The following is a 135,782-nucleotide window of genomic DNA, read 5'->3' as shown; positions in this document are numbered from 1 at the left end:
AGAGAAACACAAACGGAGAGCTCCTACAGAGGAACGATTCCTGCTACAGAGCAGCAAGTGGGCAGCCACCTTCTCCAGGCAGATTCCTCTCAATCTTATGTCATGCCACTTCAGACAGAAAATCCTCTGAGCGAGTGAAACATGTGACATGCATGCATTGCGCGGCTGTCCGACGCGCTCGCGTGTGGTTTGAGTGGCAGGCGCCCACGCCGCGCGGCCCACCTCCGCTGCTCATGTGAGCCGCGGAAGCCTCCCTGCACAATCAGTCCTTTCTGCCCACACCACAACGCCGTTCCCGAGGATCGCTTACTTCAATCATTTCAGCTCGCTCTAAACCTATTGTCCTTGACCCCGTCAGACAAAACAAACATTCCAGACCGCGGAGGAAAAATCAATCCCATTTCATTCGCCAGCGGTAGGAGGAGAGAGGGTTACGTGATCGCCCCTGCACGTCTGTCTCTCTGTCTGTCTGCCTGTCTGTCTCTGTCTGTAAACAGGATTAATGAAAATGTTTTGTACTGATTTGGAGGTACTGTGGTGAAATGACCTGAAATGCCTGTGGAACAAGGAAGAAATCATTTTATTTTATGGCCAGTATGTAGAGTATTTTACATAAGGTAGTGTAGGTAGGAAAGAAACAAATTAGGTCAATCTTGCTTGTGGAACTATGCCGTCCCAGGTAAACATCACACGTTGGAAAAAAAAGCTAACCACACTGTGGAGATAGAATCTCTTTTGCAATGCAAAAAGGGAATCTGCAATCTATAGTCTGTGGTTTCCTGTTTATCCTGGTGGAAACAAAGGAGAGCAAATATCTAAAAGGAAGCAGAGGTAACCCAGAGGGAGGGGACAATGGAGTGATGTGTCACTGGCCCCAGGATTCGCACCATGGTCAGGTATCGTCCAGGTGACAGGGAATGGCAGCAGCAAACACCCCCACACCCAGATAAGAGCGCAGATAACCATCACCTGGATAATACTGATTAGATGGCTCACATTTCAACATCTGTCAACAGCCGTTTTATCAACACTCATCAGAAGCTCATTTTTTATAATCTCATCTGTCTTCGTATTTGTCTTGCCACACTCTCCCTTTCTGTTAAATGCGCCCAAGTGATTTATTTCAAAAGGAGCAGATTTCAATCTACATGGTCTTTATGGCTCAGGATGAAACATTATTCTTTTGTAATATATCTGGGAGCCTTTCATAGTGTGTGGATGCAGTAGTTTTTCTTCCGACTGAATCCCTTTGGTACCCTATTAGTACACCACTTACTGGACTTTTTCCATACCTTCTGCATTTTCTACCTCAGCTGGTGAGATACAAATTAATGCAATTCAAGTGCAGTGTGGTGCAGTGGTAAGGAGTAGCGATCGTAACTGAAAGGTTGCCAATTGGCTTTCCCACTGGGGCACTGCCATTGTACCCTTGCACTAGGTACTTAACCCAAAATTGCCTCAGTAAATATCCAGCTGCATAAATGGACCATATGGAAAAATTGTAACCCATGTAAATTGCTCTGGATTAGAGTGTCTGCTGAATAACAGTAAAGTTAAGAAATGTAATGTAACAGCAGAGATCAATGTGAATAGTTGTAGCATTTCAGGGTCCAGGCATTGGATGCAACTCTGTCTATGCAGAAGGTTTTAGGCTCCACCAAAAGCTCAAGAGAACAGGAACCACCTCCACAATTCTTAGGACTGATGCTGTTGTTGTACCCTTAAGCTGCATGCCTATCTTGACCTGTTTCACTAAATATCAAGATGTATAACTGATAACCTAATAAAAAGAGTCTTCTCAAGTTGTAATAAATGATACACATAATGAAACACGGACCCCTGAGAGTTAACAGAGAAGGATCTCAACCCTCTATGCTGAGCAGAGAAGGGTTTGAAGCTGACTGTATGGGCCTGCTGATAGTAACGCTCGTACAGTTCGGGATAGAAAAAGAAAGCTGTGACCCCAGTGAACCTCTCATAGCGTTGCACTGCATCGATCTTCCCGTTCACATTCCCCAGTCTGAACCACACAAACAAACAGACCTCTTCCTGGTCCACTGGGGGCTGCAAAATGTCACATGGAAATGAAGAGGACGTGGGGCTGGTTATCTGACGGGTCCTTGCCGGGGGCAGAGACAGTGACATCTGAAGGTACTGACGGGGGGGAGAGAGGTGAGAGCCTGCACCCCCTCTGGCCCGTCATCAGGCGGATCTTCCCCTGCACTGCATTTATGAAACCCTCTGTCTCGAAATGGTTCACTTTTCCCAAAGCCTACAAGAAAAAGACATGAGGCACAATGTCTTCACTGAGTGGGGTTTCTGTATTGGCTCATTCAGGTCCACATACAGTCATATTTGGGGATTTGTGATCTTGAGATCACAAGATACTTGTGTCAGGATTTCAATATTACTAAAATGGTTATGCTGAGATCATTGATACGATGATTCAGCATTTTAATGTCACCAGAAATTTTAGGTTTTTGTTCAAAATCCAGGATTGTGTATCTTGAAATCCTACCATTTTGGTACTACAGAAATCCTGAGATAATTGTTCTGTGATGTTGAGATAATGAACAGCAGAAATGCTGCTTCATTATGGCCTAAATGTGGCACAATAGCGACCTTTCTCATCCAGTCTCGCTTTCAGTGCCTGAACATCTGATCAGCCAGAACAGGCCAAACAGCCTGTGTAACATCAGTCCTGCTCCCCTTTCCTCATCAGTGGAACACACATACACTCACACTTACACATCCTTATGCAAGCAGTATGCGCATGCCCACACACATATGTGCACCAGCAGACAAATGCATACATACACACAGACTTACATAAGCAATACACCCACACACACAAACACATGCATGCACACACATACTCATGCAAGCAGTATGCCCACACAAATATACATACACATGCATATGCATACATACACGTACTCGCACAAGTAGCATGTCTACATACATATACATACTCACGTAAGCAGTATGTCCATGCACACACATGCATGCACACACACATTTGTGTTTGCTTGCATATACACATGCTTACACATGCACACACAAGCAAAGAATATGCATGCATGTACACACCACACACACAATCAATTCATGTTTTCATGTATGCAAAAATATCCAAATCATGGAATTGAAATGGCTTTAACAATCATCTAACAAGGAGGACCCCTTCACAGCTTAGCCACACTCAGACAAACAGAAAAACAGAGACAGACTAACAGATATTCAGGCTGACTGACATACCAATACCTTTAATCTTCTCTGTCATATGACAACCATACAGAGAAAACCTAAAAGTTTTCTATTGATACACTTGGTCGGTTGGTCTGTATAAGCAGTGCACTGAAGTGTCCTGATAATAAACATCCCAGAAGTATTTGCATACATCCTCAGAGGGTGGTTTTTATACAGTATGGATTTCTGCCACATATAGCACCATGCTTTACTGCTGACCTGTGGTGACTATGGTAAAAATTAATTCAATAATTACAACAAAAAAGATTTCAGTATACCCCTTAAAAGGCATTCGCTGAGTTGGACTTAAACAATTCCAACCAATTAACTGAGTGCTCCACATTAATTTAGTTCAAGAAAATATGTAGGCTTGGATCTTAAATTGATGTCTACATGAGCTGCGTGCTATGCTGCAAAAAAGGTGTTTTCATTATCATACATTAAGGCTAACCCCCTGTGTCCTCTACTGTGCTGCCTTTTCTCAGACGCGCTACACTTCTTTTTCTTGTGTCTGATTATTCTTATTCACATTGCAGCTTGCCTGGCCATCGTCTCACTGGGAGAGCTGATTATGAGAGGTCAAAGTGGAAGGAATATGTAGGGTCTCACGCATCTATTCAGAATGTTACATAAAGGAGTTGTCCTACCCCCTTGAGACATGGCAGTAAAATGCACTCACCACTGATGAAGAACACATGTAGCAAATAAAAATCTGAAGAATTACGGGAAATGCAATGAAAGGAGTGTGAATCTAAGTCTGCTGTTGGTGGTTTTTTCAACGTGAGGAGCTAAGTCTGTGTCCTAAACGTCTACACCTTGGTTTGTTAACTCCCCTCCCTTTAGTGCTTTTTTATCTTGAACTCTTCTGTCTTAGAATGCCACTGGTGCTAGATGCTGAGTAAGGGCACGGGTGGAGGATGCCCCAAAGTGTGCATTTTAAACCTCCCACCTTCATCCCTCCCCTTTTTATTCACTGACTCACTGGCCCACTCGATTATGTCATAAAACGTATGCTTTGAGGGGGTGTCCACTTTACTGTCCGTGTAACTAGGGAGTGATACGTGAGAAGGCGGAGAAGAAAGCACTTCGCTGGCGGATAGGCTGATCCAAGCTGTGTCCAGTCACCGTGGTGACTCCAGGCAGATTGCTGATGACATCAGGCCCTTGAACTGAGCAGAGTAATTGCATGGTAATTACTGTGGAATGGATGTCCAGCCCCTCAGGAGGGCCAGGCACTACTGAGAGATGTTTGAGGGTCTTTGACTGTTTGCCTTTTTAGGCGGGGAAGAGGAGCCTGTTCTGACTGGATGAGAAACTGACAAACTAAGCCTGTCAATGTAAGGTGTCTGTGCTGGTTTCTGAATTCATAATATCAGTGCCCCACGGCATTATTTGATTGAATCACAGATATCTGGTGCAGATCACGTTTCCATTCTAAACGACTTGGGGTCGAGTAATAGGCACTTTGTTCCATCCAGTGGTGATATATGATGCAGATGCTTGGGTAAACTGTCAGTGTCCCGCCACCTGCTTCTTCCTGTGAATCATGTCTACTTCTAAAGATGTGTTCTTTCACACTGCTATCTTTTAAAGGTGAGTGCTGTTTGTAATAACACATTCATTATAAATCCTTCTCAGAACGACGGAGAGAGGGAAACAGCAGAAATGCAATAACAAAAAAAAAAGGCCCTGGCACACGTCCCTGGGAGATTTGATTGATTGCTCTGAAATTTCGAGCGTCTGCTCTCCGTCCGCTGTGTTTCGGCAGGATTCTCCTGCCGTCTCTCCCTCCATGAGTTATTGATGCATGGTGACCTTCTTCTCAACTCCGCAGAGCGCTGATGCGATCGTCATGCGAAGGACAGGGAGACGGAGACCTGCTGACGCGGCTCAAGATGATAGCGCCGCCTGCTCTGACTCACACTGCCGGTAACCGCCAGAGCAACCCGATCTGTGCATTGAAAGCAAGATGTCCATGGCAACGACCTGACTGAATTAAGTCTGCGAGCGGCAGCGTGGTTTCACCGACAGGGACACCCAATCCTAATCCAGAGCTGGTGGAGTCCCCATGTTTTGTTTCAGCCCCAGGTTTGAGGCACCCTTCATTTCTCGTTAATCCACTGTTGACCATGTGATGCTAACAGAACTGAGAGATTAGCAGAGACCTTTAGCTTTGACTGCGTCTGGTTTATGTGTACAGAGAGTGGATACACAAACACCTTGACAAACTAAAAGACAAAAAGAGGAATTTACTCCACACCAATCTAACAAGCTCAGACATGAGAGCCTGACACAAACCCCTGGTAAACACAGTGGGTAAACAGGTTGCTTCCCCCCATTTTCATTGTTTGCTGTCCTTTTTATCTTCTTGTCTTTGCATTTTCAGAGCTTTCCTCTCTAGCGTTTCGGAGTTTTCCCACTTTTCAAATCCACTTCCCCTCCACCCCAATCACTGAGTTCCAGACTTATCTCACCCAGCCTCTCCTTTGTCTTATCCGAGTCTCCCCCCTACTTTTCTAAGAGACCTCCCTCTGCTGCTGGTGGGTGAAGTGAAGGTTATATGATCCTCCAGTGTTTGTTTTTCTCTCCCTCTGTCTGTCTGTGAACTGAATATCTGAGTAACGCTCGGATGATTTTATTGTGATGAGATTTAAAACGATACCTGTGGATCAAGCACATCTAGAGATTTGGATCCGATGTCTTATGTGAGTCGGTGGGTAGAACGACTGGTTTACTGTATGTGGTGGACAGTGAAGGTTTTTGAAGAGGGAGAGAGCATATTCTGTGATTGCTTTTGTTGAAAGTGCAAATACGTTTTAAAAGAAACACATCACACTTTAAATTACAAATCTTTACCGCCAACCTATTCTTGTCCCTTTGATCCTGTCAACACCAGAATGCTCATCATATTTAGGCTGGTCTGCATTAGGTCACCACAACCATCTCTGATCCAGGGAGGGCCCAACCGGAACCATAAAACAGCAGTGAGACATCTTCTCAGACGGAGTCTTGAAATTGTCTCTGTTCATAGGATAAGCATCTTCTGCTTTAACCAAATTCCCCTCTGATTTACAGACATCCAGCCTGTTAGACAGAAATTGATATTAGTGCCCATGCTGTGTTATTATGTTCTTCACCACATCAGTCCTGTGGGACAAATGTTCTGATTCTGAATGTTCCCAAACGCTCTCATTCTGAACATTCCCAAATGCTCTTATTCTGAGCACTCCCAAGTGCCCTCATAAGTGCTCTCAAATGTTCTTATTCCCGGAATGTTGACATACTATCTGACCTTTTTCTTCCTGGGTCTTTGTTTTCCTTTCAAGTATAAGAATTTTACCCGTGTTTGTTATCTCTATTAAGATGTTGGTTTCTGATGATCATGCTAGCGCATTAGTTCCTGTTCATCTGTTTTCAAACAGTTTGCATTTTAAATCATTTTTTTTCTCACAGCACAAAACTTTATTACACAATCAGGTATGCATAAAAAGTCCTGGAAGATGAGAGGATGATACCAAACAAAGCTGATACAGGTATCTGAGGGGTGGAACCATTCTTAGGCCAAACATTTTTTCCAAGTGTTTTTTTCCTCATTTTTCCATCGCACCACAACCAAAGCAGGTTTGTAATGGGATATTTACTCTGTGGGGACCATGTGACTGGCTCTCACATACATCATCGCACTTCTCAGGTAGGCAAGGCTGTGGTGCAGGACTCAATGCCCACTTGATTTCAGACAAAAAAGGACCCATTGTTCTGTGCTCTCCTGCGACCCTCCGCCAGGGCCCACTGCCTCTCACACCGATCAGAGTTTCAGAGCTCTGATAAATGCACAAACACACAGACAAAAGATAAGATACGGGGGTTTCCCTGGGAGACAGGTGTATTTCAGTGCCTTGTTCCATTTTGCAAGGTCTTGCACATTATTTTGCCCACTTTGATTTGGGAGAACACACAGAAACACACCACTTGTGGAACTTTCAGAGCAGGAGGATCCAAATTCCTTTACAAAACTCACTGATAAGAAAACGTCAGTGATTTTATGTTGAACTATTATACAGTCTATTATATCCAGCTACATGGCTTGCTGGTGTACAAAGTCAAGATTCCTGACTCTGAGCTAAAGATGATGGAATTATTTAGATGTTAAATCATGATCTCTGAGACCAATTTCAACCAGACTGAGAGGGTCAAGGAGTGCAAGCCTATGTTCCTTTTTGTCACCAGGTGAAAAATGACCTTACAGGTCAACAGAATGTTAACATTTGAAATGTGTCCCTTAAAGAGAACGCATTACACAAATAGTTTTGCCATATGTTGGCATATTCTGTGTGTTTATTTGTTGTATAAAATGCATCTTCATTTATTTGTGGTGTGTTTTCAGTCTATTTTTTCCCTCAAGGGTGGGATTTGAATTTTATGGTCTTCAGAGAGGGAGAAAGGTGTAAGAAGTTTATTCATTTGTTTATTAATCACCATCATCAACCTTTGTCCCCAAAAAAACCCTGCCACTCATCCATTCCCCAAAGCTCCTCCTTGTCTAATTCATGGAGATTGAACCCACACTAATACTCTGACCATGCTTGCTTGATGTGCCAATGCCATTGTATCCCTGTGACAACGTTATGTACCGAAGCTGTGAGTGAGCAAACACCCCCGTGCACCCTCTAAAAACAAACAGGAACAAAATCTTTGCTCTCCCACAAACAGATGCATGACTGACACAAACAAAAACACAATGCTGCAACTGCATAAGCCACCAGACACAACAGACCTCTGCCAGGGTGGGACTGAAAATAAATCGATAAGTGAACTCATGGCTGGAATATTAATGTAAACCACATAGATGTTGTCATGAATTTAGCTGACTGGAAGTGCTTTGCGGTGTCTAAATGCACGTAAACCCACTAGATCCCAGAGCTCACTTATAGATGTGTGTGGATGATTGTATAAACATCCATAATGCAGAAAACATTCTTGTTCATTTTGTTCTTGCCCTTTTGTTCTTGTCCTTTTGGTCACCTTGTTCCGGGACACAGGATGACTGAATCAATGAACAAATCAACAAAAAGTTGCTTGAAAGTAAAGGAGCCATTTGAGAAGCTAGGACCCCCAGACTGACCCCAGCCCCTATCAGACATGCCTTCCTCAGGTGACTGTGTGTGTTTTGGGAGAGGTGGGGGTGGGGGTCACATACCTGGCCTGGGGCGATGTGGTCCAAGTGAAGTGGAACAAGTGCATCGCCCCCAGCCCCCAACCCCCCTTCACTTCAGGGTCATAAGACCTCTTGAGATCTTGATGGGGTGGAGGAATGCCTCCAATGTGTGCTGGGGAGGAAAGAAAAACAGACGGAGCAGAGGGAGGAAAGGAGAAGAAAAGCTCTCAGCTAGAACCCCCCTACCCCCGCCTCCATTTTGTCACACGTTGAACCTGCGGTGCCTGGAACACAATGGAGGCCTTTGTCATGTGATCATGTAGAAGGACTAACAGAAGGTTTGTGAGACAGTGGGTTCCCACAGTAACAGGTACAATGGATGAGGAAGGGGCTGTGGGGGGGGGAGGGGGGATGTCACGGGGGTCAGACAGGCGGGGGTTGATCAGGTGCATTCCTCTGCGTCCAGGTAAGAGGTCCCGCACTCCTTGGGCGCGTCACAAAGCTGTAACAAGAACTCGGTGGGCTGCTGAATTATTCATCCGCCTACTCAATAATTGAGCCTCTTTGTTTATAAGTGTTCACGCCTAAGGGCGTTTACTCTGTGGCACTGTGGGAAGAGTGGGTGAGGATGGGAAGGGTGTGACATGCATCGCATTCACCTTCTGCTAAAGTCAGACCAGCTCTACAAAGAAACAGAGGTCAAAGGTGATCTGATGGCTGAGGGCTGCCAGCAACCTCACCACAAAACTGCTTCTCTTTTTACATCAACGCTCACATTCCATGTTGACAGGAAGACAGGGGTGTTAATGGTTAGATTGCTTGACCAGATGGTTATGGGCATGGTCCCATTGGTAGTTATTGCCTCTTCACTTGGCACTTAATAAAACTGGGTGTAATTGCCTAGTGTTAGATGGGGGTTCTGTTCTGAGGCTAGATTATGGCCCCAGTCTGTTTGCAATCCTTTGTTTATGCGCAATCCAGGCTTCCACCCACATGAAATTAGAGCTCAGTAGTGTTATCAAGGTCAAGTGTGACTCGTATAATGGCACAAACAGAGTTCACCTTAGTGTCCCCATCATCCCTTTGCCTCTTAGAATCAAAAGCAGATCCATGTGTACATGAATACATGAAGACAAATGCCACACCTGTGGAGCATGAGGGTGGTTTTCCAGTAAAAACAGATTTATGGAATTGAGACGACTGATTTGCAAAGTTTGACTGTTAGCGACAAAGGTTTTATTACACTGCAGAAGAACCTGCTGGGCTGAAACGGCTGAAGTGAAGTGGTCACCGTAGTGATTGTTTCCCGTCATCTACACCTGTCCACCCTGACCTTTGACGTATAACCTGTAACTGTGGCAAAGGAAGTTCTGATCTTAGTGACCTTACTCAAACCCTGCGAAGGACGGATGTAGTGAATATACAGCACGAAAGCATCCAGCACTTCCCCTCATTTTGTGAGCTCTCTGTTTCTTTACTTGCAAAATTGGAAGCTTTCGCAAATAACCTTTATTTACAAAAGGCAGCTGCACTGTACATTCAATTGCGCTCTCAGCGGATATTGTCTGTGTTTGACAGAGAGGTCTTCTGAAAAGATGGAATAGTTTTCAAATACATTATGCACCCCATTTACACGAAATGAATTTACCCATAATAGTTAAACAAAAAGGCATTTGAGAATATTTCTTCAACACATTTATTACAATTTTCTAAAATGTCAAGCCACTGATTTCATTTTCCATCTGAGGGGACTTCGTTACAGTGGGAGGTCAATCTGACATTACCTGATAATCTTTGTGGCTTGGCCACTCAATTCATGTCCCAACAATGGACTCTTTCTGATTTCAATTGGCTAGAATGTTTTAGTTGATGCAATCACCCATCTAGTTTGTTTCATTGTTTCTGGTGTTTGATTACTCTGTTCAAGTTTGATTACTCTGTCAACAAAAGAATCAATGAAGCCCTGCTATACACAGAGATCAGCAACTGGAATAGTACAGATGCTTCCTGTTATGTTTTCAGATTTTCCATGTCTGCATGTGGAGATTGGATTTGATCTCACACCTACTGCACCAAGCAGAGAAAGTAGAGACGCAGTATGTCATTTGCATGGCCTTCTCTCAGTGGCCTTCACCCCCAACCTGATAAAAGCCCCACATTGGCTCTGACAAGCAAACTAAATACAATAATAAATCTGTCATTTGAAATACACGGAAACATCTCCCTCATCTAATCACACTCAGCAATTTGCTCTGGTGCTGGGTCTGCTGTGCAAAAAACATGGAACTGCCGCTGTCAGGGACCCTTGGCTGAGCTGTAGGACTCAACCTGTGCTCAGAACAAGTACCTCAGCCAGCCACACCTCTGGGGAGCCCCTTCACATCAGAATGATTTGTGAATACATTGAATGTCAATTGTGTCATAAAAGTCACAGAAGATGACATCACAAATTGAACAACTTAAAAATGCAGAAATTTAACTGACCTCTCATAGCTTCTGTTTGTGAACAGTTAAAAAGCCTATCCCAAACTACAATGGTGGTTGGTAGAAGGCTAAACCTTTAGCCTAGGCAGTAGAAAGCTGACTTTTTCAGGCATCCTGTTTGCGGACAGACAAATAGACAGACAGACTAGCAGACATACATAGGCAGTTGCGTCTTCACTCTGCACAACAGTGGCAGAGGTAATAACGATTTTCCTTGACATGGCTCTGTGAATCACTATCAACATCCTCTCTAGTCTATTCTCTACTGTGCTTCTTTAATCTAATAAGAGAATATATCTGTCATTTGAAAAAAGCATAAATATCTCACTCATCCTTCATCCACACTTTTTAACACTTCTGTTGTGATAGTGGGTCTGTTGTATAACGAACATGAAAATAAATGACAGAGCTTGAATCACTAAATTTCCTCACTGACATCATAATGATATGTATATTCAACAGTTTCAATGTTCACAATTTGCAAAATGATCATATATAAAAGCGATGGAACTGAGGTATTTCTTGGAATGTCTGACTCCGAATGGTCTCCAAGCCATGATTCCCATCTGATTCCCACAGGAAGTTCAATTCACAAGACAGATGGCCGTCTGTTCAGATGTCCACACTTTCCCTCTACATTTGAAAATTCATGTTACTTACTTGGCAGATGCATGAGAACACCAAATTCAGAAATGAAAAACTGCAATCAGCAATAGAACACATATCTTTATTTCTACCACAGAACGGACGATAAACAGACTACTGCACGCAGCAAACACAGTCTGTCTGTCCACAGTGCTGTGTTTACACATTGCGGTGTATTATTTTGTCTGTACTTTCTGACACATTTTCTAAGAATGTGCAAAGGGTAAAGGGAGACAAACATGTGGTTCTGCACGCTGACCCGGGCGTTTTTGCTGTGTTTTTTGAAGGTCTACAGTGCCGATCAATTGCTTAGGTTTCTTTGAGACAGAATCCTGCATACAAATCCACCGATGTGTTAATGACATTTATATAGGCTTGACAGAATCGATCTCTTTGTGAGCTTGTGTGTTGCTGTGGTTCCCTGGGACAAGTCAAGTCACCAGAAAAAAAACAGGAAATATGCAAGCAAAAGAAATGCATACATTTTCACACTTTCACTAAAACACTGTGTGTTTATTTAATAAATTAGGAGAGATGCAAAGGTGGATGTGTTTCCAAAATCAAAAATAAAACCCATGATGAATTAATTTCATTTTTCAAATACATTTCATTTGAGAATTATACTGAATTTCTGGTTAAATACTGTTTGTTATTTCAGGAAGATTGTTTCTCAGTTAACAATTTTCAGAACACTGTTATTTGCATGGCTGTTTCTACCATTTTTCCTGTTTTTGTTTAAACCTCAGTAATCTGCCCTGGACAATACATTTTGAATACAAATGAAATGTGAAGATTTTGTCAAACAAAAAGTTAAATACTGTTACAAGGGCAAGACAATGCTGGGCACAATGCAATTCAATTCAGAAACTCTTTATTCTTCCGCTGCCCCTTTTGAATATATATTGCCTTTTTCCTAGCCATTTACTCCCCTCTTTTACATGTCCTTTCATTTTCAACTTAACAGAACTGATTTTTCGGTTGGGAACAGCCAGTTCCAGGTTGCTTTTTGATTTATCAAGAACTGTCTATAATCCATAATATGTGATGTTTAACACTGCTTCTCAGTGCTGGTCCCAAGGCCCATTGTGTGCGTTTTCACCCCAGTTATCTGAATATTGATCATTGGCTTATTCTGGACACTGAATATTAATCGTTGGATGTTTTGGAAATTAATCCAGTTTTACTTTGTTTATTGCATGAATGTGTTTCTGGGGATCTGTTTGCAGTAGTTAAAATGGTAAAAAAAATTAAGTTTAAGATTAAGATTATTCAACAGATATTACAACGTGTTTTCCCCGGAACTACATTAATACAGTTGTCTAATTCAATACTGATTAGCTGTTTGATTAACTGTTCAGTTTCCAGTGTAACTATTAATCATTTTAAATCAATGAAGTTAAATAGCTGTTTATATTAATATATTAGATACTTTAAAAGAAATAATTAACACATCTTCACTTTTATTCTTTGGTTACATCAAATGCGCCTCCAAAAATTCATATCCATATCAAACAGCTGGGCAGCTACTTTGTAGAGGATGCCAAATCCAGATCAGTGTTCACTTGATAGCTCAATCAAACCCAATTAATGGAAAGATCAGCTGGAATGAAGACCAGCAGGGAGCAAGGAAACCGTGATCTATCATTTCATGAGTGTGGTTCCATTTTCCAGCTGTTTGTGTACAAAGGTTGTTTTTATTATTCCTGTTGTCTGGTGTTATGTATAACACTGCATGTAGGGAACTGTGAAGAAACTTATTGATGGACTGGCTTATTGATTGATTGATTAATTAATTAATTAATTTATTGATGCTACCCATGCTGGGAACCAAATGCGGGAACTAAATTAATATCTCCATCATACAGTTGGGGCTTGTTTGAGGGTTTGGCTCATCTGACTGGCCAGAATATGAGTGAGAGAGGCCCATTGCAAAGGAGTTTGTGTCTCAACTTAACATGCATGTTGGGGAGAGCACGGCCTTGTGAATGGGTGGACCTACCATGTGTTATCGGTGCTCATTGTGAGCCAATGGCAGGCGTGTCCTGTGGAAAGGCTTTTGACCGGTGAACAACTGGCAATGACCAACAGCATACACTATCTCAACACACTGTGGTGTTCATGAAGCCTCACTTTCTCATCACTTCTTCAATAATCTTCTTGCTCAAGGTTGTTCAACAAAGTTTATACCTGAATTTTGGAAAAGCAAATCTTTTATCTTCATGCATTGATTTATTGTTGCTAAATAGCACCCCTTTTTATGAGTTATATTCATGCTGAGACAACATCAGAAAGGCCCATCTAGCATGTGAGGAATTTCATAATAACACAAGAACAACTGATAGTCTAAACTGACAACTGTAGCTGAGTAGTCAGCTACATGTGTTTACGGAATATTAAGATAGGTGTACAATTACTCATGGTAAAGAATTATATTCTGTTGTGCCTTCAGGAGGTCCAGAAGACTGTTTTAGGTGCCAGTACTGAAGACAACAACAGCAGAGGGGACTGAAGCAATCTCACAGGGATTTTCAGTATGTTGACTTCTCCACATGAAAGAGATATCCAGCAGAGCATCGATTAATTGGACTGAAGCAGGAGCAAGGTCGCGAGGTAACATGAAACCCTGCCGCTTTGTTGACTCCCCCATTGGAGGCAGAGAACGGAATAAATCCTTGGCTGTCATCGAGTTGCAATATCGTTAATTGGCAGGACTGGGTCGCAGAGGAACTACTCTGTTTTCCCAGCAGATAATGGGGTGTGGAGGATGGCACAACACAGTCAGGTGTTCACGAGACCCATCAGTTTTATGATGGATTTCACTGTGGCTGGGTGGACGACAGACAGGCAGACTTATTACAAAGGAAAGGTCTACGGAGTCTTTGACAGAAAATGTTGTGATTAAATCAGTAGATTAGGAAACATCAGGTTATTTGTGTGTGCAGTGTGCAGTGCTTCAACATGGTATACTGGACATGCTCATCAAAGAGGTGCAAGTAACTGACCTCATAATCCCATTAAACCCCCCAAAATGCCTTCAGAGTGAAACAACAAATGTACAGAAGCTGATGGAAAATAAAAGAATAGATCACTCTAATATGCCCAGTGGTGGACGCATGTTACCTGAACTCAATTCACATACAGTAACCTACCCTCAGCAAAATGGAGCTTGTAGTAAATCCAGGTCAGAATTTAAAACATGGAAAGACCTGTTACCTCTTTTGTCCTACCAGGATGTCTCTCCTTTTTTGCAATATGATGCCAGTCATTGTACGCTAGTCAGCTACCCAGATGTTACTGAATCTGGTCCTGTTACCTGACCAGCCAGTAAGATAGTAGGTAGACATAGTAGCCAGTCCATATTTTCGATTGGGTCAGGAGAAGCTAGCATGCTATTTTAAGTCTAATGATCAGTGCAACCCCACTAAGCGCTTGTGGTAGAACAGGATAATAATAGTGAGAGACCAGCATTAGCTGGATAGAGCATATCCACATGCTGGAGTCTCTGCTCAACAGAAAAATTTAATGGCCTTTGTGACATCAGAAATATCAGAATGAAGTGAAATTGTAAGATATCTGTAAATATAATTATACCAAAAGGCACTTGTCTTTGACCCTACGTAAATCAAAGATAATCTCTAAAGACAAATGATGTGTGTGCAAATAAAGTATTTATTAGTCCGTATAACTGAAATGCTTGCAACCATATTTTACTGAAACATGCAAAAAGGGTGGAGGAGACCTGATATACACAATTTAATCTAGATCTGTGCTCCAAGAGCTGATATAAAACATTGTAAAAATGGAGCTGAACATTGAAGTCTGAAGTTGTTCTTTAATGTATTTTGCTGCCACTTTAGGTTGGGCATCTGTGGATCAATACAATAATCAGGCAGAATGTGAGTGGCTTCATATGTTACACACCCATTATTGATTTGTCTTTGAAGTAAGAACACATTGTACCAACATATTTTTGGCATAGCAAGCACAGTGCTCTCCAATGGGAGCGCATGCCTGTGGCGTAATCCGTGGCTTGACATTGTAGGAGTCCCTAAGAATGATTGCAATCCTAGATAATTTTTTAACCCAAGACCTTACAAAATATGCATCCCTTTTCCATCTGAATTTTAGTTTCCTCAAATCTAAATATGAAGGCATTATGTATTATGATTTTACAAATAATGATTTGAACCAACAGGTAGCATAAGTAGGATATACAGTATGTAACAAATGACTTACTACTAACTCTTTACTTAAGTATAACGATGGTCCCATGAGTTTATACAACCTGCATGCAATTTGCTATTCTAAATGTCACATTTGCATATATTCATCATTTTCTCCAGCACCTCATCCCAAATTTTTACCTACCTTTCCCAAGGCTGTTGCCATAGAAATCTGCCTGTCTCAGTATCAGGGCAGCCAAATCTGCCTGTTTCAGCATCCGTGTGGGTATTTGCACTAATTTTAGGTAAAACCTAGCTGCTAACATGCTGTCTTACCCAAGATGCTAATCTGGAATCATGGCCAAGCTGTCAGGTAGGAAAACGTGTTTCTTTCAGCACTTCCAAAGCTGGCTACAAAAGGCCTATTACCACTGTGTGAGATCGTTTTTGAGCAGAAATCAAACATTTGGTCTTAAAATGGGTTTTGACCCCATTTAATCCATGTGCATAGTTATGCCTAATCAAGTCAACATTAGTGGGAAATAGAAATTCTACTTCCATCTGCTACATACTTCAACCCACTTCCTAAAACATGTGCCTGTCATCTGTGCCATGATGCAGAATGGAAAACTGATTTCTCTTTGCAGAATTGAACATTACTCCATGGAGCAACCCAAAGGGCCATGTAATTTCCACTTGGAACTGGTAATGGTGAATATGTCAAATGGAGATAAGTCAGCCAGCCATTGTATGTAACATTACCCAAGCTATTGGCTCTAATCATGTTCCTTAGCCAGCAGGCTAATTTTCAGCTACTTTAAGATGGCCTTTACCATTGGAGGGAATTTGCCACCCTTCATTACACCATAATGAACCAGAGGGGGGAAAAAAAAAAAAAAATTAAATGGTTGAAAAAGTGTTGTAACACCTTATGGGAGAGCACCCTTGTAGTGGGTGCCTCAGAATGGATCTCTAGCAGCAAGTGTGGGCCATCTAGTCAAATGTGGTGCGCCAAAACTACACAGTAAAGTGACCACTTACGCACTGACCCCCCCCACACACACACACACCTCCAAAACACAATTTAATAATAATATTTAATTTATTTTACATGAAGTGATTACTCCCTGAACTCAACTAAATTAACATTAAACATTTATACAAAAAATAAACTATGGGCAAAATTAACATTAAACTAGCTTGTACAATCAGCTCAGGCATATAAAAGATGGAAATGCCAGAGTTTCACAACTATACAAATGAATAAATCACATTTCTGGCAAATCCAGAGCCCATTGTGGAGATAACCGTGCGCATGCAAAAATTTAAAATTACTAAATTGAAAGCCTTGGTTCTTTGACTGAATAGGCAATTAATTTAAACGTTTTCCAATACGCCTCAACCAACATTGCTTACATGGCTCTGTTGATTTCCTGGGCACGTGTGCGAATTTACAGAATCAGAAATTATTCCAACCAGTACAATGACTTGTGTGCACAAACGAAAGCGGTTCGAGACAAATACGTTTTGTACATCCCCGTTATGTCCTGAACTCCGTCGCAACACTGAAGTGGGATCTCGCTGTGCAGTGACGGCGCCGATAGGAAAAGGAGATCATTTTTGTTGAGCGGGGGAGGAAGGGCATGCCTTAACATCTGGCTATTGGTGTCGAGATATTAACGTCCTCTACAGAAGCGCATTCCCTCCGCGTTTCCGCTTTCCTGCTGGCAGCTCCCCTCCCTCCCCTCGTCGGATAAAATGACCGCCTTTAGTATAAAATGCTCTTTGGATGACTCGTTTCCATCTCGGCCGCTGGATGTTACAGTCTTAGTTGTGTTCAGTGTTGGCGTTTTTCAGCAGCGGCTGCATACGAGGGAGATCGCCATGGCAACTGGGAGCAGGAGGGAGAAGGCGCCAGACTGCAGACAGGTGGAACCCCCGCTAGGGCCGGTGACGTTCGCCGCGCTGGCGAAGGGGTCGGTCGCTGCAGTTGTCACATTGACAATCGTGCCTAGAGTGGTGTGGTTAGCTACCGGAAGCGCCGTGGTATTTTGAGAGTTCACCTGTAGGAGAGATTAGGAAACAAGATTTAAGTGCCTCGACAAAACTAAAACGACCAATACCACTGTTTGAGGTAGATCACAGCTGATTTAACGTGGCTCGTATTCTGAAGTCTGCCCATTTCCCCATCAACGGGATCCAGTAACTCATTTAACCCATTCAGTTAAAACGTGGCATGATAAAGATAAAGCTCAAACTTTGTCCGCACAAGTTGTCTCGCTACAACCCTTTTCAGAAACTCGAAGCTTTTCGTATGTTGAACATGGTACAATTTCGCACTGAAGTGTTGGAGCCAGATTCGCACGAGTGCCTGACAAGTTTGAGTAGACCGACAATCAGGTGAAGTTAGTGATACACTCAATTCAGTTACGTTTTAAAGACACTTGCTCATTGAAACAGAACCAACAGATTGGTTCTCACAATTCGACAACGAATCGGCCAATTAGATTTCAGTAGGTGCAGCGGTCCCTGCATTTAGCCTACCGTAAATTATATCCAAGAGGACATTCGAGCCCCGGTGCAGGAGTGTAAATGGATGTGGTGACGCCTCTCGGATTTCCATCACTCCGATGGCCATGAAAGTAGCCCCGTTTAATTTAGGCTATGGAAACACCAGCAAGGTAGTCCCTTCCAAATAGACTATTCGCTGGTTTAATTTGGCACCATCAGGCAAACACAGGCTACGTTTAAAATTTCTCGCCACGTTTAGGCTACGGTTCTAACATTTGCATGGCTTTTAAACGCTAAAAACTTTAGTTCCGCGCGGAAGGCTGATAAAGTGAACGACGTAAATCGCACGTGCGACTCCAATGAAAATAACGGACACTTAAGGCTGAAAGAAGCGAGCCGTAATACAGTTTACGCCGTGCGAAAAAACAGGCTAGTGTAACGTTTGAGAAGTTACATCAAACCTACACAAGGATAGGTCAGGTACCTTGAGTGTAAGGCAAATTCGTTTTTAATGCGTAGGCTATTCACAAAGTTGGCTCCAATTATGCCGAGAAAACTGCCTACAATGTGGGCTAACACGCGGCTCCAGCCATCCTAAATTAAACTCCCAGATCAGATTTTAAAAATTGACCAGCATTTGATTCCTCACCAAAACAAATTATAGACTACAACTGAACTAGGCAAAGGGGCGTTCTGGAAAGGAAGGACCTGCCAATTAACTAGCCAATTTAGACAAACATTAGATAACGTTAGATATATCAAACCTTAGTGAACCAAATTAGGTTAGCTAAATATCTGGGCAGTAAAAGACTCATAGAAGAAGAAAAAGAACGAACAGCGGCAATCATACCTGTGTTGAAAAATATGTGGCAAGCACCAGCACTCCAAGGTAAGCAGCGGTCATTTTAGTCATTTTGCTGATAACGTTTGGCCAAATTATAGTTTGTGAAAACTGCTCCAACACTGCGCTCTTCGGCTGTAATCAGGCGGTTGCCGTTCAGAGGGAGTTTTATATCAGCATCAATGACTGACATGTGACGTAGCCAGGGGCGCACCCCTAAATTACCTGCTCTCTGATAGGAGAGATATAGTATCTACTAATTATCAGTAAACATCTTTACGAAGCCGTCTGCCATGTTTCCAAAAACTGTACTAACGCGGATAAAGAATGACACCCGTGTATTTAAAATGATTTGATGGAATTAAATAACAGTATATTTGTCATGTTGTCGACAAATTGGTATTTTCCAGAAGGACGGGAGGTGGTTGGAAACAAGAAACGCCTACGTAGTCCATTCGGATTCGCATGATTTCCGTTGAATAGTTCTAACAATTCTAATGTGGTGAAAGTATTGTGTGGAATATGCTTCTCTAACTTTTTTCTGTTTTTTAAACTTTCCTTTTTGTGGTTTTTTTTTTTTTTTCAAAAAATGATCAGAGATTAATAAGCAAAGATGACACTAGATATATCAAACGCATAAGGAATTTATAATCGAGTGGCTAAAGGTAGTGAATTTTTTTTTTTTTTTTTCGGGCTGAGGAATATAATTCTCTGAGAATTTTAATGAAAAATCACCATGTTTGCTACCACCTGTGTGAAGAATAAATGCAACTCTACACGTTCTTAGTCTTATAGCGACCTCTTGTTATTGATCTTCATATTGCAAGCAATGTCAGTGGAATTTCATTTAAAGACAGACCTTGTAGGCTACGTTTCATTTATCAGACGTACATCTGAAACGTAAGATTTTAAAATGGTAATTCGGCCTACATAGTTTTGTGAAAAAATCGCAACGTAAAGCGTATACGAGGTGTATTTTGCCCTTTAAACATGCTCAGTCTGTGAATAGTTTAAATGATCAACTGCTCATTGACGTCTGACTTACGAACTTGAAACACTGTTCTGATAACTTAAAACAACTGACCATAATTATTTTGGTACTGAGCTTTGAACGCGAAAGTAATGTGAAATGGTAGTATTTTCACAATTGCTTCTCTAGAGGGCGCTCTCTTAAAGTGCCTCTCCTTGTTTCAAGACGAATCGACATAGCGAGTTAGCTTTTGTCTGCAAGGCTTCCTCTGGTCCCTAGCACGTTGTTTCCCAAGGTGAAAGAGCAGGGTGAATGAAGACGAGAGCCAGCAAAATATAAAGGTATGTGTATATGGACTGTGAATAATGTCAGCCAAGACAGACATTCGTGGGCGTTGCATAAAATAAGTAGATGATGAATTCAGATTTAGAACGTTAATAGCGCCCTCATTTGCAGTTTTCACACTGTGGCCGGTAATCGTTAGGTAGCTAGTTGCAACTACTGTTTGTAGTACAGTTTATACCAATCTAAGTAGCTAGCATGCGAACTTTAACCAAACCCTCACGACAACTGTGTGTGTCCATTCATAACTCTTCCCGCTCATGAACGAATAACTGTCTAACATTAACTACATGCACAAGACCCACTCCAAAATAAAAGGTTTGGTGACATTTTATAAGTAGTATTTTTTAAAATAATTGAGGTATGTGAGCAACGTCGTCGAACTGAAACACAATAAAATATGGCTAATTAGTCTCCATGTACACCATTATTGTTGTTAGCTAGACTTGCTGGCTAGTAGCACTAACGTTAGGTTAACTGGCAAGCTACATTACCTTTAGTGTTAGACTAGCTGGTTGGCTGCACCAGATGTTGTCATCTGGTGGCCACTCTTAGACCGACTTTCCCTTTGCTACGGAATGAAGAAAGCAAAGCTAGTTAGATCTAGGGAAGTCCGGTAGGTAGGTCCGATCATTCGGGGGTATAGCCCTGAATATTTTAAGCGTAGTCCCGAATATTTTTGCCCCTAAAAGGAGGTGTTTCTAGCAAAACAACAGACTGTGTAACAGAGCGGAACTTGACTTGCAGCGTCCGAAGGTGTGATAATATTTATTTATTATAAGGATAGATATAACCTCCCCAACCTACGGATGCCGATCTCCCTTCAAAAACAAAAAGACAAAACCCAGGCAAACTTGACTCGGCCCTGATCTTTTCAGTAGCTAGAAACGCCCCTGGTAAGCGTACATTGGGGTGACAGGTTGCCGTAAAAGCGGTCTACCTGGTTTAAATTCGATCTGTTAATTGGGTAGCAAATTTTATAGGTGTATATTACACCCTTGTACACATGTTGCAGATTTGAGGGATTTGATTAGCTGACTAGCTTTCTTCGTCAAATACTTGATTTTACCAAAGATGCTGGTAGCTATTTAAGGAGTTACATGCAAAAACAGGTGAGGTAGGAGCTTGGCGAATGGACTGTCTGCATGGTACAAACCAGGAAACATTTGCTGCGTATTTAGCTGATTTGGGAAAAAAATCGATAACGTCTCGATTTCTAGAGTTCTATGCAGAATCCAGAAATGTCTTGCTGTACAAATGCAAAGTTTTTTTATGAGTGGTTTTGTCGTTATTAGTAGGGGATGCCATGCGGGGATTGAGGGTACACGCGCTGAGACGGATATTGGCACTGACTTCCTCGCTGAAGGACACTTCCAGTCATGGCGTATGCAGCACCGGCCCCTCAGGTTCAGTCCCGAGGGTGTTGCCTGTGTGCCACTTCCGGAGTTCCCCCTCACCGATGACACCATGGATGCGCTTGGTTCCTCATGTATGGGGTTTGTCTCAGAACTGGTCTTCAGTCTTGGTGAGGTTCAAAAGCGGAAAAGGCTCAAAGAAAAGAGGCAAAAAGCCCATACAGGAGGAGGATGAGGACGATGACGAGGATGACCCAGAAGCCAGTGACTATGAAGATGAACTACCGGATGACCCTGGTCTACCAAAAGATTACAAAGACCTGGAGAAATCAGTGCAGTCCTTTCGCTATGACCTCATTATGAAGGCTGGCCTGGACATGGCACGAAAGTGAGTGTTGAAGATGGGTAAGCTTTGTTGAATGGGAAAAAAATGTGCCAGGGGAAAGATAACACAATTGGAGAAGCAGTGTGAAGCAGTGGTCTGAGTAGCAGTGTGGTGACAGTGAGAAGCAGTGGAGATGAAGGCAGCAGTGTGGATCAGAAATATCCTAGGGAAACAGGCTTCATTCTATATGCCATTCATCTGCACTGGTGCCTGCTGATATTTGGTTTGTTTTCATTTTGTAGCAAAGTTGAAGATGCTTTCTACAGCAACAAGCTGAGGCTCAACGGTCAGAAGCTTATCAAGAAAAGTAAAACGGTGAGTGGTCATCTTTCCTTCATAGGATGTATAACAATAGTAGTAATAACAGATTTGAGCTTGTATTAGGGATGTGTGGGATGCAGGTTTATAACCATCAATCAAGGTAAGGGCAATTAATCAATTGGTGCTATGTCTTTCAAGAGGAAATCTGTCAGTAGTTTGTAGGGGGATCTCACACTACTGATGCGTGTGTGATTTTCAGCAATTCGATACGACTTACTTGATGTGGCAAATACAGACACAGTCTGTGTCATAAATGAAACTACTTTTTCCAAATTTGTCAGTATAGTTAAGAGTGGTGTGCACTTTTTACAAATTAAAAGAGGGTCCCTTTCTCTCCTCTAAAACATATCAGTTTGTCAGTTATTTGGGAAGGGAACATTGCTCAAAGAAAATGATAATAAATGCTTGTGACGTGTAGTATGACAACATAATAATCACAGTGGCAATAAAAATACCTAATCGGATAAAAATACCTAATCGGCCAATAATTGCATTGTGACTTTGCTAATGGCAAAAAAGAAAGTGTCAGTCAGTCTGTAAAATATAATAAACCTTGGCTTTTTTGCAAGTAAACTTCATCAGTCAATCTTTGCTAATTGCATCATACACATGCTGTTCAATTATCAAAAAACAATGTGGATATCTGGGTTTAACTAGTGTGTGGACAAAATCAGTCAAAAGTGGTTTCTCATCTCACCACTCACCCCCTGTGATTCCCCAGGCGTGTGAAATTTGCTCAAATGATGTCAGCATAGTGGTACCTATCCTTCAGTGAGCACCCATGCTGCGGTAGTGATATGTGACATGTGTAAAAAAAAAAAACAGCCATTGGCTGTACCATTGGCTGTATGCAAGGATTGCATTTGCATTTGTGTTATTTCACCGCTCCTGTATGAGTGCATAGGTTGTTGATGTGAGAGGTGCCTATTGGACACAAGGCTGTATGATTGTATGGCTGTTGGGTAAATGAATGAAGTAATTTAGTGAACTGGAGGGTGTTTTAAGGGCCCATGAAATTGGCTGTTTTGTTTTAATTTTTCTTTCTTGACCCCTGATTCCAGCCATGTGATTATACAGAGGATCATATTCTGTCACAGGTGGGAATTCTTGTGATTTTTCCGTTCTCTTAATGCAGGTCAAAGTAGGGGACACACTGGACCTGGTGCTGGAGGAAAACAGTGAGACAGACACAGTAACACTCATGAGAATCATCTTCAAGAAGGTAACGGGAGAGACAAAGGATGCTGAGAAGTACAAGGTAATCCTGAGACGCTGGAAAAACTTGAAGCTCCCCAAGCAGGAGGCCTACAAGCAGTAAGCACTCGTGCTGGCCTGCGGGACTCTGTCATGCTGACTCCAGACACCATGCTGCGCAGAGTGGGCGAGTGTTGCATTGCAGCTTGTGTGGCTGATGCTGGAACATCCCAGGATTCAGTCTGTTTTTCAGACAGATGGAAAGTACATTTTGTACTTGTCTTTTAAGATGTACTACATGGGTGTGTCAGTGGCCTTGAGCTAAAAGGTACAAATGGGGTTTGTTTTCTGTAGAATGTGTTTATCACAGTTATGAGTAGGCTGCAAGAGATTATGGGTCAAGGTGGTAATGGTGAAGATGCCATAGTGTCATGGCGTTGTGGAAATATTTGTAAAAACAGAGGTTTGACTCATAGTGTTTTGACAAACTGAAACATCAGTTGTCCATGAATCCAGCACTTGAACAGATATTCAGAAAAGCTTTCAGTACTTAGTTTGAAAGTGTGGTAACAGGACAAAGTGTGAATAAGGTAATCATTCACTTGCAGCAGTTGTGGAAGAACAAAGGCTTAGGCAATCTTAGAAACTTGCAAATTTGACAGTGCTCTGAAGCACTATTTAACACCAAAGCCAGTAGCCAGTGCAAATAAGAACCTCCCAACTAGAGGATACCCCCCGGTTCAAATCCTTAACTGCTTGTGTCCTTCTGTTAATTTTATAGCTGTGAGAACCGAAAATATAGTCTGGGCTTATGAGTCTGAGTTAAGCAAATGGAACTCATTCAGAAAAGTTTATGTGTAAAAATTTGAGTGCAGCCTTTACAGAATAACCTGTCTTGGTTTGACATGGAACAGTGTTTGGGGGGGGGGGGGGGGGGGGGGTTGCCCTGGATTATCAACGCAAAATTAATTCAGAATGGTTCAAGTAAATAGAAAATCTGGACACCATGATTAAAGATGTCCAGGTTGTCATGAAGGTGCATGTCAGCTGAGGTCAATACCCAGGCTTTAGTTGTGGTATAAATTTTCACATTCCCCTTTTTTCCAACCTTCTTACACTCTGTTTTTCCACAGACTACCTTTTTTGGTGCTGTTGATCTATGACATTATGGCTTTATTCTTAAAGCAAATCCTGGAAATGTGGACATTTTCATTGTATCTGTACTTAGGTGTGCTTATTTTACTAGTATACCCCTTATAACTGTGATAGTCATTCTGTAGTTGCAAGAAGATGTATGAACTTGGTAATGTTTTTCAGTATATTTGCAAAATGATGCTCTGTAAGCCTGACGGGAGAGCAATAAAGCAAGTGTTTCCAATACCGAATATATTGCGTGTGGTTTCAGTATATCACCCTGAACCCCCTGATCCCACTGTTTTCCCACTGGATCGTATCCACATTAAATGAAGACACAAAACCAAATACATGCTTTTAAAAAGTTTACTAAACAAACTAATTTGCTGTGACAAAGTTGTACCGCAGCTTCAGAATCAAAGCGACTGAGGCAGATGGATTCAGTCAGAGCAAGGCAGAAAGAGTACAGCGGCCTACTAGTCAGTATGTAAACACTTTCCATCGTTTTATAGGGTTTTATTTCAATTTGTCAACCAATGCTTGAAATGCATGTAGATTAATCACTGTTCATGGTGGCTTTACTGGAGCAGAATAAACAGCAATGGAACTCAGCTGTAAGTCATCCCATGTCTTGTTAAATCTGTTAAATTTGACCCCCCCCAGGGTCAAATTTAAACTTTACCCCACCCCTCATGCTCCATGTGACGCACATCTGCCTTGTGATTGGTGGGTGACTCAGGATGACGGCACTGCCGTGAACGTGTACAAAGTTGAACTCCTGGCTACATTATTGTTGCTGAAATTCTCAGACAGTTCTCGGTTTTGGACTGATGAGTTGTAGCTGTTTCTTAGTGTTATTCACACGTTCACCCCTGGGTGGCGCTACCGTATGCACCAATCCTATATGAGGCTCTTTGCATCCCTCTTACACTATTTAGTAACTTCTGCATTCAGAATTCTGCAGATTGGCTGACATTTGTGATGTGTGGGTCAGCTAAATTTGGCAGGCATAGAGAATTTACGCCACCCGACAGAGCTATCACAGACTCTTCAGAAAGCCTGCACGACAAGAACACAACCCCTCGTTCTCTGCACAGTGGAAGATTCACAGGCCCCAGTAAGTTCCCACTGCCTAAACACAACTGTAGCTTATTCACCTATTAGAAAGTAATACTGCTCTCATCCACAACTAGGCACCTTCCTAGGCCTGCTTGTGTGACAAAGTGTTTTCACTCTGCTGAGTTTAAGGGCAACAGTACTGTTTACACAGTGTTCAACATTTTTGGTGAGTAATTCGACGGTATGGCCTCCCATCAATACATTAACTATTGATTTAAAACGGTCATTCAATTAATCATTTTATTATACTACCATAAATTATTAGAATGGAATTTGACAACAATGTCCAACATAACTTCTGTTTATGCATGGTGATTACTGCCTGCAGTTCCAAATCAAGCTTTGTTCCTATTCATTCTGAATGTGAATTACACTGGACTCATGTTTAAATCACATTTGCTAGCCAACTTAATTTATTTTCTCGTGTCCTGAATGTTACCACAAAGGAATATCCCTCCCAACAGAGATTAACTCAAGGTGCACTGTGGATGCAACTAGTTAAAAACATCTCCCCTGTAAAACCAGCCTTACAGAGGAGATAATGATTAAAAATCCACCAAAACAGTTGAACACTTCAGTACCCAAATCAATTCTGAGACAAAAAATGATTTGATTATTTTGACTGAATTGGAGCAACATATAAAAGTGGCTGCTATATCTAGATAAGACGTGAAGTTAGTCTGATATTTGAATTTTGATATCTGGAATACTAAAAACCAGGACTTTCCATGTCCCTGGTCTATTCTATTCATCATAAAATTTCAATGCATTTTATTTGCATTTGTAATATTTACAGGTATCTCTGTCCTTAAGGCTAACATATTAGCACGTGGGATACTCCAATTAAAGGTTAGAATTGCCTACAATATTATTTTGGCATATATATATATATATATTTATATAAATAAACTCTTATAGTGGCCTCTAACAAACTATAATGTCTGGTGTTATAACTAATTTTACAAATATGTCCTACAGAGCAAGTAAATAAATCCTACTGATTCATGTAATAATTAGCATAAAAGTAACCTCACCTCATTCAATAGGACATTTTTGTAAAGGTTTAGTCCATTCTCTTCAGCTTATGCAGATTTTTAAAAAAATAATAATAACTTGTGCAAATAATACATGTTTGTGACAGACACTGCCGGACAAGCAGTCTCATAGATACGACACGGTGCTGGACCTCTTGGCCTTCTTCAGGATGTCGCACTTCTTGCGGTTTGGCCGGCGGCAGCGCTCATCAATGCTGGGCACGCACTCGTAGTGCCACACCTCCTCCATCTTGTCCACGGGGTACACTGCCTCAACATAGTGCCGGATCAGCCGCAAGCGCACCGGGTCCAGCTGCTTCTTGTTGCAGGCACCGGAGTGGTTGTACTGGAGCCGCAGGTTCTCCTGGGTGAAGAGTTCGGGGAAGAGGCGGACCAGCAGCCGGGCCGCAAAGTTCCCCACGGACAGGCTTTGCTGGACGATCTCCCGGACCTCGGAGTCAGACAGCAGGTAGACGGAAGGCACGGGAAAGTCCGGGGTGGCCACGACCAGCTCCTCCAGCGGGATCTTGCAGAAGTCTTTGCTGCTCTTCTCCGGCGGCAGTGGCGGGATCTCAAAGTCGTCCTTAAAGCGCTCGGTACCAAGCTGACCCAGCTGGCAGGCGGTGCTGAAGTCCTGGGCCTCGGGCTCGGGGTCTGGAGCATACACTTTGCGCTGCTGCTGGTAGGAACGCCGTTGCTCTGTGTCCCTCCGCCGGCACCGCTCATCCAGCTTTCCCACAAACTCCAGGGTCCAGACCCGGTCGTTCTTAGCCCGCGGGTAGAGCAGCTGTACGTAGTGCCGGATCAGGTTGATCCGGATGGGGTCCAGCTGCTTCTTGCCCAGGGAGCCGCTGCAGTTGTAGTGCTTTCGCGTGTTCTCGTAGGTGAAGAGCTCTGGAAACATTAGCACCAGCAGGCGGGAGGCGAAGTTTCCGATCGACAGACTGCTCTCGTAAATGTTCCTGAGCTGCTCCTTTGAGAGCAGATACTCCTGGGGCACATCAAAATCCGGAGGCGGGATATCGATCTTGTCGAAGTCGATCGGCACCAGTGATGTCTTTTTTGACTTGCGGCCTGGCCTCTCATAGTCGCAAATGTCACCAACCTTCACGATGGACACGTCATCGGGCAGGCTGTTGGAGTCGTAGCTGTCGTCGCGGACAATCTCAGGCTCGCTTCCGTTGCTGTGGGCGCTTTCCAGCACCTCCTCCATTCGTTGAACACACAGCTTCAGCCAGCTGTCCTCCTGAACGTCAGGAAAGTTAGCCTCCATGTACTTGCGGATAATCTCCAGCCTGTCTGAATCCAGGATCAGCTTGCCCGCATTCGAGTAGCAGTTATATCCCTCTGGCATCTTCCCTTCCTCAAAGACCTCGGGGAAAAGCCGGTGCATGAGGAAAACGGCAAACTCTCCAGGGGAGGAGAGGTCATCAAGATCCTCCCCCACCTCCTGAGCGTCAAAAACCAGGTCTGACACCACGTTGCCATTGTTGTTGTTCTCACTGGACTCGAGTGAAAGGCTCTCGTCCTGCCCTTCCTCATCGATATAGTGACAGGCCTGATTCTGGTCCACCTCGAACCCCAGGCTCCCCGGAGTCCTCTTCCCGCATGCCTGCCCGCTCTCCATATCCTTCTGTGCCCAAAAGTGGTTAAAGAAGTCGTTGATTTGTGGCAGGCACTCGACCTGCCAAGCGTTGCCGTTCTTGACCAGCGGGAAGCAGACCTCCACATAGTTGCGGATCAGCTGCAGGTGCAGCGAGTCGAGCGTCCTCTTGTTGGCCATGCCGCAGGCGTTGCAGCTGCGGCTGTACTCAGTGGTGAAGAGCTCTGGGAAGAGCTGCACCAGCAGCCGGCAGCCCAGCTCCCCGGCCGAGGAGGTCTGCTCCGTCAGCTGCCTCAGCTCCTCGCTCGTAAGCTGGTACTCGGGCGGCGGCTGGAACTCGGCCACCTGCTCGGAGGGGTTGATCCGCTTCTTGATGCGGGTCACCTCCAGTGAGAGCAGGTCCACCTTGCTGTGCAACTGGGTCATGCTGGAGTTGAGGGTGTTGAGGATGAAGAACATCTTCTCGATCAGCGGGTAGAGGTTGGAGTCGTTTTCGGCGGTGCTGAAGGCCATGGCGGGGCTCGGCTCACACCTGTTCTGCTCCCCACTGCTGAGCCGCGGGAACAGGTGACTGTTGTAGCTCGTCCGGCCTCCAGCCTCATGCAGGGTGTGCTGATCCAGCCCCGACGCGGCCTTCTTCTCGATGATTCTGTGAGAGATGCTGTACAGGGGCTTCCTGTAAGACGCTATTGTCTTCTCCTGAGAGGCGTCCTTGTTCTCGACTGGTGACATCAGGCCAGCAGGGCGAGCCCTGGCAGGGTGATCAAGGCCTCTGTCCTGTAGGTACTCCCCTGTTCTCATCCCCTGCAGAGTCACAACACAGAAACACTGTCTCAGACCTGCAGCAGCCTTAAAGACTGAAAACAAATCTGTAATTTTCGTGCACAGAGATTCAGTTTACTGAAGCACTAAATAAGGGAGTATGTAATATTAATGATAAACAGTCAATGTTATTATAGCTTTATCGCTGAACCAAAAGCACCATCGATCTGTTACTGTTATTTTGTGATTAACAAGCTGGCCAATTATGTCAAAATTAGCTATTGGCAAGCAGCTGATTCCTTTTTACTTTTGTGTTTAATGTGTTACTGTTACCTTTATGTATAACATATTAAATCATTTCAATTATAACATTACACAAAATTACACAAAAAATAAATAATCTACTGATGCATCATCCTTAATAAAATTGGCAAGCTTCATAAACACAAAAAAAATCAATGAAGACCAGGGGGATGACAGTTTAAAGTTTTTCGCATCCTCTATGCCCCATTCAAGAGCTGCTGCTAAAGTATACTTATAATGGACAACTTCACATCACTCCCAACAGCTCACATGCATTTTTTATTCAAGCCATTCTTTTTACATGATAGAAAACAGCTGTAAAACAACACATAAGTAATCAGTTTACATATCTAAAAGACAAAGTCAACTGTCATTACTGAAATTATATCTTAGGCAAGTATTATGCCGATTATACTGTGAAATGCTCATGGTTACATTCTCTGAAAAGTTTATTTTGATGAGATCACAGAGAAGAAATAGATTTTCTTTACCCCGTTTAGTCATACATGTTGTGTGTGTGTGTGTGTGTGAGAGAGAGAGAGAGAGAGTGTGAATTACAGCAAGCATGGATCAAATTAGAAAACTGTCAAGCACAATCCCTAATTTTCTGCTACAGTCTTTCCAACCTTACGTTTTACTCAGTTTTAGGTCCACTGTGCATTTACAGTAATTGTAAAGTGAAATACTGTACACATCTCTGAGTTCCATTCTGTTATCTCACCTCTGTAGACACCTTCACTCGTTTTGTGGCGCTGAACTGGTCCGGTTCTGCATTCAGCCCATCTGAGCCAATCTGCGCAGCGGCCCGCTTGCCAGAGCCGTCAGTAGCACCGCCCAGCACCCTTCCTCTGGGGCTCCCAGTCCCGTCACAGCTGCCATGATCCTCTGTCTCTCTTTCGGTCTTCACACGACACAAAGATACTCTCTCTGCCAAATAAAACAAGAAAGAATATAGGACACTCCCACTCACAAAAGCTTCCTTCCACATTAAGTCAGTATTTACTTTTCATTTCCAAATACCATATATAACTCATATTATTCTAAAATTTAGGGAGGCTTTATTCATGGTCCTGCAGCCTGTGACCCCAAGCTATTGCACAGTTAATTTGTTTAGTTGTTTTAGTATTTCTGACTGACAACGCACTTGGCACCATATGCGATCTTCACTTGAATCTGCTAGTTCTGAAAGTCCTTGGATAAGAAAGTCTACCAATTATTCAATAGTAATGAAAGGACATGACCCGATATTCTCACACAGGGTACACTGTAATTACAATTAATTACATTAGTTTTTTGCTTAGCAGATGCCCTTATCCAGACCTAATTATATCTCCATTCACACTGCTGGATATTTACTGCAGCAATTCAGATTAAGCACCTTGCTTAAGAGAGCAACAGGAGTGCCCCACCTGAGAGTCAAACCCACAACTTTTGGGTTACAAGCTGTGTACCTGTCTAAGTCACACTAATGTCCTTATTTCACTGCAAATCTTCCCATTATATCAGCATGATTATAATCAATCCAATCAAATACCACAATCTGACATGTTTTAGACTAATCAGGAGAACAAAATGAACATCTCTAAAAGCTGGTGAAAACTGTGACGCAGTCTCACCTTTCTCTGATGTCTCCCCATCCGAGTTTTCAACATACTCAGAGGAATTCATCTCCTAGAAAATGAAACATAAGCTCACTGGACAACGTTCATAACTAAATGCCAACCTTCATGTTCTCTTGTGAGAGTTAACACTGAGCACGCATGCACCACGCTCGTGCTGACCATGATCAGTCACATTTGATGGATATTACATATTTTGTGTGAAAACAGCACAAGTCTAAATTTGTGAACGATGTAATTAATGACGACTTGAAACAATCGTGCACTGTGCTTATTTTAGGTTTACTAAAAAGTTTGTTTCTGTGGATGCAATATATCAACTCGCCAGGCGCGTTCAGGAGGCGCTGTGACTCCGTGTCTACCTCACGCGCTCCTGAAACTCGCCAGACTCCCGACCACTCCACTTCCTCATTCTTCCACTAGCAACCCACGAACCACAACAACCTGGAAAGGAGATGTACCTCTTTCTGTCCTAGTTTTTACACCTTCCACAAAACTTCGGGCTTCAGTTGTCAAAACGAACAGTCTACTGAAATGTGACAGTTAAAAAACTCAGCCCACGCCCATGTTCTCACGGCTTTTATTTTTTAGAGGAATTCTTATTGCGTGACGCGGCAAGAAAAATATCCCCGGACGAGTTTTTCCCCCCTCTCTTGGTTCACTGCTGGCAAAAATAGCCGTATATAGTTGAAAACTCACCTTGGCAATTTCAGGCGGTCTTCTAAACTAGTTTAGCATGCAAATAACATGTCTCCGGCTAATATTCCAGTGTTTTTGTACACGGATGAGTGTTGTCCGTGTTAGTGTCCGCCGTGTTTTTTCTTGTCTGTGCCCTCTCGCGTGACGTGACGGTACTCGCCTGCTGTGTCATTTCCGCACAGCTGTGGGTTGCTGTGGGTAAGGCAAAGTTCTGTGGTCGATTTCTCGGGTGGGAAAAAAGCAGGCTAGCAACGCCAGTTGTTATATTGTAGCTATAGCTTGCGACCACGGCGAACATTCCTGTTTTAATTACAGGATTAAATTAGATTAGATAAATATTTACAAAAATCGGATATTATTTTCTGTTGTTTTTAAATGCAAGGTTGTTTGTACTGGCAACACAATTAGACGATTCCCGTTCATAGAGCAAAAGACATGGTTAGCTATATCAGGCACATACTGTGTTTTTAAAAAGTGCTCCTGTTATTTTTTCGTGTTAGAGTACAGTTTAATTTACGACTCGGATGACGGATTTTCTGTCAGTACACATGTATGGATCATCTAAGCAACAAGTGAAGGGGTCAGAAGTATAAATTCAGGTCAGTCTATCAGCAACAGGTGTCTTACGAAGGAGCACTAGTAGAGGGAAATGATTAAACGGCTGTTGGATCTGGATTACTATCCGGTCGCATTGTTCCAATACTATATACACCATACACTTTGAACGCTGTCGTGGTTTGCCCCTTAGAATAGGATAGAGGAAGGGCCTTATTGTTAATTTGTCTTCATTTGCAAATTAATATTAGCGATATTTTCCTCGGCAACACAGGGTGCGGTATTCGTATACTGTGAGATATACAGTGCGGTTGGTTTTACCATGCGATGTCCCGAAATCGAACACAAGGGGGACACACAGACAAAGCATGAAAACTAATGCTTTATATCCAGTGACTACCCGGTACCAGAGCGGTAGAAAAAACAACTCAACGGCTCTGGCCGGTACGATAGTACGGCCTTGAATTCTGAGAGGCTAACTTGTGTGCCCACTGATATGCCCGGTTCTGCTCAATGTTTCCGCTTTAGCTGGGGAGTTTTTCTTTGAAAGTATCAGCATAGGCTTGGTCTTGGAGGTTCTATCCCAGGATCTCTGTAAAGCTGCATTGTGTCAAATTCCCTGTATAAAAAGTGCCGTACAAATAAAATTGAATTGAACTGAAGTCTTTAATGAAGACAGAAGAGTGGTTGTTACATTAAATTCCACAAATAAAACAGCCTCCATAAATCCATCGGCTACAAACTTTGGTTCAGTGTATTGACTGTGTTTTGCTAACATGGTCAGACTGTTGAAAATGTGCAATCCACCCCAAAGACATGTCTGAGAACTCTCATTGGTGAACATCTGTGTCTGTTTTTCATTGTCTGTATTTACTTCAACTGAGCACAATTGCACTCTGATGCCAAAGACCAGCAAACTGCCCTTTGCATAGCTACCAAAAGCACATGATGATACTCCATTCATTCCACATTACCATCTTACAATGGTGCACACGTATATTAAGGCAATCAACATCCCCTTGGTGGACAAATTGTGAAAAAATTCAGCGGCAAATGTAATTATTGTTGAATGATCATCATTATACATCAAAAGTTTATATACACTAACATTTTATGTTTCCTGATTTTATTAGCCCTGTATTGCACCACCATGTAAAATTAAGTGTACAGAGTGTCACCTGCGGTGCTTTTGCAATGCAATATCCAGAGCCAAGCAAAGGAAAAAGACTGCCAAAAGAGGGTACACAGGAGCTGAATCATGTGGCTATGTGTGACGCCTTTAGGGGAAGATTGCTGTGGTATGTGTTTTGGCATTTCAGTGATGCAACAGCAGATCCTTGTACCAGGTACTATCCCTGTCTTTTTGCTTGTTAGTGTTTTCTGGACTTAACATGCACTCTTTGCAGCTTCCCCTCCTACTGGCAATACTGGGTATGGCAGGCTAGGCCACTGTGTCATAGAAGCAGCATGGGTCAAGGGGTCAATAGAATGAATTCCCTGTTGTCGTATAGCAGCCGTCATTTAGCTGAATCACTAAGACAGGTGTTTTAAAAAATAAATTCAATCTTAGATGCTGTTGTATATTTTAAAACCCCTCAACATATGTTAACATCATCAGACTCACTTTGAAAAAGTAAACGTCCGAAGATGTTACATGAAGGACAGTGATGCTGCATTTGATTGGTTCTGGTTTCACATTAGATTAAGCGTCATAACTACATTATGTAATAAAATTGAAATAAATAATAAAATATCAAAAGTCATGGGTCAAAAACACTGATTAAATTAGAAGAAGAAAGTAGAGAGCAAAAAAGCATCCACTGTCCCCAAATGTGCATTTAATAGGTCTTAGTTATGGGGAACAGAATACAAAAACCCAAAGAGAAAATGTGACTATCATAATTTTTGAAGGACTGCTGAAACAGGTTTAATTTTGGACTGCTGGAAGAAAAAATCCTTGTAAATTACAGTTGATTTGTAATTATGATGGTTTCATAAGTCACTCTGTCAACGAACGCATTTGTAGCATTTATTATCTTGACTCGCCCTATGAATGAGAGCTTTTATTTTGACGTAGTTCGTAAAAATCGTAACCCGGAAGTACTGTCTATTGTTGCTGGTTTGACGCTGGAGACGGTTCCTGTCGGAGTTGGCGCGAACGTGTCTCGCTAGTGTTAGCTTGGACAAAGAGCCCTGTGCTTATTTTTAATTTAAGGAGTCCCTCAGACCGGGTCTTACTATCAACACTGCCGTCATGGCTGATAAAGAAGGTAATTTTTAATTAACTGGCTTTGTTATGCGGCCGTAGCTGGTGCCTTTGTTCTGCTATGAACTGCGAATGAATGAAACTCGCCGGTGACATTATTGTCGCTAACTAGCTAGGCCGTAGGTAAAAGAACTTTGGTATAGTCGCTCACTAGCATGAAGTTGCTAGATTTGATGGTTGTTTATATGTTAGCTCTGTAGCTGGCTGGCAAACCTTGTTCTTATAGAGTATAGTCGTGGTAATTTAGCATTTCCTTTTGGAATTGGTCGACCATCTAAAAGTATCTAGATAACTAGCTAGGTAATATTATAAGTTACCAGTCTAGCTAGTTGAGTGTGAACTTATCTAGTCTAGCCAGCCAGTTTACTTGTTAACCATTGCCTACGTTACATTGTGATCTTCGTCTGCTTAGTTAACTACAAAGCATATTCTGAAGCTGCCTATTGAGAATTGTGGAAAAACATAAATGTTTTCTGTAGTTACTAAGAGCTTGGGTTCACTACGTGACGTCGATGAAGTTAATTCTACCTAGCTAGTTAGCTTGCTTCCTTGTCAATTTATGTAAACAGTAACGTTTAAGCACATTTCATTGACAAGAATGTTAGTTTAGTTCGCAGTGAAAGTAAAATGCTGCCTAATGATAGAACGATGGCACATTTAATCACATTCAGTACACGTTAATGTGTAATGAGCACCGTCTACTTGTTGCCTAAGGTTACTCATTCCTCCCGACCGTTTTGCGTTTTTAGCAGCGTTCGATGATGCGGTGGAGGAAAGGGTGATAAACGAAGAGTATAAGATATGGAAGAAGAACACCCCCTTCCTGTACGACCTGGTGATGACCCATGCGCTGGAGTGGCCCAGTCTCACGGCACAGTGGCTGCCTGATGTCACCAGGTATGTTGCTACGGACCCACCTTGCCATGAACACGCGAATCTTGTCAGTGTAGTCTATGCACTGATTAACTGTTCCAAAGGATTCGTTCTTTTGGCCGACAGTAGAGAAGAATGTTGTATCGGGGATGGCTGGTGTCCAGATTCGTGCAGTGCATGCAATCCGTCCATTGGTTAATCTAGTTCTTTGAATACAAGACTGCAAGTCTCATTCTGTTAGTTCCGTGTATATCCATGGTATGTATTCTGTTGGCCTCTAGACCAATCCCACAGACCCATCCCAAAGTCACTTGAGCTGCAATTTTGGTGTGGAAGCACTGTACTGTAACGCAATCGCAGCAATTGCAAATAGAATGCCAGTTTTATTCGGGCAATATATAATACACGTATATGAGGTGCTTCAGGATCACTAGGGGTACGTTTTTCTGTCAACATTTCCAAAGTTACTGACATGTCCCAGTTTATGATTCAGTCACCAGCAGGATTCGTATGTGAAAGGGCAGGCTGCAGGGTTGCAAAGAAACCACACCTGTAGTGGCTGTCTGACCTGACACCTGTGCCACTCTTTTCAGTGTGAATTGATGCGAATAATATTAATAACCACCCGTGTCTCTCGTCCCATAGGCCTGAGGGGAAGGATTTCAGCGTGCACCGGCTCGTCCTCGGCACACACACCTCAGACGAGCAGAACCACCTGGTCATTGCCAGCGTGCAGCTGCCCAATGATGACGCCCAGTTCGACGCCTCGCACTACGACAGCGAGAAAGGAGGTGGGGACTCAGAACAGTGAGAGCTGAGCTCATTTACAGTAGTTCATTGCTGTTTTCTAGAGCAGCTTGCAAATGAGAAAAATTCAGTGCATTAGGAGAATAAACAGCCACATTAAAACAGGAACAGACAAGCAGTACTTTCAGGTGAATGCATTTATATGTACTGTTATCTGAAAGGCTCACACAATGGATATGTTACCTTGTTACTGGATATAATTTCAATGGTTGGAGGGGAAAAAAAATTATGGAAATTTGTTCTGGAAACTGCTGTTATCCAAGTGTATGCCTGCAGGTTGCCTAGGAAGATCAGTCCGCTGTCGATCCAAAAAAAATGCAAGTGCATTTAAATACAAATTCCTAGAATGTACACAAAGTACCACTACAGAGATGAGACTGTCAGTATTGTCTTGGCTTGTCATGTGATTCTGTTTTTTTTGTCTCCTCTTCAATGTTTTCCTCTTCAGAGTTTGGTGGCTTTGGCTCTGTGAGCGGTAAGATCGAGATCGAGATAAAGATTAACCACGAGGGGGAGGTGAACCGTGCCCGCTACATGCCCCAGAACCCCTGCATCATTGCCACCAAGACCCCCACCAGCGACGTACTGGTCTTCGATTATACCAAACATCCCTCCAAACCAGGTAGGTTCCCCTCAGAATTCTTATTAAACTGGTTCCATTGCTCTCTACACAGCACCAGGCTTGAAAGTGTCAGTATTTATAATCCTTCAAGGTTTAATACCATTCCCTTTGTGAAACAACACTGAGTTCATTTATAAAAACGTGTGTGTGTTGTTCAGATCCCTCTGGAGAGTGCACCCCAGACCTGCGTTTGAGGGGACACCAGAAAGAGGGATACGGCCTGTCCTGGAACCCCAATCTGAGCGGCTGCCTCCTCAGTGCCTCTGATGATCACGTAAGGGCCTCACCTAACACTCGCACCAAGCCCGTCCAGGACCAGCTGCCTGTGCACATAGTTTGAGCTCTTGACCTTTTGCTTAAGAGTGATGCAGGTTCAAATCCTTGCTGAGTTGTTCTTGCGTTGCCCTCTGACCTGTGGACCATCTCTGCGTTATTTTAGAGATCTGTTTGGGCACACAGAAACAGTAGGATATGATAGAACTGCGCAGGTTTAAAACTACATAGCCATATATGTACATAGCCTCCAGACTTAGGTTCAGGGGCAGTAGTCAGCTAGGTTGATTGCTGCAGTAAGGCTCACGGTACAGGTGATCAGCCAAATTAATTACAGTGGTAATACATGCATAGACATTCCATTCTCATTGCTGCAGACTGTGCTGTCAGTCCAGGGGGTAATCACACAAACACATGTTCATTTGATGATGAAAAAAAACATTTGATGATGAAAACATTTGATGTCCCTCTTGCAAATGATGCAGTTGGGATCAAACCTGGAACGTAGGGCTCAGTCTGCCCTTGAAACAAGTGCTTTTACTGGCTGAGCCTCTCGGGAGCTAAGCTCACTCTCTCTCTCCCTCCCCCCCAGACAATCTGCCTGTGGGACATCAGCACCGTGCCGAAGGAGGGCAAGGTCGTTGACGCCAAGACCATCTTCACAGGCCACACAGCTGTGGTGGAGGACGTGTCCTGGCACCTGCTGCATGAGTCCCTGTTTGGATCTGTGGCCGACGACCAGAAGCTCATGATGTAGGGGCCCGCATGTGTTTCTCTGTCTCACTGAGCAGTTTTTCTTCAGGGAGACCTATAATATGAGGGGTATATGTGTGCCTTATATATTAGTCTGGTTTTCAAAGTGAGTTGTATAATGATTTTCAAAGTGAGTTGTATAAAAGGTTATTCCCTTCTTCCTGTTGCATTTCTGAGATTGCACAGACCAGCCCAGACAAGTTGAAATGTGTGTTTTCTATTGCTCAGTCTGTGTGTTGTGCCCTGTATTTAGCATTTTTCATGCCACTTTATTGGATGCACTTTGGAAGCACCTGACAAAGGACCTAAACGTCAAATTGTACGTGTTGCAGTTGGGACACTCGCTCCAACAACACCTCGAAACCCAGCCATGCAGTGGATGCCCACACGGCCGAGGTCAACTGCCTGTCCTTCAACCCCTACAGCGAGTTCATCCTGGCCACTGGGTCAGCTGACAAGGTCAGTGGGCGGGGCTAAGTCTTGTTCACCCTTTTGAAAAGTAGGTCGATTTATTTCATAATATGACCTAGGTCACAATTTCTCTTATGTAGAATTAGATCAAATGCATTCATGGTGGTATTTAAAAAGTCTGATATTGAAGTTGGTCTACATATTATGTAACATGTGAGTGTATATGTTAATTTGAGCCAAAGTTCTCATGTTTCTGCCTCTTTTTCTCCTTTTCCAGACCGTGGCCCTCTGGGACCTGCGGAACCTGAAACTGAAGCTTCACTCCTTTGAGTCTCACAAAGACGAGATCTTCCAGGTGTGCAGATTAGAAAATAAAATGGGCCAGTGCTGTTTCTCAGACTGAGGTGGTGGCTTTAGGCTGTATTTCTCTGTGACACAAAGGCTTACTTACACAGGGTAATGAAGGGAGGGGTGTGTATGTGGCAGATTCTGAAGGGTAAATACCTCAGTGTTGTAGTACAAATACTGTATTTCAGTGTACCCTTAGCATTTCTGCATACAGGTAGTATTTTAACATTTGCGCTCATTAATTAGGATGACCCCAGGCCATGTTTGAGGTGCTCTGCTGAAGCTCTTCTGTCCCCCCCCTGCAGGTACAGTGGTCGCCTCATAACGAAACCATCCTGGCGTCCAGTGGGACAGACAGACGGCTCAACGTGTGGGACCTCAGGTGTGTTCACCTGTCCTTGTTACTCATCCCTGGGTGTGTCACTGTTGCAGAGTAACAGAGGTCTAGCAGGTTATGTTTACCTGTGTTATTCACCGTGATGCATGTTTATCTGTGGCAGAGACACCAGTACTTAAGCTAAAACAGTCCTTCCATGAGCAAAGGGGTTTTTTATTCTTTTCAATTTTAATTTTACATATTTAGTTGACATCCGTATCCAGATGATTGACTGCAGGGTTTACATGATGTGTTGCGTGTTTTTCTCTCACAGTGAGAGTCAGGTTTCATGAATTCCATAATGGCATATGCAGATTAATCAACTGATCTGAGCAGATTAAAAAGCTCTGTTCTTTCTGTAATTTGTTGAAATCAGTCACTGACAGCACGTGATGGCACTGCCATCAGTCCCGCCCTGTCCGGCCATCCTCTCTCACTGCTGTCGGTGTCTCTCACTCTGCCCAGACCACAGCTCTGACCTTTCACCTTTTGTTACCATCCTGTCCTCTGCATCATCCTCTGTCTCCTCACCCTCATCTGTACCCTACTGTCTGTGTTTCTTCACTCTTACCAGTACCCTGGTATGTAATGTAATCCTGGTTTCACCTGCAGCAAAATAGGAGAGGAGCAGTCCCCTGAAGATGCTGAGGATGGGCCTCCAGAGCTTCTGGTGAGTTTTCCTGCTACAGCCAGGCTGAAGGATGGGTATTGGTTTGGCTCGAGCTCTGGTGGGGTGTGGGTAGAGCTCTCTGTGATGCCTTCTGCTGTCTCTTCCTCCAGTTCATCCACGGCGGCCACACAGCCAAGATCTCAGACTTCTCCTGGAACCCCAACGAGCCGTGGGTCATCTGCTCTGTGTCCGAGGACAACATCATGCAAGTGTGGCAAATGGTGAGCGAAACGAGAGGACGCTGTCGCACAGGAGCTACTGCACACACTTGTGAATGACTTGCGCACATCACACGCACAGGTCACACTCGCACATGATGCACATGCGCACATCTGTGTAGGACACTCACACATGAGATGCATGGATGGGACACCGTGCAAACCAGTGACGCATGTGCACGATAGCTGGCACACAGTGTCGCATCACATGATCCTGGAATAGACTCTGGGCTCTCACGTCGTAGTATTCCCAACCAACTGGACTAAAAACCAGAGGAAATTTTGTCAGCAGTCATGTGACACTAATCTTATTGGGCAAATTGGCTAAAGCCAGTTAGTACTAGGGTGGAAGATGTTGCAGGAAAGCCAGTGGTGTTGGTTGGCCAGTAGGTGGCAGTTGAACCAAGTAGAAAAACTTTACATTCAGTACAATAATGGAAACACTGCTGGAAAGACCTGAATCACTGAGCAGGTGATCACCCAGTGTCCCTCTCAATCTGTATCCCTTCTTTTTGACCTCTCACCCCCTAATCTATGCAGTTGATTTGCAATGGCCTTGCATTTCCTACCCACAGTGTCTCTTCAGGTGGTCACTGTAAAAGAATGGTGTTCTCCATTGACCTTCCTGTTTAAATAAAGATTAATAAGAAAGTTGTAATGTATCAGGATTAATACATACAGACGCACGGGAGGGCTGTATACAGTGTTTCAAGTCTGCAAGCCAATGCAAGGTCATCTACAGAGCACCAGATACAGCACTCCCTTCCACAACTTTAGACCCTTGAAATTCTGAGCCCTGGTCTCTGTGCCGATGGCTGACATATGTCTTTCTCAACTTTTTCAGGCAGAGAATATCTACAATGATGAGGACCCCGAGGGAGCAGCAGACACTGAGGTTCAGGGCTGAGAGAATTGCGCCAACTCCCTTGCCTAGCTCCTTTTTTCTCCCCACGACCACACCCTTCCAGAGCTCCAGACATGCTGGCAGCCAAAGCTGATTATTCCCACTGTCAGAACTGCCAGGGCAAGCTCCTTCACTACAGACAAACACACACTGATTACCATGGTAGTTATCAAAAGCAAAGGTGTATTTTAAAATGGATGAAATAAGAAATGCATTTTTAATTTTTCAATGAATAGACAGCTTAACAATCCCTTTTCCCCTCCCACTTCAAGATAAGGTGTAAGCCCTCATAAAAGTGTCATATAAATATATTTTTATAAACCACAATGTTAGGATTACCTGCAGTGTATTATTGCAGTTCCAAAGCTGCAGCCTGTAGTGATCCATGGTAAAATTGACAGGATTTTTTTCTCTCATGAAGTTTATTGAAAAATGTCCAATGGTTAGTTCTGTTACTGAAGGTTATACCTCAGGTTGCTTATGTAAGTTTTGTCAGAAGAGCCATTTTTGCTGGGAAGGGTCCTAGTAATAGCTCCGTCTGCGGGGTTTTAGGTGGCCATAATTAGCTTTATATGCCTTGTGTCTGGAGAGCAGAGACGTGATTTAACTTGTACGTTGCTGTCCCTGTGAGCTTCTTTTAATATGGTGTTGTGACGTCTGTGACCTTTTTGTGTCCTGTTTCCAAGTGTATTTCCAGGTAATTGTACAAAGTTCATTCTGAATAATAAATTGTTTTTTGTATCTACATATGGCTGGTTTTTAATTCACGTTTCATGGGATGTATGATTGAGTTTATGATTTGCAGACTACGGGGAAATCCACATGGAGGTGATCTGACTGTCATGCACCCCTTGGTTGAGAAAGCAGTGTCTTGATTTTTTTAATGTGGTTTCATAAAAATTGTTACCGTTTCTAGGCAACTAATAATGTGGGAGTGTATGTATGCACACCTGGAATCCTTTTTCTCACAAGCAAAGGTGTTAAGGTGTAAGATGAGCAGCGTCTTCCTGTCCACTGACAGATTACAATCGGCCTTCTAGTAACGGTTGCTCAGATTCAGAAATATTGACATCTGCTTTGTCTTTGGCTTAAACAAGAATTCCATTTATTTGTTTGTTTTAGTTATAATTTCCGCAGCAGCAGACTTAATTTTTTTTTAAAGAAAAATTGCTCGACTCCAAGTACAGGCACATTGTACATTACGTAAGCCGTGTAAACTTGTTGCATCACTCATGTAAACCACTGTCAATCACTTTAACCCCTCCCCCTCGTTTCCTATTACAGATACAGGACAACGTGGATGTAAAAGCACTGAAATGTATAATCAGCTAGACTGGTAACCAATGGTTCAGCCCTATTGCCTAGCTATGGCTGCAGCAATATGGTGTATTGGGCCCAGAGAGTGATCTCATCCATAGATGAGATTGTAATGATGGCCTATGGACAACATTGATTTTGGGGCCCAGGACGTCATATTGCCGTGGCAGCAGTGCAAAAGCACATTTGCCAATCCAATGTAATGTTTACATCAGAGTGATTACAGCTGTGTTTCCCTGCATTGGTCCTGGGGGCAGATGTGCTGGTTTTATACTTTATACCAAGTATACTACCATACATCAGTCACTAGATCACACAATCCAAACGCAATGAAATAAACATAAAATAAACACATAAAATAAACAGCAAGTACTATAAGTAGCAGGTGTTAGGGGGCAGGGATTGAGGTGGAGCCGAGATGCAGTCTCCATCAGAAGATGGCCACTGATTCCACTGTCCTGACCTCCGTGGGGAGTTCATTCCACCACTGAGGGACTGGTACGGACAGGGACTGTGTTTGAGAGGAGCGGCCTCGTGCTTGTAGAGCATAGTGATTTTGACGGAACATAGGGTTTGAAGACCAGTCATAGGTATGAGCGGGCGGTCCCATTCACTGTCCTGTACGCCAGCACCAAGGTTTTGAACTGGATGTGAGCGATAGCAGGAAGCCAATTAAAGTGAGATGAAGAGGGGAGTATCTTTTCTGCATATAGAAAAGACAAGATTGTAGATTGTAGACAAGTCGTGCTGCTGCATTCTGGATTAGTTGTGGGGGTTTAATGGCACAGGCAGGAAGTCAAGCATTAAACATAAAATATGTTTGATATCTTGATATTTTTAACACACTGCAAATAGTTTTCACAAAGGGAAGATGGCCGATTATACAGAGATGTCAAATGAAGATCAGTATTCAATGAACAGTTTGACTGATAATAGCAAACATCTGGGTGGGAACAGAAAGACAGCCTCTGGGAACAGGGTTTTCAAACTCTGTAGGTACACAGAGAGTCAGTCACTCACTACTTTTAAACCCTGTAGATGCACAGGAAGACACTCATACACTGGATTAAATGGTACAGACAAAGAGACTATAGTTATGCACACAGACATACACAATATAGATAATATCTTTCATAACAACAGAAAATAAACTTTCCTGAAATGGCTCCATCTGTGATATAAAAGCATTTATTTTTTTTCATACAGTGGTTGTTTGCTATTTCTAATTTGAAAAAGACATATACATATGCTTCTTTATCAAAAGAAATACCCTTTTCATTTGAGTAAGTTTGATACATTGATTTATCACAAAACATTTTTGTTTGTTAAAGGCAGATTGAACAGAATGATATTAGAGCGCTTTTTCCTATACGCCATGATTACCAATCGCTCACAGTTGCATCATTTAACCTGAATATCCCTTTAAAGACATAGTTGTTTTGGTTACATTTATGACATGGTAGTTATTGATACCAAGGAAACACATTTTCAGAGATCTGAATAAATCAAGTGTATGACTGGCTTCCTTCTGAGGCATTGGATAATCAGTGTAGAGTTTTGTGGAATTAGCCTTTTAATTTGTTTATCAATGCATAAGCAAAGCCAAGCAATAACTTTGTATGCAGTTATTAGAGATCATCTGTCTACAAACTCTGCAAATGGTACACAGAGTGTAACCATATGAACTATCTTTGTCTAACTTTTGGAATTTTATTGATTACACAGAGACCATCATTTTTATGATAGTCCCTTATATGTGTCTATATTTCTTGTACAAGTTGAAGCTATTTCACAAACTTTTTAATGTTATAAAAGAAAAATGTTACATATTTCAAGGTCAAAATTATATGATTCATCTGTGGAAGGTTTTAAATGATCATGTTTCCAGACTCTTCTCGACAGGAGAGCAAAGTATCCCATATTCTTCAAGAAGCTGCCTGTGAAGGGGAAAAGTGATATCTTCTCATTATTCAGATAAAAAGTAATATTAATTAATTTTACATTGAAGTACAATACATTGAAGTTTTGATGATGTGATAAAATCATAAAACATAAAATAGATCAAAAATATTTTCCTCTATTAATTCCTTTATTAAGGAAAAGGGCCACAGCAGGCTGATTCCCAGCTCAGTATCACTGAGATATGGGCAGGTGAGTGACCACAGTTAAATGGATGAGAATGGATCTAATATAATTGCACAGTTATAGTCATATACATTGATGGTAAGGTCCATTATGAGACAAGTAACAACGGCACTCACCTGTGGGCATCCACCTCTTTGGAAACGTTGCTCTTGATGGTATCCAACTCCTCGTTTTTCTTCTTCTGCACCTGAATCTCGGTCTTCAGGTCTCTTAAGCTCTCCTCCAGCATGTCAAAGGTCTCCTAGGAGAAGATGGGGAGTATCCATCAATCTCTCAGACTGACACATATCAGATCTGACATTTGCACATCAGACTCGGATAAAAATAATGATTTGACCCCTAACTCAATGAACTAAACTCACAGACCTCTTTCAACAAATTTAAATCTATGCTAAAGACACCTTTCTCTCCTTATATCACTGCTATTCCTTTAATCCTTCTCTTTTTACTCTTCTCATATTTACTCTTTTTAATACACTGTACTTAATTTATTAGAGTCTACACCTTTTATATGACTTTGTGGCTTCATGTGGCTTTGTCTCCTTATTGCACTGTATTGTACATTTTGTCTTTTCTCTGACCCAGGGGTCTCAGACTCTGTTTGCCTGGGTACCAGATAGCATATCTTGTGAGATTAAAACGTAACTGGACCGATGGGAGTACTTACACCTTGCTGAAGGGTCGACCACCTGACAGGGAAACCGCAGGTGGCGACAAGGAGAAAAACACTTGCTATGAGTCTCAGTTTGCACACTACCCTGTGTCACGACTACAAAGTAGGTTGACATACCATTACCTTTAACAATATTATGTTTAGCAAAATATTAATTTAGTGATAGTTCTGATAATATTACTTGCATGCATGTCATAAGACTGTAAAGGACCAAGGAAAATTGAACAAATCAGAGTCTCTACAGAGTCTCTTTGACAGAATGGGGGAAGGAACAAATCATTTGCAGTATGGTAGCACCTGTCTGAGGTAGGGACTGATTACACATCACAGATTGATGCTCCCACCCTGAGCATTCCTCTGTGTCATTCTGGTCTGTTTCCTATCCAGCGCCCACTTCCAGACCCTGCCCCTCCCTGCACACCACCTCCTTCCCCATACCCGGTGCTGCACCACATTCTCCTCCCTCTCCCTCTCCATCAGGGCGATCCTCTCCTCCAGACAGGCGCCCTGGAACAGCAGCCTCTGCACCTCCTCCTGGAGGGGGGCAAGCTGGGCCTTCAGGTCCCGGGCCTGGTCCCGAGTCCTCCGCAGGGCCTCCTCCCCAAACTGCTTTCTTTTCAGCAGGGCAAGCAGCCTGGGCTCGTACCAGTCCTCCAGCGCCCGCATGCCGCCCTGCAGGTACCGCTCCAGGTCCAGCGAGGCTCGGCGGCAGTGCGACAGGTCGCTCCTGGTGCGGCGCCGGCCCACAGCCTGCAGCTGGTCCTGCAGGGCGCTGAGGCGGTTATGTTGGGCCTCTTTGAGACTGACAGCCTCCTGGGTGAGCTCCAGGATCTGGGCCTGCAGCTCCTCCTGAGGATCAAGGTTGCGAACATGTCACCACCTGGAGGCTCGCACCGCCTGGCCAAGAATGGGCAGCTAATGTGTGTGAGTGTGTGGGTGTGTGTGAGAGAGAGAGAAAGAAGGAGAGAGAGAGAGAGGGAGAGAGAGAGAGCTCTGTGAGCTTACTGTGTGTGACAGTATTTATGTGTAGTTTTAAGTGCACTGTCTGAGTGATGTATGTGTGCATTTCAGTATTGTGCTGTATGTACTGTATGTGAACATTTCAGTGTGTGGTGGGTTACCTGGTTACCTGTGTGATGGCGAACTGTGCTACCTCATGCTGCTGGGTTGCCAGGGTGACCTGGCTCTGGATGCAGTCCCTGGCAGCGATGAACAGCTTCCTCTTCACGAGCCGCGCCTCTTCCCGCAGGCCCTGCCTCTCCAGCTCTGCCAGGGAGAGCTGTCTGCGTGCCTCGCTAAGCTCCGCCCTCAGCGCCTGTGCGGCCTGCACCATTGGCTGTTCCAGCTGCAGGAGCTCTGCCACCAGTTCGTCCCGCCGCGACTCCAGGCGGCCCACCTCCTCGATGCACTCCTCGAACTGGCACCCCACGTCACCCATGCAGCCCTCTATCTGGGACACCACCTGGTTTATCCTCCCCTCTACCTGGCACACAACCTCCTTCAGACGTCCCTCAATATGAACCCCCATCTCTTCCTCACACCCCTCAAGCAGATTCTCCACACCCATGGTGCAGTTTGCCTCGATCCGGATTTCCAGCTCCTCCATGGCCTCCCCCTCACACTGGACCTCCTCTTCCACCTGTAGCTCCTCAGCTGCTTCCATGGACTCCATCATCTGCCCTCGGAGCTGGAAGAGGAAGTGGAGTCAAAAGCAAATGCCAATAAGTCCATTGATGTTAGCTGACCTCGTGTGGAGTTGATTCAGTTAGCTTTTAAGTAAAAACCTAAGTGTAAGTTTAAGTATTTCAGATAACATATAAAATGAGCAGTACATATTTCTGATACACATTTCTTAATTAATTTATTATTTGCACTGCAAGTAACAGAATGCATGCCAGAAAAGTGGACACAAATTGGTGGATAGTTGCTACTCCACTGACATCATCAAAAAAACACACAGGTGTCTAACAAACCTCAGAGTTCCTGAATACAGTAATATGAGGAAACCCTTGCCAACCTACCCACTGCCCAAGCCACCTTGTTCTGATATTGTAGACCGACAACAACTGGTTTCAAGTTGATTATATTACTGTTTATTCTTTTATTTTTTCGCAGGTTAGCATTATTCTTTTTAAAGAAAACATCCCATAACTGAACCAGGGTAACCCCTCTTTGCACTTCTGAGCATATTGTGCAGATGGAGCTGAAAAACATTTTGGAGAATAATTTTGTTTCTATCTGCATTACAAAGGAAGCGATAAGACTCTTTCCGTTCAGAAAAACAAGGTTAAGAATGTGAGTAAGACTGCACTAGGTCCAAGCAAAAACCATAAGAAAGTAAAGTGTTTAAACACAACTTTAAATACTTTAAACACAACTGGTTCACATCTCTGTAGTTAATAGATTTATGATAACAATGACAGTTGTCACATCACAAGTCAGTTCTGATTTCAGAACCAGGGAATAGCTAAATCAAGACCTTTATTCTGTGCAAGATAAGAAAAGTGGTAAACTATAGCTCCTGATTCACAGGAAGTCTGCTGAAAGCGGTTCAGATCTGATTGTTGTCATATCTTTGAAAGCCAATCCGCTTTGCCACAAGTGACTGGAATTCTCGGTTATCGTGTCAGATGCAGTGGGACATTGTGAAGACTCCAGCAGCTGCTGTAGTGTGTTGGCACAGGGCGTGGAGCTTGGAGGTTTGCAGGAGCATTCCAACGAAGCCTCGCCCATTCAAAATCAGCAGTCTGCACAGGATCATGGGTAGTGGAACAAAGTGGTCTGAGATTAAGCTCTGCAAGCCCAGACTCCTCTGCCTAGATATAGCCCTCATGAATTTCATCTTGCAAATGCTTGCGCTTCTAACTGCCGCTGTGAGACACATCTACAAATAGTTCCTGAGTGATATCTGTACACACAATCATTAGAAAACACAACAATAAAAGCACAATCAACGATCTCTGCCTGAATATAAAACCAGTGCCCATGTCTTCCCACATTGAATGCACAGAGAGACACAAACACACCAGTGTAAGTTAGCACACAAGCACACAAGCCAGCTCAGTCAGACATCATCTACACGTCTACAGCACAAGCTGTTGGTGATAAACAGCCCGTGCCCCTTCCGATTCTGAAGTCATTCTGCTGACCCAGGCCTGCCAACCCTCCGCTCCCTCTCTCAGGGCCAATCCCACTAAAGCGCAGCAATCCCACGCACCCGAACAGTCTGCTCCTTCCCGATCTCCTCCCTCTTCTCAGACAGCGTCCCAGCCCCAGATTGTCCAGGCTGAAAGGGAAAAGGGGAAGAGGCTCGGTCCTTTCCTCTGTGTTTCTCTGTGTCTCCAGGATCACAGGCTCTGTTTGTGTTTATTAATAAACAGAAGGATAGCGGGGGTGAGAGGGTTACACAAGCTGCTTGGCACAGGGGTACACTTTCTCACACCCCCCGTCCATTCCATCACAGCCAGCTGAGATCCCACACAGCTCCACAGAGAGCCTGGGAGGGGAGGAGCCAGTCAGACTCACTGAGATTATTGATGTCTTCAGTGACAGCCGGGGGCAGTTATATTTAGTTACTACTAAGGGGGGTCCAAAAAGCTGGGCACTGCCCACTTTCCTCCTGCCTCAAGAAGTGGGTTAATTGCATTAAAGAGTCAGTGAGAAATCCAACCCCTCTGACCCCCACCCCCCCACCCCCGCCCCCCCCTGTGCACACACACCCTGACCCCCTACACTTCCACTTGAGTCTCAGCTTGAAATGCGATGTGTCTTTTTGTGAGAGAACAAACAGCAAACAGCCTGGCGTTCCAGTCATGCCTCTGCATCATCACAGCTGCTGTAAAAAGAGGTTTCGGGGGCATCTCGTGCTTCATGGTCATCTTGGGTCAACTTGTCCAAACTGGAGGAAAGACATACCAATTTTCAACACTGTCTTTCTGTATTACAGGGCGGTGAGAAAAATAAATATATTGATATGGGGTACAGAATGAAATCCACATAAAATACAACACATATAAAATGTAATGCAATGATTGAATTTGTAAATATGATAGAACATATAACTGTATAACCTATTTTAAACACTATATATTCCAGAATATATGTAAAGAGTTACACATTAGTGAGTCAACCTAATATATATTCGAGATACGTCATCTTTTCAGCAATAACAGGGCCATGGTTTGACAGGGTCAATATTACCTGTTTTCATTGGGTTGCAAGAAAAACATCCGAGAACAGGGCGATTTCGAGGACACGAGAGTGTCTTACTTTAGCCAATAGAGGGCGCTAAAATGTAGCTAAAAAGACTTCATTTTTCTTGAAGGTATTTCGTGTCCTCACCTGTCTGGATGGCAACATGTAGGTATGCAAGAGCGATCAGTCTTTTTTTTCATTCCAGTTTTATAAGGCATCAGTATGCAAAAGGATTGGGCAATTCAGTGGTATACGTAAAAACGGACATAGCGAAACGGCGTAGGCCTATTAACATAGGCATCTACTGCGGAGTGGTGGAGCGCATTTTGCGGAAATGATTTACCTGGAGTTGTGAGCGGGACGAAGCAGCTGAGTTATGGAGAGGCATACAGAAGAAGCATGTTTTATGTTTTACGTTTATGAAGAGAACTCCACATAGAGAAACTAAACTCTGGGGCCATCCAAAGTGAAAGGAACGCGTTTATATCAAGGTACAGCTCGTATGTTTATGTGATGTTGAGGAAGTTTTAATTTGTCGACTTTAACTATCCGGTGTTGCGTATGAACGCTCTGTGTCTTGTAATTGTACTGAAGTTTCAGAGGCTGCAGAGAGGCAGATTTAAAATAAAAAATTTGGCAAGAGACAAAGGAAATATAGTAAATTAGTGTGAACACCGGGAAAAGAGCTTAAAGCAGTGGTCATATATTTTTTTTACTTTTCATCCCGTAACGTTTAAGATTATTGCTAACTACGGCACCATGCTATACTTAAGAAATCATTGAGCTTGTAAAAATAATGCATAAAATCGTAACAATTAAGAATAATACATTTTAATCGAGTTTCGAATCATGACGCGATAAAATTTGCTTGTTTGTGTTATTAGTGCTGGGGTAAATCACAGTTTGGCGATTTTGTTTATGGAAATGGAATCAACAATGAAAATATCGAGCAGAAAGCAGGAATCCTGCCATTATCTACATAAAAAGATAAAAATAATACTTATTGGATGTATTACGATGATCGAAATCTGTGATACTGGAGGAACCGCGTGGACATCTCTGAACTGGCGTTGCGGCATTCCTAGAGGGGATGGGTGCATGCATCTACGAGTGACTCGTGGCCAGTCGAGCGCCTGCAGGTACTCTCGGAGCTTTAAACTCTCAATCCCCACTTAAAGTTGTGGATTCAAAGTCACTGTAAAGTCAGACTCAGAGAAGAAAGCAACTATTTTTTGGTTTCGAGCAATCCAAGCATGTGGACGGAAAAATATCTAAAAGAAAATATGCGAATCTAAAAATATAATAAAGGTCAAATGTATTCTCATGCCTTATCTGTCTGCCCTGAAACACAGGTAAGGGAAGGGGAACAGAAGTTAGAGGATTATATCAATGTCTTAAATGCATGTTTAAACTTAAAAGGACCTTGCACAATTTCCCTTTGAAAACAATGGCACAATGAATTTTAGGTCTTGGAATGGGGTGTTACAGGCTCTGTAAAAAGAAAGGTGGTTGTTTTCTAAACTGAACATTTTTATCTTGAGTGTGGCTTATTGATTAACCTGTCAGGAGATCCTGACTCTGTTCATATGATCTGAGGGTTTCCCTCTGTGGAAGGTTTTTTTTTTAGTGTAGACTTTGGTTGTTCTTAGAATGATGTAAATGCAAAATGCTCATGAAGGCAGAAAATGGCTAATGAAAGTGAAATAGATATTAAAGTTATTTTCAAGAGAAGCCCCTGATATGGTCATTTAAAAGACTGTCCTTTAATCTGTCAGTATGAAAATTGCCGTTTCAGCAGTTTGGAGGTGGTGGGGGGGGGGGGGGTGACTGAGGGCATCCTTTGACCCTGTGGTTGGGGTGTTGGTGTCTGTGGTGGTGGCAGTTGGTTATATTATCTGTCTGCTCTGCAGACAGTCTTATCCAGTGTGATTTCCTGGGATTGCAACATACTGCACATGTTCTGTATCTCACAGCTGGATTTCACCGCAGAGTTAAGGGGTAAACTGCAGTTCAGCTCTTTGGCGGAAGGGCTTTTTCTATGGGGATGGGATTTTTAGTCCCATGCAGCAATGACATGGTCAGGCCTCACTGTATCATGGTCTGTGCATCAACTCCAAGACAGAACCAGGAGGCAATGTCTTAAGATCCACACTACTGCCTTGACCACAACTGTGTGTGTGGGTGTGTGTGCACGCGTGTGCATGTGTTTAAGGACGAGAATTAGTTTTTGTGAGTGTGGCAGTCAGGGAACCCCCCCCCCCCCTCCCCCCCAACACACACACACACTATCATGTAGCAGTTACCACGTAACATGTAGCACTACCATGTAACAGTAACAGAGCTGTCTGTTTCTGACAGACAAAGACAGAGGACGGACAGAGAGCAATGAGGCTAATACAGCGCTCGAAAGAGGTGTGTGTGTGTGTGTGTGTGTGTGTGTGTGTGTGTGTGTGCGTACCTTGGACACTGATGGCAGAGCTCCCTGCCTCTGTCTCTGGGTCTCTGGGTCGTTCTGTTAGGAAGGCCGATAGGAGGTTTCTGTTTGTCGTCTCCTGAGCAGATCTGGGTCCTGGCACAGAGGAGGCCGCAAAGCAGGAGACACTGCAGATGGACAGGATTTTATTTATACCCTGTATGCAGGCTAAACATAACACTGGCTCTGTCACTGAGCTCCAGAGATGCTTCCTAACACCACTGTGAACTTCCCTCTCCCACGGTCCTCTCCAGACTCTCGCGATAGCATGAGAGAGGCTTAAAGCAACAGGACACACACCTGCGGGGCAAGTCTCTCGCACACTTACTCACACACTCATTACTTTCCTCGTTTAATTTACCGATTCGTATGCTTACTCACTAATTCACAGGCTCACTCACTTGCGCATACAGGGAAATATGACTGATTTGATAAAAAAAGGTCCTTCTGCAACAAAATGATCTGTGGTCAATGTGTCTTCCCTGTTGATGGCCACTGCCCAGTCAGATTGATGCCAAAATGAAGAAGTTGGTTGTATGAAAGTGTAGGCTAAATGTAAATGTAAAAATAGTCTTAAAGAGGTATTACAATCTGGCATTTTTACATCACTGCTGCTTTAAATGACAACCACCTTTTTACTGTATGTCAGCATTGGCTCACCTGTCACCCAGCTAGTAATCAGTGCACGATATGACCAACACGTGAAGGACCGATGACAGAAGCTTTGTAGTACAGACACCTCTTAACAGATTCCTCTAGGTAGGAAGATGGAAATATTGTTTTTATCATGGTTTGCATTTGCATAATTTTACATTGATTTCAAAGTGGTTTACAAAGCTCATTGCAGTCATAAATAATATTAAATATCAACATTAAAAAAAAATTATCTTTCATTTTTAAGACCTGGGCGTTACCACGTGCCCGCTTAACTACGTTGTATAATCCATGTTGGCGTCATCCTTCCTTTCTCATCACATCCTGTACAGAGCACTCTTTGCTGCACTATTTACATGGGAGTCTTGCCAGAGCAAAGCCCAAGTGTTCTGCGTTTGGGTGTGAGTGGCATGTGAAGGTGGCATTAGATGGGTGCTGTGGTAGCACAGTATGGGGTGGGCAGCTGTAGATGGGCAGCTGTCTCTCTGCTGTCTCTGCCCACTGACCAGGCAGGGAGGGGGTGCTTTGGAGCTTTTGTGAGGACTGGTGTAGGGAGTGAAGATTGAATGGGATTTTCAGGGGCTGCGAGAGACCTTAGTCCCAGAACATATTGGGATGTGTAAATCTGTTTGGAGAGAAATGTGGCCTTTTGCTCTCCTCTCCTGCTGTCCCTTCTCTGTCCTCTCTCCTGTCTCCTGTTCTCCCCCTCCCTCCATCTCTTTCCGTTAATCCCCATTTCTGGAGACGTGGGTAACAGGACACCAAGGGCACAGAGTGGAATCCGCTGGGCGTGTGGCAGGGAGATTGACGTCAGTGCAGACCTGCTACTCAGGGTTTCTTAGCTCAGCTCTGCTGTGAGAGACGTTCATGTGCTCTCTCTGGTCACTGTGTGGGTCCAGAGATGCAGTTGTTGATCACATTTTTGGGTAGGACAGGATCACCTTCAGTTTGTGGGTGGAGGTCCACAATGGGGTGGGGCCAAAGTGAGCTGCGTTGAAACAATGAGAGTGCACCTATGTGCATTGCAGGCTGCTTTTTGATAAGGTTGATTGTGTCAGAGGTGATTGACTTCCTTCTTGTATCTCCTTGATCGTCTCACCCTGTCCTTTAATCATGAGGAAAGCTGCTGAGGAAGTGGGGCTTTTCTGGGTGCGTTTGGGTTGTGTATGTGTGTGCGTGCTTGCTTGTCTGTGTCTGTCTGTCTGTCTGTGTATGTGTGTGTACTTGAGATACTGATTTAGTCTGAAGTAGTCCCTAAGTACTGGTAGGAAAGCTTCCAATGGTGGATACACCAAGTCTTTCCTTTGATTCTGTGATGTGAGTGCGTTTTCAAAGGCTGTTTGCCTTTTTCTCAGAGAAAGTCTTGTCATACTCACATTTTCTGTAGTCCAGCTGTTTATCTTAAGATATCAGTCCAAACTTTGACAAGAGGGTAGATGTATCTCATAGCATGTGCTGGTTTGAGATGTTGCCACCAGAAGCTTCTTGAGCAGGCTGCAGTTCTGTGAGAATCGCTTAGACTTCACTTTTTTTATTAAAGAAATTGGGTTCCGTGGAATGTTTTGAACGGCTCTCTCTCCCCTTTAGCGTGCTTGTGACAACTGAGTAAATCTTTGGAGCTGGCTGGAAGATCTTGTTTGAAAGTTATTTTCAGTTTCATTTCAATGAGGATGAATTCTTCTTGCAACGCAATCGTACGGGATGATGGAAGTGCTGGGGCATGCCGGAATGTATCGTGGTCCTCACTGTCATGGTGATGAGCATGTCACAGCTTATGATCAGAGCAGGACAAGATGGGACGGGTATCAGACGGGCTGTAGACTGTCTGTGAAGCTAGTTTTGCTCTACCTGCAATCTGTGCATAAAGGTGCTGTTTCAGATCCTACCGTCTTTAAACCTGCAAAAGGAAACGCCTTTTATGAAGTGAATTCCTAAGTTGTTGCAGTTGTCTGTGAATCACTGACATTCCCAGGAGATGGGGAGGAACTAATCGCTTTAAATCGCATGATGTCTGCCTGCGTGTGGTGGCTAAATTTAGAAAAGGGATGCAAATATTATAGCATGTTTTGGGAGAAGCTCCAGTCTCTGTTGTGAAGTGGTTTGTGAGTGATTGGCTGCACACATATTCACCCCTTGTCATTAAACATATTGCAGTGGTAGCAAATCACCAGAACCTCCCTAAGAATGACATATGAGCACCAAGCCAGACACGGGCCAGCCCTGTCCTGTAGTGCATCATAGTCACCTTTCATTAGGTGAGGTGACTTTCCTGTCTAAATGATGACCTCAGTCACAGTGAGGTGGGTAGATACAGACACAGGTGTTTACAGAGAGAGGGAAAGGGAGGGATAGAGAAGAAGAGAGAAGCAGCCATCATTCAGGAATGTAGTTGCCCATCTGAGCAAAGCTTTAAACAAGAGCTGTGCAAGTCTTTGCGTCAAGCGTCTGTGAAATTAATACATGGCCCTAATTTTTGGGTAGGGTTACTTTTGGCCAGATGGCTCGTCCCTTCTGATCATAGCTATGCACTGCAATAGCAATTACCTCAGTCAGTGAAAACATTCCCGTATAGACACAGACATAGGATTTCCAGCAATGCCATTGGAGCCCTATGGGCAAGCGGACATGGGTCCCTAAGTGTTTTCATCTTCGGCTCAGGAATCTGTTGCAGTTAAGATGAGCTTTCCAGGAATGAGTAACAATGTTTTTATTTGTTACTTTGATGTTTTGTGGATATTTGTATCTGTTGCGCAGGGGTGGCACACCCATGTCTCCAGTGCTTGAGGCTGTATGGGAAAACCCCAATGCTTTCTGTTTAGTCTGTTATTGTTGTTATAGTTTACTGGGTTTAATATGCATCATTCAAGCATTCATTATGGCTCTCTCATTCACAGATTACAGATTATCTGAGTAGGTTTGACTGGAGGTGGAGACGAATGTTGTTTACACAATTTTCATGAGAAAAATCCCGGCTTTCATCATGACGTGTCTCTTCCTTGTGACATTGGACAGCTTGTGCAAGCTGCTTTTGGCTTCATTTTCCTTTCCTGCTGAAGTGTTTGTGTGAATGTTGCCTTATGCTTGTCGGTGACCACGCCCCGCTGCAGTTGTCCCGTTCTGTGTGTGCTCAGAGTGAGTCATCTGGCAGGAAAGCCTCCAGAAACGAAGCCTCATCTGCATGCTCCCCTGATCACAGATATGCTCTGCTTACAGAGAGAGCTATATTCATTAAGGATCCATGCTTAATTTTTTGTTAAATAATGATCCACTCATTTTACTTACACATAGAAGTCCCAGTTTTATGCTGATCTGATTTACAACAATTAATAGAAATACTGCTGTTCCTTTTTTATAACACCAAATCCAGATTTAGTGCTAGAGAGTACAATGTTCATTAGAAATGACAAAAAAAAGTGATTCAATGCATATATTATAAGATATACTTATTTAATTTCAGTAGGCTTGAAATGGCAGAGTTAATGAACTGTCACTCCCTGGTGTCTCGTACCGGAATGCAGGTCAGCGGAACCCATTGAGGTCATTGTCAGGCCAGTGTTCTGCAGGAGGTAAAGAACACTCTCTCTTTCAGCCAGCATTCCAGCGTTCTGGTCCCCTTTTGTCGTTGGCTGCTATTCTGGAGTGCTCGACAGAGTGGCACACTGCCTCAGCGTGTGGGATAACCGCTGTGCGGAATCGAGGCTGTCTCAGTGCAAACACATTACCCTAACACCAGGCTTCTGGATGTGTGACATGCTTTAATTGTTCTGTTTGTCCTGCTCTGTACTGTATGCTGTGTAACTTTGCCATTGGCTTAGGTTCTTACGGAGGAACTGGCTCACACGAATCAATTTCCGCCTGAAGTTGTGACTCAAGTTGTTACAAATGTGCAAAGTTTCTGAAGTTTGTATCATATGCCATACTTGCAAACTGGCAGTTCATGCGTGGCGACAATTCTCAAGCTACAGTACTAACTCCCTCATCGACTGAAAACACTGTGTTTAAAAAAAAAAGCCTGTTGTCTTCAAGCCTCATTGGAGACATCATTCAGGGCCATCATACAGTTGGTTTGTTTTCACTCTGCATGTTTGAGTATACTAAAAATAACAGACATTGTAACAACCCAGCAAACTTCCACACAGAACAGCTCCATAGTTCATGAGCAGGGACATTCAGACAAGCTCATGATTTGTAAAGGATGTTTGTTGGGAGTTAAATAAAGGTCTTTCTCAAGATGATTTAACCTGAGTCAATACTGCTGTTCGCTCACAGTGGATGAGTCCAGTTTGCTCCACTTTTGATTAAGTTGTCCTTGGAGAGCACCCCCCCCCCCCCCACCACCCCAGTTCAGCCTGTGAGAGCAGAGAGGCAGAGACATACTCAAAGTAACCAGAACTCTGTATTTAACCCACGAGAGTTTAAAAACACGGCATACACTCCATGCAAATTTAAAAGCTCAGGTGGAGGCTTGTGTTTCCCAGGGCTCAGTTTTTAGTCACCTGAGCACAAGTTCTTGAAAGGCTTTCTGTGGGGTGTGACCTTTAAAGTGTGTCATGGCTGTAGCACTTTCTGTAAACTGTTTATAGTACTAGTAGGGGTAGTGTCTAATCTAAATTATAGCACAGTGGAGAATAATTGTACACTGCGGGAGTAATGAGCGCAATACTGAACTGAGTGACAACACAGAAGAGTCAGGAGTGTAACACAGGGGTTCAGGAATGTGCACAGACCACACTGTATGACAATGTTCATCTCTGTGTGACAGTGCTCAGTGAGAGTGTAGTATACACTCATAAATTAGCAAAGAGATGCTCTTTATCACTGTGTAAGGTGTGCCATGTGCTGTTCCATATCCAGAGGCCATTTCACATCTTGTGCGTATAAAAATGTTCCGTGTGTATCTGTTACTAATTCGTAATATAGAGTGTGGAAGTAATTTTGCAATATCCAACATGTCCCTGTTCACAATGTGCAACACATTTAATGTTACCATATACACCATATGTGAGAATTCAGGCCCAGGGGTGGTGGTCTGATGGATGGGACAAGAATGTTCCTGTATAGGACTATGTTTTGGGCATCCTCGGTTAGTAAAGCCAAGCAGAGATTCATTTTTTCAAATCCTTACTCTTTACTGTTCAGTTGGGTACCTGTTGAAATGTCTAAGCATTAAGGGTTTCCATATATTCTTTTACGTGAGTTGAATATCTGGTACCATGCAGTGCCTGTGATCCACTGGTACCTGTGTCTCCAGGTTGTGTACTACAGCTTTAAGTCCAAAATATGGAATGGTGTGAATGTGCTGCTAAAATCCAACCACACCCAAGTCAAACAAAGGCTTCAGTGCTGCCACACCCTATCTATCCAAACCGTCGTCACGGGCGTGGATCAGCACTACCTGTTCCAAGCCAAGGTCGCTTTCAGCTGTCAGAGAAAGCATGCGCAGTAGAAAAAACTCCTATACTAAGTAATTTCATAGTACACTTCCCACACTAAAACCTTCCAAGTACTGCAGCTCTCCCACTAACACCTTCCACAGTACAACAACTCCTGTACAAACACCTTCCATAGGACAAACACCCTTACTAACCACTTTCAAGCACCATAGTGGCCGTAATTCTACATTACAACATAGTACAACCTCAACAGAGGTACCTCCCACAATACAACTCAAACACAATATGCAATAAAACAACACCTACTGTATATCAACGCCCTCCAAAGTACAACACCTTGCCCCAGTGGCCTATTTCATAACCAGTGGTCCCTGTTACAGTACTACAGCTGTCACTACACAATGTCACAGCACTGCACCCCCATATTAACTGTTTCCACATTTTGGTCGTCCTATATTAAACCCCTTTTCCCACAGAGAAATCAGACAAACTCGCAGTAGTACCATGCATATGGGCTTGTTGGCTAAAGGAAAGTTTGTTGCGCTCCTAATAGTGGCTTGTGCGCTGGAGTGGTGATTTTCCCAAACCTGACTCTGGTAACCTGAGAAATCTTCCTCTCCATTGAATCGCTCACAGCCCTGGGGGTGGACACAAGAGTGAAGGAAGTATAATGTTAGAATGCCGGAATTCCTCAGAATGGGCTGTGCACGCTGTATTTCCCTCAGTATGTTGTACACGCTAACTTGTTTCTATCAGAAGTGAAAGTAGCATGCTGGGAGTTGAGTTTTTTCCTACCCCACCTCCCCTTCATCAGTCAGGATAAGACGTCATCTTGCTGTGGGCTGGAGCTTTATAGACGGTGGAGTAAAAACTCCTTCATTTGGCAACTAGGTTTCTTTTCAGACCATGCTGTCTTTGATATTCTTCCATCCAGGGCTTCCTGCATAAGAAGATGAACTGCAGCCTAATGTCTATGTAGTGTGTAGACTCTGTCCGTCCCTCCCAGACTGACCTTGTACCCTTTGTGCAGTGCAAATGGAGCCAGGAATGCCAAGAGATTTAGCAGTTCTCCCAGCTCAAGCGACAAAGCCCGTCTGTTATCAGAGGAAAAGCAAATATCGTGTCGGGACATGTGCTTGGGCCTGTGAGAGGAGGATGGAAAAGAGCTTTAAATCGTGGTGGGGGTGGCCCGTCTGTTTTTCTTGGCTTGCACCTGGTGTTTGATCTCAGCCAAGCGCTGTCAGTGATTTCATGATTTTGTTTTAACAGAGTTTCCCTTTTGGTTGTCTCTGTGGCAATTTAGTTTAGCGAGATGGCCCAGAAGACAGTTTCTGTCATTTGGTGTGTGTGTGTGTGTTGGTGTGTTTGCATGTATGTTTCAGTGCATGTGGCTGTGTATCAGTGTGTATATCTGTGTGTGTGTGCGCGCGCGTGTGTGTGTGCGCGCGCGTGTGTGTGTGTGTGTGTGTGTGTGTGTGTGTGTGTGTGTGTTCTACTCCCCAGTTGTGACTATACCCACATTAGAGCCCTATGGACAAGCAGTGGGGGTCTTGTATTTTGATAGGATACTGGATCTGAGCGCTTCTCACAGGTGTCACCTGCCCTTGGGCTACTCTTTTATTCCTATAAACAGATATTTATGAGTAACCCTTCATGTGTCTTTCCCAGCAGCTGCTATAAATGGATTCCTCCTGAATGCCTCTGACTTTGGGAAAGAGGTATGCTGGCATCACACTCCCCTAGGTTGTCTGTACTGTGACCTGTTACCCGAAATTCTCAGTCTCTGTGACCTGAATCCAGCTGTTATTCCACATGCAGGGAGAGTGAATGCAGGGGGCTCCTAGCACTGTAGCCATTATGATGTCATACTGCACATGCAGGGTGTTCCTAGCACAGTGGCCTTTGTGAAGTCATGTTGTACAATCAAGGGGCTCCTAGCACACCAGCTATTGTGATGTCATTAGTGTAAGGGGACCTCCAAGCTCAGTAGCTATTGTGATATCATGTATGCAGAGACAACTCCTTGCACAGAAGCTGTTGTGGTATCATACATGCAAGCAGAGCTCAAAGTACAGTAGCTATTGTGATATCGCACACTCAAAGGACAGCTTCTAGTGCAGCATCTCTTATGATGTCACACTGAGAAGAATCTTTATTGTCGTTAAATAAGTTGGGCGCTAAAGCAACTGATTTAATTAGGTATTCGAAACAGCTGCAACAAATCAGGGCGAGTGTTTATTTCTTTTTTTTTTTTTTCAGAATTGCACAAATAATATTGGTTTGTTAGAATCTGTTTTATTTTGGCTACTGGGAGTTAGTTAATTAAACTACAGAGGTATTGACTGTAGTTTAATGACCAAGGATTATGTGTGATAAATGAACAAAAATAGTAATGACATTGGTACAGACCTGTAGACTCTCATTAAAATTTGCTGCAGCAGGGGCAAAAGCACACAAAGCACATTGACCCCAGATAATCTGCAAAAAAAAAACTGGTCTGACCTTAGAGAAATCTGTAACTGAAGCTCACTCTCTCTTTGTTTCATCCCTTTAACCTAATTGACTGATAAGGTCAAAATTAATTGATGAAAAAAATCTAATATTTGTACAAAGAATTTTGGTATGTGTTCTTGTACTTGTTTGTGATTGATTAATATGATTATCTTGTTCAAAACATGGTCATCCCCTGGGTATTTCTGCTCATGATGCTCCACAACCACGCTATGACCAGAGAAGTACAAACACTACAGGGAGTATAGGCTGAGGAGAAGTGCTTAAATTCCTGATTTTAGGGGGTACATTTAATTCCATTGTGTAGTTTAAAAAACAGGATTGTAGTTGAGGCATGTTTCACAGGAATTGTGAAATAGGATTTTGATATCTTTGCCCACGGTAAGCTGCGAGTCACTGTGGATGAAAACTATTTCTTTGTGAATGTATGTATTTGTGTGTGCTTGTGTAGGTGTGTGTATATGTATATGTGTCTGTGATTGTGTGTGTGTTGGTGTTTGTTGGTATATGTGTGTGTTTACATGAAATGAAATCGGTGGAACCTAGTGGAACGGAGCCAATTTTTTCTGCCGAAACAGGCCCCTGATCATTGCTGACAAATGAGACAGCCAGTTTCAAACCCAGGCTGTTGCGCTCGGCCTGCTTTGTTACTGGCTGATTCACTTGGGAGCCGTGTATGTGTGCTTGTGTGTGTTTATGTGTCATAAAGAGGAAGTCAGGTGGGACAGGAGGAAATCCTGCCTGAAGCACAGACCTAGATGGGTGGAAAAGAGAGAATGTGTGCCCCCGGTGGACTCTCAGTACAGTGGTGGAGGTCCCCCTTTCCTGGAGAAGAGCTGTTTCTCTGCTGAGGAGGCAGAGGTAGAAGTAGAGATCACTAAGCTTCTTGTCTCTAAGCTATGGACAAAACCACCATTGGGTTAACATGTGATCCTGAGAAGAGAAAAATACCCAACATCTGATTTGGTTGCTCCGGCACTTTAAAAAAAAAAACAGAGATGACTTAAATCAAAATATGAATTGCTGTAATCATCTTGTGTTATTTGTGTGCAAAGCACAGCATTGTGGGGTTCTTGGGAACAGTGGCTGATTAAAAACTGCAGTGATATAGTCTCTCTTTGTTTTAGATTCAGAATGATTTACCAAAGTCTCCATGACAACAGCATGTTAATGATTGCTGGTATGGACCATAAGGCATGTAGTGTAGAAGGTAGAACATCTGGTTTACCTCACCATTATTCATGGTGTCTCATATCCCCAAATGCTGTTCTAGATTCCACTGTTTAAGGGTGGGGCAATGCTTTGTTAAAGGCCTGTGTCTCTTTGGTGTAGCCAAGAATGTGCATCTCTTAGTCCCTGTTTTGTTACCAGATCTCCATGGTGATGTTTTGAATCAGTTCCACATGACTGCACTAGACTCTGACTCAGGTGGGAAATGTCCCAGCTGTGCATACCCCCCCTCTACCCATCAGACCCCCTACACTACACATCCTGTTGGTGAAATGGAAACTCTGAGTTGCCTGCCCTATGATTTCGCATTTCTCCTGATGACACTTTGCCCTTTGTCCAACAAGGTCTGAGCAGCACTGCCTTACCATGCATCGGGGGATAATTTCAGAAAGCTGAAAAGGAGAGAGAGAGAGAGAGAATGGGAGAGAGAGAGAGAATGGGAGAGAGAATGGGAGAGGAGGAGAGACAGAATGAGAGAGAGCACACTCATGGCCCGGGGGTGCCCATTTTCTGATGCTCAGTCCTGACTCTGCTTGTCTAGAATCCCTCACACTAAGGTCACATGACTCCATGGATTCATTATCCCCTGCAGAAGTGATGTTGTCAGTGGCTGGAGTCTTCCTTCCCACAATGCAATGCTGTTCAACAGGAGAAATGCAGCCGGTGAGGGGGTGAGGCTCTATTTTGTAAGTGTGAAATCTGCGCACGCCCAGTTCAGCTCCCTTGCGTTCTGTGCTGTGACTCACAGTTAAGTATCCATTTGGCTGGTTTGGATTTAGTTTAAACACCACTTTCGTTTCTTTACCTTCCCATTTTCTGGGATGACAGAAAAAGCATTCACCTGTCAGACATCAGCACTTTGACAGATTTTTAAAAAAGTGTTTCGTTTTCTCTAATGATGTGATGTTTGTTTAGGACAGAAATTCTTCACACGGTTATAGATCCTGTGTTGGGATGAATGAGACTGTGAATTCCAGTGGTTGAAGACACTGGTGTTTCCCAGTGGTGGGAAACACTGACGGTATATAAATCATGAAAGAGAGTGCAGCAACTCATTTATGACTCACGTGAAGAAAATCTGGCCGCTTACATCTGCTTTGAAATAGCTCTCAGTAACCACGCCAACCCAGGGCTATTCCCGTAAAACCTAAAATGCATCAGTACAGTTCTCGTTTCTTTCGTTTGAAGCGTGTCAGTAGAATTCTGAACTCATTAAACGAGTAGGTGAAGTATGGCGCAATTGTTATCCAACCAATGTGGTCCAAAAAATGGTTGGAAAATTGAAAGGTGCCTTTTGATCTTCATTCCCAGACAGAGTCTCACCTTTCAGCAGCAGTTTGACAGAGCTCACTAGCATGTTCTGTCTACTACTGTAGACACGTTTGTCCTAATAAGGTACGATGTAGATTATGCCATCTCAGACTGGGCTCCTCACAGTGGAGATTCAGCCATGTTGTGAAACAGGAGACACTTGCTCTCTTGTCTAAGGCAGCTCTGTGTGGAAAGGAGAGGAAATTCCCCAGGAACTGCAGGGCCAAGTGTTTTTTTTCCTCGGCACCTGAGATATAAAAGAGACGTGGGACACACACACGCACGTGTGCGCCCACAGACCGGTTTCTGACAGAGCGTAGGTCCCAGCATGGCAGTCACTGCCCTGTCAGGTCAAAGACAACAACAAAAGGGGTGGGAGGGATTTTCTCTCTCTCTCTCTGTTGCTCTCTCTCTGTCTCTCTCTGTCTCTCACACACCCTTCCTCCCTCCCTCCCTCCTGCGCTCTGTGTGCATGCCTGCCCTTGTTTGTGTGTGTGTGTCAGGCAGTGAAGTCCGGGATCAGGTTGCGTTGCTGTACCTGCAGGTTGGAGGTATGTGCAGAGCCCTGTGAGTCAGAGCTCTGGCACACCTGCCCTCATACCTGCTCTCATACCTGTGCCTGCAGTCTCACTGCTCCCCTGCCGTCCCCGTCACCGAGCTGAGCGCTGACACGCAGCGAGTCGTTTCCACTGCTCAGTTTGCTTGGGTTTCTGCTCCTGCTGCCGCCAGGGTTCTGTAGCATTTCTGGATGTGTTTTTTTTTTGGAGCTGGTATGCCAGAGGAGAGGAGCAGAGAGTTTGTAGCCGCGCGTTTCTGGCTAATGGGATCTGGAGGAGTGCAGGGCTGATCTGAGTACAGTCGGGAGGAGAGAAGAGTTGAAGCGGAGAGTAAGTGTGAATGGGAACCCGGAGGAGTACATCTGTGCACAGCTTTGAGGAGAGTGGAAAAAGCTGACCTTGCTCTGTCAGCTCAGAGATGGTAGTGTGCTGCCGGACCACAGTGCTCAGGAAGCTGGTGGTGTTCTCCTCAGAGTTCTCCACAGTGCTGCTGTGAGAGACGTGATTACACTCTTAAAGCTGTCAGAGGAGGTGGGATTTCCTTCCCCTGTTTCCCCTGCATGGGAGTTTACATGCTGGATGTGAACATGGGTTTTATATGCTGGGTGTGCGCTGCACAGTGTGAAGTTTACATGTTAACTGTGTACAGTGCATGCTGATCCTATTGTTATGTATTTTTCCTTATTGTTTCGCTTTTTCTTTAGATTCTACAGGTAATGGTACTGCTTCGTTTGGAGCTGTTTTTCAGAGACGTGCGTGTCAGTGTGTGCGCGTGCATGGGTATGTGCGTGTGTGTATATTTGTGTGCGTGTGTGCTTTTGTGTGCATGCCTCTGTGTGTGTGTGTGCGTGCATGCATTAGTGTGTGTGTGTTTGTGTAGACAAACTGGGTTTGCTTAAGGAAGCCACTACCTTACAGCCCAAACTCTTGGCAGTGTGTGTGTGATTAATGCTGCCGGTGGTTAGTTCCTGTTCCTTTAAGGCTATTCCTTCCTTTTACATAAGGAGCAGAGAGAGACACAAAGGACACAGCATTGATGGTGTTTGTATATATTTCATCAAATTACTCAGCTGTTGTTTCCTCTCTCCCCCCTCCTTTATTTTCCCCGCTCTCTCTCTCTTTACCTTGCCCCTTCCTGAACCTTGCTGGACAGGTCTCGGGGAGTGAGTAGGGGGAACCTCAGGATGTCTATGCGGAGTCCGGTGGGGGACTTGGTCCCCCCGGACGTAGCGGAGATCCTGGCCCGGGAAAGGCAGACCAACCGGGCCAAGAAGAAACGCGGGGGCTCATTGGGCCGGGCCTTCAGCTGGTTCAAGAGCAAGAAGAAGAAGAAGGGCAGCAGCAGCAGCAACGGGCAGACCCGGGCGGGGCACGCGGGCGAGGGCTGGGTGGGCAAGCAGGGCCACCCGCTCGGCCATGACGGCACTAAAGGTAAGAGTCTGGGGTTTCCACTGTCTCCCTGTCTGCCCACAGTGAGTCAGCAGCCAGCAGCTTGTCCCTGTTAGGGACTGGCCATGTGTTTGCCATCAGCTGGCCTCCTTCTCCTTTGAGTCCATACGACAACTGTGCCTAGTCTGCACGGAGGTCACCTAGATAGAGCAGTCATTGTGGTAACCTGCCTTCTGACTTGAGTGTGGTTTGTTTAGTCCCGGAATCACAAGTAACTGTTTGTTCAAATAGCCGCAAATCAAATAATTGACGTTTCACATGGGAAAAGGACGAGAACCGGAGCTGGCTGCTTTTTTTGTGGAGTCTGGATGTGTGCGAGTGCTGCCATATGTGTCACACTCCTTATGGCCAAGCATGGATTGTCTCCACTGTGGAGTGCGGCCAGTCTCCCACATTGGATATGGCCAGTCTCTTGCATTGGTTTTATGTTGCTTGGGTGGTATGCTTGCTAGTGAGATGGATTCCGTTTTAAGTGTTTTGTTGTATTGCCCTCCAAGACGTCAGTTTGGCCCCACCACAACATGCAGAATTAAGTTCAGCTGAGAAGTTGCTGTCCGTCTCTGACCCCTCTATAACTGCAACATGGTGACAGATAACTCCTTCAGCCCTGGAAATGATCAATGTCGTTATCATTAGCTCCTGGTCAGAATGGGAACGAAATGGTAACCTTCCTTTTCCACTGTAGAGCATTTGCAGTCCAGGAAGTTGTCTCAGTCTGGGCAATAGCAGCATTCATATTATGCCATTTGTTGCAGTTCTGGTTGTGGATGAAACGATGGTACAGCAGTTGTGCTGGGTAGTAGTAGAGTCGGCTTTGGCTTCAGTGCTTGCGAGCCCGGCTCCAGCTCTGCAGTGGAAAAGGGTATGATTGCAGTGTCCCTGCTGGGGTTTCCTGGTGAAACATGCTCTGTAGACAGGATTGGCTGGATTTGCTCAACAGGTTAGCAGAGGGTCTTAATGTCATAACTTTTTTTTTTTTTTTTTTTGCAGGGAGGGTGGGGAAGGTGACATGACTTCCTGTTTTTTTTAAGGTGTTTGCCAACTGAAAAAAAGCACTAAACCCTCTCTTCTTTACAAAGGCTCTGTAGAGCTCAGTAAATCCTTGAATAGCAAAATTCCGTTTTTGTTTCATGTTTTTGTAAAGCAAAAAAGTGTAAATTAGTGGAAACAGGGAAGGAAACTGCATGTGGCCAAAACTTGTGCACATAAGTTGTGACCAGCCTGCTGGTTGGCTCCGGTTATTGTTCATTTGTTGTAAGGTTATTGTTGGCCATTTGCATTGATTTTTTTCTCTTCCTGTTGTGCCAGCAGATACAAATGTAGGCTGGCCCTTTCTTTAAGCTGTGAATAGAGCCCCAGGAGCTTGTGATTGACCCATTAAAAGTGTCACAATGTAGCGGTCTGTGGAATATAATGTTGTCTCTTAATAAGGTCGTCTCTGCCTGCATGCTGGAGGGTGGTGTAATGTGCTTGCAGGGCCTAGGTCATGTGCTTGCAGTGCGTGTTTATGCAGCAGAGGACATGTTTACACTGTGGGTGACTCACCTCATGCCCTTTGACCTCCATGGGGCATTGTTTGCAATGTGGCAAATCCCCCCTGTTTTTCGCTTCTTCAGTTTTCCTATCTGTAGAGTTTCAGCCCTGTGAGACAGATTGCAAACATACACACACACACACACACACACTTACAAGCACACATACACGTATGCACATTTAGGAGGTGAATTATTGATCATCATTGCAGTTTACATGAATGGGCTTGTGTGCTTTATTATGAGCATGGTAAAGATGTTTTTTCTTGTCCCTTCTCATCTTTTCCCCTCTCTGTCCTGTCCTCCTCTCTCCTCCCCTCTGATCCCCTCCTCACAATGTTTTCAAATTCCTGTCTTAGTAACAGACAGTGTTTGGTTCCGTTTCTCTTTTGAAGTCAGTCACAGGCACCTGTATCTCCTCTACTGAGGCTATAGCACTAGTAAATCCTGGATATATCACTCCCTAGTGACAGTGGGGAGCTAAGAGAATACAGTAGGTCTCTCCACTGCTCATTCTTAAAAACCTGTCGGGTTACTTTCACCAAGCTGTCATGGAACCTGTCGAGAAAAAACACATTCACAAAAAAACTCCCTTCAGAAGTTTCTTCATGTCCCCCAAACCTCTCGGTGCATTGCCTCTATGGATTCTGCCTCTTTTTTCCCCCTCCCCCCACAATAAGACGTGTGTGAGAGTTTGTCCAGGCATTTCGCTGGAGGTCGTATCTCAAGGTTGCAGAAAGTGCTGACATCACGGGGGCCTTGCTGTTCCACTTGGTTGTGTCTGGCACAGTCTCTGTATTCTTCTCCTCCTGGCATCGGTGGAGGATTCTTCAGCTGCTTTTTTTTCGTCTCCTTTTTAATTCCCTGACAACTCAGTGTTGATTGGAGGGATTCTGGGTAATGTCAGACTGGGGATTGTGCTCTCGCAGTGAGACGGGTCTGCGAAGAGATTAGAGACAAAGACAGAGCTTCGCTGGGGAGAGTCGTCAAGACTCTGCGGGTTCGACCAGCAGCTGTGCTGCCTCACTCACTTCCGCTTCTGCCTTGCTTCACTGTTTAAACAAAAATCCATCCCTACCTGAATTTACCTGTGCAACAGCACTCAAGAATATCTGACTCATACACCACTGTGCCAGAGGCTGTGCTTGTGTAACATTGTGTGTTTGCACACTGTACTTTCTGTGTGTGAGTTTCTGTGTAGGTTGAATGTGTGTGTGTGTGTGTGTGTGTGTTAGTATGGGCATTTGCCTGTGAGCTTGAATGAAAGCTTGACAAATCAATAGTTTGTCATTTCTACCAAAAAAAAACTGTATTTTAAATGACAGTAGGAGATGACAAAACCAAAAAGTAGGAAAATTCAACTAAGAGCACCATTGCACTCTCACATGACGTCTGTCCTGACAATGCTCTTTATCGTATTGCTTTTCAAAATGCTGTTGTTACATGATTTGTGTGTGTGTGTGTGTGTGTGTGTGTGTGCGTGTGCGCGCGCGAGAGCCATTAACTCCACCCCCACCCCAATATTAGCGTGTCACTCAACATGGTCACTCCCAGCAACTAGACCACTCAACCTATCAGCGAGCTGCCGATGTCCCACCCAGTGACTACTGGACACACCTACCTGTCGTTTCCAGGAACAGGGTCATGGTGTTATCAGCGGGTGCTGCTCGGGCAAACAAGCGCAATACTGCAGCTGGTACAAAGGTGTACCCCTTAGAGAGAGACAAAGAGGCAGTGAGAGAGAGGGAGGGGGGCTGGAAGGGTAGGGAGGGAGGGAGAGACGCAGAGTTAGCTGGGGCTGACTTTGATGGGATGGGGCGTAAAAACATTCTGCTTTAACAAGGAGGGAGGCCCATGTAAGTGGGACATGCATCCTGACCCCAGCAGGAGGTATGCCCACGTCTGGCCTCTCCTTAGTGCTTGTCTGGGCAGCACTGCCTTGATTCTGAACCAGGGGTTGGGTTTTTATGTGAGTTATTGTCTCCGGAGTGTGGGAACAGTGTGAGTTTGCATGAACACACTACTGCCCACTCAACCTCTCCAAGCACCAAGAGGGTGGAGAGTTCCAAACAAACACATTAAGAACTGTGAAACAATGGTCGGGTGGCACTGTGTTTATTTTACAGGAGTCACGCTGGTGGTTGAAAGGGAGGCATGTGCTCATTTGATTTTTGTTCTTTTATCTTTGATATTCAAGATTCATGAGCCAAGGACACACTGGCTTGTACACTTACACTCAGCAAGCAGGGCTGCAGTGCATTTACACCCATGACCTTCCTCAGGCTGTCGCCGTCAGGGGCTCGTCTGTTGTGCCATCAGCAGAATGTAATGTGATGGACAACAAACATGTTACACTTTGGAGTTTACACTGTGTGCGTGCCAGAGGTATTTCTCTGTAAGGCGCAACTGTGTGTCTCATTTTCAGTCTGATCATTTGTGCAGATTTACTCTCCCTGCGTTGCCTGTCTGTTGTATTCTGTGTAGCTCACATTACCAGTATGGTACATTACCATGGTGCATGGTAATTTTGCACCTCATGATACATTACCGGTACCACAGCAGCTTTAATTAAGTTATGTGAGCTAATTAAGCTTATCTTTTATTATTGGCCAGGTAAACACCCTGAAATATTCAATGTTATATTCCATTTTGCAGAGACACACATGTAGAGATGCACGCATGTAGATAGACTCTTCCTAAAGTACAAAGAAGCACCAGTTTCTCCTTTATTAATGTACAGCACAGCGTATCATCTGGAAAACAATAGGTTAGTTTTCTACGCAGGTGTAAAAATGCTTAAAATAATGAATAAATTTAAGGTTAACTTGAAATGGTGCGCATTTGATCCCTCTCTTGGTGAATTAAGTGTTAAGGCAAACTATTCACATGCAGTCTGTCTCCTCTGTGTTTCGCTGGTGAGCAGATCATTGTACAAACTGTGACTGATAGTCCCCTCCTGCCATGCCTCTGTCCAGCCCCTGATCAGCCAGTCACACCTGCCCCGCCAAACCCTGCCCTGCTCACACCTATTCCCTACCCCACCCCAGCATGGCAGATGGACAGTCGGGTTTCTCACCACCCTCTCTGTACAGTGTGCCGTCTACCCACTCATCAGCCACACTCACACAAACTGAAAAGCGCCAGCATCCTCCTGCATAGAGCGAACCCATTTCCCACTGACCTCTCGGAGAAACGCTGGTGAGCAGTGGTCAGAGTGCAGGATTCAGGACCAGGCTTCGGTAGTCTCCTGCCCTAGGAGGTCCAGAACATTACTGTAAAACCCTAGCGTCAGAATGCTTGAATTGCTTCACTGCACATCCAGCTGTTTGAATGTGTAGCATGTGAGCATGTGGGTAAAAGAGAGCATCTGCTAATCAGGTGAATGATGGAAGTAATTTAAGAGTTTATACTCTGGTGTTGACTTATGCGTTTGAGATGCATGTTAGCTGTACAGGTAAGCATGCAAGGAATGAGGCCTTTAGCAATGGGCCCATTGTAAGATTCAGACCTTGTGCGATGACAAGCCAGCTGCTATAATGTTCTCCTTTTTCATTAATAAGTCGCTCACAATCATCGGGGCATGATCCAACTAGCACAAGGGAACCTGCGCTAGTTGTGCTAATCGTGCTTTCAGGTTTAAACATGAAGATGTTGAGAAACAGGTTGACTGTTTGCTATTGGTGAGGGCTCCAGCCATGAGCACTTGTGTCCTGTTTTTTAATGGACTGTGGATTTTTTTGAGTGGTGGGCTACGATCCCATGCATGTTTCTATGTGGAATCTCACATCAAGATGTGCCTCTGTCAGGCAGATCTCAGGTCAGCCTTTGCCACACAATTAACGACACTGTGAATTTTTCAAAACGCAAAATGTTTAGACTTATTATTGTAAATATTTCACATGTTGTTGACTTTGCATATCCAGCACTCATTTGAAACGTGTCTTCGGATTTTAATGTAATTGTATCTTTTGAATTTGCTTTCATCTGAATAATAATAAGTGATGTAATGATATGACTCATGAGCATGAACCCGCACGTTTCCCTGGTCTCATAACTGTTCGGGTGGAAAAGGGATAACTGTAAGCACCTGAGAATCTCCTCCAACTCCCTTCAACCACACTGATCTCAGTTCAGTGCTCAGCATGTGATGCTGGTGTTTCTTAGGGGAATTTCAAGTGAAGAGCAGATCTGAAATGCCCAAACATTTTCAACTATGACCTTCCCAACTGCCCTTATAGAGTGTAGCTGTGATACATGCTGACACTAAAGGCATCCACTCACTCCTAACCTGTTGCAGTGAGGACCAATCAGTCAGTCTGTCAGTGTTTACTCTACGCACCTATCACAATGGATATCTCCAGTGTGCGATAGGCACAAGGGAAAGTAGAGAAAGTAAATATAAAATATCTGTGAATTATTACAAAGATTGCAGAGGTGGAGCAAATGTGAGAATATTGAATGGACACTGAATTGTAATGCATCTGCTCACAAAAATATGAAATCATGAAAAAGTCAACAGTGAGAATGAAAGCATTGTAACTGTGAGAGTCATAGAAAAGGAATGAAGAAGCAGAAGATGAAAACATGAATATAGCAAAAAAAAAAAAAACCAAGCTAAATTAGTAATGCTGAAGACCTGGCAATACCACTCTCAGACATGCATGAATATGGGCCAAAAACACCAACGCATGTCAGGCACTAGAGTGTTTGAGTTGTTGTTCAGGTTTCTGTCCTGCGGGTCACCAGCAGAGAGCCAACCGATTCAGTGATGTCATCGATGTATTCAGGAGCCCTGGCTGCCGGGGGTGTTGCGCCTGGTCTTACTTTCCTCTCCAGGAAGTTGTGTGTTGTCATCACCATCATCATCCTCACCACTACCACTACCACTGAGGGAGCAAATCCAGCATTGTGGCTACCTCCCTCTGCTCCCTCCTCAAGGCTGTTCTGGAGAGAGGACTTCCTCCCATTAATCACACTGTTCGCAAAACACTTCCTGAAACAGCACTTACATGCGTCAGGATGTTGAGAAATCGGCTACGTATTTTGTGCTGGGGCAGAATGAACAAGCTAAGTGCTCAAGTTTATGTGCTTATGAACGCTTTCCTGAATCACAGAAAGGGTGTGGCAGAACAGCACTTTCCTACTGCCAGCGCCGACACCTACTGGCTGGGCACCAGTAGTACCCGTCCCTCCTCAGCGAAAAAACACACAGCAGTTCGCTTTGAGCTTTTCTGCCAGTCTTCAGTTTTTAATCGCTCGGTTTCAGATGTTCTCTGATTGGCTGCTGAGATCCAGCCAGCTTTGGTCCTTTCTCTAATCTGTGGCCCTCACATTCCTCCCCCGCTGTCTGTCTGTGTGGTCTCCACTGTGTGATCAAAGACTGCCCAGGCACTTATCTACACTGCACTCATTATTTAATCTACAGCTTGACAGTGCATAACGCTGGTACAGTGATCCGTCAAAAATTAATTCAAAATAACTAATAAATGTCTTTATGTAACAGTCCCCCCTTCCAATGTATATGAACCTAAGAACATGAGGTGTTTAATGATGAAAACAGTCCATTCAACCCAGTTAGGCTCTTACAGTCTAGATCATAGCCAGAATTATGTAGCACTGTGTCAAGCCTGGTCTTGAACAAGAGTCTCTGCCCCCACTGTGAATGCTGGTAAATTATCCCATACATTATCAACTTTGAAAAAACACTTTCTCGTGTTAGTGTTAAATTTACCTTTCTTCCTGTACCCTCTTGTTCTGCTGAGAGAACTCATTTTGGGACATATAGGTAGGGACAGGAAGATGAAGATTCAGCTGAGATCAAATGTAGTGTTGGATAGCAGGAAGTATGTTTTGTTTGTGACAGTGTAGTCATTGTGCTCTGAGTTGTGGCACGTATCCAGGCAGCGCTGTGTGACAGGTACTGTGTGCCTCTGTGTAATTATAGCCTATAGGCCTGTGGTCAAAATGTGGTTGATCTGCTCTTTATTCCATATTTAAATGGACAGCAAGCACAAACAGCTGTTTGTTTGTGTAGAACTGTATGTCATTATTTATTTTTCTGTGTGTAGTGTGTCATGAGTTTATTTTACTATTGTATTCCAAATCCAAAAGCATGTGATTATTTCATTTGTGTGTGTTGGCATTCTTATCCTCACTGGTGACTGGCAATTCTTTCCCTTCAAAACGTCTGAAATAGAACTTTGACTGGACCAGCCTCCGGGGATCCAATCAAGAGCCAGAGACTGTTCACCAAACTCCCAATCACACCTCTGTTTTGTAGGGCAAAACCACACCCCTGCTAAACAGGAGTTAGGGGGATTTCCTTGCTCGATAAACACTGCTTTGAACAGGTGCTCGCATCTTGTTTGTGATGATTTTCAGGTTTCATTCCAGACTCTAGAACTTGAATGGCTTTGGTCATCCCACCAGAGAGACGACTGCCTGGTGATCAGAGTGTGTTGCTATTAATCCACTCAGGAGGGTGTGGTTGCATTCAGATCTGGCTCCTCATTGGATGGAATCTGCAGCAAAAGTTCCACACAGATAATGATGATCCAGGTTAATCCCTGTGTAGGTGGCAGAGATTACTGCAAGAATAATTTAGACCATGGATGGCAGTAATTTTGCATTTCACATGCGATTATTTTACATAGATTTCCACTTCACTGTGACTATTAGGTAGCTGAGATGTTATCATTTTTCTGGTTTCTGTATTTAAATGAAAAATGTTGCGTCATCCTAGCTGTCAGATCAGATTAAATTAGAAAAGGTTAGAGAGATTTAATGATGATGAGTGGAAATCCGAGAATTACGTATGGGTGGGTTTGTGGTTGTCTCTCTCTTTACAGGACTAGAAGCTATAAAGCACACAAGCTTAGCAGCAGCCTCTCACAGATCTGTTATCTCTCGCTGATAATGCTGTAAATGAGTCAATGCATTTTTGATTTATTTATCTTTCCCTCTGCGTTTCCTGTACACAGTGGAGCTGAAAGCTTAGGTGCAATCGAGCTGGGTCATGTGACCAGGACGGCTCCAGGCCTGACCTGCGGTGGGCTGGTCACGTGTCTTGGGTTTTTATATGCTGTACCAAGCCCGGGCATGTTCCCGCTCAGACAGAAAGAATGGCTGCAGCTGGAGCTCTGGCTGTAGGTCTCCCACCATAGGCTGTTGCTGTCGCACCTGATGTAAAGATGTCATATGTTCACCACTGTTCAAGATCCCTGATTCTAAATGGGCTTGTTTTGCCCCCTTCATGTGATCTTCATCTGATCTCAACATAATGATATCTTCAGAAAACCTGAGCTTCCAACAGTATGTGGCTTTAGAGGCCTACACAGGAGCTGAGGCCCCACACTGCAACTGTGTATTTGATTCAATTTGAACCTTGGCTGATGATGTAATTAGTGTTTTCTCAGATGTGCCGTGACCTCTGGTCACCACTAGAGGGAGCGGCCACAATGTTTTAAAAATCACAGCAGGTGAGAAAAACTACAGGTGCAGTAATGTGTGATGAGTGCTTAATGTAATCAGGATGGGAAGGTGTACTGTATCTTGGCACTAAATACTACAGTATTTCAACCAGTGCACACTGTTTGCAGACGTGCAATACATGCACTTTTCTGTAAGTTTAGGGTAGCACTATGCATATCAACCACAAAGAGAGTGTTTTTTTAATTTATCTGAGGTCTGCATTAATGCAGAGATCAACCTGTTCTCTCTACTCTCCACCCGCAATAAGTTGAGTGTGATGAGCAGTGGTTAGGCTTCTGTCCACCCTGTGTGTTGGCCATGTAGGGGAATGGGCAAAGAACTTGGGCAGGTTAAGCATTTGTCTCTGTTTGTGACATCACAGAAGGGCTGTGGTGCAAATGGACAGGAATGTTGGTCTCTGTTTTATACATGGTGACTGCACAGGGAGGCTTACTGTATTTCCATGGCCATTTGACCTCCCTCACAAAGAAGTACACACACCCTGTCAAAGTTCAGAGAGGAAGTGTCAGCTGTCAGTGATCAGAGAGAGATCAGAGAGAGATATGTCTGAAGAAAACTCGACACCTGCTTTCACTTCACAGTTGAAAGCTGATGAGTGACTAGAATGATGTCATCAAAGAGCGCCACTTTGCCTTGCTCTTATCTTTCAGTTTAGTTATTTATATTTCCTTCCTGTTAATCACATGTGACTTGTCCCTGTGGAATGTGTGCTGTTCTGTCAGCCAGCTTTACTGTACTTTCTGTTAAACTTTAAGCAGAATTACTTTGAAGCACAACAGTTTGCTCAATACAGCCAACAGAGTTGGACCAATTGATTTTTAACTTTTTGTTTGCAACGACTGATCAAATATGTGGTTACTGACATCAGAATGACAGGAATCTGACAGAAGGGAGGAGTGTTCTGGGAAGGCATCCAGGTATTCATGGTAGTGAAATGGGCCTGCCCCAGACAAGTCTCATGTGTTTTGCTGTGGGGAGACAAATCATTTCAGTGGTTCATATGGGTCAGTGATTGACAGGTGATGTTAGCTCCACTCAGCACAGGGTTCACGAACCCTCACTGTGACATCACCACTGCTTGCCCTTGATGGAGCTGCCTAACCTGCATCACCCCAGTCTGTGCAAGCTCCTCGCTGCGAGAGAAATGCTAGCCCTGTGGGCATGGTTGTGCGACAGATGGCTTAATGACACGGTCAGTAATGTTCACTCCCACAAAGTGTCACCTCTGACTGATTACAGCAGCGACTACTGATTAGGACACGTGTCACTGTGCTGTCTGACAGGGGCTGTAATCACACCAGCCACCAAGCCCATTAGACCTATCAGACTCAGCCAACACAACCCCTGAAACATGCATGGCACGATTCCTATTGATTATGTGCTGGCGGAAGGCCAGGTCTCTTGCAGGATGATGCAGGGAGGAAACATCTTGCTGATGCTAGTAAAGCGCTGTGGCTAACCTTGGCACCTGTTCACGCAGGGGGCGGGCTGGGCATCTGGGGGGTGGGAGACGCAGGAAGAGGTGTGGTTGGGTTAGAGTTGGACATAGAGTGGCAGAGGATGCATGAAGCTGCAGTGGGGACAGGGATTGAGGGTGAGCAGAGATAGGGATGGGCAGAGAATGGGGATTGATGGAGATGGGGATGGAGGGATTAGTGAAGAAAATGGTGTGTGGTGGAGATTGAGTGGCACATTGTGTTTTTCATACCAGAATAATGTATTATATGGTATCATTATGAAGGATGATGTATATATGTGGATTTAAGGTGTGTGGGGTGCAGGGGTTTGTCTTTGAGGCGCCTAAGGAATTCCTATTGTGGTAGAGTGGATATCACCAAGCAATAAAACAGAAATTGCACAATGCTGCATGATGATGTGGACGTCACAGAACCCCTGCGGAAGACTACTGTGATATTAACTGCGAGGTTTTTATTAGCACGGCAAACAAACTCAGAAATGTCAGCCTTGTACTAGAAGGGTACCTGACGTTCCACAGATGTTGTGATCACTTTACCCAGTTGACTGACAGAGCCCACCTGGGGGAGGCTCTGCAGTAAAGAGTGGGTGTGTTTGAATAGTATGTCAGGGTGTTTCTGTTTGCTTTCCCTCTGCTGCAGGCCGAGGATCCCCCCCCCCCACCTTGCCAGCTTTCTCCCAGCCTTTTTCACCCCTCCTTGAATGTGACTCACCGCCCAAGTTCCTCATTTCCTGTCTTTGTATCGGGTTAGGTTCACCCAGCACAACATGGTTCCTTATTGCTAGGCGGGGAGGGAGGGAGGCCTGCCACCAGGAGTCCCGAAATGTTTTCTTGCCTGCACCCTACCCTGTACTGCTGTGCATTCCAAAGTTCTGTTTCTCCCGAAGCATGTCTGCATTACCTGCACCTGTCTGTCTGTCCGTCCGTCTGTCTGTGTCTATGTCTGCGGTGTGTATGCCTGTGTAGGTCTGTGTGTCTGCATGTGACTCATAGCCTTGCATACACAGAAACTGGGAGAAGGGTGTGTCACAGTGATAGGTGTGGTTCCTCAGAACTTGGAGCCGTGCACCAGAGAAAGGCCATTGTATGATCCAGAGGCTTTTATTGCGTCGGGCTCTCGTTGGCCCATCTAATTTTTACCAGCATGATGTGTTTCACCATGAGCCAACATGACTAGCATTACTCTGGCTGGGAATAGGTTCAGGCAGGTTTTAAAGTTCAGTTTTCATGTACCAGCAAACCACCCTATATGCAGGTGCTGGAGTTTGGGGTGTAGGGGTGCAGAACATGGCAATCCAGTCCCATTCTGCAGGTGTCAGGAGTGGACTGAGCCAGAGGGGGATACAGGGAAGGGGAATATGATGGTAGTGGCATTAGCTGGGTTTTGTTGAAGTTCCACAAATAAATGCATAATGCATGTGCTGGGTGCTGGGTTCACAGGGCACATATTGGGGGCGCAGACCTATTTCAATCTTTGGAATGTTTTTTTTTTTTTTTTTCCCTGACTTAAAATGATGACTTTAAAATAAATGTCACCGTCCTGCAGTCAGTAGGGGGATGTTTTGTGTATGTAACTCATCCGCTCACCCACTCAGAGAACAGAGCCACTGAAAGATGGTGGGGGAGGAGGGCATATGGTTGCTGAAGCTCCACGTTCACATTCTTCGTGGTCCAGGCGAGCTGAGACTGATCTGAGAAAGACAGAGAGAGAATGTGTGTGTGAGAGAGAGAGAGAGAGAGAGAGAGCATGAGAGAAAGAGAGCATGAGAGAGAGGGGAAGCAGGCTGGCAGAAGAAAAGGAAGGAGGGAGAGGGAAGCAGGCAGACAGGAGAGGGAGAGACAGATACACACACAGGGACGCCCTCGCAGTGGGAATGGGTACTGCCGTTTCTGCGGCAGTGCAGCGCTGCAGCGGAGAGAGCGTGGGGCTGGTGCTCCCCCGCCGCCCTGGGTGACTGCTGCTGCAAGGGCCCGGGAACCCTGGGGCGCCATGGGCAACATCATCCGGCGGAGGAAGGCGTGCTCCCACCATGCCAAAGCCCCACCTCTCTGGCTGTCCAGACAGGCAGGGAGCCTACCAGCAGGTATGAGTGCGATGGTTGGAGTGTGTGTGTGCATGTGTGTGCATGCATGTGTGTGTGTGCTATTATGCACACATGCGTGAGACTGTGTGTGTGTGCGCGTGTGTACAATTTTGCGTGCGTGTGTATGTAGGTAGGCCGTTCTGCATGTTTCATATGGAGGCAGCGGCAGTGACTGTGTGACTGAGAGCTGCTGGGTCAGCACTGGATTAGATAAATGCTTCTCAGTGATGCTCAGCCAGGCTGCAGGGAGGTGGGTGTGTCTGTGGAGAGAGTCAGACAGGAGCTGCAAGTGAAGAAGGGAGTGTGCAAAGTTTTGCCCAGCTATCACTCTCTGGATTTCACTTCCCAACAGGTGTGCTGTAATCTAAACTAGCCTTAGGAGCAGCAGGAACAGCTGCTTGATCAGCCTGCCAAGATGCCTAATGTGTGTGCATGCATGTGTGTGTGTTTTTGTGTGTGTGTGTATGTACCTACATATATGTGTGTGGACATGCATCATATGTGCATTGTGTGTTCGTGTGTTCATGTGTGTGCTCCGCCAGGCAGCGTTTTGGTGGGTGGAGTGAGTAGGTGTGTCTGTCCAGGATAGAAGAACATGTGACACGTCTCAGACTGATCAAGATTCCTGAAAGTGAGCAGATGGATTTTGAGGTGTGGCTTCTGTTTGTGTTTCTGTTTCTCTTGATGTCATCCATTGTACACAGAGCTCTCCCGCCACATCCTTCCTTTTTGGCTTAAAATGTTAAATGCAGTTTACTTTGGGTTTGGTTTACATTAGAGCTGGTTGCGTTGTTCGTGCAGTCTTCTGATCTCTGAGCTGCCTGTAAACTCTGACTCTCTTTTCTCTCCTGTGTGGGTCACAGAGAAATGTCTCTCACTGGAAGCTGTGGAGTCAAAAAAAATTGAAATGTTTTAGTATTGTTTCAAATATTAACAATTAGATGGATTGTCAGATGCATCAGCCGTGGTGTCTGAGGAGCTGTCCAGGTTGTGTCATTCAGTTTTCAGGCCAGGCTTTGATTGGATACATAAGAACATATGAAGTTCACAGGCCATTCAGCTCCTCGTTCTGTCTATGCATCCAGCACTGTGTGAAGTCTGGGCTCTCTAAGTGGTGCACTGGTGGCAAACATCACTTTGAGGAAAGGAGTGCAAGAGTCTTCTGCTGCTTCCTCCCTCTGCTGAACTTGCAGGACCCTGGTGTCACTGTAGAGCACTTTGTTAGAGGCTTGATTTGGTTTGCGTTTTCATCTGCTGGAGCGTAAGAGCAGCACGCTGCTCTCCCTGTCCCCGGAGCACCAGGCTGATTGTGATGGAGAGCTGGGTTCAGGGAGCCGTTACAGTGGTGGCATGCCAGTCCTGCGCTAAGGGAAACGGGTCACCTCTGCACCTCCACCTTGGCTGTGGAATTTCTCAGGGCGGTGCAGACCCACAGAGACAGTGAAATGCAGGGACAGTGACCCATTCCCATGCCTTTTGGCTTGGGGTCATGTTTGAAGGTGAGCTTCAGATCTGCTCTTGAAGCCAATGGGGATCATTTTTGGGCACAAGACCATTTCATTTGTGTGGTTTATAATGGAAATTTTTGTCCCTGCATTCCAGCAGATCTGGTAATGGGTGTGTGACTCCCCAGCATGACACTGACCCTGATAGGTTGGCATTTCCCATAAGTCCCTGTGGCTTCATCTTTTCAATTTACTTGCCTCCCTAACAGATGGTCAGAAATTAGGATTTCCCTCCACAACAGGTAGCTGATGGAGTGAATTGAACTGAATTTAATTGAATTCCGGAAATCTCTTTGGATGCAGAAGGGAGATCAGTGGTCAGAGTGGGAGGAATTTGCACACCCATGCCCAGAAGAGCGTAGATTCTCTGCTTCAGTGAGGAAAGTAGTAGCGTGGTCAAAAGTAGCTTTAGATCAAAAATGAAAACCATTTTGTTAAAAGCTTGTATCTCTGTTTAGCATATTTAGGTTATGACTCTGAGTTAAACATTACAGACCAGGACTTTTTATGTTTCTGTATGGTGGAGTCAGACGCATTCATTGCTGATGTTTGTGTGGTTGCAATTGCATGCACACACATTGATTGCCATGTAATGCTTGATGAATGGTGACAGATCTTATTATTGATTGTTGTGGTAGTAAAACCCAGTTGCTAAATTTTCTGTCAATCACTCACCAGCATGCAGGAAATAAAAAGATCTGTATATGACTAAACCTCATCCACAGGTTCCAGACCAATCCATGCTCTACAAAGGCTGGCCCTCATTACGTCTGTGTGGGGATGACGTACCATGCCTACTGCAGACACCCGTGTTTGGGGTTAATTCAGACATTCTTATAATCACTCTACTGTTAACTGCTATTGTTTGTCAATAACAAATGTACATTGCATAATATTGTGTCTAACTCTATCTGCCCAGTGCCGGCCAGAAGCAGATGGGCCCCCCCATGAGCCCGGTTCTGCTCAAGGTTTCTTCCTGATAGGGAGTTTTTCCTTGCCACTGTTGCCTTGTTGGCTTGCTCTCAGGGGGTCTCAGGCCTGGGAACAATGTAAAGCTGCTTTGTGACAACTTGTGTTGTAAAAAGCGCTATACAAATAAAAATGAATTGAATTGAATTGAATTGAATTTAAGAGCAGGCCAGTTCCATCTTTTTTCATATCTACTCCTTTAATCTGTCTTTTTTATGCTTCTCATGCTTGCCAGGATGGCGATGGAGGGTTTGATTACTTCAGTTTCCTCAAACCTTGGTAGAGCTTAGAGGTCAGAGTGTTCCTGGCCCTGGTTGGACAACACGTTCGGCGTTGCGTCTCCTCAGACTCTGTGTGAATTTTAACACCCACTCTCAGCCTTCCTCTCTCACCACAGCTAGACCCACAGGGGAGCACAGAGCTGTTGTTCCTCAGTGATTAAATCTCCATTTACTGTAATACAATGCAGGTCTGTCAGCGTCGAGACCCACCCACGCTATCATTATTATAGGGCCTGTGAGTTACTGCTCAGCATGAAAGATTAATGACGTTCATGTCATATTTTTCAGTGTCTTCCCTTAAAACGAGGCCCTGGGAAAAAAAGATATGGTAGCATTTGGTTTTTAGGGAAAAAAAAAAACAAAAAAACAACTGTTTTGAAGAAGGCTCTTGCTGAAAGGAAGCTGGCTCTTGCGGTGATGTCTAAATGTGTAAATGACACGTTAGAGACTGGAACTGTTGAGGGAACAGGCAGTAAAAGCAACATCTCATTTTTAATGGGGCCTGACAAGAAAACCCTGTTCAGGTGAATCCCCTGCAACATCGGATTCCGAGGGGAGTGCAAGCTTTCCCAATGGACCTTACACTCACATCAATCTAATTTCATTGGTTCATCACATTTCCAAATGTAGCCTGCATTACAATGTTGTGTGAGAGATGTGATGTCTAAACATTCTTATCATCACTTGTCTAGCAAGCCTGACAGCGAAAGTAAATGAACAGAAGAAAGCATGTCCGTATTGGTTTATTATACTTTATGTATCGGGGACAGCAGCATGGTGTAGTGGTACAGAGCAGGACTTGAAACCCAAATGTTAACCCCATATGTTCCCATGAATTCCCTCAGCAAAGTTAGTGTTAACACTAATTGCAAATGGGGATGTAAGTAATTGATTTTTTGTGATTGTTTTGTGTCATCCCAAAATGGCTGGTGGTTTCACTGGTGACAATCTTCAGCTTGCACCCTGAATTATGTAGGTGATTGCTTTTAATGGCCTGATGCTTTTGATGATTTTGTATATCACAATGCAGATGTCACAGTATTTTCATATGTGAGACTGTTTAATGCACAGTCAAAACAGTACAGTATTTCCTATTGACATGTCGACCTATTTCACCCACTTCCTCAATTGTTGGTCCTGAGGAACTGCCACCAACTGTCATTGGAGAGAACGTGTGTGTGTGGGTCTGGGTCATTTGTGAATGGTATGTTTTTATACAGAACAGCATAACATACCTCACAACCTACACACATTAAGTCAGAACACACAGAGTTTCGGTGTCTCCGCTAGCCACCCCTCACCCCATCGCAGACCCCATTCCCTCTCCTGTACTACTGCAGAGGGAAATGGTTTCCCTTTCATCTGAGTTTAGCACAAACTTGTACTGACATGTAGAGCGCACAGACATAATGGGACAGTAGGCGGTGAAAATTGGAGAGATCTCACTCCTCCCAACTAAAGACAGTATTTTAGAACAGCTGTGGTGCCTTGTGGGAGGGTGGTCAGACACGGCCCAGAACAGCTACTGTAGAACAACAAACAGAAGAACAAGCTAGTGGAAAGGTTCTAAAATAGTGTGCACTGATTAGTGTTCTAGAACACTAAGAACTGAGGCATTCTTGAATGTGGAGTGTTGATAAAATTCTAAAACTGGTAAAGGAAAACAGTCTGGAGGTTTGTCTGTGATCTCTTTGTTCCGTATTGTTTTCTGGAGTTAATCTCTGTCTGAGGCTCTCTGTAGCGCTGGGGAGACGGAGTCGGGGGGTCTGAAAGAGTTGCAGTGGAATGTTTTTGAAGAGGGGTGCGCTCGGTGCCCAGGGCACTGTTCTGTGAAGTCGCTGGGTATAACTCGGTCAACCAAACGTTGATTTTGAGTCGTGAGAACTTCAGATGTCGCTCAGCAGGCATGAGCGCAGCTCCATACTTAAATAACTGACAGGGACTTTTCAATGCTGACTCAAAGCATGCTGGGTAAATGGGGCATGAAATTGATGATCATTGGAATTAATCTACTCTTGCAAGGGGAGGTTCCCACAAAGATGGAGATATAATAGGTGTTGTCTTCTTTTTCTTTTTCTTTTTTTAAAACCTCTTTCCTCCTTTTACCATTCTCCTCCCTTTCTTGCTGTCTCACTTCCCCCTGTCCTTTTCTCTGTCATTCCCGCTTCCTCTCTACCCCCCCACCGGTGTCTGAGTCCCTCTCCTTTCTTTCCCTCCCAGCACAAACAGCACAGGCACAAGCTACATGCATTGAGCAGCAATCCACTGTGCTGTACTTGTGTTTTTTAATGCACTGCACTCCCCCCTGACAGGTGGCCAACCTGAAGATAAAGCTCCTGCTCTTTCAGCCAGTGCACACATACTGCTTTATCATACTGAGCACCGAGGATGTAATGGCAAAAATGCAGTCATTAGTCTTTCTAGCTGGGAGCTCTTTTGGCTTTTACTGAATACAGAGTTGAGCTGTAATGAATGAGCTATAAAAAATGCATTATGAGGTAATGTTGAATCGCTCTAATCTTGTTTATGGGGAAATTAATTGGCTTTTTTGGCCGTTTGGCCTTTTTTTGCCAGACTCATGAGCAGAAGCAGCGTTATGCTGTATGTTTGTTTCATTTGAATCTTCAGAGGAGAGAAGATGGAAGATGCGGAACATTGTGGGAAAATGACACTGGATTCTCATTGTATGACTTGAGTGTTTGAATCATAGGGTGAAACTCTATGGTACCCCACGCCACTGCCCTCCTGCAGCTCCCAGTTCCAGGCTCAGTGCTTCTGCATTCTCTGGCAGTCCTGTATTCAGGAGACTTGAGCGTGATTCACCACACACGTGTGGAAGGGTCAGGGCTCAGGGGTTGTATTGGCCGACTATGCGCACCTAGCTGTCAGACGGGAGCTTTCTGGATTTATGTCTCCTGTGAACAGAATAGATACACTACCTTATGCCTCTCAACAGTACGTGTGTTATGGCAGAGTACCCCTCTCATGTGAATTCTTAAATGGACATAAAATGTGTTCCAGGTGCTTTTGCACTGTGTGTGTTCTTTTGTGTTCACTGTGTGTGTCCATGTGTTCGAGTGTTTTAACCACACATCAATTCTTGATTTGTTGTAGAAGTGCTCAGTCCGTCCATAGGAACAGGCATGACCTGTGTCTCTGGTGACTGATAAAGCAGATTTATTTATGAAGCGTTTACCAAGGTTTAATGCAGGCTTATGTGGTGATGTAGACTTCTTATTTCCATGGTGGAACCTGCTCACTGGACTTCCTCATGAAAATCTGAAGAGCTTAAGTGTCCACTGTCCCCTTTGAAGAATCTGTCATAGAGGTGTCATGGCTCCGAGGAGGAGAGTAAGAGAGGTGGCCTGGGAATTGGGCTGGTGCATTGCTGGAAGTGCTACATTTTATAAAAAAATTACCGTGTCCTCTGTATTTATTCATATCTCTGACTAAATAGCAACATAAAACATGCTATATAAAAAAAAAAAAATCATAAAAAGTACTTTAATAATGCACAAGGCCTACTCATATTGTTTACAAATAATAGATTTTATTCCAGAAAGCACAAGGGTCACTTTTATTCACAGCCCTGTAATATAATACTTATTATATTATAGATAAGATAATAAATAATAATATTAATATATATTATTGATATAATATTCTTAAATATTCTTAAAATACTCTTCTGTCTTGCTTTACATTTACACGGCACTTTAGTGCTTTTGAGGTTCTGTTACCTCTGAGTGGGATTTTTGACCGCTTCCCATGACTGTGTTTTTTCTGCATTTTATAACATGCATGCATGTTTTCTTGCCCATTTTTGGCTTCAGTTGTTTAAGCTGCTTGCTGCCTGCTGCCTACCTCGGGTCTGCCATGTGGTGTAATGGGTGGTTTTGTTTTGTTGTTTTTAAAGTGAGGACGGCTCTGGTTTAGAGCAGTTCTCTCCTGTCCCCCATGTGAAATCATTCTCAGGTTCATGTTCTAGCTTGTTAGCTGGCACCTTCTAGCTGCCATACAGAGCAGAGATGTAGCCTCCATCCCTGCAGGCTGAGAAAACAACAGAGAGAGCCTGAGTTTCATATCCCCCCCCCCCCCCCCCCCCCCAACCACATCTACATTAAATGAGTGGGCCAGCTATGATCAGCCCTTGGCATTGTCCTGATATTGCTCAATGTGAGGGAGAGTAGTAACGGGAGAGAGGCTTTGTGAGTCCCATAGTGAACGGTGCTACAGTGTGCTTTCAATCACGGCCTTGCTTGAACCACTCAGGGCTTTGCCATCCACATCGTAGCACCATGATTGGTTGAAATCAGTGAGTCACTTACAACACTTGGTGGGTTGGGGGGGATCAGGAAGCCACACTCTCCCATCACAAAACTTGCACCAACGTGCAATGATTGGCCTGTAAACATCTTACAAAGCTCTGTTTTAATCCAGCCTTAGATGTTGACAGCAATGGTGTAGTGCTGCAGTGTTGTATAGAAGCTTTGCCACTGCATGCGGAACAGGCCCTAGTGGTGCGAGTATCATGTCTCCGTTTCCATCAATTATTGCCTTCATTGGGTGTTTTGCTACCTGGCCAATAAACTGAGATCTGTTGTACATCTCCATCTCAGAGGTTACACATGGGTGCACAAAATTTCCATCAAGTCCACAGATGAGCTGTGTGTCAACCAGGCAGTTGAATAACTGTTGGTTGTGTTGTGTGGCAGTGTGCTGATGTGTTCCCAGTCATAGTAAGTGTGTGTGTTCCTCCTGTTGTATTGTGGGTGTTTATGGAAGGCCTGTTCCCACTTCCTCTTTCAGAGCTCATTCATACATTCATCCTCTAAGATGTTGTCTACCATTATACCCTGTTAGAGGCTGAGGAGAAAAGGTTATATGGAATGCATGCTTTTAACAGACCCTGGCGTTAGGTAATTACAGGTAGCAGGTAGAAGACTCTGACCTTAAGTGATTAGATGTAGCGGGTGGTGGAGTGCCTCTGTTTTATTCCTGGCTTCCCCCTGTATATAAAGTGCACTGATAGGCATCACTCATCCTCCTCACCTCCCCTGTTGAGTTTCCAGCATCTCAGGATCAATGCTAACAAGAGACAACGTGGTTGGTATGTGTGGATCATATCCAGTAGGCTTATGTCCTGTCCCAGCAGAGCCACTTCTTGCCCCAGGGATAGAGTGATTGCATTAAGATGATATCAATTAGTACAAGGGGAGTTGGCATTGGATCCTTGATAACTGGCCACAAATCACTGATTGATTCTTATCAGTGGTGGCATCTCCCCTCCTAGTTCATAGGGTTAACTGATTTCCCATAGAATCCTGTATCCTCCACAGCATACATGCTGCATAAAGTATAGTTTATGTGTGTCTGAAGGAATGCTGGGTCTTAATCCCAGTCATTTTCTTCATCCTCTAATTCTAAATGCTTCAAGGTCTCATGTGAAATGGCCTGTAGTTTACTGCGGTAGAATTACAGTACATTGGCAGATGAATCTTTAAAGGATTAAGACTCTCTCCCACCATGCTGTACACCCTTGATTAGATGCTGGATAGGGGAGAAGCTCAGCTATGCAATGCTGTCACCCAGTGGGATGTGCACTTTCTGCACCTACTTCCTCATTGAGGAACACTTGCATATGTCATTCTAGGATAAAGTGGATCACCATCTGATGTCATTCATTGTCCTTATTTCCTGTTGTGAGAGAAATGGGTCAGTGAACTATACATGCTCTGGCATATCTGAGCAGATCTGTCTGAGTGCAGGCAGGGGTCGATCGATTCTTGTCAATGGTGCTGTTGCCAGGCAAAGGTTTAGGCCAGCAACCATCCCACCCTGTAACCTTCTCGTGCCAACCCATTGAAGCCAAGTGAGGATGGGCTGGGATGGGAGATCATCTGGGAATACCAGGTTGCTGCTGAACGTGCTCTTGCTTTACCAGCTTTACCAGAGAAGGGACACTGTGCTTTAGGAGGTGCTGTGCTTCAGGCGTGTAATCGATGCCCTGGCATGACTGTGGTCATTAAAGATCCCGTGGCAATTATTGAAAATTGAATGGGTTTTAACAGCTGGTCCCTGATCAAGTTCCCAAACTGACAGTCTATATCTGGCCACCCAGTAACCCCCCCCCCCCCCCCTACAGTTTGTTGCATTCCCTACCTGCCTGGGTCTCCTGGGTTGTTGCTGTAAATTAGACAGTAATTCTCATCTGACCTTCCTAGTTAAATAAAGGTTAAATAAGGAGTGCTTGCTGCTCTCGCCACACAAGCCCAGTGCTTAGTTTAGCATTCTGACTGCAAGGCTTTCTGGCAAAATGTCAGCATGAAAAATCTATACTGTCTAAAGCCATGTTTTATGTCTCCCTTGTTCTGGGTCCTGACAGTGGGGTTATAGCAACAGTGAAACATAATGCTGAAGTATGCTTTCATTACTGTACAAAATGTACAAGCACGGGGAGATTCTGCTAGGACATGCATATAAATCCAGCAAGGGTACTTCAGATGTTTGTGTGTGACTGAGACAGTCTGTTTGGTCCATACATCTATGTGTGTGGGGCTGTTTGAGTGGGATTGTCCCAGTAATCAGGACTCAGGAATGTAAATTGCATAAATCTAATTTTGTATGGAGCATTTTTTAATCTACTTCTCCTGTGCTCCTATCTCTCCTGTGCTCCTAACTCTCATTTCAACTGCACACAATTATTGATTTCTGTACGCAATATGAATGTTTGTACTTTCAGCGAACTTCCACACACAAGGTTTTTACCTTAATGTTCTCTCCACAAACTCAGATTTCATAAGTAGTAATGTGATTGTCTGAAGAGACTGCTGTACTTTATGGTGAAAACAGCTTCTAAAATAAGTGATGGAGGTCTAATGATGTCCAACTGATTTGGTGTTAGAGAGTGACCTTCCTGTGGCTCAGTGAAGTGGTATTCTTCTCAGCCCTTCATTTGTGACACTGCACATCTCCCCCCATCTTTTGCCCCTGAATACCTTACTCTCTAGTCTCATGCCAGTCTCTTACCCCCAAATTTCTGTCTGGTAAATTCCTGGCACCTACCCAAACTCTCCCCCCTACCCCATTCTGCTGCAAAGCCGTCTTTACTCGTCCTCTCTCTCTCTCTCTCTCTCTCTCTCTGTCTCTGTCTGTCTAGCCATCCTTCCCCACTCACTCTCTCCTTACTCCCCCCCCCCCCCCCCGGGCCCCGCACAGCTCTCTGTCTACCTTGGTCCTGAGGTATTTGCTTTGTGTTATCCAAAGCATTTCTGTGTATTTAAAATAAAAGACAATCCTTTCTATTTAGCAGCACTGCAGGGGAGGGAATTCCACAGTTTCTTATGTCACAGGAGATGCTCCACGCGGCTTACGAGGCATCGTGACTGCTTATCGCACATAGTTTTCATTCCCTGCACGAATATGACCTTCATGAGGATGGGAGGGTGCAGACAGGATATCGGGCCTTGTGTTGTTTTTGCCCACAGTCAGGTGAAGCTGTCTGATAGCGGGCAGGAAAATGGCATTGCTTCAAAGTGCAGCACACCCTTTCCCGTGCCTTCGTCAGATGAAAAGCATTGTTAAGGGTTTGCTTGTGCTTTGTTGAATGATGTTATCAGGCTTTTTAAATGCAGTTTCCACACTTTAAATCTCCCATAGTCACAGCACTAATGCTATGCTTGTCAGGTTACCAGCCGTTAACCTTTTGCTGTCTGTGGTCTGTGTGGCGTCTGTCTTGATCAGGTGTGGATTACTACTGAGTAATCATTTGAATAATTGTGTAAAATGGTTTCATTTGTGCCAATATCTACATGTTTCTGTTCAATCAACCAAGACGATGTATACAAGTGTACTCTGTAGAATCTGGCTAAAATGCTTATTACATTTTTTTATTTTGGCCCACAGATTGTTGCTTTATGCAGGTCACTGAGCTCATAAGTGGTTAAAGTTCTGACGTGAATAATACTTTATTAATGTCAAGGCCTGTTAAAGTGAAGGCCTTTTTCTCTCGGTAATTCTGGAGGTTGAGCCAAAGCGTTTTCACTCGCTGTCAGGGGTGTTTGCAGCCGGCAGTTTCTGACCTCGCGGGACATGACAGCCATCAGTGATAGGCTGCTGTCTGTGAGATCACCAGTTACAACAGCTTGGCCTTGCCAAGAGGGAGATATGATCATGCTCCATCATTATGTCAATCTTTACTCTGCCAGTTCTACAGAATATAAAGCTTGTTTTGATGCTCATTAAAGCAAATGTAGATGGAATGTGTTTGTGTGTATGTACCTGTGTTTGTGTGTAGGAGGGTGTGGTGTGAGTCTGTGTGTCTGTCTGTGTGTGTGTGTGTGTGTGTGTGTGTGTGTGTGTGTGTGTGTGTGTGTGTGTGTGGTGGGGGGTTTGTAACGTGCATTTGCAGTGAGTGTGACAGTAACCTGGTTGTAGTGAAATAGAGTAGAGAGAGAGACTGCTTTCAACTCATGAAAGTGCCTCCATTGCTAGCTGTAATTCAGAAACCATTGTTCCTCATTATAAATGTTCTGTTGGTTGTCCTTTGGTCTTGTGGGTCCTTTAATATAAACAGAACATATAAGCCCCGATTGTGTAAGGCAGCGGCCGCTAAAGAGCCTATAATAACACTCACATGCTGAATCAGCGGAGAGACTGTAATTAGCTGAAGAGATAATTACTCTGCCCCCTCCCAATGAGCCAAAATGCAGCTTAAGCACAGGAAAGTATTCTTACATTGAATCTCTCTCTCTGTACTGTTGCGATGGAGGGGAGGGGCCTGTTTTAGCATGCTTGTTTCAGAAATCCCGCTAATGTAACAGTGTTTCTCACTGCTCCCTGTCCTCACACCCTGTCTCAGATGCTGATGGACCAGTACTTGCATGTCTTCCCACTTACTCATTTTGGTTGATGATTCAATGAGCCCGCCTTTCTCTTCTATTCTTTTCAGACATCTAATTTCTAAGCATTGTAATCACTGGGATTCTGGAGGCAAAAGACAACACAGATGTTAACTATCAATTTAATATAATCGTATAAATTGTTATCTCAGAGCGAATGTTGCCATAAATGTCAGTTTACCTCCCTGTGTAAGTCATACAATGAAGGACAGGTTTATGCAAGTTTGGGCGAATACAGGTTGCCATGGGGGGCTGTTGTCATGTCTTTTTTTGGCACTGATGGTAGCCTGGCAGCATTGAAGAGTGAGTGTGTGATTCATATGGTTTCACTGATTGTTGCTGTTTTGGAAATGTCTCATTTCATCTGCAGCAGGGCAGCTATCCCACAATTTTTCTGCCAGATTTCAAAGAATAGGATTATTTTTGGAAAGCGTGGAGCCACAGAATTCTGTGGAACGTCTCGCATTCCATCATTATCACCTCATCGGACATGTACTCTAAGTAAATTTAAAAAATTGATTTGCAAGTTTGCAGCCTTATCTCTGTCAAACTTTTAGTCCGCCTCTCCACTGTCCTGTTTTCTGTGGACATCAGTACAGTTTATCATTAACGGGCATCGGTAGTGCTCCATTGTTGCAAGGCCAGCATGTGGCTGAAGCAGCAGTCCTGGTTAGTGTTGTCTGAAATTATGTATGTTTACACTAATGGATGGAATCCCAACCAGAGCTTCCCTCTGCTGGACAGAAGGTGACATGCATCGTGTTGTGTCACCATGCTGCAGTTAATGCAATACTTTGATAGCCATTTAGCTTTGCATTGCTGTACTCTATGAGCTTATCAAGAGTCATGGTCTCTAGATACATTGTCACTGCATCAACTTTGGTTGCTTGACATTTGTATGGATGTCAAACATAGCAAAATGTTCAAAGGAAAGTAGGAACGACAACCAGGGCACTGCACCCCTGCGCATGCTGATTGCATAATGAGGTGAAGGAGGTTAAGGTGGATAAGATTCCTACACTAATGACTGCATGAGGTGGGGGTGCCTGGAGGTGAGTCTGGAAGAGCTATGGGCGAATAAAGAGGAAAAGACATCTCTTTCATCTTCATTTGCAGATTAGTCTCATACTCATATTTAATCGGATTACTTTTATCTGAAGCAGATGAATCTAGATCCCATGTAATCTGCAATGTCTGTGCTTAAATTTTCAACTTAAAGGGCTTACTCAAGAATGCATCCCCACTGTCTCTCCTGTACTTTTAATCTCTGACCTTTGCCCTTTCGAACTTAGCCAAGCAGTTGATACAGTAAAATTGCAATCCTGGTTTAAAGGTTTTGTGTGTGGTTCTCAGAATGTAACATGGTATGGGATGGCTCTCTCTTTGTCTGACAGCATTCACTAAGGCTCTCAGATTACAGTTATCCTTAGGTGGCTTTCAGAACTGTTGTTATATGTACGTGAGTGTATGTGTGTGTGTGTGTGTGTGTGTGTGTGTGTGTGTGTGTGTGTGTGTGTGTGTGTGTGTGTGTGTGTGTGTTTTTGTGCGTGTGTGTTTTTGTGTGTGCACATGGATTATAAGTGAGACTGAGATGAAGAAGGAGAAGGTCTGAAGGTAAGGCGGGAAGATGCTCTGGTACAGTGTACCCATGATGCTCTAGTGTAGTGTCCCAATGCCATGAATATTCTGAACTGCTGCCCAGTATCAGGGTTGCTCACGTCTCTGTTTGCAGTGGCTGTACTCACAGGCGTGTTGACAGTTGTCACACACCTAGCATGTGGTGTTTTCTTGCTCTACAGCTGCTTGTTGTCCTGTTTGGCAATATGGGCATGCATGCCAGTCAAGCCTGTTCATTTGAAGTGTTGAAGAGAGCTGACAGGAGGCAGTTAAAATAGACCCAGATTTTGTCCTCAAGTGCATAAGTGTCCTCAGAAGAGCTCACAAGGGGAGAAGCAGAAAGATGGAGAAAGAGTCTGAAACACTGGGAAGAGGAGGAGAGGCTGGGGGAAAAGTGGAAAACAGTGACAGAGGGAAAGGAAGAGTGATAGAAAGAGGGATTGACAGAAAGGAAATGGGACTGATTATTTATTCTCGATTGGATTTAGCTTTTAATGTAATGTCAATATTATTAATGCAATATTATTAATTTTGTTTTTCACTAGAAGTTGGGCTGGGTCTCCTGCTCTGAGCACGGCACATTTAGCTGCATCAATTTTATAGAATAAAAACTGTCCATAACAACATCTGGGCGGAAGTACATCTAGTTTGGTTGTCACAGCAAGCTGTACGACCCATCATGCTTTCCGTTACACAAGGCCAGATTTCTTGCCTCTAGACTACCTCTGGAACTACATGGCACTGTATCACATCGGTGCATCTCATATCTGATGGGACCAGCAGACATGTTCATGCTTGCATCTGTGAACCTGCTTGTGCCACCACACACTAGACTCTTTCAGGCAGCCTGCATGCTCCTCGTGAGCCAGTATCTGATGTGAGCTGTGAGGGCAGCTTAGCCTCACTGCAATGAGGTAATGTGAAGCGCATTTGTTATTTCTTAAGTTTCCATGTAAAAGTGGGTTGGAACTATTGTCTGTTCACATTACTTCCTTCTGTGACCTTCCCTGTTGGACTGCACTGTACGTGCTTGCTGGGGATGGGTTAGCACACCGCAGAGTCAGGCTAGGGTGGGTTAGCATGCCCCCTGTTTCAGGCGGTTTATCGTCTGTGAGGCGTTCCAAATGCTGATGGAGTATGGAAAAAATGCCTAAAAGAGCATTAAACCTATAATCACTCAACATCAAAACACTGTCACCCTACACTAAATCTCCCCTTTCTACTGTTCTGTCTGTAATCACTATTATTATTTTTCTTTCCTTTTTTCTTCTTTGTTATGGTAGTTAAAGTGATTACAATGTGATAACATTTATGTACATTGTCCCTGGTAAATAAACTAAATAAGAGTATGAAGGAGACTGGGGTATCCCCAGGGTCTGCATTTTCATCCTTTCGTCTGTCTGTCATCCAGTTGGCTCAAGTCCTTGGATGAATGAAAAGAGACAGATGATTGGTTGGAGGGGAGAGGCAACGTGTGTGAGGTGAACATGTTTAGCCCATAAACACTGTACCTCAAATTCTCTTCCTGAGCTGCCTCTTCCTCCATCTCTCTCCCTCTCTCCTTTGTTCCTGTCTCCCCTCTCTCATTTAGTCTTCTCTATGGGGGAAGATCCTTGCTTCGAAGTGTCTGTCTCCATATTGAGTCTCATAGTTACAGTCATACAGGGCTATATCTGAGCAGGTGAATTAAAAGTTTCCCCTGGACATGCTGCTAATGGTCAGTCAGCTTGTTGAGTATGGAAGAGCATGACCACTCAATGAGTGGACTAAGTGAACCCTGACACACACACATGTGCACACAGACACATCCATACCTTTCTACAGAGACTATTTTAGCTGTGGGGATGAGGAATGGGTGGCCTCTTTTGTAATTAATTTTTCATTATCTGTAGGAGGGGAGTGGTGGAGATAGGGGTCAAAGAGCAGAGAAGGAGAGAGTAAAAATGTGTGCTGGGACTGCAGTTGTTTGAGTAACATCTTTTTGTAACTGCAGAACTTCCAAGGGCAGGCGTAGGACAGTGAGGCTGTACTGTAGAGAAATGAAAGGTGACATGCAACTCTCTGTTCACTGTGCTAATCGGCTGCGTCACCCTCAAGAGGCAGTGACATCAGCCTCCCAAACATCCCCCCAGCCAAGCTCACTAACCCCCTGCTGAGCCCGTTGTCAATGCCAAGGAGGCCGTCCCAGGGCAGGATGTGGAATTAGTTGCTCTTGCTTAAAGCCCTCATCCTTTGAGTTCTTACTCTGAACATAGGAGGTCTCCTGAAATCTTCTCCTCCCTGCACCTCCCCTTGCTCTGAGAAACAGAACATCACAGAGCAGAGGGGGGGAGGTATATGTGAGAGAGAGGGGTCAGAGGGTGGGGGGAAAAAAGAGGCCAGGAGAATCCCCTTCTCTTTGTTGTCTCACAGTTTTGTTCATGAGTACAGGAGCAACATCTAATTATCGAATATCTTTTAGCATCTTTAGATGGGGGGTTTGTAGTCTGGGGCGCGGTTGACTGGTTGTGGCCACATTTAGGAGAGAGACAGAATTAGCAACATACAATATTGCTCTGTCTGTCCTAACAGTGGCTACAGCGCTACCTGATCTCCGCAGCACTTGTGCAATCACCTGGGGCTTTTAGCATTTCATTTTGTCATCTTTATTTTGTTCGTTTGGGCCCACATCATGCTCAGTCACTGGATTTATTTGCCTTTTTTGAAGGAGCTGCTGCTTCTGTTTCTCCTTATTTCTTCTTCTCCCTGTGGTCTGTCTCATGCCCTGAGCACTGGTCCCAGGGCGAATGTGATGGTGGGACTAAGCAAAAGCATTCCTTCTTTTCAGTCTGTGTTCAGGAAGAAGGGAAGAGGGCACCTGCTTGCACTGTGTGCGTTTCATACAAGATGCTTCATTGTTGATAATTAGAATCAAAGTATACTGTGAAAGTACATAAGTGTTTACAATGCCAGCAGTTAAGAACATGTTAGCTGTGCTGTCTGCAGTCAATCCACAGGTTTTATCTCCTCCTGAATGAAATGGAACTGCATTTAATTGAAAGGGCTATGCAGACAGCATGTTACAGAAGTTGGGGCGGGGTGGGGGACAGGAAGTGCAGAGCAGGGACCCAGCTGTGTATCGAGCCTTCTGGCTATGTCACAGAGGCAGGAGAGCGTTTAATGTTTGAGGCTGTTCACCCGGCAGCATTGCGGTGACGCTGTGGCAGCACGACTGCACTGCCGAAACACCATGGCTAGGTTGCGAAAACGCTGTAGATGTCTGAAACGCCCAGCTTTTATCGTGATGGGGCGCACGTGCGCTGTGCTTGCACACCCACATACATACTAATGACATGATGACGGGTCGTCTGGTCCGTGAGGGGGTGTGGGCGCCTGTTCTGAGGAGCTGAAAAGGAAACTGGAGGCTCCTGGCAGTTAGAACCAGCTTTACTGGGAAAGGCAACCAGTCATTTCCTTGACATGTAACAGGTACAAAATTTCCTCACATGTCTGGGAGCTTTGAGCTGCTGTCAGTGGAAAGGGGACCGTGTAGAGAGATTATGAACAGTTGTGGGGGTCACTTTTCGTTTGGATGAAATTTGCCTTTGTCACGTTCCCCAAGCGTCTCTTGCCCTCCCAGGGGTCCCTGGGCCGCCTGCTTTGGTGTAAAGCAAACAGGGGAAAAGCTGTTTTAATCAAATGAGTAACGTTGATTGTTTCCTCAGTACACACAGAAGGACACACATGGGCACAAACACATTTCCCCTGCAACAATGTGTCCATTTAGCACTGGCCTCTCCCCCTTGGGCACTTTTTCTGTCCTGTTTGATCATTGCGGTGTTCAGTTGAAAGATGAAACATACAAACCTGTGTGTGAGAGTCATGGGTGACATGGAGATGTCACAGCTGATTGATCTGAGCATGAAGTTGTCACACCTAGCTGGCCAGAACATGAGGGTGTTATAGGTCATTGGTGAGAGGGCTGCATGAGGCCAATCCAGCTAATCCTTGTCACTCAGCTACTGAGGAAGACATTTTTCTGGTTTTATTGCTGCATGTTGGCTCTCAGTGAAACTCCTGCATGCAGTTTCACTCTGTGACAACTGTGAAACATCCCCACTGACTTCAAACCAACCTGCCAACTGTGTCACATGACCTGCTGGCTTCCGAGAAAATGCCCCAGGTATCCCGGGCAGCCAAGGTGGTGAAAATTGCAAGAATTTCTGCCCTCCAAAACAAGGGCGGCACCAGCCTGCCTGTGACACGGCCTGTCTAGAACCGTAGTAGACTAGCCCTGCAGACACTGTGGTCCCAAGGACCAGGGTAGAGTTGCCCTGCTGACACTGCGGCCCTCTAGGACCAGACTAAAGTAGCCCTGTAAACGAGCCCCGAGAAGCTTGTGCAGTTGCCTGTGAAGTAAACAGCAGAGATGATCAGAGCAGGGCCTGCTTACTGTGCCAAATTCTCAGGTCCATACCTGTCCAGCATACCACAGGCGTGATGTCACTGGGTGAAAGCGCAGAGCTGAGAGCCAGCCTGTTGGTGAGTTTCTGTACTGAAGTGAAATACACAGGAAACGCCATGCTTCTGGGCTACCTGAGGACACTCTCAAGTGCTTTGGCAGTGTACTGACAGGCAGAGATGTGAAAGGAGTTACAGGGCTTTATTTGTAGAACCATTTCACAGCTGGTCTTTAGACGGTAGGTTACTTATTATGTACACTATTACAGTGAGTAATAATTTGGCATCACAGGGGTGTAATTTTTCAATATCTTGTGTCTGGGAAATGTATGTTACAGAAACACACATTTGCTAGTTACGGCTGTTGTTAAATGAATTATTGTCTGTACAACAGTAACATACCTGTACGGTTATATCTGTAATGGATTCTAACAAAGAGAATTACAATGCCCACAGTATGGCTTTTGCATGGTTATGATTCTTGCAGTATAGTTGCAGTGCAATTGCCACATACGTAAAATTACAAAATGAGTTTTTTTTTCCCACAGGTACCATGTGGTCAGTTACTCAGTTCAGACACTTGTGATCTATCTGTAGATCATGGGTTAGATCTGAGGACTATAAAAAGGTACCAGTTGTGTCCTGAACACTAACCTGATTATAAATTGACTACAAAAGTGGAATAAACATATCATCAATCTATCATAAATCCATCACAAACTCAGCATAATGTCATAGTTACAGTGTGGTAGTACTGGCAGTACCAGCATGCAGCACAAGGGGGCACTTTAGCACTTCAGAGATATCTCCTCTATGACATGGAAACCAGGATAAGCTCCAACCCCCAGAGACCTCTGGTCTCAGACCCTGTGTCTTCCCAGCAGCGATAGCCATCACAGAAACATCTGCTTATGTAGCCCTTTTTAACAGGCAGGAAGTTAACCAGGGCATAGACACTGGCAGAAATGATGATATCTCTGTGTCTCTTTCTCTGCATACCAGGAAGTGCGGAACACAAATCCGTGCCACCGCAAGTAGTTTTTATTTTTGAAAACTGAGCCCAGTTTTGGCAAACATTTCTATATTTGGTCAGTTAAATTTTACCACTTAATTTCAGCCAGAACGGGGGGGGGGGGGTGAGAGTTAATGATTCACCCTCATTTTGTTCTCTACTTTCCCTGAACTTTTAAAGCTTAAATGATATGATATAGGGGTCGATACACTTGTTATTCATTCATATTCTGATGTCGTCTGAATCATTGCATGTTTGTATCAATGGGTTGCAGAGAGGACAGTTTTAAACTGCAGGTTATTGGGGCCGGTGTAATATGGATTAGAATGTTCTTTTCTGTTTACACCATCAGTGCCAGGGCAAAGAGATTGGACAGACTTTGAGCTTCAGTATCTCCTCCTCTCCGTCCAATTTGTTGTCTCCCTTTCTTGTCAAGCTTGAAACGGTGTTATGAAAAAAAGTTGTGTGTGCAGAACAAGCTGTTCCATGAAAACAGCATTTCTCCCGCAGACTGCTTGCTGACAGCTGCTGTAAAGAGCCTTGTATTCCTGGAGGTGCAGCAGACCAGGATTCAGACCCATACCCATCTAGTCCAATTGTCATCAATTCATTCTGAAGTTCATTGTCTGTGTATTCTGTAAATGTTGTCCATACTGGAACATAGTATAATGCTCACTATCTCTCTCTCTCTCTGTCTGTGTCTCTCTCTCTGTCTCTCTTTCTCTCTCTCTGCCCCCCCCCCCACCCCCCACTTATTTCTGCCCCCTCCACCACAGCTGTCCCTAAGCAGGGGGACGAGAGCAGGTTGGCGATCTCCCAGCAGTACCCGGAAAACGTGTTCATTGAAGGCAGCCGGCCGCGGTATCTGGAGGACCTGCACACCGAGGCCCAGGAGGGGCTCAAAATCCTGCAGCAGGAAGGTAAGAGCCAGTATGAGGAATACTGTAGCTGGTGACACCCTTTTGTCCTCATCTGCAATACTGCAGCACCCCCTGAACACTTAATCCCTGATACTGCAGCCCCACCTTACACCTTTCACATCCTCACTACTGCTCTACTTATGGCAGCCTTCCGCACTTTGTAACCACACCACAACCCTCACCCCAAATACTGCAGTCCCCAATATCATCGCCCATTCCTAAAATTGTGAACCATATTATCCAAGACTGAGGCTAACATTGAACTTGTCACCTTTCACCTTGCTATTTCCCACCGTTCACCTCCCCACTCTCACTGACCATCCTTATTCCAGAGCCTGCTGTCCACATTGTTATACTTCAGATTGCATTTAGACACCCCCAGCCCCCCCCCCTCCCCCGTTGAGTTGCATATTGCAGTTGTTCTGGTATTTTTAATATAGGAATGATATTTGGTTCTGTTTGCGTCCTGTTGTCTCAGAAAGAACAACATTGATAATATGTTGTCTTCTTTTGTTTTCTGCAGAAAACAAGAATGGAGTGGACTTCCAGGATGACCAGAGTATCAGCGTGAGTGTTTTTTTAACAAAGCCCAAGGCTTTCTGGATTGCTTTTAGTGCATGGAGTCAATTAATGGATGCCACTGTTATGATTTGCATACTATGGGAATGGTTGACGGACCGACTGACTACCATAAAAACAAATCACAGTGCACATTGTCATATGACACCATGAATGAATGTATAGATGTACACGCACAAACACATACACAGCAAAATAGCCTCCAGGTGAACATTTCGGAGACTGGTGTGTGGTTAATGTCCTCCACAGTCAACTGTGACCCTTCAGGCGGAGGATGATGCCAGTTACCTGGAGAGTAAGGGATCACTGGAGTCCGGCAACACCACCGGCGATGCCATGTCCCTGGTCTCCGCGGTCTCCACGCGGTCTACTCGTTCCACACGCTCCACGCGGTCAGGGCTGACACGGCAAGGTATGCCCACTTGCGCTGATCATGCCAACAGCCATGTTTTTTTTTCTGCCAAGGAGGATTCTTAAGGTCAGGGGGATTAAATTCGGCCCTCCAGTCTCCACTTGGATAGTACCATATTGTGTGATTTCCTCCCCACTGCACATGCACTGTTTTGATGGAGACATGACAATGGGAGGACCACCCGACCTTGACAATGTGTTCTTCTGACATGGGTCTAGCACAACATGCAAAGTACCCCTGATCCCTGTGCTCTCCTTCCTGTAGAAGGAAGATGTGGCCACAGATGAAGTTACCCACAAACACAAAAAGCCGCTGGCCATAGTCTGACCTGGAAGAGCCCAGCACTGCTGAAAATTGTCTATATCAGCCATAATCATATGTCACTTTATATTTCTATCATCTGAAATTTTGCTTTTTCACTTGTTTGTCTGAGGAGCCTGTGTTCAATCAATGTCGGTCCAGGTTAAGTTTGAAAGAGCATGTATTGAACCTCACAGGTGCTCCTCTCACTTCTCTCTGTTGAACTACCTATCTGACAGCTTCCACGTTCAGGCCTCTGAACCCTGTGAAAAAGCCAGAGAAGATGAGGAGGAGGACCAAGAGGGCTACAGTCGTGGGAATACCACTTCACGTCCAGAGAGAACTGGGTACACAACTCCAAACACCTGAGTTACAGAGAATAATCATTACCTGCCCATAACCATGAACTGCAGCTTGTGTTTATAGACATAAATAGATAAACGGATATTATGTCACAGACAGTCCTCCTTAATTGCCATACTGAGATGATGATAAAGTTGACTCCTGTTTTCTGAATGTACTTACATATACAGCATTTTAGTACCAAATATAACTTATTTCCATAGATACTGATAAATAGTGTAAATCAGAAACCTTCTCATTCTTTTGTGGTGACTTGTAAGGAGTAAATATGTTAGGATAGGTCTACCCTTTCCCTTTATCACAGCCTGGCTCATTTTGATGTATCCTCTCTTTTCCCAATGGAAGGTCTGGACAGAGCAGCATGGTTGAAGCAGTCTACAGACGGGCAGCTCCCCAATGGAGAGGGAGTGATCGTACCCACCATTGATGGTGATGTATCGCCCGCTTCAGTCCCCGACGGAGCACGGGTTAACTTGGTGGCCCTGGAAGCCCTGCAGTCATCCAGGGAGGAGCAGCTCCTGAACCAGCACGTCCGAGCGCTGTACCAGGATGACCTGGCGGTCAGGCACGGCGCGGGCCCCCGGCTGTCGCCTATGCAGAGGCCGAAGTCTTTGGCGGTGCCAGGGCTGACCACGGCCAGCCTTCTGCAGCGGCCCCCGAGCCCCGTCATGTACATCTCCCCCCAGGCCACCTACATGTCCAAGATCATCCCCAATGCCGTGCTGCCGGCCTCGGTGGACGTGATCGAGATCAGCCGCAGCCGGAGCAGGAGCAGCGTGCGTACGCTCAGCAAGAACAGCCTGGTGGCCCCCAGTCCCGCCCTCTCCCGCGCCTCCACAACCTCCAACTGGAGCAACTCCCAGTCCTCTGACACCATTGTCTCAGACTCCTCCACCATCTCCTCCAAGGGTGGGGCCGGCAAACGCGCCCTCCAGGCCCCCGACCATACGGCGGGCAACGGCGGCGGGGAAGCACGGAGCGGGGCCAACCTGGACCAGGTGAGCATCCACAGCTCCGTCAGCTGCATGAGCTCTGTCACCTCTGTGAGTGCGGCTGCGAATGGCAGAGCTGGCATGGGTAGGATGGCCGTGGCCAGGGCAGAGGAAGATTCGGAAAGCCTGCACAATGACAGCTCCTTTGTACGGAGCCTGTCTGTGATGAAGACGAAGAGGCCCCCGGCGCCGCCCCGCCGGACACACTCGCTGCACCAGAACAAGCTTCATCGCCGCTCCAGGGAGCCTCTGACTATCAAGGACCTGGCTGCAGCTGGTGGCACTGGGAAGATGCAGCTATCCGTCTCATCTAGCAGCACCGGCAGCCCCGCCTACTCTGCAGACTCCAGCTGTCTGGACGAATCCCGTTCCTCCTCTGCAGCCAGCCCATTCAGCCCACCACAGCCAGGTGCCACAGAGGCCATACCCAAGGACCTCCCAGTGTCCACTGGCTCATCCCCACAGAAAGTTCCCCTGCAAGGTAACGTTCTTGAGAGGACCATGTCCCCCTCCAGTGGCTACTCCAGCCAAAGCGGCACACCCACGCTGCCCTCCAAGGAGATCCATTCGCCCTCCACGCCTGCCAAACCAGGGAAAACGAGCTCCCAACCTTCCACTGGTGCCTCATCATCACCATCCCAGCCTGAGGCCCCCCCTCCTGTTGTCACAGCAACGAGCTCCAAGGTCACCTATGTGCCTGCCCCCATCAAGCTCAGGGAGCCACTTGATATCCCACCATACCCGAAGGTAACGGCACCTTCCCCTCCACCGCCCGAAACATGGATGTATAACCAACGCACCTTTGACTTGCTCTGTGGCCCCAAAGCCACCTCCAACATTTTTGTCGCAGTCCAAAAGAAGAGACTTGAGCGACTGGGAGTGTTGCAAACAGAGGCCCCTCCGGATGAGGAGCACCCCTCAGTGGCAGCAGGAGAAACTGCAGCTCCAGCCGAATCAACAGAGATACCTTCTCAAAGTGGAGAGAAACCCGCAATGCCGCAGCAAGATTCAGAGAGTGTCAGCGCAGCTCCAGCGGCCCAGAAGAAAGAACCACCCACAGTCTTGAAAAAGATAATTTCAATACTGCATAAAAAGGGGGCAGAGCAGGCACAGGAAAGTCCAGTGGTTCAGGCGGAAGGACAGTTGGGTCCTGTTGCTCCAAAGAAAGGCCAGGCGAGTCCGGCGGTCCAGAAAAAGGAACCGCCTCCAGTTATGACGAAGAGTAGCCCAATGTCTCATAGAAAGGAGCCAGAAAAACCCCAGGCAAGTCCACTGGCACAGAAAGTGGAGGTGAAGATCCAGACAGCACCAGAAAAAAAGACCCAGAGTCCAGTTTCAGAGGGCAAGACTGTCACACAACCATCAATGCATACTCTTTCTGTGGATGCTCCTAAATTGCCTAAGATTTCTCCACCCCCATCCCCACCCCCTGCCCATCACCCTCCCCCTCCTCCAGCAAAGCAGACACCCACCTCCTCAGTATCCTCCCCTCCTCCCGACACCCCCGAATCCTCCTGGCCCCCTCCCCCTCCACCTATGGACCCAATCCCATTACCTGTCTTTGAGGTCCAGGATGTGGTGGACTTTCCTCCACCTCCACCCCCTCTCTCACAGTGCCCTCCGCTGGACGGAGTGGGGACTGCACCTATCATTCTCCCTGTGAAGAAGCTTCCAGATGAGACAACGTCTGCCATGACTGCTGTGGCAAAACAACCCGAACCCCCTGCTACTCCTCCATTGCCGCCAGCCCAGGAAGTAGGACCGCATCCTTCAGAGCCAGTGCCTACTGCCACACCTGCCACAGTTAACGAACCGGCTAAGGTGACAACATCCATCTCAGTGGCCTCTGCATCAGTGCAGCAGTGTCCTTCCTCAGCTCAGTCCAATGAAAGTAAGTCCCATGAAGTCCCTCCTCCCCCACAGGAAGCCCCGCCACCCCCACCAGTATCTGTTGTGGTCCCGCCTGCTCCCCTCTTGCCTGTACAGAAACAGGCTCAGCCAAACTTCAAAAGGCAGGAGACCCAGAACAAAGAGCTGCAGGCACCCACACCGAAGGAGGGTGCCAGTATTCCCTTAGTCACACCCTCCCTCCTTCAGATGGTTCGCTTGCGGTCGGTCAATGTTGGTGACAACTGTGCTGCGGAGGATGCCAAGACCAGCGACAAACCTGGGCAGGAATTGGGGAATAAACCCATTCAGGACCTGGGAGACAAACCCAGACAGGATCTGGGGAACAAATCCACCCAGAACCAAAGCCAAAATCAGGTTGCCAGTCAAAGTGCACCCCAGAAGTCCCTCTGCCAGTCCACATCCGTGACATCTACCCCTCCTACCGTGAAGTCCCCTCCTGCGACCGTCACCTCACCCTCTATGAGACTTCAGGAGGCCATTCGCATGAAGACAGCAGCCATGTCCTCCCGCGATGGGCTTCCAGCTCGGCTGAGCACACGTTCATCTGTCTCCTTGCCGTCCCCTACTTCACCGGATGACCCTCACAAGTCCGCGGCATCCACTGCCAGCTTCATCTTCTCAAAAAGCACAAAAAAGGTTGTTATAGAGACACCGGCATCCCCTGATGCCCAGTCCGACCTCAAGAAAAACCTGGTGGCAGAGCTTATGCAAGTGTCTGATCCGGCAAAATCCGCCAGCACACAGAAGAAGCCAGTCAAGGTGCCACCACCAGTGGCCAAGAAACCCTCACAGCATGTACCAAATGATCTAGACAAGCCTGAGACTCCCACGGCAGCGCCAGAACTAAAACAGAACAGTGTACTTCCCACAGGGACTGGAACCAGTGGGGATACTACGTCTGCAGAGGAAACACCTGGAGACCAAACTCAACCAAAGGAGCCAAAGGAGGACCACAGCTCAGCAGGTATGAATTCAGGCCTTTCGTTTCAAGCTCCCTTTCTTGTTTCATGTTTAGCAGCTACATTCGTGCATTTACAGACCAAATGTGATTACCTCTCAGCAGGTCAGTGTGCTGGGTTGTCCAGTATTTTAGTTGAAGCATGTGTGACTCATAGAAAATGGTACTTGTACAGACGAGTTAGTCCATCCTTTTCACAGACTGTTAACAAATCACACCCCTCAAAAGTTACTTAAAAATACAAATTGTTTGCAGTACTTACTTCCAGACCACCAATACTCTATAGGAATAGCTGCATCTGCACAAAATAGAGATGATGTTCAAGTACAGGATATTGTCACAAAGCAGCTTATCTAATATACTTCTTATTGACACTATGGAGTGGAAGGCTTATATGATTGGTGTACAGTTCACTGAAGAATAAATGAATATAGTTTATTGCATGGTCTTTCCCTTATACAGCCACTTTGGCCCAGGGTAGATGACCAAATTATTGCTATGCAGGAGTGTCTGTTTTTTTTTTTTCAGTTGGATACCTGACAGGTTTCTCCATGTCTTCTTACAGGTAGCCCTGAGAGTGTGAATGCAGGCCTAGTGTCGTCATTGCCCACATCGTGATCAAAGAATGGACCAATCAGAAATTCAGGACCAGCCTCAAAACAGTTGGGAGGTAGTTGAGTGGTGTGAGAGAGAACAAGATGTAAAGATGGACACACTGAAGAAAAGATAACTGGAACTGCTTAAAGGGAGAAAGAAGTCTTTTGAGAAGACACTTTAGCCCCATAACAGCCTTTGTATTTATGTAAGAAAGGTGTTGGTCTTTAATTTCTTTAATTATAGCTTTATTTTGGAGTATTTTTCCAAACTCTGACTAAACTGAAAGACTGTCTACTCTGGCTCAAGTGAAACAGTATGCCCTGGGAATGAGTGGACAAAGCTATTTGTTTCAAATGATTTTGTTGAATTCACGGTCACAGTTTGACTACAAGGTAACGAGGTTGAGCACAAGTGGTTTAGATGGGGAAGGACAACTGCTACTAGGTTCAAAGGTGGTTGCCTAAAAAAGTTTGCGTTAAACCTGTATGTATAAGACCTGAAAACTGTATTTTTATATATATATATATTTGAAATATCACTGAAAACATGCACTATTCCTCTCTTGAGTGTAGCCAAAGTTACTACTAATCACATTCATCTTAAGTCATTCTGTTGTTTTAATCACTTCATAAATTAAGCTAATTGTGTTCCAAAGATCCCAAAACCATTCATTCCTTTTGGACAGAAAAGATGAGTATTCTCTAACTTAGTTTACTGGTTTGGTAACTCTTACTTGTTACCACAAAATGCTTTTACTTTTTAATGGCTTGTTTTTGTGTAGTAATGAGTATACTGTGCTTGAAAAAGGGATTCTTCATACTACAAAAATATATATACAAGATGTCAATCAAAAAGCACTTTGAATGATAAAAAATCAATTCTTTTTTTAAAATCTCTGAAAGGAAGTGTGTTGAACAAGACTATTGTGTAGTCCTACGGGGCTGATATTAAAAGTGGAAATAGCTGCTTCTTAAAATATAAGGCACTCAAACGTGTTCCCATATAAACCATTCGTTTGCATTGAAGAGGACTGTCATGGATTCAGGAAAAGCAAAGCTGTCATGGACTGGAGAAAAAAAACAAAACCAGTTTATTCTGTATGCATGTCTTTTTGTCCTCTTTTGTAACATTTGCTCCCTTGCCTGAAGTTTAATTGTGGTCATTTGACCCTCAGAGCTCTTGAACACGTCTCCCTGAACAGGTACGGACTTCTCTGTCCATGCAGGAGGTCCATAAAAGACCCCTTGTGAAGTGGAAGTGTCAATTCAGCTGGGAGTGGAGACAGAAAGAATCATTATTTAAAATGTAGTATGGAATTCTGTATCACCTCTCTATTGGAACAGGTGTATTGCATCACCTGATTTTGTTACATTTTTGTCTACTAAAAGAATAGCACCATTGTTAGAATCATGAGGTGGTGCAGAGGGTGGAGCCCAGACTGCCCTGTAGCTGCACTGGGTGAGAGACCTTTAGAGCAATAGTTAATGACAGACACCAACTCAGGTTGGACACCTCCAGCACAGGTATTTCCTGAGAAAGGCCCAATATGTCCCCTTTTAGGGACAATAGGGTGGGTGGAACTGAATCAAACTGAATCATCATGGGATCAAAAATCCAAGAGCATGCAGTGAGTGCAACTAAATTTGGAAAAGTGACAAAAAGGAGCAGCTGTGCTCTCAGAAAAAGCTGTCATCCTTAGTATCCACGGTGACAGAGTTTGGTTCAAGTCCAGGTGACGAAGGCCAGAGAAATGAGTCTAAAGTGGATTGATTCCCCTTTGTCTGACAAGCAACAGCAGTCTGTTAAAAGGTGTCTATGCCAGTGTTTCCATCTCAACTCATTTCTGCTTTAGGTCCTTTGCTTTTATCTGCTTCAGAGTTAGTACCTTCATGCAAGGCACAGCTGTCCTGTCAGGAATACCTGTCCTGTCCTGTCAGGAATTCCTGATACCAATCAGGAATCAGGGAACTGGGAACGCTATCTTCCACTGTCTGAAGATTCTGCCTTGGAAATGCAAAAAATATACATTGAACATAAAATAATGCCAATAATGTACAGTTTAGTATTCTTTTGTTCAGAAAGATTATGAATAAATAAAATGTCTTTGAACTCTTGTGCCTTGCATTTGTTTTCATCAAGACTGAACTCTAAACTTTTATTTCCAAGATCTCAAGAGCAGCTGTGTGTGTATGTGTGAATCTGAATTAAGAATTTTAAGGACATTTATTATAGGTTTCAGTGCTATTGTCCATGTAACTGACCATCACCAAGTGCAATTAGGCATGGCCTGTCAAAATGAGATTACATTATTGATCCACTCATCCACAGGATTCAGACTCATTTCATTACATTTCACTACATTCACTACATTCACATTGACATAGCGTTCAATGTTTGGCACAAGAGCTTAGTCTGTTCCAGAATATGCATTAATTTATAATACATTGCAGAAACCTTCACTTGCATATGAAATATATTTAGATCCATAAATCAGAGCATTACATCCAGAATGTTGCTCTATATCATCACCACTGTGCTGCCTGAATTTAATGCCAAATGTATTAATTGAATTCCTTTATCATCATTGTACATAAAGCACAACGAAATAAAAGAGAGCGCAGAGCCGCAGCCATATTACCGAATATGCCCACATATGTATTTAGTAATTCTCAGCTATAGTGTGCTGTTTAAACCACTAAATATGTATTTCTGTGTTCTCATTTACAGTTAACAGTTCAGTAGTGATCAGATAGCACCCAATAGTGGCCACTAGATGGCAAGCTCTTGAAATCAATGTGCTGGAGATACTTGGCTCAATTCTACATTAAGGAACCAGGACATAACCTGAAAGCTGCTGTTGGAAACATCTTTGAAGAGGAACGTGGGAGGACTTGCGCCTCACTGTACTGATAATATTGAGCAGTGCTCTGTGCTGGATATGTCGGGCAGGAAAAAAAGGTACAAGGAAATATCAGTCTCGCTTTGTCACGCATACGTCATGTCGCCACTGACAAAATGTTTTGGTTTTTGTTTTTTTTTCTGCCTCCATGATCGGTGACACCAAGACACATGACTGAAACGGAAGATGCCAGTTTTGGACAAATCTGGGATGATCATGGATAGCAAGTGAAGAGTGGGCGTCGCTATGGATTTTTAGATGACAGATGCGATTACCAATTAAACAGGATAACAAGCAACCATTGTCGTGGTAATCTGTTTTAGAGTAAGCTAACTCGCTGTGTTCACAAATATATTTCATGGGAACATTTAGAATATTTCTCAAGACATCCATGAATAAAGGTTTACATTTTGTCCGTAGAATGACGCAGTAACTCATGACATGGCATTTCTGTCCAAAGGCATCGAAATAAATGATTCTGTGGCATTCTATTTTTCACAAAAAGGTCAGTTCATCAGAGAGGGTTGAAATCAACTGTTACTTTTTGTCAAACAACTTTAAGATCGCACACAACTATAAGGACATTGAAGAGTGAAGGCAAGCTGTTGGATTCAATTTTCTCAGTTATGTCTTGACCAGAACTGGAATCGACTGCGTTAGTCGATCGTTAAATAGCGTCTTCGACGTAGTAATTCCTTTATTGTTTATTGTACTGCTGCCATGTATGACAAGGCAAGGTGAGCATCCCTACAACTTTGAAGATTACACTAGTCGACTACTTTATGCTTGTATTCATGAATAAGCACTTATTGCCGAAAATATGTGTTTTAGCACCATGTCAACACACTCTCAGTCAACACGTTGCTTTCATGTATGTGTGGTTGCCAAAACACCACCAGCGTCGGAAAATTCTGGAAAATGGAACGTCACGAGAAAGGTGTGTCTCATGACGTCTTCTTGTAGGTGATATAAGCACCTGTTATGAAGTCCCGCAGTAAAGGAGCAGAAACACGTCAAGGTACACCTACCGAGGAGAACAAACAACAGGAGAACCTGGTACCGTATTTTTCTATTAATTTTAAATACGTACTGGAGAAGATTAAAGATTAAATGCCAAATAACCTGACTTCATAAAAGAAAGATATAAGTATGTATTTAACAATTGTTTCACGTTGGCTTTTGAGTTGCCAGACAGCGCCGAATATAGCGCAAATGTGGCAGATTCGTTTTAAGAAACGCGACTTTAAACTAGTACTGGATATCACACGGAAGATCTTTCACTTGTTGTTGTGAAAGACAGTTGATTTCAACCCTGTCTGATGAGCTGACCTTGTTGTGAAAAATAGAATCCCACAGAATCACTTATTTCTCTGATGTCATTGGATAGAAATGTCATGTCATGAGTTACTGCGTCATTATAGTATTCTACGTATTATAGCATTATAATAGTATAGTACTATACATTATAGTATTACAGTATTCTAAATGTTCCCATGAAATATATTTATGAACACAGCGAGTTAGCTTACTTTAAAACAGATTACCATGGCATTGGTTGCTTGCTTCAGGATTTATCTGCTATCCTCCTCTAAATGTATGCATTGTACTCGGTTGTCCATTGCAGGTTAAACACTTGGAAGGCAGATACACTGGTATGAGCTGGACATTGAGAGTCACGGTTGTATTCTTCATCATATCTTTGATGCTCAACTCTCTCTGCTTTGGTAAGTCAAAATTATCATCATCACTGGTGAACAGATTTTAGTAATTATGAACTATTTCCCACTGTGCCTTGACTTGGTGCTCTCTGTAATGTAAACCAGTCAACCAAATGTTAGATCAGAAACTCATTTTTTGTTTCACCTGTTTTGGGGCCTTTCTAAATGAATGTACTGTAAATGATTGTATTTGCTTATGGCTCCAGAACAGTGTATTTTCAAGTTGACCTGTTCTGTTGTGCTCAGTATCAAGACTGTAAAGAATGTCAGAAAGGTTCTACTGTATGCTTACATTGACTGTAAATGTTGGTAAATGCTGTACAGTGCTGTATTTGGAATGATTTGTGATTTTTGTAGCAATAGAAGTGTTTGGTGAGTCTCAGTTCAATTGTGTAGCCTCTGTTATCAAAGAGTTGGATATCTGCTAGTAATGTACATAAATGTGGATGTGGTGCCCTATTATTTATTTGTTTTGAAATCTGACTTCTGCTCTATTGCACTGCCTCTCTCTCTCTCTCCAGCGGACTTTGAGGTCACAGTTCCCAGCACCCCCCAGTTCGTTATCCATGGGCAGTATGCAGTGCTAAACTGCAGCTTCCCTGTGGATGCAACCTTTGACCCAGCCAGCAGCGTCATCACCTGGCAGCGAGGGCTGGAGGTCATTCACAGCTTCTACCGTAGCCGGGACCAGCTGGACAGGCAAAGCCATCACTACGCCAACCGAACCAGCCTGTACCACTCTGAACTGTGGAGGGGGAACGCCTCCCTCAGACTGGACCGTGTCACCCCCGAAGATGCAGGGCCATACACCTGCTCTGTCAGCACCCTAAGCGGCAGCCAGAAGAAAACCTTCCCTGTGAAGTTTGCAGGTATTTACATCTCTGCCTCTTAGTTTTGGACTCTTCCTTGGGAATTAAAGCTGCCCCTCAGGACCTAAGCAACTTGGACTTTACCAGGTGCCCCTGGTGTGGACACACCTTTTTTTCGTATCTATGGTAGTAATATGTTTCCTGTCATATTCAGCCTTCTATACGGAGCCCCACCTTTTGGTGACAGCATCTAGCCACAAGATGAAACTGCAACTGACATCACGAGGGTACCCCGCTCCCACAGTGCAGTGGCTGAATGAGAGTGGAGAGGATGTCACCAATGAAACTGTCACTCATTCTCAGAAGGACATACATGGACTTTACATGGTCTCCAGCACATTGACCCAGGACAGAGGGGCCAAATCAACCCTCACATTCGTCTTGAGGAACAAGGACCTGAAACAGGAGATGAGGAGGGAGTTTAGCCTACAGTCAGGTAATTTCACTTGATGTGTAAGGGGTTTGTTACAAATTGATACCTTTGCCATCCACAGAGCACACCCTGAGATACAATTGGTGCACTGAGCTAAAAACTAAAGACCCCAACCAAGGGGAACTGACTGGACTCCTATTGTGGTTCCAGGGAGTGATGTCACCTTCTGCAGTGAAGGCTCATGTGCTCACTCATGTTACGGAAATCTGCTACAAACAGATATTTTGGGCCATCAGTGATAACTTTAATAATTCCAAAAACTTCCTCTTACCATCAACTTGTTTTTGTTATCAGATTCTGCACTATATATACTATGGAATGGAAACCTTATTTTTTTCCTGCTCAGATTTTTGAGTTTTGAGTTGTCCTTCATTTCCTTCTTTAGGTATAACCTTTTTTGTAGTCGACCATTCACACTGTGGCCCTTCAATCTGAATGTGACTCAAATCATTTTGACATTTGTTATTTTGTTTCAGAAGCTGCAGAGGTACCACAAAGTGATCAGTGATGCAGCTTGGTTGTTCTCCTCCCTCTGAGTCTGGTGATTACAGTTATAGGACTGGGAGTGCTGGCCTTCTACTTTAGGAAAAGCTGCTTCAATGAGACCAAGACTCCGAGCAAAAGAAGTCAAAACGGTCATGTACCTGCACTGAATAACGGACTTCTGTAAAATACCATAACTGCATACTTGAGGTATGTGTCACTGTTCTACAATTTTAAGGTATATTTACATTTGTGAATGATAAGGCTTCCTGATTGGCTCACTCAGTAATGGTGCTGAGCACTACCTCACAAGGCGATTGGACCATAAATCAGAGTTCGTTCTCCTGTGATGCGCTATGGGACTTGTAGTGCTTCAGTGTTCCTGCACGAGGGTGAAGGATGTGACGTTAAGGGATGCTAAATGTAGAGTTCCAATGTCAATTCCCCGCTGGAGCGCTGCTACTGTACCCTTGGGCAAGGTACTTAAGCCACAATTGCCTCAGTAAAATATCCAGCTGTATAATGGATAACATTGTAAAAAAGTGTAACCTATGTAAGTCGCTCTGGGTAAGAGCGTCTGCTAAGCGCCAATGTGAAAAAGTTCAGGTCTATTTTACATTACATTATTTAGCAGACGCTCTTACCCTGAGCGACTTACATAAGTAAGTGTACCTTGTCCAAAGGTACAACAGCAGTGTCCCAGCGAGGATGAAACCAGCAACCTTTCGGTTACGGGTTGTGGTCCTTAACCACTATGCTACACTGCCACTATTTGTATGTTGTTTACACTTCTTGATATGAACCAAATGTATTTATTTACCACTACATTCCACAAAAATGTAGCTTTTTATCCAGATTTTGAAGCTTTCTTTAACTGTAAAAGTATTGCTAGTTGTCAAGTAAGTTATTTAGCTAGGTGTTTATTTTACTCTGATATAGGGTGAAAAACTATTTTTGTATTGGTCATATTATGTATATTACATGCTGAAATATAAATGAATTTATTACTGCTGAAGAATAAATGCATATGTTACATATAAATGTATATAAAAGTATAAACTATACTGCTATACCTTTTTACCGTCATGTTCATCAGTGATACTGTATGCATTTCATTAAATTATATTTGTATATTTCTACAGTTCCCATGTTTACAGTGTACTTTTAAGCACCATCTTTAATTCAGTCAAAATATGGATTATATAATTGGTAAGCATACATGTTCCTCCCAATCGCAGTGCCTGCATTTCCATAATTGTTCTTTCTTCGCATTTGTACATTTTTTCTAGAGCAAATTAGACAATGTGTCTCACCTTGGGATTTGAACCTAAAACCTAGTTTCCATATTCATTACCTCAGATGCTCCATGTTTCCTTGATTGTGGTATAAAGACCTAGAACACAGTTTGCATTTCAGTATGCTCTGCCAGCCTATAACTTGGCAGATGTGATTCCAAAACACTTAAATCACAATTGCGTAGCTAACTGTCTACACTGTGGTCAGTTACAACAATGTACATGTTCTCAAGATACTTATTCAGAGTAACATACATTTTACATGATATTATATGGCTTATAAGTACCTTCCCCAAGAGCACTGTGAAAAGTTTGAGGTGACCAATACAGTAGATTATGCACTTTCCATTAGAAAGAGTCTCCTGCATGACAGTGCACAGAATCCAACAGTGCTAATCGATAACAACAAAATAAAAACCTCAATCAAAATAAAAAATTCACTGTTCCAAAATCAACCTGTCGCACATTTACCAACTAAATGGTAAATAAGGTAGCTCATCATGTTCACAAATATATTTCATGGGCCTGTTTGCAATATTGCCCTGAATGTGCTTCATGTTAAAAAGTTTCCCATGTGGTCTGTGAATAAAGCTTTAAATTTTTTTGCTATTTTTCCATAAAAGCTCAGCAATCAGAGAGGGTGAAATTACCTATTATTTTGTCAAACAGAACTGTCAGGACATTAGAGAGTGATGGCAGTCTGTAGGATTTTATTTTCTCGTGAACATTCACCTCTTGAATAGCAGTGGGTCTGCCAGTCAATACATTAATTATCTACTCAGACAATCCTTGAAGTGACTCTTCCTTGGGACTTGTAGCCAACTGTAAGGATTTAAATAATGTGGGCTTCCTCTGAGGTATAGACAATTAGACTGTACTTGTGTTACTCAGACATAATTTTCTCTCACTTGAAGGGGGGTCACAGATTATATGAGGCAAAGCAATAGGTCTCTATTGAAAGTTTTAGAACAGGCCAGCCAGTTGTCCTCACAATGATTTGTAGAATGGAGACATGTTTCTCTTATGTAAAGGTGTCAAGTTACCTATATTTCTTTTCTTGAGTGGTATTAGTACTTGTGAGTTGTATATTATTGTAAATATGAGTTATTTTGTTGCATCATTTAAATATATAAAAATGATTTTGTGTGTATACTGTTAATATTTGTCATACATGTAATAAACTGTTTACTTGAGAAAATGAAGTTACTATATTAACCTAGTTTTAGAAATGTAGTGCTGAAATGGCCACTAGATGGCATGCTCTTGAAACCAATGTGCTGAAGATGTATAGTAAAGTAAAATGAAATAAAATGGTCAAAGTTATAAATCATGGAAAAAAAAAAAACAGTTTCAGAGTCATGAGTCAGAGTCACTTTAAAGCTAAGCACTGTACCTCCAATCTGTCTTAGACTCTACTTCTTCCCTTGTTTGTGTTGTAAGGTGTGTTGTACTGCGGTTTTGCACTTATCAGTGTGTCAGATATTGTGAATTTACTGAAGCATGTATGCATTGTTCATCACTAGTTATATAAGCACTGTGTAAAGGGAAGACATATGTATGTCACCACCAGTAACCTCAGTGCATTTTTCTAGCTGTGGGTTGCTATGTTTATCCATAAAAAAAAAGCCTTCAAACCTATGGTGTGCCACACCCTGAATCATTCAAATGGAATGAGCTACCAACGGTTTCCACATGCCATACTCTGTATCACTCAAAGATACTATCTCTTTGCATGCTAGATCTAATACTTGTCAGACAGGAGTGTCAGTCAAGTGACAAAGTGCAGGCATAAATGTCTGCTTGCTCTGACACAGCCCAGACACATAGCCATGTCCTGTGCTCCAAGATAGGCCACCAGCCAACAAGTTACAGCTTACTATTAATTAATAATGTAGGTACTTTGGGGAATTTAGCACGTATTGTAAATATAACCAACCCAACTGTTCAAGTGTGTGTATTGTATTTGTCAATGATGCTTGTAGCTTGTAGCCTACAAATAAACATGCGTTAAAAGTACATGAAGTGAACACAACGTCTGCCACATATCACTCTATTATTAGTTTAGATATGCTTTGTGGGAGGGGCCTATGTTTTGACCCTGAGGAGAGGATGTCGCAGCACTACACAACGCCAAAATCAACTGGAAATTGATAAAGGAGCCAACACTAATTACGTCACGTTATAGGCGTGCCGGAACTAGGCTTGAACAAGTCTCTGCGGTAACGCCCAGGACTAAAGGAGCCGAGGTACACCTGCATAGAAGTACAGAAGAGAACATGCAGAAAACGGAGAAACTGGTACCATACGTTTCTATTAATTTAAAATATGTATGTTTAGATAAACTGATTTTATACACTGATCATATGAATATGTGTTTAATAATTGTTTTACGGCGGGATTTGAGTAGCCAGCTAGTCTTTTTTACAGACGCTATTCTTACATGTTTAAATGAGTTCGTTAAGAGAATAATGAAACATGTTTCTTAAAATGTGTTTGCCAAAGTATACTATGTAAACTATGTAAATGAGCATTTAGTAATTATTCATATGAGTAAGATGCGTTTCGAGTTTTCATCCAACAGATCATGTAACATAGTTCTGTACAAGTAATTCTTTTAAACACACGCTTTTAGCAATTATGACATGGCCTGCCGCAGCAATAGACAACCGAATGTGTGAATGTGAATGTTACCAAGTTGGCTTGTGTTGTTACGGAGGACGTTAAGATGATTTGCAGTTATTGACAGTAATTTATGCTAGTTTTATTGACAGTAATCTATGCTAGTTTACTCTCATTACCTTCTTGACCGCACACCAAAAGTTAAACTCTGTTTACACTTTTATTATTATTATTATTATTACATTATTATTGTCATTGTTGTGCTTTGTTATTTTGTTGTTATTGTTATTATTATTATTATTGTAGGATATAAGGTTATATCATCAGGGCGTCATTGCTGACTTACCCATTAGCAAGGTACCTAACTTAGCTTCACTAAAGAACCTGCTGTATGAATGTATGATATTTAAGATTTTTTTTTTTCCATGAGTAAGGGCATTGTATATTATAAAGTAATGTGGCAGTTTGAAGATCTACCTCCAATCTGCTAAAAACAGTTACATGACTCCATAAAGCTGACATCATTTAAAGGATATCACAGGGAACATCTGTGCAGTATAAGCACAGTATCTTGATTACAGTATCTTGATGTAGTAATTAAACCTCTTTCACTTGAATCTTTCATTTAGTTTGTTTATAAGGCCTCTTTGCAGATTTATCTGCCATCCTCCTCTGAATGTGTGCTTTGTATTTGGTTTTCTATTGCAGGTTGATCGCACTGAAAACAGAAACATTGATATGAGCTGGACATTGAAGGATACCAGTGTATCCTTCATTATATGTTTGGTACTCAACTCTCTCTGCTTTGGTAAATCAACATTATCAGCAGCACTGGTAGAAGGAGTTTTATATAAATGTGAAGTATTGTGAAGTATGTGAAGTATTTACCACTCTGCCTTGACTTGGCACTCTCTGTAATGTAAAGTTAATTAAATGTTTTAACATGATAATTTAATGTTTGATTTTTTTTTTTTTTTTGCTGTCATGCTTGTTCTGCTGTTTTGGACCATTTGGGCATTTTTAAAATGATTTGTTTGAAGTGATTCCATTTGCTTGTGGCTTCAGAAGAGTGTGCTTTCCAGTTGGTATGGGGTGTGATGCTCAGTACCAAGATTATAACAAATGGGATCATAACTCTAAGATTCTGCTATATAATTGCATCAGTTGTGGAGGCTGTTATTGGCAGCAATGTACTATATCTGGACTGATTGATGGTGTTTGTGGTAACAGAAGTATTCTGTCAGTATCAGTTCAATCGTGTAGTGTCAGTAGTCACACTCAATAGTGTCTTCTGGTAATGGACTTAAATGTGGATAGGGCATTCTTTTATTTATATGTTTTGAAGTCTGACATCTGCTCTGTTGCACTGCCTCTCTCTCTGTCTGTCTCTCCAGCGGAGTTCGAGGTCACAGTACCCAGCACCCCCCAGTTCGTTATCCATGGGCAGTATGCAGTGCTAAACTGCAGCTTCCCTGTGGGTGCAACCTTTGACCCAGCCAGCAGCGTCATCACCTGGCAGCGAGGGCTGGAGGTCATTCACAGCTTCTACCATAGCCGGGACCAGCTGGACAGGCAAAGCCATCACTATGCCAACCGAACCAGTCTGTACCACTCTGAACTGTGGAGGGGGAACGCCTCCCTCAGACTGGACCGTGTCACCCCCGAAGATGCAGGGCCATACACCTGCTCTGTCAGCACCCTAAGCGGCAGCCAGAGGAAAACCTTCCCTGTGAAGTTTGCAGGTATTTACATTTATACCTATTTATACCTATTGGATAGTTTTCTTCCTTGGGAATTAAAGCTACCTCTCAGGACTTATGTAATTTGGACCAGGTTGGACCACGTTTGTGCTTTGTATCTATTATAGTGCAATATGTTTCCTAGTATAGTTTACATAGTATACTTTGGCAAACACATTTTAAGAAACATGTTTCATTATTCTCTTAACGAACTCATTTAAACATGTAAGAATAGCGTCTGTAAAAAAGACTAGCTGGCTACTCAAATCCCGCCGTAAAACAATTATTAAACACATATTCATATGATCAGTGTATAAAATCAGTTTATCTAAACATACATATTTTAAATTAATAGAAACGTATGGTACCAGTTTCTCCGTTTTCTTCCAGCATTCTACGGAGAGCCCCACCTTCTGGTGACAGCATCCAACCACGTGGTAGAGCTGCAATTGACATCACAGGGGGGGTACCCTGCTCCCACAGTGCAGTGGCTGGATGAGAGGGGAGTAGAGGTTATCAACAAGACTGTCACTCACTCTCAGAAGGACAAACACGGACTTTACATAGTCTCCAGCACGCTGACCCAGCACAGAAGGGCCAACTCCACCCTCACATTCGTCTTGAGGAACGAGGACCTGAAACAGGAGATGAGGAGAGAGTTCAGCCTACAGTCAGGTAATTTTAGTCGCTATGTAAGCGTGTGTAACAAACCAGTACCTTTGCCACCCAAAGAGCACACCGAGAGATATGATTGGCCTGCTGAGCTAAAGACCAAGACCCAAAAAAAGAGAACTAACTGCACTTCAGTTATGGCCCCAGGGGGTGATGCCACCTTCTGCAGTGAAGGTTCACATGTTCACGGAAATGTGCTATGAATGGATATTGTGAGCCATCAGTGACTTATTCTGAAGTTATGTCCGACACTTCCTCTTACCATCAACTTGTCTTTGTTACCAAATCATGCATCCTTTCCAGATGGAAGCCTGAATTGTCTTGTTTTTTTTTGTGCTTAATTTTACAGTTGCTTGAATTTGTGCTTCACTTCCTTCCTTAGGTAGAACGTATTTGTGAGCTCATAACTGACACTGCGGCTTTTTAATGGCAGTGTGACTGAATTCATTTTGACATGTTTTATCTTGTGGTTTCAGAAGCTGAGGAGGTACCGTGTAGTGATCAGCGATGCAGGCTATGTTTTCTTCTGCCTCTGAGCCTTGCGATTGCACTCATATTACTGGGAGTTCTGGTGTTACACTTGAGGACAAAATGCTTCAATAAGTCCAAGACTCCAGTCAGAAGTCAAGATGCCGATGTAGTACAGAACGGACCTCTATAAAAGAACACAACTGCATACTTGAACTGTGTGTCACTGCAGGAATATTTAATGTGCACTTAACATTGTGAATGGTGGGGTTCCCAAGTGGCTGCTGAATCCTAACATCCAAGACAGCAGGTTGGAGCCTGTATTATATCACTAATCAGTAATGACCAGGAATCTGCAGCTGCCAGGGTCTTGTCGATATACCTCTCTTCAGAATTCACAAGTGACTCACCAGGCATTTGTGAGGTGATCAGATGATGTGAGTGAGAGGTACACCTATCTTCCAATCACTGCCTTCTCTCTGTTGTGATGCACTATGGGATCTGTTGTGTTAAAAGTAGTATCTGACGGTTGTATTCCTTGTGCTTCAGCGCTCCTGCATGAGGGAATAAGGTTTAACAGTGAGGCAAGGTAAATACAACTGCCAAATTTAGTGCAAGGATAAAAACAGTAGGGGTAGGGAAGAAAATTATAAATATCAATTTCAGATGTTCAGTTGAGTTTTTTTGAGTTTTTCAAGTCTCTGAAGGTCAGGTCCATTTGAATATTGTTTAGACTTTGTGATATGAACAAAATATATTTATTTAGCACATGACATTCAACTGAAATGTATTTTGTATCCAGATTTTCAATTTTTCTTGAATTGTAAGTGGTAGTTATTGCAAGTAAATTTTTACATAGTTATTTATTTTACTGTTTATTGAGATATGATGTCAAGTCTTTATATAGGTCATGTTATACATATGACCTGTTGAAGAATAAATTATAATTCAACTGCCATGCCATTTTTTTACTGTTTTGTTACATTATATTTTTGTAACCATCTCTGCAGTCCCCAAGTTTGTAGTGTGGTTTTCAGCACCAGGAGATGCTGATATACAATAAACATACAAATTAGAGGAAAATGTATCCATACTTATCTAATCACAGTTCCTGCATTTGCCTAATTGTTCTTTCATTCCATTTATAGTTTTACTACAGCAAGTTTGATAACATGCCTCACCTTGCTATTTGGACCTAAAGGTCGGTGTTCAATACCTCAGATGCCTCAGTTCAATACCTCAGTTTTGTTTGTTCTTTAATTTGGCATAAAGCCCCAAAGCTCATGCTATAGTATGCTCAGCTGAGTTACACGTATAAATTAATGTGGCATATGGCTTACCTGCCATTGCAGTAGACTTAAATCACAACTACATAGCTAACTGTCCACAGTGTTGTTGGTTGGAGTACATTTGCTTAGCAGACACTTATTCAGAGCAGTTTACATTTTATTGTGAGATTCCAAGGCTTTGCACATGATATTGATAGGTTATAAGTACCTTTCCCAGAGGTACAACAGCAGCGCAAATCCTGCTAATCAAACTGAAACTCCTTGGGTTAAAAGCCACACTCCTTAAAAATCACTATACCACTATACCACTGCTGATGATATAAGTAACCCCTAGAAGGACTTTATTCAGTTTGTAGGTGGCAACCCCTGGAGAAGAAGTCAGAAATAGAGGGATGTCATTTGAACAACATTTATCATGGTGATGGGAGGTGAACTTGGACCTCACTAGCAGAACTAAGGCAAGGGTACATTTTACATTTTGAAAGACCAGTAGTGCTTTTATTTTATTGTTTAATTACATCATTTATTTGCTTAACTCACACCCTTATCCAGAGAGATTTACACATATTACATTTTAACATATCATTCAGGCCAATATTGGCTGAAGCTCTTCAGGATAGGTGCCCCACCTGGCAACTGAATCTACAACCTTTGGATTATAAAATCAGAACTGAAAACACTACACCTACTCCACGGGTACAAGGAGGATGGACACACTTCCAATGAAATACACATACTCACACCTACAAGGAAGTCTTCCTAGGTTCATGACTCAATTTCCAACTTTTTAACATGACATTTTTCCCACAACCTGTGGTTATGTTTTGACTAATCTGTAATCTGAATTCATCTCCACCTATGAGCTGGGACTGCATGGTTTTCTTCTGATTCCATTGGAATGAAATTAATCAGATAGCTGAAGTACCTTTGAGGCATTCTGAAAGCAGGATGTGATGAAACCAGATATGCTTTACTGGTTATAAATGAGATAAGCATTCCACACATCACAGACAGAAATGGGGGCAAAATCCAAAAAGAATTACCTTGTATTACCTTCATAAGAAAATAAAATGTCTGCAATGCTAAATAACTGCTTAGCAACCAGTTAAACATTGTTTCACCTACATAGAGTACACATCCATTTACAGTACCAGTCAGTTTGGACACACCTGATTAAGATAATGGAAAACATGCAAGAGATTTTGATCCTAAGACTTATGCTTACATGCTTAAAATTTGTTTCTTATAAAAATAGTGAAGTTGATGCCTGTGTATGAATTTCTTTCCCGGAAAAAAAAAAACATTGTCTACTTTGAAGAATCTAAAATATAGTTTTGATTTATCACTTTTTTTGGTCACTGCAGAATTCCATTGGTGTTACCTTTTTATTGATGTTACTTTTGTAAAATGTGAAAATTAGTACAAAATAAATAAAAAAAAAACCCTTCCATGAGTAAGCGTGTCCAGCCTTTGGACTGCTACTGTACATTTATGGTTCAAAGTAGAAACAATGATGGCTTCTTCAAGCAGGTTTTCTGTAAACTAGACAAATAGAGTGGGGTTATATTTACAAAACATTTGTTTTTATATGCACTGTAAACACAATCAGGTTGTAATTGTGATAAGAATGGTATTTAGGTCCTGCCCCTTTCATAAACATTCCTTGCCTTGCAGTAATCACTGTTATATTCACCTACCCACAAAATAGCACAATACTGACTAGGTACAACAACCATTCTGTATACTACCAGGGATTTCACAACCAGAAGGTCCACATATAAGGTATTCCTTCATGCTAGGAAAGAACCTTCAAACACAAGTCATCCTGCTGTGTTTGAAGGTTGGAAGTTTGTTGGAATGACTCGGTTCACAGTCATGTCCCACAGAAGGATTAGAACACGTGATCCTCTCGTCTTCATTTGATTTTTATTCCCATCAAGTATCACTTAACAATAGGTTGTTTAAGTCATGCAAAGCCATCACAAGCCACAGAAAGGTGGCTTCAGGTGACACTCAAGAGCCACAGATCCATCCAAGGGCAGGTCTGGTATGTCAGCCACCCCAGTGTGCACCAGCCAGCCAGTCATAATCGGTAATAAACTCAGTTTCTCCAATCCCAGAAAAGAGCCCATAGTGCAGGTGGTCTTCCTCCACTGCCCCCTGCCCTCTCCCCAAACCGTGCCTCCTCCCCAGTCTCCTCCCAATCTCCAAACACTGACCCCTCCCCTATCATTTCCTTTTGATTGTTTGACACCATCCTCTGCCTTTTTAGCTCTTCCTCTCCAGACTCCTTGTCTGGAAGATGTATGTGATCTCCTTTGTCCTTGTATGAATCATCATCATCATTATACATGAGCTCATAGTCTTCCTGCCACACAGGGTCCTGGTAGCTATTGAGCTGTTCTGTCTGCCTATCTGTTTTAGCCTCGAACCATAAAAGGTTTTTTTTGGTTAGGTTGACAAGCGGAGTGTTAGCTTTGGTTTTGAGGAATTGGGAGGTGAATGTCATAGGCCCGTTGGTCTGGAGGCCTGGAATGAGTGAGGAGAGGGGACAATGAGTTAATACAAAAGTGCATGTTCTCCCTAGCAGTACTGATCTCAGATCAGGGAGGAGAGGGGGTATGTTATAAAAACTAGATGACACGGGTAAACAGGGGTAATGGGGATGGGGAGTTTGTGTCTCAGTCCAGAGAAACTTAAAAGAAAAAAAAATGGATTACAGTGTGGCATAGCAGTAAGGAGCAGGGGCTTGGAACCGAAAGTTGGCTGGTTCAGTTCCCCACTGGAGTGCTGCTGTTGTACCCTTGGGCAAGGTACTTAACTCAGAATTGCCTCAGTAAATATCCAGCTGTATAAATGGATAAAAACTATAACCTATACAAGTTACACTCAACAAGCATGTCTGCTAAATGACAGTAATGTAACTTGCCTTCATACATTGATCGCCTCGCTTTAGGAGTTAGACATTTGGAGTCACAGCAATCACATATAAAATCTTTCCCAGAGAGAGCTTTCCACCTGTGGGAGGGATGAAAGATCGGTCAAGGTCACAAAGTGCACATTCAGTTTTTCTGGGGCCATTTTTGTTTTTCACCAAGATATTAGGGGTTAGTGTACGTACTTCCTGTCCTCCTTACTGTAGGTACAAGACTTGGCAACAGGGCTGGGATCCCCATCCATCACAAACAGCTTGCAGTGGAGGAACACCTGCAGGGGGGGAACCGCCAACACCTTCAGCCCCGAGCAGGGACTCGAACAGCCAGTTCTTGCTTCTAATTTCACAATTATGACATGTGTATGACATGTAACTTGACTGGTTGGTCTGGACAGGCCGACACAGGGAAAGAGGCGTGTTACAGATTACCTTCGCTGTGGGCTCCTGCGCGAAATGGAACGCATCAAGAACAAAGTTGATGGCTTCATCCGTCCTTGGGGTGACAAACTCAGCACTGCTGATGTCCATTTTGCTGTCCACCATGCACCTGTTGAAAACCAGTAAGTGAGTGTAATAATGGTCACCATCCAGTCGCTGTGCATAAGCTATATTCAAGCCCCCATGCTCCACTACTGCAAGGCAGAGCCAAGGGAGAGACATCACATGCAACAGTTTGCACATTTGCACAGCATGGACAAACCACAAAGCTACCCTAATGAAATTTAGATGAAACATGTTGATTTGCATTCATGCATAAATCAGGAGTATTGTGAGCTTTCCAGGCCAGATATATAGCTGCTGAATGGTGAATCTCCATAAAAAAAATAAAAAAAAACCACTTTCAGTGTAGAACACCAAGTCACTCACATGTACAATGTAATTATTCTCTACTCAGAAACATAGAAATAGGTTTATCATTAAAATGACTAATACTCAAGATGATGGCAAGCTACACTTAACTGGGTCACACTACCTCATACAAACTGGGAAAAAAAAAAAAAAAAAAAAAAAAAAACACTCCTACAGTGCAAACCTACTGAATGTTTCCCAGTTTATTTTTTGTATCCTGACCCCGTTTTCTCATCTTACAACCTTAAGACAGAGGCATTTCAATCTTTGTAAAATATATGCAGCACAACGGATAGACTGGAATGCTTCGCCTACCCAAAGTTCTCGATGAAGGAATATTTGGGAGTGACAGCAGGATCCTCAGACATGGAGGCATAACAGTGATCAATGAAGAGTTTTTCTCCCACCTGAAGATGGTAGGCAAACACCTGGAAATTCACCCTCTGCCCCAGAACAAATATATTGGATGGGGTGGGTGCAGTCCAAGCAGCTGAAACAAATGAGACATGACAGCTGATAACTGCCATAAACAAGAACTATGACATACATCACGTTTCTCTGCAACTAATAACGCTGATCACTGCCTACACAAGGCTGCAGAAGCGATAATCATATACAGACAGACCAGTAGGAGTTTCATGCAATATCGTAGTGCTGTAACTTTTTTCCCGACACTTAGCTAATGCGCCTTGCGACAATGCTTGCAGTGCTTGATTTTTGTTGTCTTGGCTCTCACAGAACACTGAACAGTACATCTGTGGCGTCGCACGGCTGATATTTTGATGCACTAGGCATAAAATATGGAATGGCATGTTATGACAAAAAAGCATTACCCTTTTAACAAAAACATAAGTAACCATTTTCAATACAATCATCATTGCATTTAAAACGCAATCAGTGAAAAAAGTACAAAACCACGTCTGCATTATAAGAAGCATTAATAAATAAGATGTAATTAACCATATATATTAGCTCCCTGTTACCAGTTTTAAGAACACAATTTATTATTTGTCCAAATATTATATCTTTACTAAATCGCCACATTAAAAACTGGGCCCTTACCGTTCATTGTCCGGATTCCATAACTGGGCACTTGCCATCTCAGAATCTTGCGTGTCGGCGTTTCCCAAGTTGGATGCACTGCGAGCTGGTACACGTGATGATAGCTACAGACACAAACGGTTTCGACTTTGATAACTCGGTCCATTTTCCAGAGATGGGAAGGCGATTTTGGAGAAGACGATTTTAGAAAGACGATTTTACCTTTTTAAATAGCACTGGATGTCTACGTCGATGCCACGGGCTCTCAGAATTGGCGCGTGGGTTGTTAGGGGTACATAGTGCAGGACAATTTTAAAGAGTACGTGACCAGGCTGCATCTGAGGATTTGGAACCAAAACTGTTCAGGTTTTTATGGGTGGATAGATGACGGGGTGAGGGATGCTGAGTCTCAACACTGACACTTGGGTTCACCAGAAACTTACCTCGGGCTTAGCATCGCACGAGATCAGAGGGTAAGTGAAAAGCAAGTCACCGGAGGACTTGTCAACCCCGTTGCTCTTGCAGCTCTCCCCGAGCGTCAGCTCAGCGGCCGTCGTAGTAAAGCCATAGAATGACTTTTTGACCCTGACGGTAAACTCGGTGTTGGAGCACGTGACCGAAACGTCTGGGAGAGAAGCGAAACCCGGCAGGGGCAGGGGGGTCCCCGCGTTGGACATCTCATGTTTCTCTACATCGTGTGGTAGGGTCGCAAATGGATAATGTTCTGCTACCGGCGAAAGGTGCCGGGCAGCCCGTGTGCTGGAGAAGGGACTGTCTAACTTTGAGAAGGCCGCAGAATGTTTCCTGACCGCTGGCGGAGATCGAACGCCTCTCGGTCTAAAGCCTTGTGGATCGCCCACAAAGTGCGAGGCAGGTGCTGTCTCATAAACCTCAGTTTTGCAAAGTATACACAGTGAAACCAAGCTGCAAGCAATACTTAGATGGCAGTTTACGTTCATTGCAATAACCATTACAGCCGACTCTTAATATTACAATTCTCCCGCTTGTGAACTCACATCTAGCTGTCCCCAGCCGGTGGCAATTTGCTAGACGGTTGCCGACGATCAGATTAATCCGTGAATTCCAATGTGTTGATTGGATGTAATTAGGATAAAACAGATGCATCTGGGTCCAGACGATATAATGATTTTAATATTTCACAAGTCAAGTGGATAAAGGTGTGACATATCTCAAACGTTTTTAAAGACAGCTTAAGCACTGTTCCAGATCAGTTAGTCACTAGGTTAGAATTCCCTTAGATCAAGATATACGCATATTGAAATGTTGCCCGTCATTTGAGTTGTGACTGGTTAATTATTATTGTCTTAATTAATAGTGATTGCTACGGAGGTGCAGGAGCTCTCTGCAAACCTAAAGGGAATGTTGACCTTCGGGACAGTCCCTGTCATATAAAAACCTGAATGCCTCAGTTGTGTGTATTTAATAATTTCCTTGAGTTAATGGGAAATACTCACATATCCATCCGTAGAATTATTTCAAGTAGTATTTTATTGATAATATTAATTGCCAAATTCCATCACTACATTTTCGTCTAGGATCAGATATTGTAAACATGCAATTTTTCCATCTACAGTTTCAGAAACATATTTACAATTTATATACAATATATACATGTACAACATATACATTTACAGCAATAGCTGCAATGGAATTTCACCAGTTTCATTCGTAAACTCAGGACAGATGACACCGATACTGAGCGCCCCCTACTGGACAGATTACATTTACTAAAGATTTACTAAATCAACCCCTTCCGTGCAACCGGCTGAATTTGAAAGTCTGTACAAAAACATGCCAGTTGTACCCTCAGTCCTAAGAAATAGCTTTTTGGCCCAATACAAGGCTTTGGTCCACACACCTTTTGGCCAGTTGTGATTTAACAAAATAACTACAGGAGTTGCAGGTATGATTTATGTTGGATCCACTGTTCCTAAAACATAGGGCATAATATACTACCATTTCTGAGTCAGCCAACACATGCACAACACATACAGGACCTCAATCACTGTTCAGTTCTACACAGAAATGGTTGTTTTCCAAGACATTAACATACATGTTTAACAGATGAAGCTCAAATGCAGACCTGAGGGGCACGTAATATGTGTTTTTCTCCCAGCAGCTCCAAGCTGCATTCAGTTGACACTGTAGGTGAATTAGCTCAACGTCCTCAGGAGCAGGTTTTGATGTCTACACCATGCAATAAATCTGTAGGTCCATGTTACAGGAAATGCTGTCATGTTAATTACTGCTCTAAAACTAGTACAAGAACGTGAGGATGTATCAGAATTCCACAAATGCATGCTCACACATTTGGGAGGACTGAAACTGAAGCATGCACTAGGACATTGCTTCACTATAACTCAGAGAACTTAAAACCACCTGTTGAAAGTCCCACAAAGGAGGCAGTGATGGAGAAATATCTTTAAAAGTATTAGTAATCTACAGTAGTGCATTCTGTTCAACCATAACTAGAATTTTTCCTTGAAATACTATGGCATTTTTGATTTACATCAGGAGGTTCAATAATTGCGCCTAATGAAAATAAGGCTAAAGGTCATTATGCAAGGATACCGAGCTATAACCAATTCTGTGGATGCCAAATACTTATGCACCCACCAGTATGTCTGGCTGTGCATACTGCAAAGTATTCATGTATGTAGAATACAAATCTCCATTTCATAATAGCCTTGTTATACTAGCAGTCTGACAACCATGCTTCTCTGACGCTCACTTAATTTACCCGTACTTTGAATTTGTGCTTTTTTTTCTTCTACAAAACAGTATCTCTGGAAGGGTTAAATAAAGTATGAAAAATGAACTAGAATCTCCAATTCAAACACAATTACATACTAGGCATTTACACTTTACATGCTCTGCTAAACAGATGTTTCAGATAAACACAGATATTTAAACTCAGCAAACACTTAGCTCCACCCTAGCCGTGTAGGAGTAGATACAGACACGTACACACATACCTTGAATTTTTAGCTGTTGATGCTTCAGACAATAAATACATAGTGAGCTGGATACACTTTCAAAATTAATTACATCTTTCAGTGTCGATACCTTAAGCAAAAACAAAACAAAACAAATAAAAGGAATAAATATTTAAATAAAGCTCTTGACTTGCTTGGTATGGTACAATAATGAAATTTCCCCAGCATTTCCAGCCATGATGAGAAGTCATAGTTTTTTATGTATACATACACTTCAATGTACATGTGTTGTGAGATGTAGAAAGAAATCACTGCTTTTCTCTAGGTGTCTCAAATGCGTGACACAATTTTCCAATTTTCAAAAGCAGGTCTTACAGTCTGAGGGCTGCCTGTATCCAGTCCGATCTGGGAAAGAGAACTTCTTATTCAACATCAGACAGCAAAAAACTATGTCCTGTTTTTCCACCAACTACAGGTTAGTATTTGAACTGTATGTTTCCTCTGACAGCAACAAAATCCAATCCCTCTTTCATGATCCATGTATGGTCCATGTATCATGAAGGGGCTCCTCATTCAGTGAATACTGGCAGATGGCAGAAACCATGGTGTAAACTTGTCAAGAATAGGAAATGAAAACTTCAGGCGTGATACCGGCCTATAAAGCTTCAAAGTTCTGCCCTGTTTTACTGTTTGGAGTGCATCTCCTTCCCCATATAAGGCGCATCTTGTGGCATAAAACAGACGAGAGAAGGGAGACCTCATGCTGTGTATGGGAGAACTTTGAGCATGCAGCTGGGGGTTTGTGCTAATACTGTCTATCCCTGTTTAATCCTGCTGTAGCGTTTTGCTCAGTATAGGAGGTGTTAATATTAAAGTCAGATTGTACAGCATCTCTCTGTTAAAGTAATTTAAAACAACATCAGAACCTGTTAAAAAAGCACCTGTCCGTGGTTGGCAAAGGTAGATGATGTTATTTAAGTGCCCTGAAAATAAGGGCTATGTTTGACCTCCCCCGCCTCCCATCTTAGTCTGTTTAGTGCAGCGACGGGCTCTATACTTCTTTCACATTGGCTCATTTCTGCGGTAGAGCAAGTGAGCGGAGTGGAGGGGCAGGAGTTTCCTCCTATTACACAGTATTTTGCAAATGCTCTGGTCCCATTATGCTCTGGTATTTCTGAGCCTCACTGCATTTAAAATCACTATTTTGAGGAAAAAATACTCTCATCAAATATAAAAAGAGGAACATCGAATATACTGTTTGTTAGGATTTGAACACATTCAGGGCTCAGCCTATGCTCTGTGATTTTTAAAGTAAAGTAGTAGTCTACACATAAACAGAATTTTGATTACGCTTGGTATTTCAGTGCAGTACCAACAGTGGAATGTGGTAGCAAAACACACTGAAGTTAGCTTCAGTATTTACTAGCAAACCCAACTAACATTTCCTGATTATATATAAATACTATCTAATTAGTATATAAGTATCTAATTACCTGTTCTGGTTTCCAAAATTAATATCTTTGCTAGTGATGTGGGTGGGTATGGCAGTTAATGTAGAAGCAGCTTAGAAATATTTCATATCAAACAAAACCGTAGCTGTGCTAGCTAGCCAGCCAGCAGGCTGGAGTGATGTTAGCTAGTTTGCAACTACATAATGACATCTAGCTTGAAAGCTAACTTAAATTGCAGTCACAATCAACTTTAGTGTTTTGGCTAACTTTGCCATTTTATCACACAAAGTACTGTTTCTTGCTGGCTATCCCGTAAAAGAGCTGTTATTAGCTGTTTCTCAAAGTCAAGGATGCTTCGTCCTTCCAAGTCACATCCTTCAGAGGCTAGGCAAGACTCCTTCCTAGCATTCGGAGAACAGATAATGGAACAGTCTAGCGAGTGTGCAGGTGTGCGTCATTGAGGTCCGCACCACAGACTCTTGTACGTGCGCATAGGATACACGCAATGCATCCTTGTTAATTGTCTGGACGAAGGACTCAGTCCTTTGTAGAATTGGAAGGATCCTCGACATCGGAACAGTCCTTCGGCGGGATCTGATGACGTAGCATCCTTGAAATGCAGCCGTTAAGGATCCTTCCTTGACTTTGAGAAACACCCATTATCTCATTTTTATCTGTTATCTCTTGGATATAGCATTAACTGCCACTGAATCTTCAACTTGCTGACATTTCACCAATTTTTAGTGACTGAAATGACCACAAGTGAACATGATGACACTTCTCCACCCCGTACCAGCCCAGATTTCTTTTCATTATGAGCACAGGGAACTCTGCATTGTGTTCTAGACACGTCTTTTTAGATTCCACAAAGAATCTTTGTTGATGGCAATAACTTCCCCAAAACTCTATTCTACCTTCTCCACCTGTAACCTTTGCCAAACATCTACATTTCTGATCACTGTTCTACCTATAATTCATGGCAAAATGCATCTTTACCATCAGCTAACGTAAACTGATTGTTAAACACCTAGGTGAACAATGACATACAATTTCACGATAGGCAGTTGCATGTCCCGCGCTCATGGATGAGAGTGATATCAGATATCATTCCTCCCTCACGGCAAAACTGGCCCTGTTGCATCCCACTCACATGCTCAGTATGGTAAAAACAGGGGAAGGCACATTCTTAACCTATAACGCCATGCTTTTCGATGTAAACAACAAACATGTCACATTTAAAGGCTTGTGCAGGTCTCATAAAAAAAAAAAAAAGTTTTTGGTGCTGCCACCTTGAGCAGCCAGAGGGTGCCGCAGATGACGGCCTAGCATTCGAATCTTCTCACTGTTGGTAGGGTAACAAGAGCAGTGTGGAATTGCAGTGAATGTTCCCTCTGTTAGTACACTAAAAAAAAAAAAAACACAGGAACAAAAAACGTGCCTAGACACCATGGCAGCTTGGTCTCTTTCAGTGACTGCTACAAACATTACAGTAACACTCGCCCCAAGCTGCCTTGTGTGGCTACTACACCACAGTCCCCAGCTCTGGAGAGCTCGATAGAGAGTCCTCACTGTCCCTGTGGAACAAAACAGCCGGCAGTTAGAACACAAAGGACTTCAGTCAGGAATTGGCATACAGAGGACTGAGACAGGGAAATTTAGAACACAGCGAGGACTACAGTCAGGTGATGAATCCAGACACAACACTGCATTAAGACTGTTCATGAGACTGTATGAACAGATATTCACACTCTGCTGTACTGCTGTGTGATCAACAGAATTTCCCAAAAATCTACCGCTCAGACACAAAACAAGCACTGAATATGCTATACTGTTCATATGTGTTTCAGGTGCAATACAGACCATCTTGGCTGTTAGTGCCTCTAGTGGTAAAACCTTGTTACTGCATGAGTCACTCTCTCCGGTAGTTGGAGAATGAGGATTGCTGCAGATTCCAGCAGTTTTTGTTTGTGGTTGTGTATGAGGATTCAGGACTTACCGGAGCCCCTGCAGGAGTTTGTGGTTGCACTTGCGTTTTTCCTCATCAATAGGGTACGTCTTGAAAATGAGGAGCCCCGCAATTATGAGAGCGATGGGCACAGGACTAACCAGCATCTTCAGGGTTAAATTCACAGCTTCAGGCTGTGTGCACCCTCGCGTAATGTACCCCGCAAAACTGGACAGAAGCAGGAGGAAAGAGAGAGACCCAGTTACTTCATATCATGCATGACTGTGTAGGCCCCCAAGCACCAGCAGAAGGTGCTCACCCATGTTTCAGTGACCTGAATAGTACAGATCAACAGGCTTGTCAAGCCCTGTAAGCCCTGCCTAATCTAACACTTTTGAATGTTTAAATTCCTGCATTCCAAGTACAAAATTATAACCGTAAGAAACCAATTGAAAGAAGAGAGCCTAATCTTTCACGGTCAACTCAATTTACACCCAAAGCATGGATTGGTACTGACTTGAGATGTGATACTGGTCATTTGGTTTTCAGTGTGTGTGTGTGTGTGTGTGTGTGTGTGTGCGTGTGTGCGTGTATGTGCGTGCGCGATTTCTATATGTGAGACAGAGACTCACTCCAGACTGAGTGTAGAGATGCCCAGAGACACGCCCGAGGCGAACTTGGTGAAGAAGACGTAGAAGGAGTAGAAGATGGCCTCGTGACCGCGAGCGTCCGGGTTCTTCAGCTTGAAATCATCCACCACGTCTGGGAGCATGGACCTGCGGGGAAGGAGGGGGAGGGACAAACCAATGGAGGACACACTGTCACGTTAGACCCTGCCCTGCTGTTCAGCCAGTTCAGATTCAACAGAGATGGGGGTAATGACTCCCTGTGATCCCTGCTGCGTTTTCAGATGTGTGCTGGTGATGGACAGGACGAAAGCTGCAGGATGCCACTCACCAGGGCAGAAGGAATGCAGCAGCCACGCTGGCCCCCGATCCCAAAGCTACCACGTATGCCACCACCAGGTTGCTCCTAATGCAGACCAGCAGGATCAGGAATGGCACTGCCCACTGAAAACAGAAACACAGAGCAGAGGTCAGCCTAGGGGGGCACGCATGCAGACGCACACACATGCATGCACACACACACGCACACACACACACGCGCACACACACACACACGCGCGCACACTCACTCACAAACATAAACATACATATGTGTACATATGTATATGTATTAGTGTATGTATGAATGCACTAGGGATGTAAATGACATTTCTGACCAATGATTAGGTGACGGCTATGAAGACAGTTTATCATTGTCAATGGAGGATGAAATATGTTCAAGGTAACCTGTGTTTTTTTTCTCTTTTCATAGGGTTTCACTGATAAAAAAATGGCACCAATCACTTCAATCAACACAGATAAACAAAAGCATTGGCTGGTGGGGTGTTCCATTATCACACTGCTGTAATTTTGCCAGCACTGTTAGTGTGAAAGTGTCTTGAGCGTTTCAGGTGGATGTGAAATCTCTGGCCTTTCGCCTGTGGCTTCTGAGCGGGGTCCGTTTTAGCTGGGTTGCGTTTGAAGCGCTCACCAAGTTGCCGACGTAAACGGCGGTCTTCTTCCCAAAGCGCGTCAGGAACCACTGCCAGAACGGGATGCTCAGAGTCGCAGACAGCTGAAAAGAGACGGAAAAAAAATCACCATCTTTACAGCATTCTGTGAGAACGGTGTTGTTTCCCATCCATTTTCACCCCACTGAAGGTAACTGATCACAAAACAGGATGCATTCAGGCGAAGATTATTCTGCAGAAGGAGAACAACATTGTGACCTCTCTCACTTGCTCAATGGAGCAAGAGGCCTTTCAGGCTGGTCCATTCCACATTCCACTTGGGTCACTGTTTAACCCTGCGGCCAACAGGCAATGTCTCCAGATGACCTCTGATCTTTTGCGGAGGTGTGGCCGGTGGCTGTGAGCTGAGAGAGAGCTGCAGGCAGAGAGACTATGTTTCTCAGAACCGAAGCAGCAGAAGCAGCTGCCTGTTTCTGAGAAATCAGTTGCTCTAACAAGTTCATTTGCGTTCCATCCGGCAAACTCACAGCTTCTTCTTCATCCGTTCGGTTTATCCAGGAAAAATTCCATTTCCCGACGAACGCCATCCCATGTAAAGTCTTAGGCCCGTGTCCATTAACATTAATTTGGACTCAAGTGATTTTGACTTTTTAAACATTTTGTCAATAATTTTGGTGATGGCTGAACTCACCAAACTCAGTTTATGACATATAAAAGTAGACAGAACATTTCCCCCACTTTCAGTATGACAGTGTATCTCCCACACCTCCCTAAACCATGTGTACTCTCACTCGAGCAACCTAGCGTGACATCAAAACTCCCATAACGCCCCTCCCCAAAAACCCTGGTCAATAGACCAGAGAAAGAGGAAAAAGGGAGGATTTGAAAGAACAGCGAAAGGCAGGTTCCCATGGCCAAACAGAATGTTCACCATGGCAACAAAAGCCACTCTGTGCCCACTGTGGCTTTCCCCCTGGCCCTGTGTCACCCGTGTGGGGTGGTGACACGTTCCCAGGGGACACAATGCCGTGTCCTCTCACCCTTAAACATGTCTCCTTTCATCCAGGGAAGAGCCCCATTTTTCCCAAACAGGCTAAAGGTGCAGGGTCTGTATGTCTGATCAGCAGGAGGGGCAAATTAGCAACACAGCTAAATGACATTCCTTCTCCCCTCTGCTGACGCAGGCCGAGTCTCTGCGGATGTTCTTCGTGTATGTACACTAGGGTCCAAAATTATTGGGACACCTGGGCATTTTGTGCTTAAGTGTGGGTGTGTCCATGTAGCTATTAGTTTCATCACTCGAACCTAATTTATGGTGTGGCGAAAACAGTTACATGTTTTGGCAACTATTAACATTTTCAAAAAATCTCTTTATGTGGTTGGCACACGATTGCCTGACGACTACCCTTATTTCCAACATTTTAATAATATGTATGACATTAATTCTGCCAAACAAACTGACAATTCCATGACATTAACTTAATTTTAAAAGGTACCTACATACTTATTGAGCGCAGACAAGTGAAAAATGACCATCACTTCAATTAGGCCTGAATGAGCGTTGCCCTGCCCCCTAATTGAACACTCATACTGAAGCCTATATAAACCTAACAAGGTTGGAACATGGTCACAAGCTGAAATTGACATTGGCATAAATATGACATTCCCAATGTCTGATGGAATATGCAGCAAAAATATTGTGGGTTTCAGAAAAAAAAGTGAGTGCCCCAATAATTTTGGACCCCAGTGTATGTACACCCCATGACTGGTGCAGTCATTTAGGACAAAATATGAAATAAATTCTTGTACTTTGCCTTCTTCTATCACTATTATCAAAAGGCTGAAAATAAATACAAAGTAGGAGAAAGGAACAATGCTTGAACCGCATTTATTAACTTTAAATAATTGCCTGAAGAGGAGGATAAAATGCTTTGCACTTATGAGTGCAGACACAAACCAAGTTACCATGCTCTTTTTTAGGTTTGGACTGTGTGCTCTCTTTCTATAAACCACCTTTGTCCATGCACTGGACATTTTTTTCATAATATGCAGTACATATAACTGCCACAAGGGGCAGTATCGGACAGGCTCCTTACCATGATAACAAGCAGGATGTTCTGAAAGTCATTTCTGAAGCCCAGGACGTATGTGCAGAATAGCGCAAGGTTCCCTTCCAGCAGCTGTCACAGAACGGTACACAACAATAATAGCCACACATCAGCCACATAAAAAAACATGCGATATACATGGAGCATATACCTTCCTTTTTGGAACAAAGCCAAACACAACACACTGCAGTGGGAGTTTTTCCCCACTGAGTCCTACCAGTTAACATGCTTTTTTAATGCAAAACAAAATATGTGTGTGTACATGTGAGCCTAACGCTGCTACTCCTTGCTGTGTCCACCTCTGTAGAAAGGATCTGCGCCTACTAGAAAAACCTTGTACAAAGAGAAGATTACTGTTTACGAATATTTGTGTGTATGTTGATTCCCCATATTGCTCTTTTTAGATTCCTCATCCATCATCTTTTATTGCGGAATGAGCATCCACCAGTTCAATATTATGAGTAAAGTGGAAAATAGAGCTTTTGCCCTTTGTGCATAGCATTAATGGGAGAAATTACAGTAGATTGTTACTGAGAGAAAGTTATTGTACACAAGCTCCCACTGTCTGTCAAACCTGCAGAGCTACCCTTAAAGTGCAAATGCTGGAGTCCTCATTTATACACTAGTATGCAGGAGACATGGTGGTCAGTGCTAATGCATAGTGTATTGATCATGATGAAGTTGTAAAGAGCACTCGAAAGCATAACTGCTGTGGCCTTTATTTTGTTTTTTCAAATTGTACCATCAACTGGTTCTGGTCTTATCCATCACTATTTTAGAAAGTAAAACTAAATATAAAGGAAATTTGTCTTTGGACTGCGTCCTTCATTGTTTTTTTACTGTGAAATTGTTGATCTCTTGCACTTTTCTTTGAATTTAAGTATTTACTTTGAACTTGCCGTGGGGACTCTCTGATCATACTGACCATGAATGCCAGGGAGGTGAAGAGGAAGCCCATGACCAGCTTGGCGTAAGGCCCATGACCCATCACCAATTTCAGGCCCTCCAGGAAGGACATGGGGCGCTGGGACTTCAGCTTGCCTGGGCCTGAGAACCAAGAGGCAGGGAGAGAGGGAAAGATAGAGAGAGAGAGAGAGAGAGAGAGAGAGAGAGAGAGAGAGAGAGAGAGAGGGGGAGAGAGATAACACACTTTACCAAACATACCACCATTGCGCTATGACCTCATGTCCATCTGATGTGTCGTGGGATCTCAGTATGGGAGGGTGAATGGGAGGGGGAGAAGCTTATCCACCTGTATGATCAGTTAGTAACCCTTGTCTCAGTGGAGCAGAGGTTTAACGCTTGGAGGCACAGAGGTACGCTCTCAGCTTCCGCCACCAGAGCACACAAACGCCCGAGCCATTCCGCAGACAGCCTGCTTCAGTTAGCGGTGTCTGCGTCACCAGGAATAAAATCAGATCGGCACTTTGGTCTGACCGGGAAACAGGCGCTATTCCCAGAGTCACAAAGCCAGGCTTGTTGCTGCACTGCAGCTCAATGGGTCTTTCATACGAATGCAAATGTGTTGTATAAGACATCTCAATCTGTGCAGTGCAGGCCTGGCCCTCTCCTCTCGGTGCCTTCCTCTGTGGCTTTTCACAGACTGACTCATGTCTCCAAGTCCAATTTGCACACCTTAAGCTCAACTTGGGAAGCAAGTTTTTTTTTTCTGGTGTATATGTATTCACAGAACCTACATGCAAGAATCATAACTATTTAAGACAGGGTAAGAATCCGAGAGGGCTTATAAATTCATAAGAGGATAAAGAAAGCTGGAATTTTCCTGAGAGCTGGAAGAGGAACTGAGGAGGGGGCTGCACTTCCACAAGTAGTCACAAGGTGAAACACTGCCAGCATGTTCATATAGTGGTTAAGTATCAGGACTCGTAACCGAAAGGTTGCCGGTTCAATACCCGCTGGGACACTGCTGCTGTACCCTTGGGCAAGGTACTTAACCCACAATTGCCTCAGTAAATATCCAGCTGTATAAATGGATAACATTGTAAAGAACTGTAACCTATGTACGTCGCTTTGGATAAAAGCGTCTGCTAAATGAATAAATGTAAATGTATGTTTAATACATACACACACACACACACACAAACGATTCTAGCCCAAGATGTGATTTTCCATCACTTACCTTTCCTCTCCTTAACACCCAGCAGCAAGACGATGGCACAGAGGACGTACACAGCGCCGATGACCAAAGAGGCAGTTACATAGGCTTGTTTCTGTGCAGGGAAGATTGGATGGACATCTTAGTGTTGCATGATGGGAATGCAGAGGCAGAACATAAGCAGCTGTTGTATCTCTCGAAAAAGCAATATAACCTGAATTACGTTGACACATTTTCAGATGTTTAAATGAATGACATGAAGGTCACCGTCAACATCCTAGTGTCAGGGTGAAGACTGAACTTACTCTCTTTTAACAGGTTTTATAGCGCAGACTATACACTGACAATGACAACAGTGGCATCAAATAATAATCAAACCATAATGTAGCCTGCTAATTTTTACTAGCATGCTGTCTAATCATATTGGTCAACAGTATTCTGATGATCACAGATAAAAAAAAGATAAGGACAGTCATAGAGGTCTGATGTAATGAAGTCATTATACCAATCAGCTAAGAACTTGGTTAAACCCAGCTGCACAAGGGCTAGTTAGGACTTTTTGCATGATTCAAAATGGGGACCGTCCTGAGTGTGTTTGTATGTGTGTATGTGTGTGTGTGTTTGTACCGTTTCATCCAGAGACACGTGAGAAACATTGAGCTGGGGTCCGAGCTCCAGAGCAGAGGTATTCAACACGTCCTGTACATTGAAATCTCCTGGACTGCAGGAGGCTGTTGCTCCGCCCACAATCTGTCCCTGGATTGCTGTGCCGATAACTGTGCCCAGCACCTCTATGGTCATTCCTGGGAGAGGAGGGAGAAAAGTAGAGAGCTGTTGTCTTGCACACAAAAACTCATCAAACATGCTGTATGTAACCTGTGGAAGTTGCTCTGAATAAGAATGTCTGCTAAATGATAATAATGTAATGTAATGTACATAATTTGTTAATAATAATAATTTTCAGTAGTTTGCCAGTACTGTGAAATATGATATATGTATCTGAGCAGCAGTATAGTATAGTGGTAGGGTACAGGGCCAGCCCGAAAGGTTGCTGGTTCAATTGCCTGCCGGGGCACTGCTGCGGAATCCTTAGGCAAGGTACTTAACCC

At 43.8% G+C, this 135,782-nt stretch overlaps 7 protein-coding genes across 8 annotated transcripts in view; 4 read left to right on the top strand and 3 right to left on the bottom strand.

Moving 5' to 3' along the window:
- Positions 1–20,275: 20,275 nt before the first annotated feature.
- Positions 20,276–24,535, top strand: mtres1 (mitochondrial transcription rescue factor 1). Its single transcript, XM_036542440.1, has 4 exons — positions 20,276–20,359; positions 21,656–22,103; positions 22,343–22,415; positions 23,557–24,535. The coding sequence occupies exons 2-4, from the start codon at positions 21,667–21,669 to the stop codon at positions 23,737–23,739; spliced, it is 693 nt and encodes a 230-aa protein (XP_036398333.1). The 5' UTR covers positions 20,276–20,359; positions 21,656–21,666; the 3' UTR covers positions 23,740–24,535.
- A 2,259-nt stretch (positions 24,536–26,794) lies between these two features.
- Positions 26,795–31,997, bottom strand: bend3 (BEN domain containing 3). The gene is made up of 4 exons (XM_036542618.1): positions 31,889–31,997; positions 31,187–31,241; positions 30,292–30,497; positions 26,795–29,309 (listed from the first exon to the last, which is right to left on the bottom strand). The coding sequence occupies exons 2-4, from the start codon at positions 31,236–31,238 to the stop codon at positions 27,030–27,032; spliced, it is 2,538 nt and encodes an 845-aa protein (XP_036398511.1). The 5' UTR covers positions 31,239–31,241; positions 31,889–31,997; the 3' UTR covers positions 26,795–27,029.
- Positions 31,998–34,574: 2,577 nt separating this feature from the next.
- LOC118786740 (histone-binding protein RBBP4) lies at positions 34,575–41,656 on the top strand. The gene is made up of 12 exons (XM_036542035.1): positions 34,575–34,713; positions 35,459–35,606; positions 36,228–36,373; positions 36,838–37,011; positions 37,170–37,285; positions 37,877–38,037; positions 38,370–38,496; positions 38,726–38,803; positions 39,102–39,178; positions 39,785–39,842; positions 39,953–40,063; positions 40,905–41,656. Exons 1-12 carry the CDS (start codon positions 34,698–34,700, stop codon positions 40,965–40,967), a joined length of 1,275 nt encoding a protein of 424 aa, XP_036397928.1. The 5' UTR covers positions 34,575–34,697; the 3' UTR covers positions 40,968–41,656.
- A 2,146-nt stretch (positions 41,657–43,802) lies between these two features.
- On the bottom strand, positions 43,803–48,446 carry LOC118787426 (syncoilin-like). The gene is made up of 5 exons (XM_036542985.1): positions 48,317–48,446; positions 46,229–46,786; positions 45,538–45,948; positions 44,543–44,667; positions 43,803–44,218 (listed from the first exon to the last, which is right to left on the bottom strand). Exons 2-5 carry the CDS (start codon positions 46,772–46,774, stop codon positions 44,158–44,160), a joined length of 1,143 nt encoding a protein of 380 aa, XP_036398878.1. The 5' UTR covers positions 46,775–46,786; positions 48,317–48,446; the 3' UTR covers positions 43,803–44,157.
- Positions 48,447–49,504: 1,058 nt separating this feature from the next.
- LOC118787333 (uncharacterized protein KIAA1522 homolog) lies at positions 49,505–103,781 on the top strand. Of its 2 annotated transcripts, none has more exons than XM_036542856.1 (8): positions 49,505–49,784; positions 64,576–64,853; positions 96,956–97,099; positions 97,623–97,666; positions 97,928–98,090; positions 98,630–98,737; positions 99,099–102,620; positions 103,180–103,781. In XM_036542856.1, the coding sequence occupies exons 2-8, from the start codon at positions 64,607–64,609 to the stop codon at positions 103,230–103,232; spliced, it is 4,281 nt and encodes a 1,426-aa protein (XP_036398749.1). In that variant the 5' UTR covers positions 49,505–49,784; positions 64,576–64,606; the 3' UTR covers positions 103,233–103,781. The 2 variants fall into 2 exon arrangements, with proteins under 2 accessions (XP_036398749.1, XP_036398750.1); XM_036542857.1 differs by lacking the exon at positions 49,505–49,784 and adding an exon at positions 63,595–63,752.
- Positions 103,782–106,898: 3,117 nt separating this feature from the next.
- On the top strand, positions 106,899–116,156 carry LOC118786886 (CD276 antigen-like). Its single transcript, XM_036542234.1, has 8 exons — positions 106,899–107,166; positions 107,735–107,834; positions 108,350–108,697; positions 108,852–109,133; positions 113,015–113,205; positions 114,236–114,335; positions 114,922–115,269; positions 115,657–116,156. Exons 1-8 carry the CDS (start codon positions 107,092–107,094, stop codon positions 116,139–116,141), a joined length of 1,929 nt encoding a protein of 642 aa, XP_036398127.1. The 5' UTR covers positions 106,899–107,091; the 3' UTR covers positions 116,142–116,156.
- A 12,071-nt stretch (positions 116,157–128,227) lies between these two features.
- Positions 128,228–135,782, bottom strand: part of LOC118786731 (sodium-dependent lysophosphatidylcholine symporter 1-B-like) — an 18,976-nt gene continuing 11,421 nt past the window's right edge. Inside the window, exons 6-14 of the mRNA XM_036542020.1 lie at positions 135,301–135,476; positions 134,698–134,788; positions 133,483–133,604; positions 132,546–132,629; positions 130,470–130,553; positions 129,831–129,943; positions 129,506–129,649; positions 128,925–129,101; positions 128,228–128,502 (exon numbers count right to left, since the gene is read on the bottom strand). Coding sequence (XP_036397913.1) covers positions 128,451–128,502; positions 128,925–129,101; positions 129,506–129,649; positions 129,831–129,943; positions 130,470–130,553; positions 132,546–132,629; positions 133,483–133,604; positions 134,698–134,788; positions 135,301–135,476 — 1,043 coding nt within the window. The 3' untranslated portion in view covers positions 128,228–128,450. The remainder of the gene's footprint in view (positions 128,503–128,924; positions 129,102–129,505; positions 129,650–129,830; positions 129,944–130,469; positions 130,554–132,545; positions 132,630–133,482; positions 133,605–134,697; positions 134,789–135,300; positions 135,477–135,782) is intronic.

Source organism: Megalops cyprinoides, chromosome 12 (genome assembly GCF_013368585.1).
Source record: "Megalops cyprinoides isolate fMegCyp1 chromosome 12, fMegCyp1.pri, whole genome shotgun sequence".
In the NCBI taxonomy this organism is placed as follows: domain Eukaryota; kingdom Metazoa; phylum Chordata; class Actinopteri; order Elopiformes; family Megalopidae; genus Megalops; species Megalops cyprinoides.
The sequence above is the reverse complement of the archived record's forward strand: the minus strand, read 5'-3'. Positions and strand labels throughout refer to the sequence as shown.

Bases quoted from the DNA above. Each gene is read 5' to 3' on its own strand.
- mtres1 (XM_036542440.1), top strand. From the start codon at position 21,667: ATGCGGGGATTGAGGGTACACGCGCTGAGACGGATATTGGCACTGACT. The intron at 22,104-22,342 runs GTGAGTGTTGAA...TTCATTTTGTAG, and splicing joins GGCCTGGACATGGCACGAAA to CAAAGTTGAAGATGCTTTCT. The intron at 22,416-23,556 runs GTGAGTGGTCAT...CTCTTAATGCAG, and splicing joins TTATCAAGAAAAGTAAAACG to GTCAAAGTAGGGGACACACT.
- bend3 (XM_036542618.1), bottom strand. From the start codon at position 31,238: ATGAATTCCTCTGAGTATGTTGAAAACTCGGATGGGGAGACATCAGAG. The intron at 30,498-31,186 runs GTGAGACTGCGT...TTTATTTGGCAG, and splicing joins TGGGGAGACATCAGAGAAAG to AGAGAGTATCTTTGTGTCGT. The intron at 29,310-30,291 runs GTGAGATAACAG...GTGACTCTGCAG, and splicing joins GAGTGAAGGTGTCTACAGAG to GGGATGAGAACAGGGGAGTA.
- LOC118786740 (XM_036542035.1), top strand. The intron at 38,497-38,725 runs GTCAGTGGGCGG...CTCCTTTTCCAG, and splicing joins CCACTGGGTCAGCTGACAAG to ACCGTGGCCCTCTGGGACCT. The intron at 40,064-40,904 runs GTGAGCGAAACG...CAACTTTTTCAG, and splicing joins TCATGCAAGTGTGGCAAATG to GCAGAGAATATCTACAATGA.
- LOC118787426 (XM_036542985.1), bottom strand. From the start codon at position 46,774: ATGATGGAGTCCATGGAAGCAGCTGAGGAGCTACAGGTGGAAGAGGAG. The intron at 44,668-45,537 runs GTATGGGGAAGG...ATCTTCTCCTAG, and splicing joins AGAATGTGGTGCAGCACCGG to GAGACCTTTGACATGCTGGA. The intron at 44,219-44,542 runs GTGAGTGCCGTT...TCCCCTTCACAG, and splicing joins AAAGAGGTGGATGCCCACAG to GCAGCTTCTTGAAGAATATG.
- LOC118787333 (XM_036542856.1), top strand. From the start codon at position 64,607: ATGTCTATGCGGAGTCCGGTGGGGGACTTGGTCCCCCCGGACGTAGCG. The intron at 97,667-97,927 runs GTGAGTGTTTTT...TGTCCTCCACAG, and splicing joins AGGATGACCAGAGTATCAGC to TCAACTGTGACCCTTCAGGC. The intron at 98,091-98,629 runs GTATGCCCACTT...CCTATCTGACAG, and splicing joins GTCAGGGCTGACACGGCAAG to CTTCCACGTTCAGGCCTCTG.
- LOC118786886 (XM_036542234.1), top strand. From the start codon at position 107,092: ATGAAGTCCCGCAGTAAAGGAGCAGAAACACGTCAAGGTACACCTACC. The intron at 109,134-113,014 runs GTAATTTCACTT...GACCCTGAGGAG, and splicing joins GGAGTTTAGCCTACAGTCAG to AGGATGTCGCAGCACTACAC. The intron at 114,336-114,921 runs GTAAATCAACAT...CTGTCTCTCCAG, and splicing joins ACTCAACTCTCTCTGCTTTG to CGGAGTTCGAGGTCACAGTA.